This window comes from Mus caroli, unplaced genomic scaffold (assembly GCF_978045245.1).
Source record: "Mus caroli unplaced genomic scaffold, Mus_caroli_1 scaffold_6, whole genome shotgun sequence".
Classification (NCBI taxonomy): domain Eukaryota; kingdom Metazoa; phylum Chordata; class Mammalia; order Rodentia; family Muridae; genus Mus; species Mus caroli.
This window is the reverse complement of record NW_028227261.1, coordinates 60,795,768-60,918,619: the sequence shown is the minus strand read 5'-3', so window position 1 is coordinate 60,918,619 and position 122,852 is coordinate 60,795,768. Positions and strand designations below refer to the sequence as shown.

Genomic DNA, 122,852 nt, shown 5'->3' with positions numbered 1-122,852 from the left:
AAGAGATCCGACTCCCTCTTCTGGAAGTGTCTGAAGGCAGCTACAGTGTACTTACATATAATAAATAAATAAATCTTAAAAAAAAAAGGAATCAAAGCCTTAGTGAAACATGAGATGCAGCGTGGGTGAGTGTTTCAGGACACACCTGATTCATTACAATTTGTTTCTAATTTAACTTTTGTTCACTGTGTATTCAGAATTGTAAATTTGAGGGGAAACCCCCCACATTGAGTTGAAGCCCATGAAAGTTCATGATCTACAGTTTAAGACGATGAGGTCATCAGACAGAAAAGAACCTGACACAATGTACACTTAAAATACTCAGTTATTTGATGAAGCCCAAGTAAGTTCCTATAAACAACAACAACAGCAACAACAAAATCTTGGACTGTGGATATGTTGCCCAGTGGTACAGTGCCTGGCATCCAGTACCACAAAAAAAAAAAAAAAAAAAAAACCAACAACAACAAAAAAAAAAACCAAACAACAACAACAACAACAAAAAAAAACAATCAAGCAAAGACAAAATGAAAATGACCAAAGTCAAATAAAGTCGATTCCTTCCCTCTGGAAGCTGAGAGGCTATTAAATGAGATGCCCTGTTCTGTGTTATTTTCATCACATAAAAGATACAGGAACACTGCTCACTACCCAAAGGATTTATAGGAAATTAGTCTATTTAAAATTGGGTCATGAACACCTGTCCTGCCAGTTTGAACTGTTACATCTATCAGAGTTCTTAACTGGAAGGCACAGAAACTGTAAACTAAAATCAGAAAAATGAATGTATTAAAGTTTATTAAGAAGCTGGGTATGGTGGTCCAAGTTTTTAACTCCAGTATTTAGGAGAGTCAGGAAGATCCATATAACCAGGCTATAACCCAGGGTAGGCAGGGCTACAAAGACAGTCTAAAATTAAAACAAAACCAAAACAAATAACCCCCCCCCCCAAAATGTAATTAGGCAATCTGGCAGAACAGGCTACAAGTTTTTTGACAAAAATATTGCAGCTTGCTGTTGATACACCTTCAGTCTTAAAACCTGAATATAGTTGCTGAGGCTGGCATCCCTGCTTAAATAGACCTCTCTTGTGTGCTCTCATTCAGTTTCTGGGTGTGAGCATAGGGTTAGATTGGAACTAGCAAGCAATGAACTCAGATTCCACTATTACTGACAACTGGAGGAGCCAATGCAGTCACTCTCAGTTTTATGTAGAGGAGATGGCCAGGGTAAGTTAAATCCGTCAAACGTTTAGTTTGAAATAAACAAAAAACTAAATTCGCACCAGGAGTAGTTCCAGTGTGATACTTAACACTCTGAGCTACTCAGTGATTTAAAAGACATAGCGCTTGTTTTAAAACAAATTCTCTTAAGGACACTCAAACCATTTTACATAGTCTTTCTCACAAACTTAGGTTTAAAAAAAGGGGGGGGGGAGACTCTGGTACCAAAGAAAGAGTAAAGACTTCTTTCACGAATGTGTGCAGTGAGTTGGGAAAGGGATAAGAGAAGAGTAAAGGAAGGAGGGAGGGAAGAAACTGTTCTCAAATCTCGCGAGACTCCCCCACCCCACTTTAAGTACCGGGATCTGAGGCGCAGCGCCGGCCAATCACGAGGAGCGTTCTCCGCGCGGTGACCGTTGCTAGGATACGCGGCGTCGCGGGGGTACTCTGAGGCCTGGCTCTTGGGCTGCGCACTGGTGAGCGGTGAAATGCGGGGCTGGCGCTCCCGTTGACTCCTCAGAAAGAAGTTCACGTCGCGGGGACCTAGCGGCGCCCCAGTCGCACCAGGCAAGGTGAGAAATCTCAGCTCCTTTGCCTTTTCCCTGCGTGGGTTAAGGTTCTGTGGCCACTCTTGACTCGCTCCAAACGGAACAAACTCGAATTCGTGGACTCCTGGCTGGTTCTATAACTTGGGGTCGGAGGCTTGGCCTGGGAAGTTCCACACTACGCCTGGACCGAAAGGATGCTCCAACCCGGGGAAGGAGGGGAAGGATACGGACGCCTCAGAAAAGTCTCTGCTCTGAAGGAAGGGGCGGTCAGCCGCCTACAGGAGAAGGACGTAGCTTCTTTCGGTTAATACAAGTCAGAATGGTTGGGTCTGGGAGGATAAGGGTAGTAATAATAAGGAAAACAAAACAACGTGATGTTTTCCATGTAAGAACCGAACTTAACAACAACTACAAAATAAGGACTCCTGGCCACTCTTTTGTTTTAGAGACGAAAAATCACATCCCAAAGGCATTGTGTGCCAAGTTTATGTAGTGGTTACTATCAGAGGTAGACTGTATCCTTAATCCTTGTAGAATCAGAGAATGTGTGAATACTGGCCTCTCTCTGCCATGATAAGAATATGGATCGAAGAACTCCAGAGATAGGGGTGTATTTGTTACGAGAGCCCACCTCCCGTTTCTCTTAACACAAGTGGGACTAACATAAGTTAGTCGTTTTCTCAGCTAACAGGAAAGCTAGAGGATTACTGAGGTTCTTTGTTGTTGTTGTTTTGTTTTGTTTTTTAACGACTTTTGAGTTTTGACTATAGGACTTTTCCTTGCAAAAATACTGTTGCTGTCTCTTTGTTGTTCAAAACCATAGGGATATGGTGCTACTTGGAATAGGAAAATGCTAAGGTTGACTTTTGTTCCCCCTACTTGAAGAGATAATGGTATTCATGTCCAAATGGAAAATTTCAGTCAACAAGTGAACATTCAGAATTGGTGCCTGGTTTGAGTGATAAAACTGTAGACATTTATGAGCACTTACTACAGTTGGAACTAAATGGTGTGTAAAATTGTAGAAGCCGTTGCAAAGCAAAGCCAAGGCGCTGAGCGTTAGGTGTAGAACAGTCCCATGGATGTTTTGTTTGCAGTCATAGTAACTGCTTCCCCCTCCCATCGCATGCATGTACCACCATATCTGATTTATTTTTAAAATTAAAATTGTAAGTCAAGTTAGGCATATATATCTCCCCAAAAAGTTTATCTTTTTTTTAAAAAAGACATTTTTTTTTCTCTTAGTGGTGCTGGAGAATGGTTGGGGTAATACTATTTTCTTTACCACTGAACTACCTTCTGAGCCCAAATATAGCAAATTTTTGTAATTGGGAATGCCTTTGTATTGGAGGATATCAAGAGACACTCACATAGTTTCTGTTTGCCACTGAATCAGATGCTGTAGATTAAAGATACCAGCCAACTCTTGTTCTCAAGGGAAAGGGATACAAAAGCAGATTGTTTCATCTATTGTGAGAGGTACAGGGACAGACATGTGGGCAGGATATATGGTAGCTTATACAGCTGTCCAGTAAGCCCTCAGAATTGATCAGCAGCCAAGAAGAGGTACTTTAGAATAGTCCTGGAAGAATTCTGAGAAAAGCCCATGTGTAAGATGTCTGTTAGGCAAGAAGACTCAAGAGGTTGTTGATATAATAGGCTACCTGAACTGTGAGGCTCTACACTGGATGCCAGCACTGTAAAAATAGAAAGGAAAGTGTGTGCACTAAGTATTTGAAGGAATTAATAATTCTCACAATTGGAAGTGAGAGAGGAAAAATCAAGGACCAAGTTTCTGATGTGTATGAGTAGGAAGGGCAGATTTGGGGGGTATGATAGATTCTCATTAATTATATACATGTTTGTCTCGAAAACGATTAGACTATATCTGAGTAGAGACATTAATTATTTATATATGAAACCCTGATAGTAAGTGTGTCAGAGAGATGAGGAGTTATGAATCTTTAGCTTATTGTCTGCTCAAACCTTGAGTGTGAATGTAATGGTGCAAGCAGAGCTTAGAGAGAAAAAGAAGACAAGACTATGGATGGCATTGTGTATTACCTTTAGAGCATACAAAACAAACTAGTACATCCTGCTCCAGGGTCAGCAGCCAAGAAGAGGATGAAGGAGACTGAAGAGAGAAGTAGAGTAGGCAGGTGCCATGCTGATGATTTCACATAGAGTGCACAACAGTCAAAGATGGAGTTACATCCCTGTAATATCGACAGAGAGCATTAAATGCAATGGTAGAAATCTAGGAGGTAGTGGAAATTAGCTTCTGGGTACAACTTGATTATATAAGGAAGACTTTCTGCACAGGCTAGAGAAGTTTGCAGGACAAATGAGTGTCTGTGGTTAGGAAAGAATTGAACATGACAAGAGATTGAAAAAAGTAAGTTTTAAAGAGAGCTGCAGCAGTGGGGATAGTATCTCAAGGGAGATGTGGAGTATATGACCCACATAGTGGGTCAAAGAGGGCAAATCAGAATAGTTTACTCTTGAATGAGAGAAGGATGACTGCTGATACTAGTAGCAGGATGTTCCAGTTGAGTTTATGTGCTCTAAAGGCGATGGAGTTTATGTCCTCATTTTCTCATTTCTAGGAAATCAGGTTATTTGATGGGAGTGATAGGAACACATGGAGACATGATTAAGAATTGTATACACCAAGAAGAATTAAGAGTGTCTTGCCTTTGCAGAGATGGAATATTAAAGACTGATACTGTAATAAATGTAGCTCATGCTGAAGTATACATGTGTAGTCAGAGGACGAGTTTGTAGTTAAGTTTTCTTCTTCCACCTTTACAAGGGCCCCAGGTATTGAACTCATATTACCAAGCTTGCGTGACATGTTTTTCTACTCAAATGAACCATTTCACTGGCCCCAGTCCCATAGTTCTAAATGAACTATTAAAGTAAAATTTGAGTAAAATTAAAGCTAATTTTGACTTGAAGTAGTATCTGAGTATGTCAGTGTGTAAGAGAAAAAACTCATCTTGAATTGGGTGTTTGAAAGAAGGGTATAATGAACTACAAGTATTTTGGTGTATGAGACCTCAAAGGAAAGTTGAATTATTTTTTTGTCTCCAAACAGTGGGTAAAGTGAACAATGGCCAGTAATCACAAATCTTCAGCCCCTCGCCCTATTTCTCGGGGTGGAATGGGACTAACAGGAAGGCCTCCTTCTGGAATAAGACCCCCGTCTGGCAATGTTCGAGTGGCGACTGCAGTAAGTTGGGAATCTGCAATAACAGAGATTTTACTTTATTGTTCCTTTATTCTTTAAACAATATTATTGCATGAAAAATGTTTTGGAAATATGTAAAAATACAATGTGGAAGAATAAGGCCATTATTAAGGAATTATTCTTAGTGATTATGATATTTTAAAGCTATAAGAATTTACTTCTTGTGCTGGGATCAAACACAGGGACTTGTATATACTAGGTGAGAGTAAAGCTATTATAACTAAAATTGTGCAGTGTATTTAGGAACATAATCTAGTGAGATAAAATAGACAAGAAACAGAATCAAGCATTTGTAAGAATTTTATTATGCATTTCAAATTAGTTAAAAAACACAGAATATTGAGACTGCCCCAAACCTAATGAATTCTTAAAGCAAATTTTTGTTTCTTCTTGTATCATTTATTAGGCTTACAAAGAGTGTAGAAACTTGATATTTTAAACAGTTTATAACTGGTAGAGAAAAATATTCATAATTAATATAAAGTTGATAAGTCTGAGGACTTTCTAATGATAGAAAAACCAAATACTTGAAAATATTTTAGTTTTTATATTTGAATATACAAAACTTGAAGATTCCATAAAAAGGAAAGAAATGATAAACTGCTAACTTTTTGTATGTGTGGTTCATATCTTTTTAAAATTTGAGACAAAAGCTCACAATGCACACCTTTAATCTCAGCACTTGGGAGGCAGAGGCAGGTAGATCTCTGAGTTCCAGTCTAGCCAGGTCTACAGAGCAAGTTCCAGGATAGCCACAGCTACACAGAGCAACTAGGCCTCAAAAAGACACACACACACACACACCTACACAGAGAGAGAGAGAGAGAGAGAGAGAGAGAGAGGGAGAGAGAGAGAGAGAGAGAGAGAGAGAGAGAGAGAGAGAGAGAGAGAGAGAGAGGATCAATTCTAATATACACTGGGCTAGCCTTGAATTCAGAATGTCCTTAGAACCACACACATCAGTATTCAGAATTTTAAGATGAAACAGCAAACTTTACTAATATGTATGAGTTTGTTCTAGATTAAAGTTTAAAACTCATGTTCAAGTAAAATTTTGTGAGTTTTTTTTTTTTTTAATCCTGGGGAAGAATAGAATTATAAATTGTTAGAATGGTAAAAACAAAAAGGAGAAAAGATATAATAGCCAAATATAAATACATGAATGGTATTAGTAAAATTTTTTTGATTGTCACAGAAATTGAGAAAAATATTTTTAAAATGTTAAGATAGTGGTATAAGTCAGTAGGAGAAACACCACATTTGAAAAAGTATGAAGTTTATAAACTGATCTTTCTAAGTTAAATAATAACTTACAAAGATGATTATATTTTCATTATTAAAATATTTAAAGACTTATTTTACATGTTGTTAGAAATGAAATGGAGGGTTAAGATACTCTGGAGGCTGAAGCAGGACAACCATGAATTCAAAGCCAGACTGGGCTACATAGGTTCCAGTCATGCTGGAAGAATAGCAAGAGCCTATCCAGGCCAGGAATGGACAATAGCAATACTGTGTCGAAGAGAAGAGAAGAGAAGAGAAGAGAAGAGAAGAGAAGAGAAGAGAAGAGAAGAGAAGAGAAGAGAAGAGAAGAGAAGGGAGGAGAGGGGAGGACAGGGGAGGAGAGGGGCGGAGAGAGAGGAGGGGGAGGTGGGAGAAGAGAAGAGAAGAGAAGAGAAGAAGAGAGGAGGGGGAGGGAGGGGAGAGGAAAAGAGAAGAGAAGAGAAGAGAAGAGAAGAGAAGAGAAGAGAAGAGAAGAGAAGAAGAGGTGAGGGGGAAGGAGGGGAGAGGAGAAGAGAAGGGAAGGGAGGGGAGGGGAGAGAAGAGGGAAGAGAAGAGAAGAGAAAAATAAAAACCCACCCTTTTCTCTGTTGTATACATCTGGTTTTGAGTAACTAAGAAAGTATGTAGCTCTGGTATTCAAGTTCCAATAATAGACTGATTATAGAAGAAATACAATACTTCGTTCTGTGTTTAAAGAAGAACAGCATCTTTTCCCCTCTAACTTTTATGATTTATGTAGACTTTAAGATAATGGTATCATATTATTATAACCTAAAATGTAAATAATTTTCTAAAGTCTTCATATATATGCTATCTTTTTCTCTTGTTCTAGAAATAATTGATACTTTTGTTGCTTGTTAATGAAATACTTGGAAAAGTAATCTGACAATTTATTGCCCAACTCTTACTTGCCATGTACTTGTGGGATGTCTGAGGTTTTGAAATGAGTGATGTTCATTGTAAAGCAATCAAACAGTGGCTGACTGGGGAGCTTCCTATTCCAGGCATTGCCAGCTGTTTGGTATGTAACTTATCAGCCTTCTCTGTGCATTTACAGATACAAACCACATATGCACACATGGCTTGTGGTCTGATTCAAAATCAGGATAATATTCTATTCATTGTTAGCCTTTTTTGCTCCTTTCAGTAGTATCTTTTGAATGTTCTTCCAAGTGAATACATGTACTTAACTTCATTGAACCTTATTTTCCTCTGTACTGCATCTGTAACTGATAAAGGGCAAAGCTCTCCCAGTTCTGCTTGCTTAAAGCAGCAGAAAGAATTGTTTAGAAACTTTCCAAAGCAAAGGCTCATCTGTCTCTCCTGGAGACCACTGTGGGTAGCCCTGAACTTTTTAATTTGAATTATAATCATTTCTATTTTTTAGCATATTTTCTGGATTCTGTACCAGTACTAGTGTTGGCAACTTATCTAAATAGTATGCAAGTAATTCTCTGAGTCACTTAAGAAGTGGGTAATTTGGTAGTTTTTTTTTTACTCATTTTTTAATTGGATATTTTATTTATTTATATTTCAAATGTTACCCCTTTCCCAGTTTCCCCTCCAGAAATCCCCTAACCCATCCACCCTCCCCCTGCTTCTATGAGGGTGCTCCTCCACCTACCTACCCACTCCTGCAACAAATTAAATGATAAAAATTTAATAATTAAAATTTTGTACCCTATATTTAATCTGCTCTTGTACAGAGAGAAATTTAAAACAAAAAGATAAAAAAGGTAGAAGATACAGAGAGATTTTGGAACAATTTTATAATTTTTATATATTTTATAATTTTGTAATTTCCCATGATTTTCTGTGCTGTAGAGTTGACAAGAAGAGATTATGTCTTTCCTCAGGCTGTGAAATAGTATTTTTTTTCCAAAATGAAAATTTTCTTTTTCCTAATTTTAAAGAAAACATATACTCATTATAATAATGCTTGAAACACTAGATTCTGTAAAGGAGAAAATCAACTATAATATCATTATGTAGAAATAATAATACTTTAATGTTTTTTTTCCATTTATTTATTTATCTGAGTGAAAGTGGAGGCCCATACCATGGTGCCCATGAGGAGGTCAGAAGAAAACCCTAGGGTGTCAGTTCTCTCTAAGTGTGTAGGGCCCAGAAATCAAATATAGATCAAAAGGTATGGCAGTAAGGGCCCTAGCTAACTGGCCCTATGTTAAAAGAAATTTTTTTTAGGTAGCTTTTGCTATGCAGTCTAAGCTGGCCTTGAACATGCAAATTATGTAGAGTTTTCATTTTTATAAAATTTCTCTTTATAATCTTATGCTAATAGGTATATAGTGTTTTTCCTGGTTTAATAAAAGTGTCAATTTCCTTCTCATTTAGATGCCACCAACAACAGCAAGACCAGGTTCTCGTGGTGGTCCCTTAGGGACTGGTGGAGTTTTGTCATCTCAAATCAAAGTTGCTGATCGTCCTGTGACCCAACAAGGTTTGAGTGGAATGAAGACTGGCATGAAAGGTATTTATTTTTGAAGATAAATATATTTTGTTCCAAAACTGTAATAGCACATCCTAATATATGAGAAATGTAGCTTGTAGTTCTTTTTTGTTGTTGTTTTGTTTTGTTTTTTCAAGACAGGGTTTCTCTGTGTAGCCCTGGCAGTCCTAGAACTCACTCTGTAGACCAGGCTGGCCTCGAACTCAGAAATCGGCCTGCCTCTGCCTCCCAAGTGCTGGGATTAAAGGCGTATGCCACTACTACCCAGCATAGTTCTTATTTTTTGACCTTTAAAATTATTAGATAATAGAATGCATGTGAAATACATTGTGAATTAGAAAGCTATGTGTGCTTGTGTGTGTGTGTATATGACACACTTTGATCTTCATTTTTCTGTTCATAGAGTTTTACTACAGCTGGAAGAAATTTGAAGAAGAGTTGATTATTGGAAATTAGATTTTTATACTATATAAGAATATTTTGAAATTCATTTAGTAGCATTCAACTTAGAATCCCACTTACTGAGCCTGTGAAATGGCTCCCGATGCCACCACCAACATGATGGAAGGAGAAACCCAGCTCCCAGAAGCTGTGCGCTGCACTGACCTTCATACATGTGCATGGCATGTACCCATGCACATACAATTTACACACTTTAATGTTTAGGAGATGAGAGCTATTACTGCTTTTCTCCACTATAGTGATTAGAAAGGAAATCAAGACTGACATTATGCTTCTCTCTAAGGCATAATAATTTATTTTTTTATTTATTTTTGAGACTGCCTCAAAAATAGTTAGTGGTCTTCACCCTCTCTATGCAACTGAGGACAATCTTGAACTCCTGTCTAGCTCTCTCAACTGTTGATATTACCGTACTTGGCTCAACTTAGTTTTGCAATTCTTCCTTTCTGGTGTGGTACTGGAGATAGAACCTGGGACCTTGTGCATAGTAGGCAAATGCCCTACAACTAAGTTATATCCCCAAACCTATTACATTGTGCTTATTTCAGGAATTTGATCAGTGTCATATATAAGCCAAATTAAACAATGATTAAAATGTTTAGGTTTTTTCTTGTGACTAATGATTTGTGAGGACTGACGATAATCCTGATGTACAAAGCTAATTTCAAGTGTAATATAAATATACCAACAGTGATATAACTCCATACCACTGATAGGACATTGTACGTTATATCTGCATGGTTTTAAGTAGTGTGAGGTAACATCCATACATTATGTGAAAGCACTGCAGAACTTGATTAGGGACTTGAGCATCCCTGGATTTGTGTCCATTGCAGTCTGCTAACCAATTCCCTTTTTAGACCAAGGAACAACTGTATTTTTATTATTTAATTTTATTATTATTATTATTTGCGTGTGTGTTTGTGTGAGAGTGGGGAGGGGAGACACACATGTATAATAGTACATGTGTGAAAGTCAAATGACAATTTTCTGGAGTTGTGTCTTTTCTCCTGTGTGTTCCCGGAATCATACTCAGGTTGTCAGGCTTGTGTGGCAAGCACTTCTACCCACTGAGCCATCTTGCTAACCTAACCACTTCTTAATCTTTCTTCCTAACCACTGTACCCTAATAGTATGGAATTCCTTTTAGGAGACTTAATATTTTTATAGTACCATATTGCTAACTAAGTAGAAAAACCATTGATTATTTAGAAGCTTTTGCTTAATTATTAATAATGTAAAAATATAGTTAATTATTATGTCTTTGACCTCCACATGTATGCTATGGCACATGTATTCCCCCAATCATACAATCTAATGATAATGAAATAACATTTTTAAAAAGTCCTTTTGTATTGCTCTGTTCTAAGCTTCCATGGGTCTAGTTTCTATTTAGTCAGTCCTGTAGTGACTAGTTTCTTTTTAAAAAGACTGTATTTTTATTTTAAAATGATGTGTATATGTGTACATCTATGTGTGGGTTTGTGCACAGAAGTACAGTGCCATGGAAGCCAGAAGAGGCTCTCAGATTTCCTGGAGTTAGAGTTACTGGCCGTTGTGAGTTGCCCATTGTGGATGCTGGTAATTGAACTTGGGTCCTCTGGAAAAGCAGAGGTGCTCTTAACCACTGAGCCATTTCTCCAGACCAGTGTCTTCTTTTTCTTTTCTTTTTTTTAAATTTAATTTATTTTTATTTTTTTAGTTATTCACTTTATATCCTGCTCACTGCCTCCCTCTTGGTCACCCCCACAAATCCTTCCCTCACTCTCCCCTCCCACTTTCCTCTGAGCAGGGGGGTATCCCTGCATTCTGGCACTTAAGGTCTCTGTGAGTCTAGGTGCATCCTCTCCCACTGAGGCCAGACAAGGCAGCCCAGCTAAAAGGACATATCCCACAGACAGGCAACAGCTTTTGGGATAGCCCTGTTCCAGTTATTTGGGATCCACGTGAAGATTAAGGTGCACATCTACCACATATGTGCGGGAAGTCTAGGTCCAGCCTATGTATGTTTATGGTTGGTGGTTCAGACTCTGAGAACTCCAAGGGTCCAAGTTAGTTGGAGAGTCTTGTTTGTTTACAGCCTTGCTTTTAGTTCCATCTTTGTGGTCTAAGTTCATCCTCCTTTCTGCCATGATTCTAGGACACTAGTTTTCAGTTGTTGTTCATATGATCTATTCTGGCATTCATGATTGAGGTCTGAGAATAGTGGCATGTAATAGTGATTGTGCCCTGGATTTGTTATTTGTTATGCTGGTTATTAATATTCACATCAAAAACATTTTTTTAGGTCCCCAGAGGCAAATTTTAGACAAATCTTACTATCTTGGACTTCTTAGGTATGTAAACTAAGTATTTTTTTAATGCATGACCTTGGAGTTTTAGTTGTGATATACAATAATTATTTACTTTTTTAGTTCTAAGAAAAAGTTTATATTTTAACACAATTTCTAGTTAATAGGCTGCATTGCATGGTAATACAGTTAGATTGAAATTTGTGTGGTACAGGGAGGTGCATGCATGTGTGTATTGTGGTATACATGTCTGGACTGATATTCATACACTTATATGGATGGACGTGGGTGCAGGAGGACAACCTTGAGTGTCACTTTTCAGACACTTTCCACTTTTGTTTTTGAGACAGTAGCTCTTTGCTATCTTTGAGCTGACTAAGGAGGCTAAGTAGGATATTGGCTGTTGAACCTCAGGGATCCTCCTGTTCCTGTTTCCCCAGGGTGGAATTACAAGCGTGGGCCATCAAACCCAGCTGTTTTACATAGATTCTGGCAGTTGAACTCAGGTCCTTGTACTTGCCAGGCAAATATGTTACCAACTAAGCTGTCTAACTAGGCTAAGATGCTACCATAATAAAATATCCAAGACTGGTTAAGCTATAAATTACAAGAATTTATTTCTCATACATTATAGAAGTTGGGAAATCTTACGATTAAAGTAATAGGAGCTTTGGTGTCTGTTCCTTATAGATGGCACATTCTTCTTACCATTGCATCACAAAAAAGAAAAATGAGGCCAGTATAGCTCCTTCCAGTCCTTTTTAAGGCACTAACATCTATGAAATCACCTTCATAGTTTCATAATTAGAAACTGAATTTCAGTTTCTAATAGTTTCATAATTAGAAACTGAAAGGCTCAATTTATTTCGCACATGTGCGTGTGAGAGTGTGTAGAGTGGCTTGAGACTGGGTCTTTCTACATTGCCCTGGCTGCCCTGTAACTCACTGTGTACACCAGGCTGGCCTCGCACTCACAGAGATCTACCTACCTCTGCATAGTAAGTGCTAGGATTTAAGGTTTGTGCAACTATACCTGGCAAAAGTCTTAATTTCTTAATACTGTTAAGTTGAGGATTAAATTTCAATGTGAATTTTAGAGGGAATACAGACATTCAGATCATATCATGTTTATTTTTGTCAGGAAGTAATAATCTTTTATGCTTTTTTAGGGTTATTCTAAGTATATTTATATAATTGAAATATCACTGATTATAGTATTAAGAAAGGAAGGGAGTGTATATTTATAATACCTTAATTATTATAGAAATTTATGTAAGTATGTATTTGGTCATTTGTTACAAACTTTCCCTAATTTTAATTAATTTATAAGCCTTTTGGGGGGTATTTTGAGTCAGGATCTCACTGTATAGTTTTAACTGTCCTGGAACTCATGTATACCAGGCTGTCTCAACTCATAGAGAATCTACCTGCCTTTGCCTCTTGAGCACTGGTATTAAAGGTATGTGCCATCATGTCTGGCTTTAGGCCTTTTAATAAGATGTCTAAATGAAGAATTTTAAAAGAAATATACCATTTTAATTTTATGTGTTTGAATGTTGTACATGCATATATGTAATTATGGCACATGTATACCCTTTGCCTGTGGAACTCAGAAGAGGGCATTGGATCCGCTGGAACTGGAGTTACAGATAGTTAGGAGCTGCCTGCCATGTGGGTGCTGGGAAATGAACCCTGTTCTTCCTAAGCTAACCCCAATCCCTCTATAAAGAAAGTAAATTAGTGATGTATCTCTGTTTTTCTTTGGTTTTTGGTTTTGATTCTGTTTTTTGAGACAGGGTCTCGTTCTGTAACACTAGCTGATTTGTAACTCACTGTGTAGACTAGGCTGTCCTCCAGCTTACATTGACCCTCCTGCCTCTGCTGCCCCTGCATGTTGAGATCAAAAGTGTGTACTACAGTGCCTGGCCTGTTTATCTTTCTTCATGACTGGAGTCTCTAAGACAGTTATTTTTTCTCATTTGTTCAGTAGAATAAAATAAAATAGTTTCCATTCTTGGTCACACAAACTCCTGAAACTATTCTTCGTAAATGAATTTGGTATTGTCATACATTTATGAAAAGTTTATTTGTTAGGAGTTTTTCTGAGTTAGAAGCATTGCTGAATTTCTTCTTCTTTTTTCAATTAGGAGCAAAATAAGTGAACTTACAACTGAAATTAATAAGCTTCAGAAAGAAATAGAAATGTACAACCAAGAAAATTCAGTGTATTTGTCATATGAAAAGAGGTGAGTAATCTTACAGTTAAAACATACAAGATCTTTATTAGGGATGTATACCTCTGAATATCAATTCAGTATTTATTCAGTATTATGCACATAATTTATTGAATATGTGTGCACCATCCATACAGTTCTTACTATTAAACTGTTTTATGTATTTATGAATGCACTTGTTTTTGTTCATAGGGCAGAGACATTAGCTGTTGAAATTAAAGACTTTCAAGGACAACTGGCAGACTACAACATGGTATTGCCTTTTTTTCTCAGAGAATTTCTCTTAATTTTTTATTTTTTACTTGATACTTAAAATTATTTTTTAGGGGACTGGAGAGATGGCTCAATAGTTAAGAGAACTGATTACTCTTCCAGAGGTCCTGAGTTCAAATCCCAGCAACCACATGGTAGCTCACAACCACCTGTAATGGGATCCTCTGTTGTCTTCTGGTGTGTCTGAAGACAGTGACAGTGTACTCACATTTATAAAATAAATCTTAAATTTTTTTAAAAAATACTAAATAATACTTCAGTCTGTTCTTGTGAAAAACTGAAACTGTAAGCATACAGAAATTAAATCACCCATTTGATTTCTCCTTCATTTCTTTCTCCAGAAATAACTTGGCTTAACATATTGATAGGAATTCTTTCAACTTTTTTCCATCTTAAAAATTTTTTAAAAATACATTTATATTGTACTTACTATTTATTTATTTACTTGTCTGTTCTGACCTTCCAGACACATTGATGGAGGTTGAAGGACAACTTGTGTAACTCACTTCTCTTCTATACAGGAATCAAATACAGGTCACCTGCTAGAGTAGGAAGTATCTTTTACCTGCTGAGCCATCTTGTACACCACCCATCCTTATTATATATACTTTTTTTTCCCTATAAATGCTTAAATAGTAATTCTTAAAAGCATTACAATTTATGAATGATTTTATTGCTTTAAAAAACATCTTTCACCTTGCTATGGAGTATTGTCATCATAAAACTTAAATAATTTTTTAGCATACAGATTACCTCCATTTATATGTTTAATTTTGTGCACATTCTGTCAAAATACAGTATTTGTATAAAAATAGTTTCATGAAGGATGTTTCCCACGGTGGAATGGTAATGCTGATAACCACCTATCCTTGGAGTAGCACTACCTCCAAGGAAGTCCCAGAATTTTCTTCTAATTTGTTACAATTATGGTGCCTTGAGTTGATGAAGTGGCTAGCTTTTGATGAGTAGGCAAATTATGATATAACTAGTTGATACTGTTAATACTTTCCAATGAAATGTTGCTAATTAGAGTACATTGCAGTTCTTTTTTTTTTTAATTTTATTTTTTGGTTTTTCGAGACAGGGTTTCTCTGTATAGCCCTGGCTGTCCTGGAACTCACTTTGTAGACCAGGCTGGCCTAAACCACAGAAATCCGCCTGTCTCTGCCTCCCCAGTGCTGGGATTAAAGGTGTGCGCCACCACGCCCGGCACGTTGCAGTTCTTAAATTTGATGAGCACCATAGTCTATAACAAACATTTTGAAACCCAATATTAATTAGGTTTACTTTCTTTATGTTATGTTTTAAAAAATTATTTATTGTTCTCTAGATCTTGTTTTACTTTTAATTATGAGTGTGTGTGTGTGTGTGTGTGTGTGCGCGCGCGCGCCTGCGCACTTGAGTACAAGTGCCCTCAGAGGCCAGGAGAGGGTGAGGGTGTGGAATCCTAGACCTGAAGCTATAGGCTGCCTGATGTGGGTGCAAGGAGTTGAATGCACATCCTCTGTAAGATCAATGCATGCTTTTAACTGCTCTGCCATCTTTTTAGCACCTCATGTTCTATTTTAAATATGAGAAAACCAGAGATTAAGTGTTAGATATTACCCTTCACAATAGTCACAAATAATATAAAATACCTTGGTGTGACTCTAAGGAAGTGAAAGATCTGTATGAAAAGAACTTCAAGTCTCTGAAGAAAGAAATCAAAGAAGATCTCAGAAGATGGAAAGATCTCCCATGCTCATGGATTGGCAGGATCAACATTGTAAAAATGGCTATCTTGCGGAACACACTCTACAGATTCAATGCAATACCCATCAAAATTCCAACTAAATTCTTCAACAAATTAGAATGGGCAATTTGCAAATTCATCTGGAATAACAAGAAACCTAGGATAGCAAAAACTCTTCTCAAGGATAAAAAGAACCTCTGGTGGAATCACCATGCCTGACCTAAAGCTGTACTACAGAGCAATTGTGATAAAAACTGCATGGTACTGGTATAGCGACAGACAGGTAGACCAATGGAACAGAATTGAAGACCCAGAAATGAACCCACACACCTCTATGATCACTTGATCTTTGACAAGGGAGCTAAAACCATCCAGTGGAAAAAAGACAGCACTTTCAACAAATGGTGCTGGCACAACTGGTGGTTATCATGTAGAAGAATGTGAATTGATTCATTCCTATCTCCTTGTACTAAGGTCAAGTCTAAGTGGATCAAGGAACTCCACATTAAACCAGAGACACTGAAACTTATAGAGGAGAAAGTGGGGAAAAGCCTTGAAGATATGGGCACAGGGAAAAATTCCTGAATAGAACAGCAATAGCTTATGCTGTAAGATCGAGAATTGACAAATGGGACCTCATAAAATTGCAAAGCTTCTGTAAGGCAAAAGATACTGTCAATAAGACAAAAAGGCCACCAACAGACTGGGAAGGGATCTTTACCAATCCTAAATCAGGTAGGGGACTAATATCCAATATATATAAAGAACTCAAGAAAGTGGACTCCAGAAAATCAAATAACCCCATTAAAAATGGGGCACAGAGCTAAACAGTGAATTCTCAGCTGAGGAATATCGAATGGCAGAGAAGCACCTGAGAAAAATGCTCAACATCCTTAATTATCAGGGAAATGCAAATCAAAACAACCCCGAGATTCCACCTCACACCAGTCAGAATGGCTAAGATCAAAAATTCAGGTGACAGCCGATGCTGGCGAGGATGTGGAGAAAGAGGAACACTCCTCCATTGTTGGTGGAATTGCAAGCTTGTACAACCACTCTGGAAATCAGTCTGGCCGATCCTGAGAAAATTTGACATAGTTCTACTAGAGGATCCAGCAATACCTCTCCTGGGCATATATCCAGAAGATGTTCCAACAGGTAATAAGGACACACGCTCCACTATGTTCATAGCAGCCTTATTTATAATAGCCAGAAGCTGGAAAGAACCCAGATGTCCTTCAACAGTGGAATGGATACAGAAAATGTGATACATTTATACAATGGAGTACTACTCAGCTATTAAAAACAATGAATTTATGAAATTCCTAGGCAAATGGATGGATCTGGAGGGTATCATCCTGAGTGAGGTAACCCAATCACAAAAGAACTCACATGATATGTACTCACTGATAAGTGGGTATTAGCCCAGAAACCTAGAATACCCAAGATACAATTTGCAAAACACATGAAACTCAAGAAGAATGAAGACCAAAGTGTGGACACTTAGCCCCTTCTTAGAATTGGGAACAAAACACCCATGGAAGGAGTTACAGAGACAAAGTTTGGAGCTGAGACGAAAGGATGGACCATCTAGAGACTGCTGCATCCGGGGATCCATCCCATACTCAGCCATCAAACGCAGACACTATTGCATATGCCAGCAAGATTTTGCTGAAAGGACCCTGATATAGCTGTCTCTTGTGAGACTATGCCAGTGCCTGACAAACACAGAAGTGGATGCTCACAGTCAGCTATTGGATGGATCACAGGGCCCCCAATGGAGGAGCTAGAGAAAGTACCCAAGGAGCTGAAGGTGTCTGCAACCCTATAGGTGGATCAACAATATGAACCAACCAGTACCCCCTGGAGCTCTCTAGCTGCATATGTAGCAGAAGATGGCCTAGTTGGCCATCATTGGGAAGAGAAGCCCCTTGGTTTTGCAAACCTTATATGCCCTAGTACAGGGGAACACCAAGGCTGAGAAGCAGGAGTGAGTGGGTAGGGGAGCAGGGTTGGGGAGAGGATATAGGGGACTTTTGGGATAGCATTTGAAATGTAAATGAAGAAAATACCTAATAAAAAATTGGAAGAAAATGTTAGATATTTTTACTTATGTTGTAATATATTAGATAAATATAAAATGTCAAAGAATAAATTAAAAACTCAAATAACTAAAAATATTAATAACATGTAAAATGTGTTATTTATGGGTTTAATGAGCTAATATTTATTGAATGGAAAGAAGGTAATTAATGATCTGATATATAGCTACCATTTAGGTAGTTTAGATTTTACCATCACTAATTTATATTACAAATTCAAAAAAGTAGTATTACATTTTAAAATATAAAAGTATAGATTAGAATGTTATAAATACAATAGTAAAGCTTCTTAGGTTTTTTTTTTTTTTTTTTTCTTTGCTTTTTCGGGACAGGGTTTCTCTGTGTAGCCCGGGCTGTCCTGGAACTCACTTTGTAGATCAGGCTGGCCTCGAACTCAGAAATCTGCTTGCCTCTGCCTCCGGAGGTCTGGGATTAAAGGCGTGCGCCACCATACCTGGCCATAACTTGAGCTTTTTGTTTTGTTTTGTTTTGTTTTTTCAAGACAGGGTTTCTCTGTGTAGCCCTGGCTATCCTGGAACTCACTCTGTAGACCAGGCTGTCCTCGAATTCAGAAATCCACCTGTCTCTGCCTCCGGAGTGCTGGGATTAAAGGCATGCGCCACCACGCCCGGCTGGCTTCTTAGTTTTTATCATCAGCTACACCAATGTAATTTTTTGACTATTGTGATTAGTTTTTTGACTAGTTTGGCCTTTTATTTAATATAAAACAACCCCCCCCATAAGAAAAAAACCAAAAAGAATCCCATAGTCGAAAACATTCCTCAAAAACAACAAAATTCTGTCACAGTGCTTTAATTCCAGCACTCCAGATGCAGAGGCACTCAGATCTCTGAGTTCCAGACTAGTCTGGTCTTACAAGTTCCAGGACAGTCAGGATTATATAGTTGAGACCTCTCAAAAAACAAAACAAAACAAAACAAAAAAACAGACACACACATAAAATTCTGCCTCTGCTGCTTCCTCAATTTCTTTAAAACATAGACTATAATTTATATGTGATAGAGTATTATGAAAACTGAATTAATACAGATTAAACAGTTCCTGGGTACTGTTTGGGAGAAGATAAAGCTGTGCTGTTATTCACTGATAGCATTCTTTGACTTAAGGGTTAGACTTCATGTATTAATGTACTGTTTATGCTTTGTTTTGTTGGTTTTTGGGTTTTTGTTTTTTGTTTTTGTTTTTTTTTTTGCTTTTTACTTTTTAGGGAAAAAACGTTTTTATATTTTCACTATTATAAATTTGTAAAACAGTTACTATTTTCCAGAAGGGGGAAAAATACAAGTGGCAGATAATTTCCAGAACCACTTTTTTCTGTTTCAGACTTTTCTTTATAAACTTGGTCTTTTCAGAGCAGTCAAAGCTCTTCAGTGTATGTGTATTGTCTTAAAGGGACAGTATTTGATTACTTCTCACTTTTCTAAACAAAACGTTTAGTATGTTTCGTTTTTCGTTGTAACTCACTGTTTTTTTTTTTCTTAGAAAATAAGATATGTGGAAGGAAATGACTAGATAATTATAAGAATAAACATGTATATTAAGACTTACCTAAAACATTAAGACTAACAAATGGCACTTTTTTTAATATATATTTTTTCTTTTAGTTGGTAGATAAACTTAATACCAATACTGAAATGGAAGAAGTAATGAATGATTACAACATGGTAAGAAAATACATAAATATAATCAATAGCTCCATATAAATCATATCCTATAAAATAAAGCACTATTTAGAAGTAGTTTGATAAAACTTTATGGACCTTATAGGCAGTTATGACTCTGATTATAAATATTCACAATTATTATTCAGCACCCTTCATTGTTCTTTTAAGTCTCGTTATACCCCTCCCGGTCCTTATCTCATTCCTCCTCACCCCGTCTCCAAGATGATATCTATCTCCACCCCCAGACTACTAGACCTCCCCACTCTCTGAAGCCTCAAGACTCTTGACAGTTGGGTGTGGGATTGGGTGCGTCTTCTCTCACTGAAGCCAGACCAGGCAGCCTTCTGTATACATGTGGGCCTCATATCAGCTCATCTATGCTGCCTGGTGTTGGCTCAGTGTCTGAGAGTTCTCAGGGGTCCAGGTTAGTTGAGACTGCTGGTCTTCCTAATGGGGTCTCCTTCCTCCTCAGTTTCTCCAGCTTTTCCCTGATTCAATCCCAGGGGTCCATTGGTTGGGTGAAAGTATCTACATCTGACTCTTTCAGCTGCTTGTTTGGCCTCTCAGAGGGCATGCTAGGCTCCTGTCTTTTATAAGCACACCATAGCATCAGTAATAGGGTCAGGCCTTTGAGCCTTCCCTTGAGCTGGATCCCAATTTGGACTTATCACTAAACCTCCTTTCCTTTAGTCTCTTCTCCATTTTTGTACCTGAAGTTCTTTTAGACAGGAACATGGGTCAGAGTTTTTGACTATGGGATGGCAACCCCATTCCTCTACTTGATGCCCTGTCTTTCTACTAGAGTTGGACTCTACAAGTTTCCTCTCCCCGCTGTAGGGCATTTCATCTAAGGTCTCACTTTGAGTCCTGAGAGTCTCTCACCTCCTACCTCTCAGGTTTGCCTGTTTCCATTCTTTCTGCTGGTTGTCAGGGTTTTACTCCCGTTTTTCCCCAACAACCCCAACTCCATGCCTGATCATAGTTTTCTCTTCCCCTCCTCCCCTTCCCCACCCATGTCTCTCCCTCCCTCTGCACCTACCTCCATTGCTTTCTTCTCCCTATCAAGGGGGATTGAGGCATCCTCACTTGGTCCATAAACCTCTGTTTCAACTGATCTTGCACTAAGGAAGTTCCATCTACATTTCTTGACTACATATTAGTTAACAGTATTTTGGTTTTAACCTTTTTAAAAAGATTTTATTTATTTTTATTTATATGAGTACACTGTAGCTGTCTTTAGATACATACCAGAAGAGTGCTTCAGATCCCATTACAGATGGTTGTGAGCCACCATGTGGTTGCTGGGAATTGAGCTCAGGACCTTTAGAAGAGCAGTCAGTGCTCTTAACTACTGAACCATCTCTCCAACCCTGGTTTTAACTTTTTTAAATGTTTCTTTAGGTTTTAATGTTTTAAAATAAAATTAAAACTCAATAGAAATACTATCTTTTAAAGTCTTCTTTAAAGTGCCTGGATGTTTGTCTGTAGGACTGTGCCCTATGCCCTCGGAGGCTAGAAAAGGGGGTCACATTGCCTGAAACTAGAGTAACAGATGGTTGTGAGCTCCTATATAAGTGCTGGAAAACAAATACAAGTCTTCTGGAAGAACAGCTAGTGCTCTTAACTGCTGAGCTATGTTTCCAATCTCTCATAGTTTTTGTAACAAGAAGGAAAAGGAATGGATATGATACTAGATATAGCTAATAATACTGTGTTTGGTAAATGAGAATTTGTGTTCAGTTAATATCTAATGTATTTTCACTTTAAACATTTGAATAAAGTATAGCAAGACCTGCAGCTTCTAATTTACTTATTTTTTGCTAGATTATAATTTATTTACATTATAAAAGGCTTCTATGAGAACAACATTTTTTAAAAAATTATTTTTTTCAAGACAGGATTTTTTTTTTTTTATGTAACCTTGTCTGTCCTGGAAGTTGCTCAGTAGATCAGGCTGGCCTTGAACTCAGAGATCTGTCTGTCTTTGCTTCTTGAGTGCTGAGAAAAATGACATGCCTCATGGAGCATGGTGGCAACACACCTTTAATCCCAGTACTTGGGAGGCAGAGGCAGGCGAATTTTCTGAGTTTGAGGCCAGAGTGAGTTCCAGGACAGCCAGGGTAGAGAAACCCTGTTTCGAAAAACAAACAAACAAACAAAAGACATGCCTCAGAACAGCCTGACTAAAACAAAACAGTAACAACAACATAAAACCCTAAAGCCCCAGAATTTTTAAAAAATGACTTGTAATTTGGGGTTCTAAAATAATTTTATAAATTATTTTTATTTTCATAAACTTAGAAATGAATATTATTTTTAGAAATAACAAAAACTTTGAAAACTATCTGGTCAGTTTTTTGTGGTATATCCAGATTCAGGTCTATGTATATAGAGCCAGCTAGGAGTCATTAGGAAATCATGAAGGATTTAAGGACAAAATTGTGTTGATTCTAGATTTAGCATATAGCTAATCAAGTATGTATGTATGTATTTATTTATTTTATTTACTTATATGAGTACACTGTAGCTATTTTCAGACATACTAGAAAAGGGCGTTGGATCTCATTGCAGATGCTTGTGAGCTACTGTGTGGTTGCTGGGAATTGACCTCAGGATCTCTGGAAGAGCAGGCAGTGCTTTTAACTGCTGAGCCATCTCTTTAGCCCCTAACCAAGTATTTAGTGAACATACAGTATATTATTGAAATGCTGTTTACATAAATTAAGTTTAAATTTAATTATTGGACAGATCACTAAAGAAAAATGAAGTATTTTGGTATGAGCTTATTATGTTAATATAAGGACTAATTTATTTATCTGGTAGTGTTTTTTGTTAGAGGAAAGTTGTATTTTTTTTCTAACTTTTGCATGTGGCATTATTGTAATTATAATAATCTCATTTAAATCATAATCTTTAGAGTAATTGTTACAGAGAGTTTGGTGGTTATCCTTTTTTTTTTAATGAATAATGTCTGTGTTAACTGTTTACACAGCTTAAAGCTCAAAATGATAGAGAAACACAAAGTATGGATGTCATATTTACCGAAAGACAATCGTAAGTACATATGCATAAATGAACTTTGGTATGTGGCTTATCTTGTGAGACATTTATTTCCTTATAAAATTTTAACTTTTTCTCTTATTTTGCTTTTGTTAATTGTTGGATTAAACTTTTATTTATTTTTATTTCATGTGCACTAACATTCTGCCTGCGTATATGTCTTGCAAGGGCATTGGAGCACCTGAAACTGGAGCCACAGAGAGCTGTGAGCTGCCATGTGGGCGCTGAGAACCGAATCTGGGGCCTCTGGAAGAGTATTCAGTGCTTCCAACCATTGAGTCATCTCTCCAGCCCTTAATTGTTGGATTCTTATGAGTCGATATTGTACTCAAACTCAGAAGTTTGTCAGTATCTCTGACTCTGTCTCCCAAGTGCTGGGATTACTGACAAGAACCACAACTGGCATCTTACTGAAACCTTACATTTAAAGTACATATTTGTAATAGAAAATGTATCATCATTTCTTAATTTACCATAACATCTTAATATTAAATTTATCTAAATGTCAAATATATGCTGTCTTATTTACTCCCAAGGAGCTAAATTCTATACAAAGGGAAGGTCTACCCAGTTTATAAGTAAGATTTCTGCTTCTAAAGACTTTTTTTTTTTAATATTTTTTTATTACGTATTTTCCTCAATTACATTTCCAATGCTATCCCAAAAGTCCCCCATACCCTTCCCCACCCACTTCCCTACCCTCCCATTCCCATTTTTTAGCCCTGGCGTTCCCCTGTACTGGGGCATATAAAGTTTGCGTGTCCAATGGGCCTCTCTTTCCAGTGATGGCCGACTAGGCCATCTTTTGATACATATGCAGCTAGAGTCAAGAGCTCCGGGGTACCGGTTAGTTCATAATGTTGTTCCACCTATAGGGTTGCAGATCTCTTTAGCTCCTTGGATACTTTCTCTAGCTCCTCCATTGGGGGCCCTGTGATCCATCCAATAGCTGACTGTTTCTAAAGACTTAAACTCTAAGATGAATTATGTCTTTATATCTAGCACTTAGGATTTTAACCTAGGCTTTTAAGTAGATTGAACTATGATCGTTTAGTTCCACTTTAGTGAAAGAAATTATCAATCAGTAGGCTTTGTACATTGTCATTGATGAGCATTATTTGAGAATTATGAAAAGATCTTCATTATTAGTCTTTTTTTGTAAGAAGGTATCACGTACATTTTTTTGAATATCTTTATTAAAGAGAAATTGGAATGTCAGAGCATTGTATGCTCGTGTATCATGTTCCAAGGTCTGTTGTCACATTTCTAGCTGTGTTCCATCTTCAGCTCTTTCCCTTCTCATGTATACAAAGAAAATCACAGAAAATGTGTTACACTACTTCATAAGTGTTCAGTGTTTTACAGATGCAAGTAAATACACTTAGTTTTTCCACATATACAATGGTAAAATACATATTTTGCTGGTTTTTAATTCCATTCTTTAAACTGTTAAGTTGTTAAAATAATATTTGCAGCTTAGCTATTATAAGAGAATTGGTAAACATTTCACTTTAGATAGACCCTTCCTATGTTAGGGCTATTTTTTCCAGAATATGTCTTTTGGTCTATTAATATGCTGTGAGCTATTAGCTTATTCTTCCAAGAAAGGGTTTGTTTATCAAATAAATTTTAATGTTTCTGTGTGTGTATGGAATACACACACAGTGAAAGAGAGAGAGAGAGAGAGAGAGAGAGAGAGAGAGAGAGAAACAAACGAACCCAGGGACGAGAGAGAGAGAGAGAGAGAGAGAGAGAGAGAGAGAGAGAGAGAGAGAGAGAGAAAAGAGAGAAACAAACGAACCCAGGGACCTGAACATGCTATACAGATGCCCTTCAAAAACTTAGTACTGTACTCTTGAGTTATCAGAGAACACCTGAGCTTAGTAAAATCTATAAGTACTAAAGGAAAAAAAAATCTTTAACTATGTTTAGATTTAGATTCCGTCAGTAATTTGACCAGTTGCCTTTTTCTTCCTCTATAAATGGTTGTCAGTGTCATTATAGAAAAATCAGTGTTCTACAAATCGATTTGGGAAACATTGCTCTGTTTATTGAAACAGAGATAGATGTGTGTGGATTACTTAAATATTCTCAGTTCTAGCTCACAATAATTTTAAAAATAATCTCCCAAAAGAAATAGAGAAATGATTGGGTCTTTTAAAGAAAATTCATAATTGTTATGATGCCCAGTTTAGGAGCCATTGTAATATTAATCATGGCAATTGTATATGGAATTCTTCCTAACAATCACTGTCATATTCAGTAGTGATTAGTAGGGATTATTCCAAATCACTATATTTGCGCTTTAAATTGCTACAATTTTTTTTAAAGATTTATTTATTAGTATATGTTCGCTGTAGCTGTCTTCAAACGCACCAGAAGAGGGTATCAGATCTCATTATGGGTGGTTGTGAGCCACCATGTGGTTGCTGGAATTTGAACTCAGTACCTTTGGAAGAGCAGTCGGTGCTCTTACCCACTGAACCATCTCACCAACCGTGCTACAAATTTTTGAGGAAATTTTGTTTTTAAGTTTAGGCAGCATATTCTTCAATTCTGTGAATTCATTTGTGAACATAAGATCACTTTATATTGTTAAAGCTGCCTGTTCCTCACTTTGATAATATAAGCCTAAAATTTGTATTTCTTTATTGATTATAATTTTAGTATAACTTAAGACATCACAGCATGTGTATTTTTTAATAAGAATCTGCTCATTTTAGTTGGTAAATAATTGTCCTTAGGCCTTGTTTTTAGCAATCTGTAGTTTCCTGAACACTGCTGACACTAGTAAATGCTGGTAGTATACATAAATCATTAAACTTACAGCTAACCAGTGTATGAGTGATTGCATTTAGACTTCCTTGTGAAATATAGTAAAAAGTAATAACTGTGATATTAACATAAGGTACTAATTAATATGAAGGTTTGCTGTTTATAGTTTTGTTTGCCAAATAAAAATCTCTGTCTAAGCTATAAATAGACTGAAAGTATTTTTCAGAATTTCAACACGATAAAATTACTTTTCTTCATGTACCTCATTGATATCTATGTATCTGTCTTCAATAAAGCCATCATCATCTACCACAAATGCATGCAACTGTTCAAATATCACTGTGGTGTCTTCAGAGTTTGTATCTGTTATTTGTGAAAGAGAACTTGGGTTTCTTGTAAGACCATTTTCATAGGTTTCTGCCTCATGCTCTTCCAGGCGATGATGGTTGTAACTCAGCAGAATATTGTACCATACTGGGCACTTGATAGCAATGAAGATGAGTAGTGAAGTTAGCAGTACAGTGGCAACAACACCAACCAGGAAAGCCCAGCTTTTCCCAAGAGGCTCATGCTCTTAAATAGAAGAGAGAAATTTTGTTAAGTTGACAGAAGTCAAGCAGAATTGGAAAGGAACATACTTTATAGTTTTCTGTGAATAAAATTACTAATACACTAAAGACAAGTATGGACAAGGAAAATCATTTACCAAAATGACTACAAGTTGACCAACCCTAACTAAAAAATGCTCCGACATTTGTAACTTAACCTTTTGAGCCCTACCATGACTTCCCAAGTGGAAAACTCATAGAAGGCTTCAGCAGACAGACAGGTCACAGAAAAAAGACAGATTATCTTCAGACTACACACATGTAGTATTTTTGACACATAGATGAATTTTATGTTTAGACTTGGATCTCCTCTCAAATATGCAGTACTCCATATTAAAAGAAAACCAGGTATTGTTACAAGCTCATATAAAGCCATTAACATATGCTTGTGAAGTGTGGTGTCTAGTCTAGTAGATAGTAATTAGTATTGATATCATGCACATGGCATCTAAGTGAGCATGGGTTAGAATTCCAATATTTTATAAATTTTTGTTGAGATGAAGAATTGTTCTTTTACATTCTTCCTAGAAACTCCAACCAGTAAAAGACAAAAAGAACAGTATGTTTAGTACCGATACCTTCAGCAATAGTAATACTCAAAATCAGTACATTACCTGAGGTCCATGTTAAGTTGTGTGAAGAGCTATCAAAAGATGAATTCCTAATGGACTGAAAATCTTCAGTTATAGTGGAAATAAATTTAGAGTGGCATTCAGTTGTGAAGGGTGCTGACTTGATGCTGTAGTGCTTTAGCTCATCTGGGTAGCTACACGTGGTGGTGCTCTCGTTTTCTGGTAAAGGAATAAAGATACATTATGGACGAGAAAAGTAGTTCATAACACAATATTGATTTAGCATTTTTGATAAGTCTGTTTCATTAGATGATAAGAAGGGCTGGAAAGATGGTTCATTAGTTAAAAGCACTTGGTAGTGTTGCAGAGAATCTGCATTGAATTTCCAGCTTCTATGTGGTGGCTCATGATCATCTTTAACTTTAGTTTTGGAAGATCCAGGGCCCTCTTCTGAACTTGCAGGCACCAGGTATACACCTGGTGCATATACATGTAGGCAGAATACTTATAATGCAAAATAAATGAACCAAAGTTTTTTTATTGTAAGATAGTGACTCTATATTTACATGTCTATGTATTAATCCATATTCATGTTATATAGATTAAATGCAGTGTGTATTTTTCATTTGGTTTTTCTGTTGGAAAATTTCTTTTTGGGATAGCATTGGAAATGTAAATGAGGAAAATACCTAATTAAAAAAAAAGATTATTGTTGTAATCTGGTTTTCAAGCAGAGCATGATGTGCAGTTAACAACATAAGTCAACACCTTGGGTTCAGTCTCCAGTGCTAGAATTAGGCATACCTTGTGTATTTTGTGATACAATACCCTAAAGAATATATAGGAAGTTCTTGAACATCCTTTTTTAAGCTAGGACCTTACTGTGTATTCCTAGCTGGTCTGGAACTAACAGAGATCTATCTGCCTCTGTCTCCCAAGTTCTAGAATTAAATGTGTGCCCTATCACACCTAACATATAAAATTAATGTTTTATAACGTCCCCTCTTGTATATATCTTTAAATTGCCACCCCCCCTACAAGGTTGGGTGAGAGCATGTCTATTCTGAAGTTTCTTTCAGCTGTTTTGTTTTGTTTTGTTTTGTTTTTGCAGGGGGGGGCGTGTTGTTTGTTTGGTTTATTTTAACTGTTGTAGAAATGAAGTTCAAGGCCTGCGTCAACTATTGAGCAATGCTTCTAGCCCAGCTGTTTCTTTTTGTCTGTTCTAATCTGACATAAGCCATCAAAGCTCAGTCACATTGTCTTAATGCTTGACTTGAAGTAGGATAGCTTACCTAATGTCACATTAGACATGTTCAGCCAGTTCTGCAACTCAAGTAGACCACAGGTACAGTTCCATGGATTTCCATCCAGAGTTAGTATCTCCAGATGAGGTAGCTGTGGTGCATCGAAGAGGCGTATCAAATTGCCTTGCAGATTCAGAACTTTTAGGTTATTTAGAGGCACAAATGTATCGGGATTCAGTTGTAATATTTTGTTTTGGCAAAGAAATAATTGTTTTAGTTCATTTAAGCCAACAAATGAACCCTGTTGAATTACACTGATTGAATTTCCACAGATATTTAAAATTTCTAGGTTGAGAAGATTCCTGAAACTGCTGTTATATAAGGCAGTGATGTTATTCTCCATCAAGTAGAGCTCAGTGAGTAAAGAGTACATCTGTAGCACCCTGCTATCTGCAGCATTCAGAGTAATTCGGTTATAACTGAGATCAAGAATGGTAACATTGGTACTAATACCCTCTGGAATCAAAGCATAATTCCTTCTGCTGAAATTACATGTGACTTCCTAGAAAAGAAAAGAAAAACAGAAATGATTTAATCAGAATTGATTAAAGTTACATATCCAAGAAGAGATATTGGATCATTCTGGAAAAAGTTGACCTTAAACATAAAAAAGGAAGAGCAAATGTGTTTCTTTATGCAAATAGAATAATGAAGAGTAAGGAAATTCTGATGCAACCACTTAGGGAGATCCAAAGATATCTTCCACCTGTTATATAAGCATTACAGAAAGAGTATTTCAATGTTTCTCTTATAGAAATACAAGGGAAATATAATTCTGTTGACTTACTTAACCTGAAGTATTGGCATATGCTTGTGATCCCAGCACTTGTGAAGTCTTAGGCAGGAGACTAACAAGTACAAGAACAACCTTGGCTGCAAAGTGAGATGCTTTCTCAAAAATACAGACAAAACAGACTGAATCCTTACTTGATGTTTTAGCATACGAGATAAATATATATGGGAGAATTGTTTAAAAGTAAGTATTTTGAAGTTTGTGTAGATACTATTGCATACCTAGGAATAGAATAATTGCTTTTATTTTTGTTTGGGGGGGGCTTCGTTTAAGACAGGGTACTCTATGCAGCCCTTGCTGTCCTGGAACTCACTTCTATAGACTAAGCTGACCTTGAACACAGAGATCTATCTACCTGTCTCTGCTTCCCAAGTACTGGGATTAAAGATGTGTACCATCACCACCCAGCTGCTCTCTACCAAATATGGACCTATCCTGGTTGTGGTGATACACACTTTTAATCCTAGGAAGAGGCAGATGCATTTCTATAAGTTTTAAGGACAGCCTGGTTTACATAGTTGTCTCAAAACAACATCAAATTAAATCATGATTGTTAATGAGCTATAATACAATTCTTGGCTAGCTCTGCTGTTGAAATAATAATGCAGCCACATGATGATAAGCTACATAAGTGAGTTTTTAAGTTTCTTCCATTTTCTGTTTTGTATTGATTGACATGATGGGTTTGTGTTGATGTTTACTTGCAATAGAGTCTCAGTATATTGCAGTAGATGGCCAACTCTTGATCATCCTGCCTCCATCTACTACATGATGGATTACAGGTTTATGTTAGCACAGTTGACTTAGTTGCTTAAAAACTGTTTTATGGTTTATTTTTGGCAGAACTAGGGGTTGAGCTAAGGCAGCATACAAAAGCTCCCCTACTGAGCTCTATGCTAAGCCTGTATTTTATTTATTTACATTATTATTTTATAGATGTAGATTATGTGCTTACCTGTGTGTGGAAGAGGAGAGGAGGAGAGGTCAATGTTAGATGCAATTTAGATTCTCATGTTTGTAGCAAACCATTTCACCTTTCTTACCCCCATCCTATGGTTCGATTTGAACTGATTTGTTTTTTCTTGTGTGTGTATGTGTCCTGATTTTTTTTTTTTTTGGTCTTGAAACTAATCTCTGATTTTAATAGCTAAGAGTTTCCAGAGTTGTACATTATTCAGCTTTTAAATTTTAAAAAAAAACTTTATGTGTATGTGTGAGTCCCTCATGTAAGTATGAGCATCATGTGTCTGCTTGGTGTCTGTGAAGGCCAGAAAGAGCTTCAGTACTCTGCATCTGGGATTACAGGTACTTATGAGCCACAGTGTGATTTCTAGGAAAGGAACCTGAGTTCTCTGCAGGAGCAGAAAGTGCTTTTTTTTTTTTTTTACATAGCATATTTTATTTTCTAACTTTTGTAAAGTATCAAAAACTTTAGCAGAATAACATAGAAACTAAATTGACAACATAGACAACAAATGATAAAGAATATTAAAGCTTTCTGATTAAATACGAACCATTAGTAAAATAGAAATTACAGACCCCAATTCATCATTCTCAAAGTCCAGATATTGCAGTGAACTTCTGTCTAGTTCTTAAAGTCATTTGGATTAAGAGTTGTGAAGATTTATAATGGATTTCATATACTACCAAATATATTTTATGCCCTTAGCATAAAATGTGATATTTTTTAATAAATTTTTTTATTATGTATTTTCCTCAATTACATTTCCAATGCTATCCCAAAAGTCCCCCATTCCCTCCCCCTACCCCCCTACCTACCCATTCCCGCTTTTTGGCCCTGGCATTCCCCTGTACTGGGGCATATAAAGTTTGCGTGTCCAATGGGCCTCTCTTTCCAGTGATGGCCGACTAGGCCATCTTTTGATACATATGCAGCTAGAGTCACAGAAAATGCTCTTAACTGCTGAACCATCTTTTTGGTTCCATTTGGTCAGCTTCTATAAAGAATTCACTTTATAAAACAAAGAATGATTTGTCAAATTGGGCTTTTGCCCAGAGGTTACAGAATTTTAGTATACATAGATTAGTAAATAATTTTATTTTATTTTAAATTGAATTTATTTTTGTACATGTGTATTTGTGTGTGTGTTTGTGTATCCATGTGTCTGTGTGTCCCTGTGTGTTTGTTGTGTGTGCTTTCACGACTCTCCATGCAAATGCATGCCATAGCACATATGGGGGCAGAATACAGTTTTCAGGAGTTCTCACTGTGGTTTAGAGATGGAACTCAGGTTGTTAGGCTCGGTGGCTTGCACCTTTAGCTGCTAAGACATCTTACTGGCTCACAAAATTAATGTTTAATAGTTTGTCAGTTGTGTTTATTTCTCTTTTGTTAGTCTTTTGCTTCTATGTATTTTACTAGATTTCTATACAGTATATTTGAGAACATTTTTATTGTTGGTTGAAACTTACTGTTTCAGAAGCTTGGCTTTTGACAGATGGTAGCAGCACGGAGAAGAGCCAAAACACGAAGCGTGTGCCTTTCATATCGAAGGCCTACGAGAAAAGAGAGTAATCCCATCTCAAAAGATAGTAGCGCTTTAGAGGCTGAGGACATGCATGTATTTTTCTTTTCTTCTTTTTTTTAAATATTTATTTATTTATTATTATATGTAAGTACACTGTAGCTGTCTTCAGACACACCAGAAGAGGGCGTCAGGTCTCATTACGGATGGTTGTGAGCCACCATGTGGTTGGTGGGATTTGAACTCTGGACCTTCGGAAGAGCAGTCGGGTGCTCTTACCCACTGAGCCATTTCACCAACCCCCGTATTTTTCTTTTAAAAGAAAACATGAAACACTCACATTGCTTTTCATTATCCTATTACTAACCTTTACCAACTAAACAGCCCCTGAAGACACTGAGATTCAGGGTTTTTCTCGTGTGTTTTATTAGCTTCAGATGTCATGAAAAAAGAGTTGTATTAAAAATGTTTCAGCATATATGTATATGAAAAATCTCAAAGGAACATATTTATTATGTATGACATATGATTATGTGTATACTTCACTAGGTTGGTGCTTCTTGGTATTTTAAATTTGAGTGTTGTATTAATATTATTGATCAATTTGGAGTGGTGGAAGATAAAAATCACTAGTTTTTTTTTTTCAAGTATTCTCTACCATAATTTCCAGTATATTGACCCATCACTTTCTTACAGATATTTAATGATTTTTTGCCAGATGAATATTGTGGGTTTATAATGTTATTACCACATGTAAATTATTGTTTACTGAACCCTGAAAATAGCATGATTACTTTTTCCATTTTAGGCTATTTTTCTGATAAACTGAGCTTATTTTTCTCATGTGTTTAGTTTTCTGTGTTTTTTTTTTCATGAGTTTATTCCCATGCTTTTCCATAGCAAATTTCTCAGTAATTAGTAGGTGCTTTACTTAAGTATTCCCTCCGTATCAGCTGCATAAAAAGCGTCTGCTGGAGCCGGTTCCTGTGCTTAGTCTAGAGATGTGGACTGAGGAGCCCACGGCTGTTCACTTCTGCCTTTCAGGTATACATTCTCTGTAGTCTTTGTTACACATTCTTGTTTTCTAGAATTCCCAGTCTTATTTTATTGTTTTGGGTTTTTGTTTTGTTTTGTTTTTTTTGGTTTTTTTTTTGTTTTTTTTTTTTTGTTTTTTTTTTGAGAGAAATCTGTATAGCCTGTCTGTCCTAGAACTCACTTTGTAGACCAGGCTGGCCTCGAACTCAGAAATCCGGCTGCCTCTGCCTCCCGAGTTCTGTTCTGTTCTGTTCTGTTCTTTTCTTTTTTCTTTTTTCTTTTTGGTGGGGCATCATAACTTTTAAAAATGACCATGGGAAGGACCTTTGTGTTGTTCTTTTTTTTTTTTTTTTCAGCTTGGATGGTTATTTGTTTTTAAATTTAATTTTATTTGTAATTCATTTTTTAAAATCCATATTCCACCCTCCCACCCTCCAACTGCTCCACATCCCACACCCTCTCCCCACAACACCCTATCTCTACATGGATGCTCTCACTCTCCACTCCATCTGAACTCTTAAACTCCCTAAGGTTTCCAGTCTCTTGAGGGTTAGGTGCATCTTCTCTAAATGAACACAGAGCGGGAAGTCCTCTACTGTATGTGTGTTGGGGGCCTCATATCAGCTGGTGTATGCTGTCTGTTTGGTGGTCCAATGTCTGAAAGATCTTGGGGGTCCAGATTAATTAGAACTGCTCGTCCTCCTATAGGATCGCTCTTCTCCTCATATTCTTTCAGCCTTCTCTAATTCAACATGAGAGATCAGCTGCTTCTGTCCATTGGTTCGGTGCAAATATCTACATCTGACTCTTTCAGTTGCTCGTTGGGTCTTTTGGAGAGCAGCCATGATAGACCCTTTTTTGTGAGATCTCCATAGCCTCAGTAATAGTGTCAGGCCTTGGGACCTCCCTGTGCTGCTGGACCTTCTTTTCCTCAGGCTCCTCTCCATTCCCATCCCTCTAATTCTTTCATACAGAAACTATTATGGGTCAGAGATGTGACTGTAGGATGGCAACCCCATCCCTCACTTGATGTCCTGTCTTCCTGCTGAAGGTGGGCTGTATAAGTTCCCTCTCCCTACTGTTGGGCATTTCATCAAAGGTCCCTCCCTGTGAGTCCTGGAAGTCTCTCACCTCCCAAGTCTCTGGTCTACTCTGCCCACCCCCCACCCCCATCTCCTGAGGTTGCCTGTTTACAGTCTTTCTGCAGGCCCTCAGGGCTTCAGTCCTTTTCCCTCACACAATACCAGATCAGGTTCCCTTCTCCTCCCCACTCTTCCCTCCCACCCCATCCACTTTCCTCTCAGGTCCCTCCCTCCCTCCCTCCCTCCCTCTCCCTCCCTCCCCACTTATGATTGCTTTCTTCTCTCTCCCAAGTGGGAAAGAGCAAGTCTCAAATTCATCTGGAAAGGCAAACAAAACAAAACAAAACAGAATAGAGAAAACAATTTTTAACAATAAGAGAACATTTGGAGGAATCACCATCCCTGGCCTCAAGCTTTACTACAGGGCAATAGTGATAAAAACTGCATGGTATTGATACAGAGACAGAAATGTTGATCAGTGGAGTAGAATTGCAGACCCAGAAATAAAACCACACACTTACCCATACTTGATTTTTGACAAAGGTGCCAAAATATGCAATGGAAAAAAGAAAGCATCTTCAACTAATGGTGCTGGTCTAACTGGCTGTCTGTGTGTAGAAGCATGAAAATAGACCTATATTTGTCACCTTGAACAAAGCTCAAGTCCAAGTGGATCAAGAACCTCAACATAAAACCAGATACACTGAATCTAATAAAAGAGAAAGTGGGAAAGAGCTTTGAACTCATTGGTACAGGGGGAAGTTTCCTAAACAGAACTCCAGTGGCTCATGCTCTATGATAATAATTGATAAACAGGACCTCATGAAATTGGAAAGCTTCTGTAAGGCAAAGGACATAGTCAGTAAGACATATTGGCAACCTACAGATTGGAAAAAAAAAAAACTTCACTAACCCCCCATCCAATAGAGGGCCAATATCCAAAATATATAAATAACTCAAGAAACTAACCACCAAACAAACAAACAAACAAACAACCCAGTCAAAAAATAGGGTATAGAACTAAACCAAGATTTCACAACTGAGGAATCTCGAATGGCTGAGAAACACCTAAAGAAATGTTCAAAGTCCTTAGTGATCAGAGAAATGCAAATCAAAACGACCCTGAGATTCCACCTTATACCAGTCAGAATGGCTTAGATCAAAACCTCAGGTGACAACACATGTTGGAGAGGATGTGGAGAATGCTGGTGGGATTGCAAACTGATACAACCACGCTGGAAATCAATCTGAAGGTTCCTCAGAAAATTGGAAATAGATTTACCTGAAGACCCAGCTATACCACTCTTGGGAATATACCCAAAAGATGGCCCACCATGCCACAGGAGCACGTGTTCTACTATGTTCTTAGCAGCCTTATTTGTGATAGCCAGAAGCTGGAAATAAGCTAGATGACCCACTACAGAAGAATGGATGCAGAAAATGTGGTTCATTTACACAATGAAATACTACTCAGCTATTATTAAGAATGAGGACATCCTAGCAGGGTGTGGTGGTGCACACCTTTAATCCCAGCACGAGGGAGGCAGAGGCAGGTAGATTTCTGAGTTCAAGGCCAGCCTGGTCTACAAAGTGACTTCCAGGACAGCCAGGGCTATACAGAGAAACTGTCTCAAAAAAAAAAAAAAAAAGAGGACATCCTGAGTTTTGCAGGCAAAAGGATGGAACTAGAAAATATGATCCTGAGTGAGGTAACACAGATGTGAAAGGACATGCATGGTATGTACTCACTAATAAGTGGATATTAGCACCCCCCCCCAAAAAAAAAAAAAACCCATACAGAATACACAAGATACAGTCCACACAATTCAAAAGGCTCAACAAGCTGAAGTGCCCAAGTGAGGATGCCTCGGCCCTACTTGGGAGAAGAAAGCAATCGGTCAGGGCAGAGGTCTGGAGGTCTTTTTGCCTCCTCCTCTACTTCTAGAATACCTGATAATAGTAATTAAATAAGTTCCTGTACTAGAAATCAAGTGAATTTTCTGCTTTTTCCATTGTTAACATGGGAAAATTTGCTTTTGCAGTTTACATTTAACTATTAACTTTTAGACTTCTAAATTTTATTTTTATTTCCCAGTCCATTCTCTCTGTTTTTGTGGGCTTATACTCCCTTTTACCTTTAACTTTTATTTTAGTCAGGTTTTAAATAGGAGCCAAAGTTAATAGGTATATTCAGTATGCTGCCCAAAGTAGAAATTGCCTCGTATTGAAAAGTAATAATCTTAGTAGTTATTTTCTATTTAATCATTTTATTCATGTTGATGTTTCATATTCTGTCTCTCTATCTATTTTCTCAGAGTCATCCCAGAAACCTTTTTACATACAAATATGTTTGAACGGATTTAGTTATTATCATCTTTAGGGAGTCTGCTAAAATTTAATCTTTATATCTGAAAGCATTTATTATAAATACTTATTGAAGATTTTTAAAAAGATTATTGAATCCAAGCAAGAAGTAGAAAAACTAAGTAGATTAAGAAGACTCTTTTGACTTACTGAAGTCTGTTTGCTCATAGGTGATAAGAATTTATTATTTTTCAGTGCTGGTCTATTCTTATCCGCTCATTTATTGCTTTCAATTTGTTGATCTGTTTAAGTTAATTTCCCTTCTTTTTGTCATTTCATAATCAAACTTGCTAGAAAAAGCTACTTTGCTTCCTAGATTTTATACAATATGCATTTTATATGATATATATATACACATACACACAAACATATATATATATTTATATATATATTTACTCTTTTAGAGCCATAATGAGATCAAATGACATCTTATTCCACACCATTGGCTAAAAAGGGAGATGCCTAGGTCATTTATCAAAGCTAGCTTACCTGTACTAGGAACAGTTTTATAGCATCTTTGATGGCTTGCACTTCTCAGTGGTATGGTAAACTTAGTCCTGAAGTCCCCAGTGGTACACAGACATGAATGAGGAAGAATAAGTAACAGAAGTGATAGTTTTCAGGCATATGGGCTACAGATGGCTAGAGATAGCAACTAGGGTATAAACAAATGAACTGATTTAAGAAAAGAGATGGGTGGAACAGAAGCAAGTTAGGGCCAGACATGCTTTTATCCCAACACTAGGGAGGCAGAGGCAGGAGGATCTATGTGTTTGAGGCTACCATGATCTCATATGCATTCTAGGTCCTGTCTCAACCCCGCCCTACCCCCGCCCCAGAGATAAGGAATAAAAGTGGAGTTGGGGCAGGGTTGTCAAGGGAGAAGGAGTTAGAGGATCATGTTATGTTTACCACCTAGTTATTGCTTTCTAGGGTGTGTTAAAAGACAGCTATGGAGTTAGAAATTTTTTCTTGATGAAGTTTAGGCTGAAAGGCAGCATATATTCAGGGCTTTACACTTTGTAAAGTGTATCTGCAGCATTACGATGTTTAAAGTTTCCATGCACACTGTCTGCAGGCTTCTTCACGTAATGCTTATAATTTTTGCTAGGGGAGAGATCAATAGAGAGTGAATGGTAACCATTGTGATACTAAATAAATCCCCAGACAGAAACATTTCCTTCAGAAAGTCGATTTTAAACCATTTTTTAAAAACACAGTTAAATGAAAAACCTTTTTAAGGTTTTCTCAATTTGAAAGTTATTTTGAAATGATTTTTTGTGTTTTAAAATGAATTTTAAAAATCAGGAAGAATTAGAGTATCAGATTCTGTTAGCTGGCTTATGGATTTAAGAGCTCTTTACACAGGAAAACCAAATGTATACACAAAGGAATGATGCTGATATGGAAATTGTGATTCTCTTAAATCAATTTTTCAGTACAAGTTTAGGAATTTTGGGTTATTTTTATATGACTTCATATGAGCAATGAGATTAAAAAAAAAAGATTCTGCATTTGTTTTGGTTTTGTTAAATAAAGTCCAGAAGTAATTTTACTGTTCAAAATTTTACATATTTATGCCATAATACAGTGCTTTTGGAGTAAAGTGTTGTTGACAGTTATAATTATTACTCTAACTACTTTATGATTTTTATATTTTAAAACTTAAATAATAACTTATTAGAAATTATATTTGAAAACTAATAATGATGGTAGTAATCACCCAACATCAGTAGTTTCAACTAATCCTTTTGATCTTGTAACTTTTTTTAAGTATAGCATAGAGTTTATTCAGGGCATGGGGAGGGGAGTAAAGAGGGTAGTAGAGGCAGAGAAAGACAGAGAGAAGGAGAGAGTAGAGAAGTAGAGGCCTGCCATGGCCATGAGCACGTGGAGAAAGGAGGAAGGGAAGGAGATGGGGAAGGGGAGAGCAAGAGCAGTAAATTTGTTTTAAGGTTAAAGTTACTTCAGACTTCTCTGATTAACATTTAAAAATTAAAACATTAAAAATTAAAGATGATATTAAAAATTTGATTCACTAGATGATAACTTTTGTATTCCATTATAAGTTGACTTGTAAAGAGCCGTTGCCTGTTGCATAGGTTTATATTATTTCTGCAGTAGACAGTGTGAAAATATGATCATGCCCTCTGCTCTTTAGCACTAATGGCAAGGATTGCTCTACAGATCTGACAGAGTTAGCAACAACTTGGCCTTAAGTATGTAAGCGCTTACCTTTCCTTTCTCCTCTGTGTGTCTGAGAGCAGTGTGTGCGAGGAGTTTACTCTGCTTCTTCTACACCATTAGAAAAGCCTGTGTCAGACGGTCGCATTTCACGGTTCTAACCTTTGTACTCGTAAACAAGTGATTAAAGGCAAGCTGGACTTCCTTAGCAAAAGATTGACTAGAACTTAGTTTCTTAAAGACATCCTTGACTTTTTAAGTATAACAAGTAACATAGGTTACTTAGTTTTTGTGTTTCACTTCAAAATTTTATCAAAATATTAACAATTTTATTTTGTGGCTTAAAGTGTAAAATATTGAGAGTATTTTTGGAAGATGTTACTGTCTAAGTTAGTTAGGTTTCTATCCTTGCACAAACGTCATGACCAAGAAGCAGTTGAGGAGGAAAGGTTATTCAGCTTATACTTCCACATTGCCGTTCATCACCAAGGAAGTCGGGACTGGAACTCAAGCAGGTCAGGAAGCAGGAGCTGATGCAGAGGCCGTGGAGGGATGTTCATTACTGGCTTGCTTCCCCTGGCTTGCTCAGCTTGCTTTCTTATAGAACCTAGGACTACCAGCCCAGGGATGGCACCACCCACAATGGGCTGGACCCTCCCACCCTTGATCACTAATTGAGAAAATGCCTTACAGCTGGATCTCATGGAAGCATTTCCTCAAGGGAGGCTCCTTTCTCCCTTTCTCCTTTTCAAGTTGACACTCAAAACTACCCAGTACAGTTTCTAAAGTAATGTAGGTTAATATTAAAGCTATTTTAGATTCTGCTAGATTCAACTGAAAAATATATCACCAAATTTTATATTCCACTGCCTTTCAACATTGTTGTCTGCTCATTTTTACGATACCTTGCTTTTATTAGTCACTTTACTGCCAAGTTATTACAAGGGCAAAGTGCTCAAGCCATTTAAAGACCTGGCAGCCATTACATACCTTCATACCTTGTGATGCAGTCTTAACCCTCTGGAAGGTAGAATGCAATACAGTACTAGCTCCCACCAATCTACAGTGACTACTGCAAGAAACAAGGGTTTGTCGAGTCATGAAATATAGGTGAGCTCATGAACTCACCTAAATTTTAACACTAGAATGCACATACTAATTATTGATGGTCAGAGGGAAAATATGACTGCCTGTTCAGTGAAGAAGAAAGAAAGAATGAAAGAAAGAAAGAAGAAAAGAAAAAAAAGGAAGAAATTCCTGTGTCTGTAGGAAATGTTCTAGGTTTAGATTCCTTTTGCTAGTTGTAGGATCTGAGTATATAGAAGGTATGGAGTATGTGACCCTAATGGACTTAGCTGTTAACTGATTGAAGACAGTATAAGTTGTTATCTATGAGTAAAAGACAGTAACTAATGATAGATTTTTAATCAGATTTTTGAAAGAATAGTAAAAGATCTTGACCCTATGACCTTTGTACAAAAATTCATGTTAAATCAAACTCATTCTTTCCTTTTTTCCTTTTTTTTTTTTTTTCTTGACAAGCTCACAGTCTGCAGTCCTGGCTAGCCGAGAACCTCCTATATAGATCAGGCTGTTCCGGAACTCATAGAGATCTGCCTGCCTCTGTTGCTCAAGTACTGTGATTAAAGTCATGGGCCACCATACCTGGCAAATAAATTCTCTCAGATTTTTTTTTTAATGATTCCTGGTAGGTCAAACATACTATTAGGCAGGCTTCATTCCCAAGAGAATTGCATAACACAAACTACACTGGACTAAGGGCAGAGGAGATGTTTCAAAAAGCTGGGAGAGGGAGCTATATGATGGTAGAGAAGTCAGATATGTGCAATATAGGGTAGGTGTCAAAATACATTATACGAATTCTTAAAGAGTTAATAAAAAGACCATTTCTTTAAAAGGAAAGTTTTTCCACTGTACTAGTAATTGACTATGTGGAAAATAAAATACTGGGCACACTAGTGGTATTTCGTGTGAATATATTGTGATTACACGATTAGGGTAACCATTGTTGTCATTGCTGTTATTATACAATAGTTATATTTTTTCTGGAAATTAATGTGTTATGGTGCTAAAATATGTTTGTATTTAAAGCAATAGGTAAAAGGAAATATAAGCATATTATTGATCTTAAGGTATAATTTGGTTTTGTTTTTATTAGATCATTATCTTAATCATCATCACCGTGTGTGCACCTGTGTATATAGGTACTCATGTGACATGGTGCATGTGTGCAGTTGGTTCTTTCCAGTATTGATTCCATGGATTGAAAGATAATCAGGGTTGTGCAGCAAGCACTAGACCCACTGAGCCATCTCACCAAACCTAGGCTTTTTCTTTTAAAAAAAATCAAATTGTGTGAGTGTGGGGGTGTGGGGGTGGGGTGTGATTGCTCAGTGGTTAAGAGCAGTGTTCTTGCAGAGGACTAAGATTTGGTTCCCAGCATCCTTATAATCGCTTACCACTCCTGTAACTCCAGTAACAAGGATATGGCACCCACTTTTGACCTCTGCAGGCAATAGGCCCACACATGGAACACATACATATGTGCATGCAAAACACTGATTCACATAAGATAAAATAAATAAGTCCTAAGAATAATTCACATTGTAGAGTAGCTCTCTGTATTGGTTAGTTCCCTCAGAGCTGCCTTGCTTTACATGATTTACACAGTAACTTTCTTTCTTTTCTTTTTTTAAATTTCCTTGCTACTCATTGTAAAAGAAACAGTGATAAACGTGGATATGCAAGCATCTCTATAGTAGGATGCAGCATTTTGGGGGTAGATGTCCAGGAGTGAGTGGTACAGCTAGGTTATCCAATTTGTACAGTAGTGCATTAGCCTATTCCCACAGAATACAAGGGTTCCCCTTTCCTGTATCCGAACCTGCACTTGTCATTTATTTTCTTGATGATTGCCATTCTCAATAGGAACACAGTAACTTTCTATACAGATTTTAACTTGATCAGAGAATGCTATGACTAACAGATGTTTGAAAGTCACTGTTTTAAGACTAAAATTTACTTTTGGCATATATCACCATTAAATGAACCCTCAGATGTACAAGGCCTGAAAGTTTATATATGATAATCTCTCTGTTTTAGTCATACATTTAAATAGATAATAAATAAATTGGATTTGAGGATGGAGATGAGAAGAGTATATTAAGTCTGAGCTGATGTGATCAAGTTTTATATGGTTGATTTTCTTTTTAGTACCTCAGAATAATTTGATTTTATTTTCTCTCTCAGTATACTAACAGGAACTTTGTATGCTTTTTATTTCAGGAAGGAAAAACAAATCAGAAGTGTAGAAGAAGAAGTTGAACAAGAAAAGCAAGCAGCAGATGGCATTATCAAAAATATGTCTCCTGAAAAACAAGTCAAGTACATAGAAATGAAAACCACAAATGAGAAACTGTTGCAGGTGATATTACTCTGGACTGTATGCTAGGCGTGGAGCACAATACTAATCAAAGTACAATTTGAAAAATCAACACCAGGGTCTCTGAGAATGAACCTACTCATCAGAACCTCATTGTAACAAGGGCCTCAGCTAATTCCCACAGTCATTTAAGTGTGGAAGACACTAAGAAAGGATTCATTTTCTTATGCTGCATAGTGTTTTAGCTTTTAAAAGAATACATAATAGTTTGGTTCTCTTATCTTCAGTTTTGCATGTCATAAAGGTATATGAAAACGGCTTGGATATAATTACTTATTTGAGACAGGGTCTCATAATGTAGCCATGGCTTTCTTGAAACTTGTTCTGTAGACAGGACTGGCATGGAATTCACAGAGATCGTCCTGCCTCTGTCTTCCAAATGCATGCACACCTTATCTAAAAACTTAGATTTTTATGAACTTTTAATGGAGATTAAAGGGGCTCACAGACCACAGCTGGATATTAGTTTTGTTTCATTTTCCTCCCAGCTTGATAAGCAACAAGCCATTTAACCTGTTTTGTCCCTGATTTGAATGTTTTCCTAGTCATGTTGCTTAAAGGAACAGTTTAGGTGCCTGATGATAACCCTCCCAGTGTTAAACATCAATGCTTCTTCAAGCCCATATGACCCTAAACTGAAGGATTACCAAAAAAAAAAAAAAAAAAAAAGGATCAATAACTGCCAGTAATGAATATTATTTATTTCTCTGATATTGCTTCATTTAATTTTATTATAACATTTGTTATCTTGAACAAATTTTTTGGATAAATGAATCCTTGAAGAAAGCATATTGTAGAAATGCCAAACTATTATGAAAGTATATAAGGGTTATGAATGATCAATGGTTCTTTCTTTTTTTAAAGATTGATTTATTATATGTAAGTACACTGTAGCTGTCTTCAGACACACCAGGAGAGGATATCAGAGCTCATTAAGGATGGCTGTGAGCCACCATGTGGTTGCTGGGATTTGAACTCAGGACCTTCAAAAGAACAGTTGGTGCTCTTAATCACTGAGCCATCTCTCCAGCCCAGATCAATGGTTCTTTCTCTTTCATCCCTCCTTCATGTCTCTTCCCTGTCCCTTCTCCTTTCTCCCTCTGTGGTCAATTGTCTTTCCCTTCTTCCCTCCTTCCATCCTTGCTCCCTCTATTTTTCTTTCTTCCTTTGTCCCCTCCTATATATATGTCTTGACTCTAAAAGGAGTTAGGCAAAATATGTGAACATGTGGCTAAAGATTATTCGAATTTTAAATCTTTATTTTGAACAATGACATCATTAGTTTGAAAGTCTTTGATAATTACTATGATCAAAATATTTATATAATAATTGTGACAAACATACAAGGTTTGGAAGGTATGTGAGAAGAATTTTAGAACTAATAAAAGAAGCTATTTCGAATAGAATAAAACCTTGGTAAGTTAGGAATTGAATATATTTACAGAATTTATTTTATCATATTTATACATGATATGCTAAAACATGAAGGAAAAAAATATTCTTTTAAATTTTCCTTTTTCCCTTTAGGAATTAGATACACTTCAGCAACAACTAGATTCTCTGAACATGAAAAAGGAGAGCCTAGAAACTGTGAGTATAACGTTGTGGGAGTGTTCTGACACTGAGCTCTGAAGGGTAATTCAGGGGAGCATCAGCCAGAACCATGCACAAAATCTGGGCAATTGGTGTTCTGTTCAGGAAGTTTCCCCCTGTGCTGATGTGTTCAAAGCTCTTTTCTACTCTCTCCTCTATTAGATTCAGTGTATCTGGTTTTATGTGGAGTCTTTGACCCACTTGGACTTGAGCTTTGTACAGGAAATAAGAATGGATCAATTTTCATTCTTCTACATGCTGACCACCACTTGAACCAGCACCATTTGTTGAATATGTTGTCTTTTTTCCACTGCGTGGTTTTGGCTTCTTTGTCAAAGATCAGGAGATCATAGGTGTGTGAGTTTAATTCTGGGTCTTCAATTCTATTCCATTGATCTACCTGTCTGTCTCTGTGCTAATACAGTTTTTAGCACTATTGCTCTGTAATACAGCTTGAGGTCAGGGATGTTGATTCCCCCAGAAGTCCTCTTATTGTTGAGAATAATTTTTGCTATCCCTGGATTTTTGTTATTCCTGATGAATTTGAGAATTGAGTTGTCCTTCTGTTGTATAATTGCTTGGGCTAGAACTTCGAGTTCTATATTGAATAGATAGGGAAAGAGTGGGCAGCCTTTTCTAGTCCTTGATTTTAGTGGGATTGCTTCAAGTTTTTCTCTATATAGTTTGTGAGATGATCATGTAGATTTATTTTTCTTTGAGTTTGCTTATATAGTGGATTATTACATTGATAGACTTCCATATATTGAACCATCCCTGCATCCTTGGGATGAAGCATATTTGATGATGGTGAATGATCATTTTGATGTGTTCTTGAATTCAGTTTGCGAGAATTTTATTGAGTATTTTTGCATTGATATTCATAAAGGAAATTGGTCTGAAATTCTCTTTGTTTGTTTGGTCTTTGTGTGGTTTACATATCAGCCTAACTGTGGCTTCATAGGACGAATTGGGTAGTGTTTCTTCTGTTTCTATTTTGTTGAATAATTTGAAGAGTATTGGTATTAGGTCTTCTTTGAAGGCCTGATAGAATACTACACTAAACCCATCTGGTCCTAGACTCTTTTTTAGTTGGGAGACTTTTAATGGCTGCTTCTATTTCTTTAGGGGTTATGGGACTGTTTAGATGGTTTATATGATCCTGATTTAACTTTGGTACCTGGTATCTGTCTACAAAATTTTCCATTTCATCCAGATTTTCCAGTTTTGTTGAGTACAGAATTTTGTAGTAAGATCTGATGATTTTTTTAAATTTCCTCGGTTTCTGTTGTTATTTCTCCCTTTTCATTTCTGATTTTGTTAATTTAGTACTGTCTCTGTGCTCTCTAGTTGGTTGGCTAAGAGTTTGTTGATTTTCTCAAAGAACCAGCTCCTGGTTTTGTATAGTTCTCTTTGTTTCTAATTGGTTGATTTTAGCCCTGAATTTCATTACTTTCTGCTGTCTACTCCTCTTGGGAATATTTGCTTCTTTTTGTTCTAGAGCTTTAGGTGTGCTGTTAAGCTGGTAGTGTGTGCTCTCTCCAGTTTCTTTATGGAGGCACTCAGAGATATGTGTTTTCCTCTTAGCACTGTTTTCATTGTGTTCCATAAGCTTCGGTATGTTGTGCCCTCATTTTCATTAAATTCTAAAAAAATCTTTAATTTCTTTCCTGACCAAGTTATCATTGAGTAGAGAGTTGTTCAGCTTCCATGAGTATGTGGGCTTTCTGTTGTTTTTGTTGTTATTGAAGACCAGCCTAAGTCCATGGTGATCTGATAGGATGCATGGGATTATTTTAGTCTTCTTGAATCTGTTCAGGCTTGTGTTGTGACCAATTATAGTCAGTTTTGGAGAAGGTCCCATGAGGTGTTGAGAAGAAGGTACATTCTTTTGTTTTGGGGTGAAATGGTCATAAGTTCTGCATTTGGGGCATATTCAGAATTGAGAGTTCATTTTGGTAGATATTTCATTTAATGTATGGAGTGTCCTTTCTCATCTTTTTTGATAACTTTTTGTCGAAAGTTGATTTTATTCGATATTAGAATGACTACTCCATTTTGTTTCTTGGGACCATTTGCTTTGAAGAAAAATTTCCCAGCCTTTTACTGTGAGGTAGTGTCTGTCTTTATCACTGAGATGTGTTTCCTGTATGTAGCAAAATGCTAGGTCCTGTTTTCATATTCAGTCTGTTAGTCTATGTCTTTTTATTGGGAAATTGAGTCTATTGATTTTAATAGATAATAAGAGCCAATGATTGTTGCTTCCTTTTATTTTTGTTGTTAGAGGTTGTACTGGCTGGTTTTGTGTGTCAACTTGACACAGGCTAGAGTTATAACAGAGAAAGGATTCTCCATTGAGGAAATGGCTCCATGAGATCCAGCTGTAAGGCATTTTCTCAATTAGTAATCAAGGGTGGGAGGGCCCAGCTCATTGTGGGTGGTGTCATCCCTAAGCTGGTAGTCTTGGCTTCTATAAGAAAGCAAGCTGAGCAAGCCAGGGGAAGCAAGCCAGTAAGTAACATCACTCCATGACCTCCACATTACCTCCTGCTTCCTGACCTGCTTGATTTCCAGTCCTGACTTCCTTTGGTGATGAACGGCAATGTGGAAGTTTAAGCTGAATAAACCCTTTCCTCCCCAACTTGCTTCTTGCTCATGATATTTTGTGCACGAATAGAAACCCTGACTTTTTGGTTGTGTTTTCCTGTAATTCTTTGTGTTTCCTCTTTAAGGGCTTATACCTGTTTACCCGAGTTCTCCTGTATTTCTTTAAGGTAGTTAGTTATTTATGTCCTTCTTAAAGTCCTCTATCATTATCATGAGGTGTGATTTTAGATCAGAATCTCACTTTTCAGGAGTGTTGGAGTATCCAGGGTTTGGTGTGTGTGTAGAACTGGGTTCTGATGATGCCAAGTAGCATTGGTTTCTGTTGCTCATGTTCTTGTGCTTGCCTCTGGCCATCTGGTTATCTCTAGTGTTATCTGGCTTTGCAGTCTCTGACTGGAGCTTGTCTGTCCTGTGAGCCTGGGTGTGCCAGCACTCCTGGGGGTCAAGCTTTCTCTGGGATTAGGGTGGGGAGGGCTGTAGCACAGGATCAGGTGTAGATGGAACCAGAAGGATCGTGTCCCTCTCTGCTGAGTGAGGTTCCTGCATCCACTGGGCCCTAAGCAGGTTCCACTTGGACCAGGTATTGGGGTGTAATTGGTGGTCTCACCTGTGAGCTTGGGTGTGTCATCATCCCTGGGGGAACAAGCTTTCTCTGGGCGGGATTGGGGTGTGGAGGGCTGAGGCATACGGTCAGCTCCAAGGTGCAGGTGGAAACTGGAAGGTGAGTATCATGTCTATATCTTAACTTCTGTCTCTCCAAGAAGACCAACTAAAATTTTTCTATTTGTTCTTAGGAAATAGCACACTCCCAAGTAAAACAAGAGGCTGTATTGCTGTATGAAAAACTTTATGAGTTAGAGTCCCATCGAGATCAAATGATTGCAGAAGACAAAAGCATGGGATCGCCAATGGAGGAAAGGGAGAGATTGCTTAAGCAGGTATGGAAGAAAGTTCATTATTTGTTTTTGTTTTGTTTTATTTGTTTCATTTGGGTTTTTGAGACAGTGTTCCTCTGTGTGGCCCTGGCTGCCCTGGATTTTGCTCCATAGACCAGGCTAGCTTTGAACTCAGAGATCTTTTTGCCTCTGTGTCCCAAGTGCTAGTATTAATGATAGATGCCACCACTGCCTGGCCATTTATTTGTTTTAAGAGCTATGAATTAAGCAAAAAGTCAATGTGATATTATCCAAAAGCAATAGTTAGCCATACTTCAATATGAAATACAAGCCAAGAAAACATAGAAAAATCTTACTTTCTTAAAACAGCTTGATTTTGGAGTAAATCCTCATTTTGTATTTTTTGGTGTGTATTTATATCATTATTTCATGGATACTTCTTTATTGGTGAGTTAACTAGTTAGATAATCTTACTGAAAATTAGTTCCATTATTTATGTTTATTTCTCCAAAAATATAAGTGTCCTAAGTCTAATAAATTTGGTAGTTAGTATTGGTGCCTTCATGAAGAGAATGGAATTTAAATGTCATATGAAATTATATATGACATAATCACATGCCATGTATTCCATAGCTTTTCCACTACTTCTATGCTGCTTTAATTTAGCTCTAAGTTACAGTGAGCTTGTTTATACTGAGATGTACTAAAGTCCAAGACCCTTGGGAGAACTGTATCTTTGTAAGGACAGAGACCTCTCCTGGAACTCTTTTGAGTTTTTTTAATGTTTGTGGGCATGTGTGCATGTTCATGTGTCTGTGTGTGTGCCTAGTGGGTTTTTGGATCTTTATGGATCAATTAAGAGATTGGTAGAATCATCCTTTTTAGAATGATCTTAAAGTCTAAATATTGGTAGGTAAGGCACTTGCTGCTAAGCCTGGTGGTATGAGATTAATCCTAAGAATCCACAGGGTAGAAGGGAAACTAGTTTCTGAAAGTTGTTCTGACTTCCACACTTGCACTATAGTGAACCCTCCCACATATAGTATATAAATTAAAATGTAATACAACTAAAAAATATTCTAAAACTTCAGCCATTCCTTACAAAGAAAAGATTAGGGGCAGGAAAGGAGAAAATGCTTTAGAGATTGCTAGTTAAATCTGAGTTGAAGCAGGGATTGGTGGCACATACCTGGGGAGCAGAAGAAGCAGGTAGATAATCTCTGTGAGTTTTGAGGACAGCCTGGTCTACATAGTGAGTTCTAGGACAACCAGGGCTAACTATAGAGATCTTATCTTAAAATTTTTAAATTAATTATAACCTAGGATTAATATTGTATGTGTGTGTGTATATATATACATATACATATATATATGTATATATATACACACACACACATGCACATATATATTGTGCATATGTATATTCTATAGGATATGGAATTATACATATTCAAAATACTACATGGCATGGTATAAATGTACCCTAAAAATTATTCATTGTTTTTCTGAAATTTTATTTTATTGGGTCTTCCCAAATCTGGTAGTTGGACCCTTAGATGTCGGGGAGTCTCAGAAATCCAAGATACCTCCTGTTAGTTAACTGACTCATGTTGGAAGATATGTTAGCCTGATAAGAATCCTAGTTAGAGTTTATATTGCTATGATGAAACACCATGACCAAAAGCAACTTAGGAAGGAAAGGCTTATTTCACTTCGATTTCCATATTATAATTCATCATCCAAACCAGCTAGGCCAAGAACAAAACGGCAAGAATCTAAGGACACGGCTGATGCAGAGGCCATGAACAATTCTGCTTACTGCTTACTCTGCTCATGGCATTCTTATGGAACCTAGAACCACCAGCCCAATCCCCAATTTTTTTTAAAAAAAGAAAAAGCCTATACGCTTGTCTATAGCCTGACTTGTTTTTTAGTTACTTATTTGGTCATTTGTTTATTTGTTCATTTGTTTGTTTAGAGATAGAGTGTCTCTGTAGCCCTGGATGTTTTGGAACTCACTGTATAAACCGGGTTGGTTTCACACTCACAGATACACACCTGCCTCTGCCTCCTGAATCCTGGAGTTAAAGGTTTATGTAACAATACCTGGCTTTATAACCTGATTTTGTGGAGGCATTTTCCCAGTTTACATTTCCTCACAAATGACTCTAGTTTGTATGAAGCAGTCATAAAACTGGCCAGGACAGTAGGTAACAATATGTTTGAGGAAGAAGGAAGGAATTTGTGAATAGTTTCTTAGTGAAGTTCTCTTTCAGATAGTCTATTCAGATGAGTTACTCTTTTAAATACTATTTTCTTTCTATGCCTATATAGGTTAAAGAAGATAATCAGGAAATAGCCAGCATGGAGAGACAGTAAGTACCTTTGAACCGGGACATTTTATATTTGTTGTTCTTTCAGATTACATCATAAAGTTAAGATGTAACTTATAAAGTACATGCTTTTATAGACATTTTCAGGCAGCTCACATGTTAATATTTATCGAGCTTTCAGTCTCCAGGTTTTAATTCTTTGTCATTGCCTAATATAATTTCTTTTTAAATACAGCTTTACAAAGAGATGGCTTATATACATTATATATTTAAAGCATACTAATCAAGAGCTTTTCATTAGATTTACAGTTGGACAACCAGTGTCCCAGTTCAGTCACTCTAAATTCCACAGCTTGTAATCATTGTTTTCCTTACCCCTTCCTTCATTCTAAGACTGGAAATCTACTCTGTGTTACCTATTTGCCTAGTCTGGGCATTTCATATGTGGAGTCTGACAGCTTTTGGACTCATGTGGCAACATGCTTTCATTTAACCTAACATTTTCAAGGCTTATCTGTAGTGTAGCATATACATCACTATCTCGTTTATTTTTAGTTCCAATTAATATTCCACAGTATGTTTTTTATTTATTCGTCAATTGATAGGCTTTGCTTGTTTCTTTTTTGTGGCTGTTAGGAATCATATTGACATGAACATCTGTGAACTGGTTTCTGTATGGGCATTTATTTCTACTTCTCCTATGTAAATATTCAGGAATGGAATTGTTGGCTTATGTGGTTACTTTGTATTTTAGATTGTAAATTTGGAGTCCAGTCTAAACCAAATAGCTGCATAATAGACATTGTATTTTCTATACAAATAGACATTTTACATTTCCACCTACAGTGTATGAGAGTCCAGGTTTTTATAATCTTCATCACTTAGCATCATTTGTCTTTTTAAAAAAAACTATTATTATCCATGATTTCATTACAGCAGTGTCAATGGATGTGAAATAGTATTTTTCTTTGGCTTTCACTAGCAATTCCTTGATGGCTTATGGTGTTGAATTTCTTTTTATGTGCTGTTGTTCATGTTCATCTTTGAAGAAATGTTTATTAATATCCTTTGTACATTCTCATGAATTTATTATTGGTGGTATTGAATAAAATGAATTCTTCATATATTCAGAATAGAACTTGCTCACCAGACACAAAATTGCTCACATTGTATGTCTTAGTTAGGGCTTTACTGCTGTGAACAGACACCATGACCAAGGTAAGTCCTATAAAAAAACAACATTTAATTGGGGCTAGCTTACAAGTTCAGAGATTCAGTCCATTATCATCAAGGTGGGAAATGGCAGCATCTAGGCAGGCATGGCGCAGGCAGAGCTAAGGATTCTACGTCTTCATCCAAAGGCTGCTAGTGGAAGACTGACTCTCAGGCAGCTAGGATGAGGATCTTAAGCTCACACCCACAGAGACATACCTATTCCAACCAGGTCACACCTATTCGATCAAGGCCACACCTCCAAATGGTGCCACTCCTTGGTCCAAGAATATACAAATCATCACATTGTATTAGATGTATTTTAACCTTTTAATGATGTTCTGGTAGTAGAAAAAATTTCAATTTGCTGATGCTCATTATGATTTTTTTCCTTGTGTTGCTTCTAAAATTCACTAATATTTTTAACAGGTTAACAGATATAAAAGAAAAAATAAACCAATTTAGTGAAGAAATTAGACAACTTGACATGGATTTAGAGGAGCACCAAGGTAATGTTTGTGGTATATTTTTTGAGTTTTTCAAAATGCAATTAATATACATCTGAACAGATGCATATTAATTGTAATCTTAGTGAGTTTTATTATTTAGATAAATATAATACTCTATGATACTCCCAACTTAACTGAAATATATATATCAAGTATTATAAATAGTGTAAAAATAATTATTTGATTAAAATTTTAAGTAACTTAATGATTGTATAAGATAAATACCTAGTTTTTCAAAGGATTCTTTTTTTTTTTTTTTTTTTCTTTTTGTGGTAGAGGAGATGATAACCAGGTAACAGATACTTCAAGTAGCCCAGAGAGACTTGGTTTCCTGGTTGGGCTCAGTTATGAGGGAGCAAGCACTGTTGTCTATTTTTTTCCCCAGCCTAGGGTCCTAATGGTAGAAATTCTGTGTGTATGGGAGAAGTGTGGGCATCATAATTCCCAGCCAGATTACTCTTGGTATAGGTTCCCTCTTTAAAGAGTTTATAGCTTACCTTCAACTAATAAATTTGTTCATGGACTAACCAGGATCAACTATATATTATCAGTAGTGGAGGAAAATCAGGATAATTTACCAATAAATGATAAGAGACATTCACAGTAGGAAAAATAGTATCCTTAGTCTTTGTTTTTACTTTTATTTATTTATTAAACAAATCTTTAATAAAATTTATTTTTTAGATTTTCTGTACATTGGTGTTTTACATGTCTGTCTGCCTGCCTGTCTGTCTGTCTGTCTATCTATCTATCTATCTATCTATCTATCTATCTATCTATATGTATATCTTTGTGTGAGGGTATTGGATCCCCTGGAACTGGAGTTACAGGCAGTTGTGAGCTGCCATATGGGTGCTGGGAATTGAATACCTGTCCTCTGGAAGAGCAGCCAATGCTCTTAACCACTGAGCCATCTCTCCAGCCCTTTACTTTGATTTTAATGACAGTATTCATGCCTTTTTGTTAATCATATAAATACTATTTGTTTTGTTGATAAATCACTTACCTGGATAGAACACTCTATAAAAAAATCTTTGAATACTAGCTAATCCATTTTATAACCATGAAAGCTCAGGGCAATTAGTAGTTTGCTAAATTCTCCAAGTTAGTAGTAAAAACTAGACTTAAACCAGAGGTTTTCTGATGATAAAGTCTTAGTTCCATTGCCTAAGCATAAGCTTGACTTTCTGATTCAAAGCATTTCATTTGTGAAATTAAAATATGTTCTTAGAAACATATAGTTATATCTACAAGTAGTTACTAATGGCATTAATAAGACTTCTAAAGGCTTAGGTAAGTAAGCCTGACTATGCTTTAGTTTTCTGGTTTGGGAAATGAGCATCATGGTAATGTCTCACTAAAGTTTATGTATTAAGTAGCATTTGTGACAAAGGTAGGCACATAACAGTACTAAGGTCATATTAAATTTAAATTGTATTTTTCATTTGTTTTCGTAATTGAAAAGATTATATATACTTACTGTTTGTAGCATGTTCTGAAGTATGTATATATTTGAATGGCTCAGTCACTTTACATGTTGTTCATTGAGAGCAACTTAAATCTACTCATGATCCTCAAGCATGGGCCACATTGTTGCTGGGCCTGATAGCACACATCTTAAATCCCAGCACTGAAGACAGAAGCAGAATTTGAGACTCCTCCCTGGATTATATAATGAGCTCCAAGACAGCTAGGGATACATAACAGAAACTCTGTAATGAAAGATCTAAGGGGGAAAAGAGTATATTTACACTAATGTTGTACAGTGATCTCATCAATTGATTCTCAGCTTATGGAATTTTGTGTCTTTTGTCTATGTTATTTCCTCCCTGTTACTTTTCATATATGTAGATCTATTTAGAAAAGTCTGATGTTTTTATTTTAGAAACTTTACAGATTGCATCCTAAATAATTTTCTTCCTAAATTGTAATGTATAGTGTTTAGTTCATTCTCCTAAAATGATGCATTTGGGAAGTAAAATTTATTAATTGAACTTATAATCCCTACCTTGGATTTATGCTTTCTAATAAAGTAGTAGATATTTTTTTGTCTACATCTGCATCTTTACCTGGGATGGTTAATTTTATTGTCAACCTGATTTACAAAGCACATAAATTAATAGCATATCTATGAGGTTGTTTTCTATGATGACTGCCTTAGGGGATAAGATCAACTGCAGTGTGGGTAGCAACATTCTATAGAATAGAATAGAATAGAATAGAATAGAATAGAATAGAATGCAGACTGCTTTGGGTTTTGCTTCTGGTTTTTTTTGTTTCAAATATTATTTTTATTAATATAGAATAAGCTAATTCATAATTGGGTAACAGTGCTATTAGGACATATAAGCATATATAAATATATAAACATAGTGTGTGTATATACTCACAGGTAAGTGTATTAGTACATCAGTGATTATTGTTGCCACTTCTCTGCTCTGTGATCATCCTAATTTCTGCGACAACACAGGGGGTTGTGTAGATGGTAACTTGTTAGAAGGTTACTTGTTAGTTCAGGACCTCATTACTTTCTGCCTGAACTATTGCAGTAGCCTCCTAACTGGTTATCCCACCTCCATTCTTGCCCCTTTTAAGTTTTTTTTCAGGTATAATGCTGTAAAAAAAATGATTTGTGTAAAATATGTCTTGGTGTCCTTGTCCTGCTTAAATATGGTTCACCATGATGCACAAAATGACAAATTTTATATGTCATTAGTTCTCTAATGTGACTCTGTCAGCCTCCATTTCATCCCATAGTCATCTCTGGGCTCTGCCTCCCCTTTAAAGCACTTCTTACAGTAAAGCACAGGCTTGCCTAGAACTTATTGTACAGCCCAGGCTGTCTTCAAATTCACAGCAATCCTCATACCTCATCCTCCCAAAGAAGGGATTACAGATAGGAGCCATCTTACCCAGCTCTGCAGTCATTTATTTCTGCTACCTCACTCTTCTCTTTATTACCATTCATTCAACTATTTTATGCTCTAACCTTTTGTTTTTGTTGTCTTCTATTTAACTGAATGCTTGTTGTTCTTCTTGTCTTCTGATTAAATTCTCAGCCTTTAACATTTAACTTGGCATCCTCTTACTCGACATAACTCTGAACTTGCTTCCCTAACTCGCTTCTAGGCTTAGATGAGTAACTGTCCTCCCTGTTACCGGAACAGAGAATGTTCTACAGTTGCCTACTTAATTTGTTTGTCTTCCCTCTTAGACTGTAAGCCCTCAAGGGCAGGGACTACCTCTTAACTGACGTTAGTAATCTAGTTCATCAACACAGTATTTGGGAAGTAAATGTGTTTTAGATACCCTAAACAATCCATAATTCAAGAAAGAAGAAATTGTACAATGAACTAAAGGTGAAAATTGAGATCTAATCTCTTCTTTGGGTCCTCTTATTTTAGGATCTAAGTGTGTACTCTTCAGAAAGCTTGACTGCAAAGATTTTATTACTTTCCGGGGGATCCCTGCCTTGGATTCATGCTTTCTAATAACGTGGTACATATTTTCGACTCGTGATATTTTAAATGAGAACAAGAATTAGATCATGCATATTACATTCTGGCAATGAACTTGTTTGTCTGTGCTTTTTGTTCTGAGATTCTGTGTGATACCTAATGCTAAAGGACTGACTAGGTCATTGTGGAGAGGAAATTTCAGGAGAGCTCAGGATACAGGCGATTGTGTAGGTTATGCTAGCTGCTTTTGCCAAGTTGGCAGTAAGAACTGTGAGCAAAAGCTGAACAAAGAGGTTTGAAAACTTGCCCTGTCTCCAGAATACCATATAAATTTAGGGCTAGGGAAGTGTGACCTTTCTAATATTTTCAAGATTAGAGCAGCTTGAACCACCAAGTAAAAACATCTTTAATTGCTATTTTTTTATTTTTTTTAAGGTTTATTTATTTTATTTATATGAGTACACTGTAGCTGTCTTCAGACACACCAGAAGAGGGCATCAGATGGTTGTGAGCCACCATGTGGTTTCTGGGAATTGAACTTAGGACCTTTGGAAGAGAAGTCGATGCCTTAACCACTGAGCCATCTCTCCAGCCCTACTTTTTTATTTTTAGTCAAGTGCTTGCTGCATAGCCCACACTGCACTCAAAATCAGCCTCATAGTTGTGAACCAAATGATTACTTTTTAAAGTGTTACTTTTTTTGGGGGGGAATTATTTATTTTATGTATATGATTACACTATACCTGTCTTCAGACACACCAGAAGAGGGCGTCGGATCTCATACAGATGGTTGTGAGCCACCATGTGGTTGCTAGGAATTGAACTCGGGACCTCTGGAAGAGCAGTCGGGTGCTCTTAACCACTGAGCCATATCTCCTGCCCTTAAAGGTGTTACTTTTGTATGAACAAAGGAACTGTGGGAAAAGCATTGTTGCCTTGAGTAAGACAACAGTAAGTAAGACTATAATAAAATAGGTAAAATAGGTTATTAATACTGCCTTTTCTCTTAAGGTTTATATTTCATAGTCTTTCTCTCCTCCCCAACTCCTGGTGCTAAGGAGGGAAACCAGAGCCTTGCATAAGAATGCCACATGCTTTGGGGAAAACACTGCTAGGAAATATTTTCATTATAAATTAATACATGATAGTTTATATCTCATGGCTTAGTCCCTCATAGTAACATTTCTTGGTCCATTTAAGTTGAACCAGACCTTTTTTTTTTTTTTTTCTAATCTTTACTCGTTTACATTAAATAAATTCTGCTAATAACAGTGTTACCATATAATGCATGTCCAAACTATTTGTGGAATAGATGCTGAAGACGAGTAACTACCTTTCTGTGTAGAATGACTGGGTCTTTTGAAATCATGTCGTTTTGAGCTTTACTCATTGCTAGCTTAGGCTGAAGCTTCATCAGAACTAAGGAAGTAAAACTATTTCTAATTGTTATAAAAAACAGTGATACAGCCAGGCGTGGTGGTGCATGCCTTTAATCCCAGCACTTGGGAGGCAGAAGCAGGTGGATTTCTGAGTTTGAGGCCAGCCTGGTCTACAAAGTGAGTTCCAGGACAGCCAGGGCTACACAGAGAAACCCTGTCTCAAAAAACCAAAAACAAAACAAAAAAACAAAACAGTGCTACAAGGCCATGCATGATGGCATATTCCTTTGATCTCAGCACTTGGGAAATAGAAGCTAGTGAGTTCAAGTTCAAGGCCAGCCTGGTCTACAGTAATGAGTTTGTGGACAACCAGAGCTACATAGTCTAACCCTACCTCAGAACAAACAAACAAAATAGTGACTTCATAGGTATTCATGTACATTCATGTATTTTATAAAGAATAAATTTATACAGCTTAAGTTTTTAACCAGAATAAGTCTGGTTTTATTACTTATAATAATAAAAGTTATTACTTTTAATTTTGTTAATTTCTCACAAAAATTGAGCCATTTCCTATGGCTGGAAGCAGTATGTAGACATTGTTTATCACCAATGCAAGCTATATAAATGTCCTAGCCTTTGTTAGTTAAAGTAACATACCCACTCTATGACAATTCCAAACTCTTTCGCCTGTGGACAAAGGCCCAAATGTGCAGTTTTACCAATATCCATAAGGTGGGGCTAGCTCTCTGAGAATCTGTTTATTAGGATGGGCTAGGATTGACATGCACAGTTAACAAAGTACAGTACCATACACACACTTTCTCAAGATGAATGTTTGAGCATTACTAACAGTTATGCCTTCATTTGTAGAATCCATTATTATCCCAGATTTGGATTAGACAGCATGATAAATAGTATTTGACTATTAATCTACCATAGACATAAATATCTGATAATGGCAGGATGGTAGATATAATAGATGTGCACATAAAGTCTGTAGGGACTCCAAATCACTGTCCGATCATGAGATAATTACTTTTAATTTATTCTGTAATTTATATGTAGCTTTGAATAATGAAAAATACGTACTTTGCCTGTAGGATATAGTCTTTTTTGTAGCCATGTAAGTCTCTGTAACTTACATAAGATATTTCTTTTTTTTTATTTTTAAAAAGTTATTTATTCACCTTACATCCATATCACTGTCCCCTCCCTGTACCCCTTTCCACAATCCCTGTTCCCATGCCCACTTCTCCCTGAGAGGGTAGAAGCCCCACCTGGGTATCTCCCATCACCCTGGCACATCAAGTCTCTGTGGGGCTGGGCACATTCTCAGGCAGCCCAGCTAGAAGAACTTATTCCACAAACAGGCAACAGTTTTAGGGATAGCCCCTATTCCAGTTGTTCAGAATCTACCTGAAGACCAAGCTGCACATCTGGGTATAGCATATTATGCTCTTTAGTTGGTGGTTCAGTCTCTGAGAGCCCTCAAGAGTCCAGGTTAGTTGACTCTGTTGGTCTTCCTTTCTAATACAGATAATTCATAAGGTTTGCTTTAGGAGTCTTGGTAGTGGTATATAGTTAAAATTAAAAATTAAGGCAGAATATTTTTGTCCTGCAACTAAACAGGTCTTGACTTAAGTCCACACAGTGCTACTTTAACTGTTGTTGGACACGTTCTTTAGTTGCACCCAACCCAACCTCATTTTCAGTTTTCCCATTAATTTATTCATTTTACACCTTGATCACTGTGTATGTGTGTGTGTGTATGTGTGTGCGCGCGCGTGTGTGTGTGTGTGTGTGTGTGTGTGTGTGTGTGTGTGAGAGAGAGAGAGAGAGAGAGAGATGCATTTGTGAATGCAGATGTGTACATGCTATGGGGTGTGTATATGGAAGTATGGGAGCAGAGAACAAATCACAGGAGTTGGTTTTCTTCTATCGTGAGTTTTAGGGATTTAACTCAGGCTTGCAGGACAAATGCTTTTACAAAACCATAGAGCCATCCGCTAGCCCACTTTCCTCACCTTAAAAGGGAAGTAAGAGTTGTTCATGGCAGTATATGTATATAATGTCAGCACTCAGAAGACTGAGGCAGAAAGATTGTGAATTCTGGACCAGCCGTGGAACTGCCAAGGGAGATGGATATATAACAAAAAATGCTCCAACATATAACAAGGATACATACTCCACTGTGTTTATAGCAGCCTTATTTATAATAGCCAGAAGCTGGAAAGAACCCAGATGCTCTTCAACAGAGGAATGGATATAGAAAATGTAGTACATTTACACAATGGAATACTACTCAGCTATTAAAAACAATGAATTCATGAAATTCTTAGGCAAATGGATGGAAATAGAAAATATCATTCTGAGTAAGGTAACCCAGTCACAAAAAAACACACATGATATGCACTCACTGAGAAGTGGATATTAGCCCCAAAGCTCGGAATACCCAAGATACAGTTCATAGAAAGCATTTTCCTATAAGTGTTTGTTGAAATGGCACTTTGAATTCCTAGCCTATGGATTCTCAGTGTATATATCCAAGGAATAGCAGCTCATTGTTTAATGTGGATATTGACCTAACAAGATTGTTTTTCAAAAACTTAGAGTTGTGATATCTTAACACACCTGAAAGTAGCTAGAAATGCAGATTCTGAGGTACTACCTGAGACTTCAGTTTGAAACTGTGAGAATAGTGCTCAGTGTTTTGTGTATTAGCCAAAAGTCATACTAATATTTGATAACCACTGCTTTGGAAAATAATTGAGGGCCTTATGATGTATTTGGTACATGGCACGCACCACTAAGATGGAATCTAAAAGAAACACTCTGTTCAAACGAACTTCTGCACGGTTGCTTTGTTTTCCTACAGGTAGAGAGGCCTTGGAGCAATGATTTAATTCTTACCAATTTAGAGATTGTAGTATTTGAAGCTTGAATTACCAAGCTCATTCTGGCCTGGCACTATTGACTGTTGACTATATCTAAAACTATCCAAAAAGCTTTCGGGTGTGTCTGTGAGGGTTAAGTTGAGGTGGGAAGACCCACACTAACTAAGAATAGGGCCATTCTATAGGGCGGGGTCTTACAGTAAATATAAAGGAGGAAAAAAAAAAGCCACACACCAGCATTCATCTTTGCTTGTAAGCTGCAGACCAGTTGTTAGGACTTCCTTTCAGAATGGACTGTACCCTCCTTGATGCCTTCAAGCAGTATGTAGAAATTGTATCTCACTACTGAGATATAAATATTCTATCTCTATGGCAGCACTGAGATAAGTAATTAGTATATGCACAGTACCTCCTGCCTTAGTCACTCAGAGGCTTCTCACTCTATATTTTAAAGTACACCTTGTAAGTACTTATAAGTACTGTTGTTTCCCTGCTGAAAAGAGACATATGTCTACTATAATTCAACTATTTTGCTAGTTGGATGAAGCCGAAAGTGAAAAGTTAGTTTGTCATTAATTTTTATGTACTCATCTTAACATAGCAATTTAAAAGTATTTGAAATAGGAATTTATTGCTTACTGCTACATTGCCATGAGAGAAGTAAGTAGGGGGGGGGGGAGGGACAAAATTCAAAATAGGGAATTTAGCAAGCTATCCACACTAACTGAAATTGAAATAGAAATTGCCTTGGCTCTCTATGTTGCAGTAAATCTCCTCCCAAATATGCCCTGGCAATGAAAACATAACACAATTAATATGAATACATGCTGTGCACCTAGATTAGGCAGATCTACCGCTACACTACCATCTTCCACATCTATGAGCTCCACAGAATTAGAGTCTCCTGCCAAAAGTGGCATTCTTTCCTTGCTAGGAGACCATGCTAGTTATTTTTTAGTCAATTTGACACAAACTAGAGTCATCTGAGAAGAAAAAGGGAGGCACGGGCAGACAGATTTCTGAGTTCAAGGTCTACAAAGTGAGTTCCAGGACAGCCAGGGCTATACAGAGAAACCCTGTCTCAGGGAAAAAAAATTGCAATACCAATAAATGATAAGGTGTCTATTTCCTTTAAATCCATCCCTGTCAAACCATTCAAAATATCATCATGTAAAGTCGAAAAGATATGTATTGTTTCCCATCTTTAAGTATCAAAAGGTTTTTATGTCAATAAACTACCTGGTCCGGATCCCTTTGTACCTTCATCTCCATGATTCTTTATGCATAGGAAGGGGCTGGGTGTAGAAAGACCGGCGTGGTCGTCTGTGTCCCTAGTTTGGGTTGCAGCTGGCAGCACATGCTTGTGTGCTGATTTCAGGCAATCCGCAGCATAAACAAGCAGTCAGGAGAACCAGTCTGGCTGTCCTAGACATGAGGGTGAGGGAGGCAAGGTGGGGGGGGGGGGCGAAGGATATGGAGAAGCAAACACAGAAAAGCTCTCTCAGCCAGAGATGCCCCTATTAGTTCACTGTGTCTGCCCAAAAACTGCCTCGCAGGCAGTTGTGTTCCCTACAGTTCCAGGCTGAGGTGCTGCCCTTGGCTGTAGCTCTCTGGGAGTTGGGGGGAGTGAGCCTCTCTGTTGTTCTCCATAGACCACTCAGACTCAGTCAGTTTCCAATCCACACTGCCCAAGTCCTATTCAGGGATTGGGGGCAGTGAACTTTTATCTCAGGTTAGTTGAGTTCAAATCAATATGTTGGGCGCCATTTTGTTGCAGTAAATCTCCAACAAAATATGCCCCAGCAATGAAAACACGACACAATTAATATGAATACATGCTGTGCGCCTAGATTAGGCAGACCTACTGCTACACTACCATCTTCCCCATCTATGAGACCCCTTAGAACTTGGGGTTTCTCTAGGCCACATGCTTCTGCTCTGCTTTTCCTCCTCTTCCTCCTCCTCCTCCTCCTTCTTTTCTCTCTCTCTCTCTCTCTTCCTTCTTTTCTTTCTTTCCGATTCACCTTACCTCCCTCTGCTCTTTTATTTTACAAATTAAGGTGTGAAGCAGGTTTACAAGAAATCACCTGAGTGCTGACTCATTCCTTGTTCACAACCCCTCACCTGAGAACAGAATTGACATCAAATATAATTATCCCCAGGGCTATCGACAACACTCTAAATGAATGAAAATGTTAGAGGGGGGTCTAAAATAATAGTTTAGTATGAATTAATGTGGTGTCACCCCAAAGTCAGCTAAAACAATAGTTTGTATTAACAAAAAAACAAAAAACAACAACAAATGGTTATGGACTGTGTGTGTGTGTTTGTGTATACATACACACAAGTGTGCAAAGTGTCAAGGAGTCTAGAAGAGATTGTTGGAACTTAGGAGTTAGGTAGTTCTAAGTTAGGTAGTACTCTGATATTGAGTACTAGGAATTTTGATCTTTCTTTAGAGCAACGTCATAACCAGCTCCCCTTAGCCATCTCTCCAGCTCTAGAAACTAATTTTCTATTGAGAAATCCCAACATACACCAGTTCACGAATGCTCTGACTTGTCTCCGTTTCAAGAATGATCAGGAATTTGTTTTGAAGTTTGGGAATCTTTGAGGTATGCAGGAGCTCTGTTCCATATAATCATACTGGCCAGGTGTGTAACTCAAGATGCTGGCCAGATATGCTTTCCCAAGAAGGGAATCTAAATCCGAATCTAATAAGTAGTTGGATGAAAGAATTTGAAAATTGGGCAACAATTAAATTAAGTGTTCTTAAGTTACAGGACTAAATGAGATTGTCATCGGTATAGTACAGTTTTAGAAGTCAGTTAAGGACTAGAGAGTAGACTCAGGGGATAAAGATACGTGCCCACATGCCTGGCAACCTAAGTTTGAGCCTCGTAAACCACATGGTAGACAGAGAGAGTTAGTTCTCATAAGTAGTGTTTTTTACCTTCACATGAATGTTGTGGCATGCTTGAATGCACACACATACACACATGCACACATGAACAAAATAATACATGTAAAAAATGAATTGAAAGGATCTCACCTATGCAGTGCAGAAGCAATACATGAAAATATGTCAAAAAGGGTTTATCAACAGTGGCAGGTATTGCAGGGTGAGAGAACTGAAACTGCCCTTGGGTTGGATAATGAATGGTCACCAAATCTCCTTGGGAATAGTCTTATTGGAGTAGAAGAGAAAGCCTCCCTGAAGTATCTGGAGCAGGAAAAGGAAAAGATGAGCTATGAACAGAATGCATGTGTAGGAGATTCTCCTTCGTTTAGAGAAAGAAAGATAAGTTAGTGGTAAGTTGTTAAGTAGCCTAGAATGCAGACCTTCCCTGTAATCCCTTAATGCCTTAACTAGTCTCAAGAGTGGCCAGCTCAAGGAGCTAGGACTTTTTTAGTAAGCTAGGCCTCAGGAGGTTCAGGGGTTCCTCAGTTTGCTGCTGCTATTTGGATATTTACCACCACGTGATCTGAATATTTGAGGTCATATGTCTACATATGATCTAACTGTTCCTAAGTGAGAAATACACTTGTAAGATGAGTAGAAATAATCAGTATTATACATGATACATATGCACAAGCACAAGTCAGTATTCCCATGCTTCCCTTCCCTGCTCTTTAAGGACTCGACTACTGTTTGCCCACGTTTATTAATGGTTTAATCAGATCTGTGAAACGTTCTCTACCATATAGGAAAATACAGAACACAGATTATTGGAGTTCTGGTATCTGGACTGCTGTTCTTCTCCCATTCCACTCCTATTAACTATTGTTCTTAAATGTCCTTTTTAATGCCAGATTTTAACTAGGAATTCCCTAGCCTTTATTCTTTCCATCTTTTTCCATGCTTAGTCTTTCTAGGAAGTGAGTGACTGATTGATTGGCCTGAAGAAACTGGGTTGAAGCAAGCTCATATATTTATGCTTTCTTTACTTGATACCCTAGATACATGGAGTTGCAGCATCTTACATTGAGAATGTCTCTGTACTTCCGTAGCCCAGTGTTTGCTATGGTGAAACCCCATTATCAAAGTGATCACGGTGATCACAGTCCACCATAACTAATGGCTCCTTTGTGGGGCCACTGGGACAGATGTCCTTTCTAGCTTTGGATTTTTGTCTGTTTAGACATGACTTTCATATTCACTAAACTCAGTATGTTCAACATTTCTGTATGCAATGTCTTTATCACCATGTCCTCCTTTGCAGCTAATGCAGCTATCTCTTCAAGTTGCCTAAGAACCTTGAGACTTATCCTCAGTTTCAGTTTTTCTTTTATCACAATCCATTCACTCTGGTTCGTGATACCTGAGATAAAAATTTACTAACTTCCATCCTAATTACTGGAAAATGTTTTGACATTTTTTTTCATATATAAGTAACTCCTATTGATTCTTTATAATGTAGCATGAATATTAGGGAAATTTTTTCTACATTACTTGAGTTAGCTTAGTTGTACACTTCTATAATATCCTTTTCATATGAATTTAATATGTAACATATTATATTTCTAGATTCTAAGCTTTGTGAGGTAAGAAATGCTGCTGTTGTGCTTGCTGCAAGTTATTCAAAGATGGGGTAGACTTGCCTGGGGAATTCTCTTTCCTATCACGGGTAGTGTTCATGTATAGGCTGAATAGCTTCAGATTTGGAGTGGAAAGCCTGTAGGTTTGTTCCAGTCAGGAGAATGTTTCTCCTATGTGTTTTAACCACAAATAGTGGTTTAAAAGAGTTTTAAAGTAAAGCCAAGTAAATTTCTCCATATTAAAATTCTATTAGACACTATCAAATATTCAGTGACTTAATGGCATAAAGAGAACCCCCAAAATACTTCTACATTAGAATATTATGATTATAATTTTAAAAATTAATGTTTTGCATTTCTTATAGGTGAAATGAATCAAAAATACAAGGAGCTTAAAAAAAGGGAGGAAAATATGGACGGTAAGTGATGATCTTATAACGTAAATATTAGATTGCTATTCATTTGTACAAGGCACTGAAGATGGTTGCCACATTGAACCACTTTGAAAAAATACTATTTTAAAATTTTGATTCTGAGTGAATGTGTTCTGTAACCTGAAAATCTTCTTTCTTTTTTCATGTTTGAAATGTTATCAAATCATTATCTATTATAGTGTCATATAACATACAAATTATATTGCTATACATAAATGATTTTTTTAAAGTAGAAAATATATGTTACACTATTGAGCTACCAAAAAAGAATTGGTAGAAAAATTATAATGGAAATACATTAGAGAATGCATGTAATGTTGATGCTATTCTCTTAACTAATGGTAAAATTTTAACTACTTATCTTTAATTTTGGAAGTTCTATTGGAATAATTAAAGAGTGCAAATAAGAACAAAAGTGTATATGAGTTATAGATCATACAAATGGGTAATTTCTTACAATAGGTGTTTACCATCTAAAGAAATGATAAAATTTATTTTGTAATTAAGCCATTATTTGATTAATTTAATAAAAGGCATTTTTAGATGAGATAGGTATTTAGTAATACTAATTTCAGAAATAAAAACAGTGGCCAACTATAAGTATTAATAATTATAGCTGTGTCAAGAAGGTACTTTTTCTGATCTTTATGGGATCAGTTATTTCGTTTGAGCCTATATAACTCGTTTACTTATATCAGAGTCATAAAAGACTTTTAAGTATTTGAAAGTAGAGTAGGTTAATAGCTTAAATTTTATATTTACTTAAATTTCTCAAAAATAGTCTGAAGTTTATTTAGCACCAAGTCTATCAACAGTAGTCTGTCTTACCATGTTTCCAATCGGCAGCTTTTATAGAGACTTTTGAGGAAACGAAGAATCAGGAACTAGAGCGGAAGGCACAGATAGAAGCCAGCATCATCACACTGTTAGAGCATTGCAGTCGGGTAAGTGCTCTGTGCCATCTCAGTATTCTGATTTTCAGAATAGCAGTATGGAAAGTGGAAGTCTCACTGTAATATTTGCCCACTTAAACTGTGTCCTTTAAATTCCCTTCTTGTTTCTTCAAGCTATTAGTGTGTTTATCTCTGTAGGAAAATTTTAGTTAAATAGACTAATGTGGGAAAGGGTGGGATGTACATGATCAGTGTAAAGCAGTACATGAAGCTGTGATTAGAATAAAATGTAAGGTTTCCTTCCATTGATAATGTATCTGAATTTACTAATACAGTTCTAAAACCTAGACATTAGTTTAGAAGCTGTTAATGTTTTATACTGTAATCTATATAGTAAATGTTTTTTGTAGATATACCTAATGAATATTTTAAGTTTTTAGAAAGTGTTTATGAGTATCTACTATGTATTATGCTAAGAAGGAAAATAGATGCCGCCTTTCAGTATTTTTAGTGTTTTAAGTCTGCATAGTTCTCAAATTATGTAGCTAATTTGTCTACAGTTTAATAAAGCAAGTGAAAACATGACTGAATCCTGCATTCTATAAAAAATCAAAATTGAATAACTATTCAAAGTATCACCTCCTTTGTGTTTTATGGTAGTTTTATAGGAAACCTAAATCTTGTGTTTATTTCTCTGTACACACAGAATATAAATCGTATGAAACAGATATCCTCCATCACCAACCAAGAGCTAAAGATGATGCAGGATGACCTCAGCTTTAAGTCAACTGAGATGCAGAAGTCACAGACAACAGCTAGGAATTTGACTTCAGGTGAGAATAGTGGCCAAGAGTTTATATTCTGTTTTGTTTCTTTTTTTTTTTTCTTTTTTTAATAACAAATTGGAACTTCAAAAACTCATCTTCATTCTTTTTTGAGTTCTTTTGAAAGTCTCATAAGGAAGGATCTAATTGATGGGTGCCTGTTACCCCCATCATTGGCAATTTGAGAGTTCCATATGACATCACCCAGGAGCTTACTAGTATGACATTGGCATATCCTCATTCATTTAACCGTACTAATTGAATACAGACCATTCCTAGCTTATGAAGGTTTCACATACCATTTTGTATATGCATGTGTAGTGCTAGCAAGCTGCTCTACTACCAGTCTACATTCCCAGGCCATGGCCTGTAAGTTTTCTAGCTTTACAGTGGCACAAAGTGGCATGCAGAACTTGGAATTCAGTTTCGGATTTTGAAGTCTGGTCTTTTTACAAGGTAAAGACATGTAGTGTGATGTTCTCACAGTGCTTGGTAGTAGCCACAGCCATAGCTTCTAGGAGGCAATGTGATTATGAGGTTAAGCAGTCATCTCTTACAGTGAGGCTTAACGGAAGACAGTTCAGAGACTGACTAGAGTTTGGTCAGGGAGAGATGTTCTCAGTATTCAAAGTTTTTCTTTGAAAACAAAGTCAGATCTGTTTCCTCAAGGAACTTTCATCCTCGTAAAAGGATTGTAAGGCAGTGAAGAAACGATTTTATAGACATGAGTGTGGAAATTAATCGTGGTCACATAACAGGTCAGTCATTAATAATTAGAAGAGCACCTGAGAGCCAGTGATGTTGAAATAGTTTTAGCCGTGCTCACGAGCACAGACTGACCAAGGAAAATGGCATGCAACTAAGCATACATGCTTAATTGTAATTATTTTGATGTCATACTTTAAAAACTGAATGGCAGATGAATTTTAATTTTATTAAGTAATGTAACCCAGAAATTGATATGCTAATCTGTATTCTATAAAAGAAAAAATTTTTTTAATTAGGTATTTTCCTCATTTACATTTCCAATGCTATCCAAAAAGTCCCCAATACACTCCCCCACCCACTCCCCTACCCACCCACTCCCACTTTTTGGCCCTGGCGTTCTCCTGTACTGGGGCATGTAAAGTTTGCGTGTCCAATGGGCCTCTCTTTCCAGTGATGGCCGACTAGGCCATCTTTTGATACATATGCAGCTAGAGTCAAAAGCTCTGGAGTACTGGTTAGTTCATAATGTTGTTCCACCTATAGGGTTGCAGTTCCCTTTAGCTCCTTGGGTACTTTCTCTAGCTTCTCCATTGGGGGCCCTGTGATCCATCCAATAGCTGACTGTGAGCATCCACTTCTGTGTTTGCTAGGCCCCTCTATAAAAGAAATTTTAGTTGTATATTAAACCTATATCAAGTGATCAAAAGATGTACATGTCAAATGACATAGGTTAAGATTAGATCAAAAGTTTAAAAATTGATATGGAATCTTGGGTCTCTGTACTGATTCTGAGTGGTTTTTATGGTGTAGAGTGACTGAGTTTGCTTTTTTTGTCTACTTGGATTTACTTGGCAGGTCGTGAGTTTAGAGAAAAGGAACTTAATGTTTGCTAACTTAAAATACTTTAGGATTCACGCTGGGGAGATGGCTAAGTCAGTAAAGTGCTTGCAAGCATAAGGGACTTTGGATCCCTTCCGCCCACACTGAAGCTGGGCATGGTGACATGCTTGTAATCCCAGTCCTAAGGTGGTAGAGGCATACAAACATGCAGTTAAAGACAAGCCGTTCTGCCTTGCCAACTCCAGCTTCAGTGATAAACCCTGTTTCAAAAAAAAAAAAAAAAAAAAAACATGGCAAGTGGCTGAAAAAGATGAACAAACACACTTTTTTTTATTAACTCCCTTGCCCTCTGACCCACTTTGTTGGTACTCTTCCTCACCCCAGATACCCCTTCTCTCATGACACATGCATTCCATTTTTCTCTCTTTCCTGTCTGCCTCCCTCACCTCCTGCCCCTCATTGTTCCCTTTACCCTTTTAGGACCTATATGTACACATAGATGTAAGCTTAGCTTTCATCAGAGCAAATATGGTATTTGTCTCTCTGAATCTGGCTTATTTTGTGAAACCTAATGATCTCTGGTAGCATGCATATTCCTGCAGATGTAGGGTCTCATTCTTGATGGCTGATTAAAAGTCCATTGTGAAAATGCATCACATTTTCTTTTTTCTCCATCTGTTGATGGGCATCAGGCTGGTTCTGTTTCTTAGTTGTTGTACTTGGTACAGCAGTAAATACAGATGTGCAGTACCTCAGTGGATGTTGACTCAGTCTTTCAGGTATAATGCTAAGTCTTTTGAGAATCCTCCGCATGGATGTTTGTACTGAATTCAGCAGTTTACATTCCCTCCAGCCGTGCTTGCTCTTTATTTTCTTGATGATCTATCATAATCAGGTTAAGATGTTTAGGCTGGAATTACATGGGTTATGCAGCAGAGCTCTGCAATGTTATCACTGAACAGCTCCTTGTTCCCTCTGTTCTAACTCATGGCTATCACAATTCTACTTCTGCTTCTTGAATTTGCCTCTTAAGAAAGCCACATAGAAATGTGGTCATAATGTTGGACTGGCTTATTTTGCCTATCACAGTAGCTATTTTATCCACTCATCAATACTTAGATTGCATCTCTGTTAATGATGTACATAATTCTATAAAAACCATTAGTCTGCAAATATCTTCAAATTGCTAATTTTAGGTTCTTGTGCTAGTTTGAACATTTAAAAACCTTTCCTCTTCTCTGTAGACTAAGAAATTACATTAATTCATCTATATAGTCACTTATCTAAGGTCGATGTTAATTCAACAAGCTTTTTCCTCCTTTAAGTTATCTTGGTGCAACAGCCATTGAAAAACATTTTTAAAGGCAAATATAAATACCAGGAAACAAAGTCAGTGATTAGGACTCTGTGTTTCTTACATACCTTTATGCTTTGTGTTTATATTTCCTTTTAAAAACTCGTCACTGTGCTTGCTGCACTTGTGGATTTGCAAAAGAATGAGAACTGACTTTCGTAGAGGTGAAAAATACAGTCTGTCACTAAAGTAAAGTTTTTCTTTTTCTGGAAATGTTATTAAGATTTGAATTCTGCCTTTATAGTTTATTTCATCTATGGGTTCTTTTGTTTATTTAAGACTATAGTTTGTTTTTTTTATTCCTCCTTGTCTTTATATCATTGCCCACAGTTAACAACATTTCTTTTCTCTGAAAATCACCAGAGGTTTATGATAATCTTGTTGACTGTCCTGAGTATGTATGTTACAGTACCCGTCTGTGAACTGCTCCCTTTCCGTCTTTGAGATCATTATTGGAACCCACCTGACTTTTCCACTGTTTCTTAATCGAGCACTCTTACTCTTCGGGGCAACATTACTTCTTAGAGAAAAGGTGAAAGAAGTTACACCGAGTGAGTGAGATGATTGTGATGAGGAAAAAGAAGCAATGCCACAAGGGTTCCTCCGGATCCGTCATAGAAACACGTTGAGAAGCACTGCACTGCAGGGTAGAGGCAAGGAATGATGCTAGCAGTAGTTTTTATTTATATTTTTAGAAAGGAAACTCTGGGGAGTAAACAAATGTGCTGATGGCAGAATGTTTCAGAAACATTTCCCCAGGTCAAAGTGGCTCCTCCTGAGATTGAGCTGCCCTGCACACACTGCTTAGTAAACTTCGAGACTTCATAGCATATCAGAAGGAACTGGACTGCTTCCTCTTCCTGTCTCTTCCCTTGGGAAGCTTTCAGCTTTTCATAAGGACCTGATGGGGAAGGGAGATAAACCTTACTCTATACCAACCAAGCATTTGCTCCTTTTTTCTGGAAAAAAAATCAGTTTGTATAATTCTTAAATGTATTTTCTGAGTACACATCCAAATTACATTTGAAGTTAAATTTGTGTAACTGCTTGCTTCAGTGAGTTAAGCATGTTTCCTATCTATATTATTGAAGTGCTATAATAGACCTTGGTAACATGCTTAGTACTTTATTCTCATAACTGTTTGTAACCTTCATGAAGACAGGCATCCAAATGGAGCATTTTATGGTTTTGGATTTCTGAGATCGTCTTACTATATTTGCCATCTGGCCTTGAACTCAGAGCCCTCCTGCTCCAGCCTCTGGATGTCAGGATAATAAGCATGTACCTAGCTTGAAATCGACACTATGATAACATTTAAATCTTGTTGCACATATATTGATATATACTTGTACATATGTATTTCAATATGCTTAAGTTTAAAATTCTGAAAGGGGTAAATGAAACATTTAAGGAATGCTAGCTTAATTATATCAACTTTAAAGTATTTGGTTGTATGGCAACCCCTTTTAAAAATCATTTTTGTATGTTTGTATGTATGTTTACATGGGCATGGGTGCACATGTGTGCATATGGAGGCCCAAAGCTGATGTATCTTCCTCAGTCCCTTTCTACTTTAATGAGACAGGGTTGGTCAGTAACCCTGAATATGGACCATCTAGGTAGCCAGTTTATTCTGGGATTCTCTGTCTGCCTCCTCCATGCTTGGATTATGGTAGACTGCCAAGCTTACCCAACATTTTTGTGGATTCAGAAGATCCAAATTCTTATGCTGTAAGCACTTTATCTATTGAGCCATCTAACTTACAACGCCCCTTTAAAACCAGTGACTTTTTAAAAGCACTGTTTTCCTTACTCATACTCATATTCATTTAAAATGAATACTAAGTGGAATAAATATTTAGTTATGGAATTTCTGGGGGTTTTTTGTCTTTGTTCTCTCTCTCTCTCTCTCTCTCTCTCTCTCTCTCTCTCTCTCTCTCTCTCTTTCTTTCTTTTTCTTTCAAGACAGGGTTTCTCTGTGTAGCTCTAGATATCCTGGAACTCACTCTGTAAACCAGGCTGACCTTGAACTCAGAAATCCGCCTGCCTCTGCTTCCCAAGTGCTGGATTAAAGGTATGTGCCACCACTGCCCAACATGAATTTCTGTTCTTGTCTGCAAAGTTACACATTGTTTTCTTTGGAGCACTGACCTTCTCAGTTGTTCAATTATATTGTAAGAGGTCAATATTTTTCTGGGTGTTTAGTACTATGTCCTATACTTCTTCCTAACCCTTCATTCTCTCCCTCTCCATCACTCCTAATCATGCAATTTAAAATGTTTGGCATTCAAAGTGCTAATATGCTGTCTAGTGTGCACCCTAAGACAAGATGTTTATTATGTACCTTAAGAAGAAAATGCACATTAAATATGCTCCATTCACAAATAAAGTGTAGTGCTATTCACTGTGTATTAGTTATTAACAGTCATAAATATATACTAAGTAGGATGTCCTTAAGAAGAAATATATGCAATAAATTGTATATTGGTCAAGTAACTAAAATGTTGTGACCAGAAGCTCTAAAAACCTAAAACTAGTTATATGAAAGTATAGAATTTTAATTGTTGCCTTAAATTCTTGTGCTTCAGACAGTCAGCGTCTGCAGCTGGATCTACAGAAAATGGAACTTCTGGAAAGTAAGATGACAGAAGAGCAACAGTCTCTGAAAAACAAAATTAAGCAAATGACTGCTGACCTGGAGACATACAGTGACCTGGCAGCTTTAAAATCATCAGCTGAAGAAAAGAAGAAGGTAAATGTTTAACAAAACCTCTAAAAATTATCACCCAAATGTTTCCTTCCTTCCTTCCTTCCTTCCTTCCTTCCTTCCTTCCTTCCTTCCTTCCTTCCTTCCTTCCTTCCTTCCTTCCTTTCTTCCCTTCCCTTCCCTCCCCTTTTCTCCCCTCCCCTCCCCTTCCCTTCCCTTCCTCCCTTCCTCCCTCCTCCTTCTTATTCTTCTTTTTTAAGACAGGCACTCAAGTAGTTCACTTCAAACCTGCTCTGAAGTTTGGGTGCCCTTGCACATCTGGTCTTTCGGCCTCATCTCTGAATCCTGGAATTATAGGGTTATGCAGTTACAATGCATGGTTTACTTGGAGACAAACTAGAGCCTCATATGCTAGATAAGCCCCCTCCCTACCAAGCAAGCTGCAGCCCCCAGTTGCTTTTCCTTGATTAACCTTGATTCATATGTACTTTATTTTTATTTTTTTTTTAATTTTTAATATTTTTATTACATATTTTCCTCAATTACATTTCCAATGCTATCCCAAAAGTCCCCAATAGCGCCCCCCACTTCCCTACCCACCCATTCCCATTCTTTTGGCCCTGGCATTCCCCTATATTGGGGCATATAAAGTTTGCAAGTCCAATGGGCCTCTCTTTCCATTGATGGCCGACTAGGCCATCGTTCGATACATATGCAGCTAGAGACAAGAGCTCCGGGGTTCTGGTTAGTACATCATGTTGTTCCAACAATAGGGTTGCAGATCCCTTTAGCTCCTTGGGTACTTTCTCTAGCTTCTCCATTGGGAGCCCTGTGATACATCCAATAGCTGACTGTGAACATCCACTCCTGTGTTTGCTAGGCCCCGGCATCGTCTCACAAGAGACAGCTATATTTAGGTCCTTTCAGCAAAATCTTGCTAGTATATGCAATGGTGTCAGCGTTTAGAAGCTGATTATGGGATGGATCCCTGGATACGGCAGTCTCTAAATGGTCCATCCTTTCATCACAGCTACGAACTTTGTCTCTGTGACTCCTTCCCTGGATGTTTTGTTCCCAATTCTAAGAAGGGGCACAGTGTCCACACTTTGGTCTTCATTCTTCTTGAGTTTCCTGCGTTTAGCAAATCATATGTACTTTATATGACTTACTACTTTTAGTGTATTGTTTGACATACAAGCTAAAAAGAAGTAATGAAATTTGTTATATGTATAGTTGGAATTTAAAGAGACTTAGAGGTTTTAAGAGAAGGCAAAAATTTAAAGGCAAAGTATAAGTTGCTCCCTGATACAGAGCATTGTGACTGTGACCTTTGCCAAGTCCTGATATGGGTGATAGGTCTTCTCTGCAGACTCATTAGTGTCTCTCCATTCTATTTTGAAATGTAATGCTAAACTTTTGGGAGTCAGTACAGACATGGAAGTATTTATTGCATTATTAGTATAGTTAGTTTTATACAGCTTATTATTCAAAAGATAGTTCTGTAAATAAGTCTTAAAGTGATTAAAGTCTGGTAGAACTTTACAAAACAAAACTATTAAAATTTCTAAGCCAAATGTGGTTTTTATGTTGACTTTCTAGACATTTGTTATAGCTTCTGTTTGGCTCTATCTAGAAATTGCATCAAGAAAGAACAGTATTGTCAACTCACAGAAATGCCTTTAAGAAAATAATGGAGAAGCTGACCTCAGATTATGAGACCCTTAAAACGCAACTCCAAGACAATGAGACACATGCTCAGGTAAGAGCACTCAGAGCTGACTTGGAAACACACTCTGTGCTTTATGTTGTCTGTCTTGTTCTCAGTCTGTGGTTCTTACTTCAAACAGCTTTCTTCTTGATCTTGTTTCATTTTGCTTTCAGACCTGCCTTGTGAGCCTTCCTACTTTTTGGGCTTTGAAACAGTGAGATTCTGTAGTTTAGTATGAATTAATTTCTGTCTTATTCCTTTAGTAGACCTATATGAACGGCCAGTTTTATAGGATGTACTCTCCTGGCATGGCTATTATGTTACCCTAGGTGATTGCTTTAAAATTGACTAAAAGTAAACAGAAACTTCTAAATTCTGTTGAAACCCTACAGAAACTACAAATAACATAAACTTCAATGACAGACAGAATTCTTGTCATTTTGAAATGACTAACACACATATGTACATGGCACACACATACACTCTTTCATGTGCACACACATACATGCCCTGGGTGTTTAGCTTGGGACTTCCTGTTGCAGTTTCCCGTTTATTTTTGCTCTTCAGTTCTTCATACCTGTCCATGGGGCTTTCTCACACCCTTCTTTCCCCTCCCCACTGAAGCTCTTCTTTCCACCAATCACTGTCCCACTTCGATATAAGTTTAAGATTGCTTGCATGAGAGCATTATTTAATGAAGCATGGGCAATTTGATATTTTTTTGAAAATAATTTTTTCCATACAGTGTACTTTGATCATAGTTTCTGCTCCCTCATCTCCTCCAGATTCTCCCCACTTCCCCATCCACCCAGCTCCACATCTTTCTCAAACAGGCAAGTAAGTCAAACAAACCAAAATAAAATAAACAGGAAGAAACCATAGAAAAAGCCTAAGAACTCTGTTTTTTTTTTTTTTACTTATTAACAATTTTTATTTTATAACAGTATTTATTAAAACAGTATTTATTTTATAACAGTATTTATTAAACAGTAATTTATTATTACATCCAACAGTACATGTTCTGGATTTAGTACCAAAAAATCTAAATGGAATAAGGTACATGTGATGTTTGCTATTGATCACCTTTGATACCTCTGAGTATGTCTACCTGGATATTTTCAGAGAAGGTTAAATAAAGAAGGAAGACCCAACCTCAAAGCAGGTAGCACCTTCCAATGGGTAGCTCAGATATAACAAGTTCTAGGAGGACGCAGTGAGCTCCTGCCTGCCTGCCTTTGCTTCCCCTTCTGAGCTGGGCTGTTTATATCATTGGTTGCTGCTTTTGCCATCTTTCAGTGATAACAGCTTCAGCTTCCTTCTAGCCTGCACTCAATACCCACGGCTCCCCAGGCATCACCCTGTCTTGCAATACCAGATTGGTACTGCCTAGATAGAAACATCCAGCTTCATGATTGAGGAGCTTCTAGTATTTCTAATATGCATGCAAGTGTTATTGTTGAACTGGCAATTTGTAAGCCAATCTTTGTTTTTTGTTTTTTGTTTTTGTTTTTTATTACATATTTTCCTCAATTACATTTCCAATGGTATCCCAAAAGTCCCCCATACCCTCCCCTCCAAGAACTCTTATGCATGTAAAAAACACACACATACACACAAAATTGGAAAACAATATATAAGCAAAAGACCAATATTATAAAAAAAATGCTCAAACCAAGCATTATGACATAAAAACTCTCCAAAATTTTTGAGTTTGTTGGGTCTTGACCATCTACTTTGGGCCTGATGTTAAGTGTGGTTTGTATACCCAGTGAGACTCCATTGGAAAAAACTAGTTTTTCCTTTGTAAGCTGTTGACACTTGGAAATAGCTTCTGAGTTAGGAATAGGGGCTCATGTCTATGTTTCCTATCCATACTGAGACCCCATCTGACGGACCTGTGTAGGCCCTGTGTGTGTTGCCAGTGTCTGTGAGTCCATATACCTCAGTCCTCTTATGTCCGGAAGGTACTGTTGTTATTGCCTTGCTATCTTCCATCCCCACTGGCTCTTAAAATCTTTTTGGCCCCTCTTTCTCACAGGCATGGACAACTTATCAATGGTTCCACCACTGAGAAAATGACAGTCCTTTCTGCAGTAGTCACTAAGTGTGTCCATATTCCCTAGTTAAGGGTGGAGCCTGGTGAACCCATGTGGATGGGACCAGTCTTGTGCATATAGCTGTAGTGAGCCAATGAGTCAATTGTGTCGTTTTCAGCACTCCTCCGTGACCTCTGCATGTCCATTCTTTCCATTCCTTCCACAACCTGCCCTGAGCCTTGAGGATATGGTTTGAGGCTTATGACATAGATGTACTGTCAGGACTGAGCATGCTCCTGTCACTTGTTCTCCTCATTTTGTCCATTTGTATGTCTTTGCACTTGCTGCATCTCCAGGTCAAAAAAGAAGCTTTTCTGATGAAGGCTAAGAACAACACTAATCTCAGAGTACAACTGGCATTGTCTGTCTATCTATCTATCTGTCTGTCTGTCTGTCTGTCTGTCTGTCTGTCTGTCTATCTATCTATCTATCTATCTATGCTTAGTGTGTGTGTGTGTGTGTGTTACACTGTGCATTGGAGATCACATATTTTTTTAAAAGATTTATATGTATATGAGTACACTGTAGCTGTCTTCAGATGCACCAGAAGAGGGCATCAGATCCCATTACAGATGGTTGTGAGCCACCATGTGGTTGCTGGGAATTGAACTGAGGACCTCTGGAAGAGTAGCCAGTGCTCTTGACCACCAGCCCCCAGAAGATCATATATATATAATATACTACTGTGTGATAAAGTAGACTTTGCAGAACCAATCTCTAATTGGACATTTAGGTAATTTCTAATCTTAAACTGTTCTGATAACACTATGAAGAGCAGTTCTGTTCTTGAAGCTCTTGATTCATATCTCTGTAGGCACTTAACTATAGTAACTTTTTCCTATCACCATCCTCTGGTACATATCTGAACAGCGTTTAAGGTCTTGTAGGTTATGGGCTCCTGGAGGGTGCACTGTCCATCCAATTTACTTTGTCTCTAGCACCATGGAACTAGTTTGTATATGGTAGGTATATAGTAAATATTTTCTAATTACCAATTGAAACATACATGCTATATTCAAACTGAGTAGTTAAAGTCAGGCAAGGGTTGGTTGTGGTCTTATCTAATCACCTGCCACTTAAAATTCTGAATTATGAAATTCCTCAATTTACATAGCAGTATGATCAAGGTATAACAGCCAAAATCAGGTCATGTTATTTCCTATTCCCAGAAATGAACGTTTCTAACACATTGGTAAATATTGGCATATATAGGCTGTTCATCTATTCATCACCTCATATTTTCACAAAATAAAATAATTCTGTTAAAAACAGTCATTAAAACATTTTCTTTCATCTTTTAAAATGTTTCAGATATCACACTGTATGGATGCACTATTTAAAAAAATAGTTTAGGGGGCTGGTGAGATGGCTCAGTGGGTAAGAGCACTGACTGCTCTTCTGAAGGCCCTAAATTCAAATCCCAGCAACCACATGGTGGCTCACAACCACCTGTAATGAGATCTGACGCCCCGTTCTGGTGCATCTGAAGACAGCTACAATGTCCTTATGTATAATAATAAATAAATCTTTTTTAAAAATAGTTTATATTTCTACTGAAAAAAATAGTCTCAGGAGTTTGCAATAACTAGCAATCACTAATTTATGTATCCCATTTACCTGTCAGTTTGTCTGTACTTCACAATATAAAAACCTAAAAATGAGTGGGGATGAGTGCTAGAGAAAAGTGTAAGAGTTTGTGACTATATTACACTGTATGAAGCGGGTCAGAGGGAAAAAGACAGGTTGCTTGTTTTAAACTGTTGACTTTCTTCTTCCACTATATAGATGATGTAAGGCACCATACGGGACACCTTTGTTTAGTTGTTTTCTTTCTAAATCATAACATAAACCACAATTTTAAATATATCTTTATATTTTTGTATTTTGCCAATCTTGGCTACCTAATCAAATTCTTATCTTTAAATCTTTTTTTTTTTTAACTTTTTTTTTTTTTGATTTTTATTACATATTTTCCTCACTTACATTTCCAATGCTATCCCAAAAGTCCCCCATAGCGCCCCCCACTTCCCTACCCACCCATTCCCATTCTTTTGGCCCTGGCATTCCCCTATATTGGGGCATATAAAGTTTGCAAGTCCAATGGGCCTCTCTTTCCATTGATGGCCGACTAGGCCATCTTTCGATACATATGCAGCTAGAGACAAGAGCTCCGGGGTTCTGGTTAGTACATCATGTTGTTCCAACAATAGGGTTGCAGATCCCTTTAGCTCCTTGGGTACTTTCTCTAGCTTCTCCATTGGGAGCCCTGTGATACATCCAATAGCTGACTGTGAACATCCACTCCTGTGTTTGCTAGGCCCCGGCATCGTCTCACAAGAGACAGCTATATTTGGGTCCTTTCAGCAAAATCTTGCTAGTGTATGCAATGGTGTCCGCGTTTAGAAGCTGATTATGGGATGGATCCCTGGATACGGCAGTCTCTAAATGGTCCATCCTTTCATCACAGCTACGAACTTTGTCTCTGTAACTCCTTCCCTGGGTGTTTTGTTCCCAATTCTAAGAAGGTGCACAGTGTCCACACTTTGGTCTTCATTCTTCTTGAGTTTCATGCGTTTATCAAATTGTATCTTATATCTTGGGTATCCTAAGTTTTGGGCTAATATCCACTTATCAGTGAATACATATTGTGTGAGTTCTTTTGTGATTGTGTTATTTCACTCAAGATGATGCCCTCCAGGTCCATCCATTTGGCTAGGAATTTCATAAATTCATTCTTTTTAATAGCTGAGTAGTACTCCATTGTGTAAATGTACCATAATTTCTGTATCCATTCCTCTGTTGAGGGACATCTGGGTTCTTTCCAGCTTCTGGCTATTATAAATAGGGCTGCTATGAACATAGTGGAGCATGTGTCCTTTTTACCGGTTGGGACATCTTCTGGATATATGCCCAGGAGAGGTATTGCTGGATCCTCCGGTAGTACTATGTCCAATTTTCTGAGGAACCGCCAGACTGATTTCCAGAGTGGTTGTACAAGCTTGCAATCCCACCAACAATGGAGGAGTGTTCCTCTTTCTCCACATCCTCGCCAGCATCTGTTGTCACCTGAATTTTTGATCTTAGCCATTCTGACTGGTGTGAGGTGGAATCTCAGGGTTGTTTTGATTTGCATTTCCCTGATGATTAAGGATGTTGAACATTTTTTCAGGTGTTTCTCTGCCATTCGGTATTCCTCAGGTGAGAATTCTTTGTTCAGTTCTGAGCCCCATTTTCTAATGGGGTTATTTGACTTTCTGGAGTCCACCTTCTTGAGTTCTTTATATATATTGGATATTAGTCCCTTATCTGATTTAGGATAGGTGAAGATCCTTTCCCAATCTGTTGGTGGTTTTTTTGTCTTATTGATGGTGTCTTTAGCCTTGCAGAAGCTTTGTAGTTTCATGAGATCCCACTTGTCAATTCTCGATCTTACAGCACAAGCCATTACTGTTCTATTCATGAATTTTTCTCCTGTGCCCATATCTTCAAGGCTTTTCCCCACTTTCTCCTCTATAAGTTTCAGTGTCTCTGGTTTTATGTGAAGTTCCTTGATCCACTTAGACTTGACCTTAGTACAAGGAGATAGGAATGGATGGATTCGCATTCTTCTACATGTTAACAACCAGTTGTGCCAGCACCATTTGTTGAAAATGCTGTCTTTCTTCCACTGGATGTTTTTAGCTCCCTTGTCGAAGATCAAGTGACCATAGGTGTGTGGATTCATTTCTGGGTCTTCAATTCTATTCCATTGGTCTATTTGTCTGTCACTATACCAGTACCATGCAGTTTTTATCACAATTGCTCTGTAGTAGAGCTTTAGGTCCGGCATGGTGATTCCACCAGAGGTTCTTTTATCCTTGAGAAGAGTTTTTGCTATCCTAGGTTTTTTGTTATTCCAGATGAATTTGCAGATTGCACTTTCTAATTCGTTGAAGAATTGATTTGGAATTTTGATGGGGATTGCATTGAATCTGTAGATTGCTTTTGGCAAGATAGCCATTTTTACAATGTTGATCCTGCCAATCCATGAGCATGGGAGATCTTTCCATCTTCTGAGATCTTCTATAATTTCTTTCTTCAGAGACTTGAAGTTTTTATTATACAGATCTTTCACTTCCTTAGTTAGAGTCACGCCAAGATATTTTATATTATTTGTGACTATTGAGAAGGGTGTTGTTTCCCTAATTTCTTTCTCAGCCTGTTTATTCTTTGTGTAGAGAAAGGCCATTGATTTGTTTGAGTTAATTTTATATCCAGCTACTTCACCGAAGCTGTTTATCAGGCTTAGGAGTTCTCTGGTGGAATTTTTAGGGTCACTTATATATACTATCATATCATCTGCAAAAAAGTGATATTTTGACTTCATCTTTTCCAATTTGTATCCCTTTGATCTCCTTTTGTTGTCGAATTGCTCTGGCTAGGACTTCAAGTACAATGTTGAATAGGTATGGAGAAAGTGGACAGCCTTGTCTAGTCCCTGATTTTAGAGGGATTGCTTCAAGCTTCTGACCATTTACTTTGATGTTGGCTACTGGTTTGCTGTAGATTGCTTTTATCATGTTTAGGTATGGGCCTTGAATTCCTGATCTTTCCAAGACTTTTATCATGAATGGGTGTTGGATCTTGTCCAATGCTTTTTCCGCATCTAACGAGATGACCATGTGGGTTTTGTCTTTGAGTTTGTTTATATACTGGATTACGTTGATGGATTTCTGTATATTGAACCATCCCTGCATCCCTGGGATGAAACCTACTTGGTCAGGATGGATGATTGTTTTGATGTGTTCTTGGATTCGGTTAGCAAGAACTTTATTGAGGATTTTTGCATCAATATTCATAAGGGATATTGGTCTGAAGTTTTCTATCTTTGTTGGGTCTTTTTGTGGTTTAGGTATCAGAGTAATTGTGGCTTCATAGAATGAGTTGGGTAGAGTACCTTCTGTTTCTATTTTGTGGAATAGTTTGTGAAGAACTGGGATTAGATCTTCTTTGAAGGTCTGATAGAACTCTGCACTAAACCCATCTGGTCCTGGGCTTTTTTTAGTTGGGAGACTATTAATGACTGCTTCTATTTCTTTGGGGGATATAGGGCTGTTTAGATCATTAACCTGATCTTGATTCAACTTTGGTACCTGGTATCTATCTAGGTACTTCTCCATTTCATCCAGGTTCTCCAGTTTTGTTGAGTATAGCCTTTGGTAGAAGGATCTGATGGTGTTTTTAATGTCTTCAGGATCTGTTGTTATGTCTCCTTTTTCATTTCTGATTTTGTTAATTAGGATGCTTTCCCTGTGCCCTCTAGTGAGTCTGGCTAAGGGTTTATCTATCTTGTTGATTTTCTCAAAGAACCAGCTCCTTGATTGGTTGATTCTTTGAATAGTTTTTCTTGTTTCCACTTGGTTGATTTCACCCCTGAGTTTGATTATTTCCTGCCGTCTACTCCTCTTGGGTGAATTTGCTTCCTTTTGTTCTAGTGCTTTTAGGTGTGTTGTCAAGCTGCTAATGTGTGCTCTCTCTAGTTTCCTTTTGGAGGCACTCAGAGCTATGAGTTTTCCTCTTAGAAATGCTTTCATTGCGTCCCATAAGTTTGGGTATGTTGTGGCTTCATTTTCATTGAACTCTAAAAAGTCCTTAATTTCTTTCTTTATTCCTTCCTTGACCAAGGTATCATTGAGAAGAGTGTTGTTCAGTTTCCATGTGAAGGTTGGCTTTCTATTATTTATTTTGTTATTGAAGATCAGCCTTAGTCCATGGTGATCTGATAGGATGCATGGGACAATTTCAATATTTTTGTATCTGTTGAGGCCTGCTTTGTGACCAATTATGTGGTCAATTTTGGAGAAGGTACCATGAGGTGCTGAGAAGAAGGTATATCCTTTTGTTTTAGGATAGAATGTTCTGTAGATATCTGCCAGATCCATTTGATTCATAATTTCTCTTAGTTTCTCTGTGTCCCTGTTTAGTTTCTGTTTCCATGATCTGTCCATTGGTGAAAGTGGTGTGTTGAAGTCTCCCACTATTATTGTATGAGGTGCAATGTGTGCTTTGAGATTTACTAAAGTTTCTTTAATGAATGTGGCTGCCTTTGTATTTGGAGCATAGATATTCAGGATTGATAGTTCCTCTTGGAGGATTTTACCTTTGATGAGTATGAAGTGTCCCTCCCTGTCTTTTTTAATGACTTTGGGTTGGAAGTCAATCTTATCAGATATTAGAATGGCTACTCCAGCTTGTTTCTTCATGCCATTTGCTTGGAAAATTGTTTTCCAGCCTTTCATTCTGAGGTAGTGTCTATCCTTTTCTCTGAGATGAGTTTCCTGTAAGCAGCAAAATGTTGGGTCTTGTTTGTGTAGCCAGTTTGTTAGTCTATGTCTTTTTATCGGGGAGTTGAGTCCATTGATATTAAGAGATATTAAGGAAAAGTAATTGTTGTTTCCTGTTATTTTTGTTGTTAAAGTTGGCATTCTGTTCTTGTGGCTGTCTTCTTTTAGGTTTGTTGAGGGATTACCTTCTTGTTGTTTCTAGGGCGTGGTTCCTGTCCTTGTATTGGTTTTTTTCTGTTATTATCCTTTGAAGGGCTGGATTCGTGGAGAGATAATGTGTGAATTTGGTTTTGTCGTGGAATACTTTGGTTTCTCCATCTATGTTAATTGAGAGTTTGGCTGGGTATAGTAGCCTGGGCTGGAATTTGTGTTCTTTTAGTGTCTGTATAACATCCGTCCAGGATCTTCTGGCTTTCATAGTCTCTGGTGAAAAATCTGGTGTAATTCTGATAGGCTTGCCTTTATATGTTACTTGGCCTTTTTCTCTTACTGCTTTTAGTATTCTATCTTTATTTAGAGCATTTGTTGTTCTGATTATTATGTGTCGGGAGGTATTTCTTTTCTGGTCCAGTCTATTTGGAGTTCTGTAGGCTTCTTGTATGTTCATGGGCATCTCTTTCTTTAGATTTGGGAACTTTTCTTCTATAATTTTGTTGAAGATGTTTGCTGGTCCTTTGAGTTGAAAATCTTCATTCTCATCCACTCCTATTATCCGTAGGTTTGGTCTTCTCATTGTGTCCTGTATTTCTTGGATGTTTTGAGTTAGGATCTTTTTGCATTTTCCATTTTCCTTGATTGTTGTGCCGATGTTCTCTATGGAATCTTCTGCACCTGAGATTCTCTCTTCCATCTCTTGTATTCTGTTGCTGATGCTCGTATCTATGGTTCCAGATTTCTTTCCTAGGGTTTCTATCTCCAGTGTTGCCTCATTTTGGGTTTTCTTTATTGTGTCTACTTCCCTTTTTAGGTCTAGTATGGTTTTGTTCATTTCCATCATCTGTTTGGATGTGTTTTCCTGTTTTTCTGTAAGGACTTCTACCTGTTTGATTATGTTATCCTGTTTTTCTTTAAGGATTTGTAACTCTTTAGCAGTGTTCTCCTGCAATTCTTCAAGGGATTTTTGTGCTTCCTCTTTAGTGTCTTCTGCCTGTTTAGCATTGTTCTCCTGTATTTCTTTAAGTGTGTTATTAAAGTCCTTCTTGAAGTCCTCTACCATCATCAGGAGATATGCTTTTAGATCCGTGTCTAGCTTTTCCGGTGTGTTGGGGTGCCCTGGACTGGGCGAAGTGGGGGTGCTGGGTTCTGATGATGGTGAGTGGTCTTGGTTTCTGTTAGTAAGATTATTACGTTTACCTTTCGCCATCTGGTAATCTCTGGGGTTAGTTGTTATCGTTGTCACTGTTTAAAGATTGAAGCAGAAGCTGTGTTCCACTCACCAGCAGTCTCAAAATCCTGCGGCGGGGGTCGTGGGTAGCTGACGGTACCCCGGTGCTGGTCCAGCCGGAAGAGGCCTGTGGCCCTACTCAGGCCGGTTTCTGCTTCCCTAACTAATGCAGTCTCAGGTCCCGCGCGCAATTGGATTGGAGCAGAAGCTGTGCTCCACTCACCAGAAGTCTTAAGATCCTGTGGCGGGTGTTGTGGGTAGCTGGCGAGTGTCAGCCGACCCTGCGCCCCAGCTGCTCCGGTGCTTTTCTGACCGGAAGAGGTTTGTCTTGTCTTTAAATCTTAATGACTTTCTTTAAAAGTGTTTTTATATCTATAAATAAATAATTTCATGTGATATTATTTGAATAAGCTGTAGAGAGAAAAGATTATCAAATTTGGCATTTACCTTATGGGTGTCAAGGCAAGTCAGTAATGAGGACATACAATGTAAGAGGAATTTGACATGAGGTTATTCTTGTATCATTTGTATGGCACTTAAGAGGTTCGTTGCCAGATGAGAACAAAAACGGAAACATGTCTGGTACTTGACTTTGCAAAAGGTTATTAAAGATTTATTGCCAAAATGTGCTGACTGCTTCCTTGGGGCCATCCTAACTTCCAGGTCTTATTTGCAACAGATCTGATTTCATAAGGACTCAAGGACCATATATTTTCCACAGTTAACTATGATTCCATTCTGATATCCACATTTATCTCTCTGGAGGAAACAATAGTAGATATGTGTGCCCTGAGAATACTGTTCATGAGAATAAGAAGAGACACTTTTTCTTGCTTCTTCAATGACCACATTCTTTTAAATGCTCATTACTTGGAAATAGCCAGGGAGAACATTATTTTAATGTTTCATTTTTAAGATAGTCCTTTGTTTAGGAAGAACTATGTGAATCTTAAAAAGCTAGAGTTACAAGGTTAATTAAATCAGAAAAACAGTTTAATTCTATAACAGTGAAACTGTCTTCTGAGGAAGCAACCGTCAATATAATATCCACATTAGTTTCCTGTTGATGCAGAAATTATTGTAACAATGCCAGCTTTTTACAGACGCTCTTACAATCTTCACACTGCAGCTCTGCTCTTAGCGCAGCCTGGGAAACAAGACAGGAAACTTAGCACTAGAAATAAGGAAGCTTTCCCTATATGTCTGAACCTTTGGCAGTGTTAGAATATATATTACCTTGTAGCATTCGAGTTCCAGAATTCAGGGAGAGATTCCCATCACTTCCTATTTTTATTTTTGAAGTTACTTTAGGAAAAGTCATAAATTGTCTGTTCATTGGCATATATTTTTACTATTTTGAAATTAAAATAAGTGTAGTAAAACCTTTTAAATGTATATGCTGTTGAATGATTTAACCTAAGTTTCTTCTCTAGTGACCCTCACTTTATTTAGAATGCAAGCAATTGTTAAGATTTAAAATTGGGTGTTTTTTCATACACTCTCTAAAGGGGTATGCAATGATTCTGAATATGAGAGTCAGTGAACATTCACCTTTTGTGTTTCTAGCTTACAAATCTGGAGAGGAAGTGGCAGCACCTGGAGCAAAATAATTTCGTAATGAAAGAGTGTATCCTTTAAACTGACGTGGCTCGGCCTTCCCAAATGCTTAATGTGTACAGAACTCTGAGTTCATTATATGGGGGTCACAAAGATTAGCACCAGTTTCTGTTCTGTAACGGTGTTTACTCAGACTATTAGAAAACTGATTTTGAGAATTACCCAATATGGAGTATAAAGTCACCATATAGCATAGTGCTTAAGGGCATACATTATAGAGTTGGATGATCAAATTTTGAATGGTGATTCTGTCACTGGTAAGCTACAGTTCTTAGAAAGTTCTTTTGATCTGTTTAAGCCTTAATTTTATAATGTTTAGAATAGTTTGTATTCATAGAATTTCTGAAAAAGTTTAGATATAGGTCTTAGTTGTTTACAATGCTACAACTTGACTGTCTGTAGAGCAAAGGGTGCTAACCAGTCAGGGTCATAAGAAATTTGACCTCTGAGTTCAATTATGTTACACATGATTCAACTGGATCTTATTCCTACCAAGTGAGGGCCTGCATTGTAGAGTTACAACATCTGTCTTTGTTTCCTGCCTGTTCCCTCTGTCCTCAGAGCAAGATGGTTATCACAGCTGTCTTTTAGGGTGTTGCTGAACTTTATCTCAGAGGCAGGACACACCTCAGCTTACTTCTAGATAGGATGCCATAGAAGCTCTATCCAAGTGTTAGAACAACTCAGCTTACAAAAGGCTGACTGGTTATTCACTGGATGTTTAAAAGTCCAGCATTCTAGCTTTGTGCAACATAAATTACATGATTCTGAACTAGTGAAGTCTTGAGACTTGCCTGAAATTCCTTGTGACTGTATGGAGACTAGAGGTTTTCTGAATGTTAGTTGCTCTGAGATTAGAATTAGATGGAGCAACCTGATATTAAAAAATCAGGAGGTGGAGGAGAGCGGGAGGCTGTGATCAGGCTGTAAAGTGAATGAATAAATAATGAGGAAAAAAAATCAAAAGTGATTTTTTTAAACAAGTTTTACTTGGCCTTTTTGTGTCGATGTATGCTTTTCTAAAATAAGGTTAAATGTAAAATTTATTCTAGTACTTTTTCTGTACTGTCTGCATTCACTGTGACAAATACCCAAGTCTGCTTCAGTTCCTTTGAGTCACAGACTGCTGTTTTTACTGACATTGTTCCTCCTTAACTCTTGTAATTAGTCATAGCAACCAAGAGTCAAGAGAGTGATTACCAGCCGGTGATTAAAAATGTGATGAAGCAGATTGCAGAGTATAATAAAACCATCATGGATGCTCTACATAATGCCAGCAGAAGCTGAAGCTGAGCCGACTGAGTCTGCAAGCATCCTCAAGGATGCTAAAAGTGAATTAGCTTCCCCTTGAAGAGTTAGAGCCCAGCTTCTTGAATGCCCTGGCTTTGTGATCTCCCTGAAGGAGAGATAGCTTGTATAGTTGAATAAGTCAATAAAATGTTTGCATATAAATAACTCCGTTTCCTGTGTTGTTTGTGTTTATAGTAAGCACAGCTGTCTATTCTCTTATTCTCTTACAGATGACCCAGGTTCAGTTTACCAGTATCCATGGTGGCTGACAACATTTGTAACCTCAGTTCCAGGGGATTTGGCACCCTCTCTGCACTCTCTGTGGACACCAGGCATACATGCAAGGAAAACAGTCATATACATAAGAATAAATAAATTGATTAAAAATAAAAATTACTAATGTGTATCACCCAGCAAAAAGAAAACTTGCTAACACTCTTGAGAGCAGGAGCTGACCCCACCCTCCTCCCTCCCCGATGGATTAGCATTCCTCTGCTAATTGCCCCTTGAAAACCTTTTTACCTTTATCTTTACCTAAAATTCTAATGAAAAACTGCACATAAACGATTAAGATATTAACTGCTAGAGTTGGCCACCTGGTTAACAGAGTGCTCAGTAGCATTAGGAACAGTTACAGGATTTTGCCTGGTTCTGAGAACTGGCTTTCTGACACCTGTGTTTCTTGGGCTGTCTTCATGAGCACTGGAGTTGGAATTGTGCCACCTATACCCTATCAGAGTCTATTTGGAATAATAGTATATGATATTGTTTGGGATCAGGAAAGGAGTGTCTTGAATGAGTCTCGGAGACAACACTGATTGAAATTTAATTCACACCATCCAAGGCAGGCTGCATGTAGAATTCCTAGAAAGAGCTTTGGTAGAAGAGAGCAGAGAGGAGACATTCTAAAGAGATACTTAGCCAGGGTAGGATTTGGAGAAGGACTGTGAGTGGGGATGGCAGGGAGGGCCCAGTGAGCAGGATGTAAAGTGAATTCTTATCTCCCTGTACAAAGCTCAAGTCCAAATGGATCAAGGACCTCCACATAAAACCAGATACACAGAATCTAATAGAAGAGAAAGTGGGGAAGAAAGAGCCTTGAACACATGGGCACAGGGGAAATTTTCCTGAACAGAACAGCAATGGCTTATGACCTAAGATCAAAAATCGACAAATAAATGGGGGCTGGCAAGATGACTCAGAAGGTAAGAGCACTGACTGCTTTTTGGAAGGTCATGAATTCAAATCCCAGCAACCACATGGTGGCTCACCACCACCCGTAATGAGATCTGATGCTCTCTTCTGGTATGTCTGAAGTCAGCTACAGTGTACATATATATAATAATAAATAATTCTTGGGGGCAGAGGGAGCAGAATTGACTGGAACAAACTGGGTTGACCAGAGCGAGCAGAGGTCCTAAAAATTCAATTCCCAGAAACCACATGAAGGCTCACAACCATCTGTACAGCTACAGTGTACTCACATACCTTAAATAACTAAATAGACAAATGGGACCTCATAAAATTGAAAAGCTTCTGTAAGGCAAAGGACACTGTCAATAGGACAAAACAGCAACCTACAGTTTGGGAAAAGATCTTTACCAATCCTACATCTAGTAAAGGGCCAATGTCCAAAATATACAGAGAACTTAAGAATTAGACTCCAGAGAACCAAATAACCCTACTAAAAATGGAGCTCTGGGGTGTCTGGTTGGTTGATAGTGTTGCAAACCCCTTCAAACTCCTTCAGTCCTTTCTAACTCCTCCATTGGGGACCCCATGCTCAGTCCAATGGTTGGCTGTGAGCATCTGCCTCTGTATTTGTCTGGCTCTGACAGAGCCTCTCAGGAGACAGCTATATCAGGCTCCTGTCAGTAAGTACTTTTTGGCATCCACAATAGTGTCTGGGTTTGGTGACTGCATATGGGATGGCTCCCTCCCCAGTGGGGCAGTCTCTGGATGGCCTTTCCTTCAGTCTCTGCTCCACACTTTGTCTCCATATTTTCTCCCTTGAGTATTTTGTTCTCCCTTCTAAGAAAGACCGAAGCATCCACACTTTGAACTTCCTTCTTCTTCTTTTTTTTTTTTTTAAGATTTATTTATTTATTATATGTAAGTACACTGTAGCTGTCTTCAGACACTCCAGAAGAGGGAGTCAGATCTCATTACGGATGGTTGTGAACCACCATGTGGTTGCTGGGATTTGAACTCTGGACCTTTGGAAGAGCGGTCGGGTGCTCTTACTCACTGAGCCATCTCACCAGCCCCGAACTTCCTTCTTCTTGAGCTTCATGTGGTCTGTGAACTGTATCTTGGGCCAGAGACTAAACCACCAACCAAAGAGTACAAATGGAAGGACCACATACATAGCAGAGGATGGCCTTGTCGGGCATTAATGGGAGGAGAGTCTCTTGATCTTGTGATGCCCCAGTGTAGGGGAATGCCAGAGCAGAGGAGGTGGGAGTGTGTGAGTGGGGGGGGGGAGCCCCCTCCGGGAGGTAGGAGGAGGATGTAAGATGGGGGTTCTCTTAGAGGAAACCAAGAAGGGGGACAACATTTGAAATGTAAATATACAAAATCACCAATACAAAGTTTTAAAAAAATAGTACCTCCCTTTGCCAGTCAAACTATTGAAACAAAGGACTCCAAAGGATTAAAAAAATCTCATTTTGGAGGAGGAGATAGGCAGGAACCTGGTACTTACCAGAGGAGAAACCTGTCTCCCACATTTTAAAATGCTTGACAACAGCCCACCTGGAAGAACACAGCCAGTCAATGATGGGTCAGTGATGTGGGAGATCAGTTCTCAAGCAGAATTAATTGATTACCCATACCTCATGACCTCTATTTAAGTCTAAACTTCATGCAAATACCCCAAAATGGCTTTGAGGGTTTCAGGACCCATTTTTTTGCTCCTCTTTCCAGCTTGGACACATTGAATAGTTCTCTTTTTTCTACTTTTCACTATTAGTTGTCCCATTTTTATTAGTATTATACTAATTATATACTAATATAATATTAGTAACATTAATTATACACAGTTGGTTTCATGAAGACACTTGTGTACATGTGCATAATGTATTTGAGTCACACTCACCCCTCCCCAGCTTCGCTTGTCTCCTGCTCAGCCCATTTCTCTTCCCAACTTCCCTGGCCTTGACTTTATGGTTCTCCTACTGTAGCCTCCCAAGTAGCCACACTGGTGACACACACATGTATTTTGGTGTTTTCAAAGTTGTATGTAGTGTTCATGTAGTACTTAGAAATGCAATTAAAATTGAAGTCTATGTAACTATTGCTATGGAGGGTTTGTTTTGAAGCTTTGTTTGTTTGTTTGTTTTTGTTTTTCGAGACAGGGTTGCTCTGCCTCCCAAGTGCTGGGATTAAAGGCACACGTCATCACTGCCCAGCTTCTTGCTATGGTTTAAATGTGGTGTGAATGTTACCCAAGGTTTCCGGTATGGAAACTTAGCCTCTGCTATGAGGAATTTATAGAAGTGAAAACTTGATCCAGCTATGATACCTAGAGTAGGGTGCTCTGGGAAATTACTAGATTATTAGGAATAGACAGTTATTAGGGTGGAGCCCCTTTGCTTCACTCATAGCAACTTTTAAAGAAGAGAGTCATCAAGTACTCCCTGTGTCTTGCCACGTGGAACTCTGCCATCGAGGCTTCCCAGATAAGCTCCCTAAACCTTGCTCATCCAGAACCATGAGCTCAAATAAGCTTTTGTTTCTAATGTATCTTGTCTCAGGTAGGTCGTCACATCAACGGAAGCTGATTTGGGTTAGTAAAAACCAGTTCTGTGTTATCTATAACAACCATTAAAGATTGGCAGGTAGTGTGTGTGTGTGTGTCTGTGTGTACTCACATACTCATTATAACAATAGTGAGTTTGACAGGAAAAACTTCTTGGAAAAAAAAGCAAGAATTCCAGCTTTCATCCTAACTTATTCATATATTATATTTGGGGAAACATAATTGAGCAGTTTTTCTTTAAAACTAAAACATTTTATCTGAGGGAAATTCTCACTAATGTTTCTTCCTTCCTCTCAAAGCCTTTCAACAAATCCAACAAGAGTCTTCTTTTTGCTGGGCCAGAACTGGAGGTTATATCTGTATGACCCAGCTCTTCCTCATGGAGTGCCATCACTCTGACTTCTATTCCTGTTAAAAATAACATCTTGAAATTCATGTGGAAAGAAGCAGCAGACTGAACAAACACACTGAGCACTTTTACTAATGAAGATCAACATGGGAACCATAACTAGTCTGTTCTGGTCTTATCCTCTATCAATAAACAAACACAGGTTCTTCGGGGCTATGAAACAGTTTTGCAGTACGCCTAGCCTGGCTTGGCACTCAACATTTCCCCTCCATCAACCTCCAGTTCCCAGGACTATAGATGAGCACTATCGTGCCCAGGTCTAAACAGAGTAGAGTTGGTACTCTACAAGTGTGGAGCTCCATATACTAGCAGGGGAGGTAATCAGCGCATGATTAGTGACGCTCACACTTGAGAGAAGCCAGTTAGTACTAAGTGCACAGGTAGTGTGGCCACCTGCTAGTCTCTCCAGAATGCCTCCTTTGGCTTCCTGAATCTGGCACAAACAGCTGTGAGAATGCACTACCACCTCCTCTCCTTTTCTTCTTTTTTTGGGGATAAGGTCTTCCTCTGATATCCATCCTGGCATCAAACTTGCAATATTCCTGCCTCTGCTCCCCAAGTGCTGAGCACAATTAAGACTGTAGCATAGGCCATCAAACCTGACATGCTATGCATTTTTGAACAAATCAAACAGATGTCATTACTATGAGTAGACAAATTGATCAATTAATGTACAGTGTTTTCATATCCCAAGTCACATGAACTTTTAATTTTAAATACAGTCCTTGGAAACTTTATTATAGATTCATACTATACAACAGAATTTTAACACTACTAATTTTATAAAACTTTAGATGGTGCTTTGGTGCCTCAGTTTCTTCCCTTCTAATGAACAGTTGTTTTGCAAAACCTTACTAACCCATATAAAAATAACCAACTTGGGAACAAACACTGTTCTGCATAGTATTAATTTTCTGAGTTGGAATCCTGGATTCTGCACAGTACAAGAAGAGAGTAGATGCATGCTAGTTGACCTCTGATCCTCACACATGGCTCTCCCACACATACACATACATATAGACACAAGATAAAGGAATATAAGATGAAAAAAATTTCAAAGATAGATTCAAACATACCAGAAAGGGATTCATAAAAGAAAGGGCTAAGGTTTTAAACTAAGTTTATTAACTTTTTTTTTCTTTTAGGTATTTACTTCATTTACATTTCCAATGCTATCCCCAAAGTCCCCCATACCCTCCCCTCCATACTTCCCTACCCACCCACTCCCACTTCTTGGCCCTGGCATTCCCCTGTACTGAGGCATATAAAGTTTGCAAGACCAAGGGGCCTCTCTTTCCAATGATGGCCAACTAGGCCATCTTCTGATACATATGTAGCTAGAGACACAAGCTCCAGGGGGGTACTGGTTAGTTCATAATGTTGTTCCACTTATAGGGTTGCAGACCCCTTTAGCTCCTTGGGTACTTTCTCTAGCTCCTCCATTGGGGGCCCTGTGATCCATCCAATAGCTGACTGTGAGCCTCCACTTCTGTGTTTGCTAGACCCCGGCATAGCCTCACAAGAGACAGCTATATCAGGGTCCTTTCAGCAAAATCTTGCTAGTGTATGCAATAGTGTCAGTGTTTGGAGGCTGATTATGGGATGGATCCCCGGGTATGGCAGTCTCTAGATGGTCCATCCTTTTGTTTCAGCTCCAAACTTTGTCTCTGTTAACTCCTTCCATGGGTGTTTTGTTCCCAATTCTAAGAAGGGCAAAGTGTCCACACTTGGTCTTTGTTCTTCTTGAGTTTCATGCATTTAGCAAATTGTATCTTGTATCTTGGGTATTCTAAGTTTCTGGGCTAATATCCACTTATCAGTGAGTACATATCATGTGAGTTCTTTTGTTATTGGGTTACCTCACTCAGGATGATGCCCTCCAGGTCCATCCATTTGCCTAGGAATTTCATAAATTCATTCTTTTTAATAGCTGAGTAGTACTCCATTGTGTAAATGTACCACATTTTCTGTATCCATTCCTCTGTTGAGGGGCATCTGTCTGGGCTGTTTCCAGCTTCAGGCTATTATAAATAAGGCTGCTATGAACATAGTGGAGCAGTTGGAACATCTTCTGGATATATGCCCAGGAGAGGTATTACGGGATCTTCCGGTAGTACTATGTCCAATTTTCTGAGGAACCGCCAGACTGATTTCCAGAGTGGTTATACAAGCTTGCAATCCCACCAACAATGGAGGAGTGTTCCTCTTTCTCCACATCCTCGCCAGCATCTTCTGTCACCTGAATTTGTTTATTAACTTTTTTAATTAAAAAAATCTTACAATGTGTCTTAGTTACTTTTATAATAACTGTGATAAAGACCATGACCAAGAGCAACTTGAGAAAGGGTTTATTTCATAGTACAGCTGGTATTCTCTCTTTCAGGAAAATTGAAACTGGAACCTAGAGGCAGAACCTGAGGCAGGGATCATGGAGGAACACTGCCTACTGGATTGTTCTCCAGGGCTTTCTCAGCTTGGTTTCTTATGTCATCTAGGATCACTACACCCAGTGAGCTGGACCCCCTCAAATCAATATTAATCAAGAAAATGCACTTCAGACTTGCCTAAAGGCAAATCTTACAAAGGTTTTTTTTCTCAGTTGAGATTCTCTCTTCCCAAATGGCTCTATCTTAAGTTGACAAAAAACTAGCCAGCAAAATTGATTCCTTGTCAACATGACACTCATTAACATTCAACTATAACCTTTCCTTTCTCATAATAACATCACCAATGTAAAACATACCAACCTTAAAAACTCCCAGTCTTTCAAAATGCAAAAAATTTAAAAGTTCAGGTTTTTTTTTAAATATCCAAATCTCTTAAAAGCCCAACATCTCTCTAAAATCTCTCTAAAATATTCAGTCTGTAAAATCAAAGTTAAAATACTGTGGATTGCTGTAAAATAGAAATTACTGTATTAATCTAAGAAGGAAGAACCACAACACAGTAACAAAGCAAAAACCAAACTCCAGCAGTGTAGAACTCAGTGTCAGACTTCTGGGATCCAACCACCAGTGGAGTCTTTAAAGGAGTCTCAAACTTTCTTCTGAAACTTCATGAGCCAACTCTTCATTGTCTGCACTGCTCTCAGCATTCTCTTTCAAACTCCCACAGAACAGGCCATTGAACTCTGAGCATTCAGTGGCTTTTCCAGTTAAAAGTTCAAATGCCACCACACTAAAAACATGGTCAGGTCTGCAACAGCAACACTCCATTCCTGGTACCAGTTCTCTCTTAGTTATTATGCTGTTACCATGAAGCAACTTGGGGAGAAAAGGAATATTCTTGCAGCATGTTGTCCATCTTCCAGGGAAATTAGGGCACAGATCTAGAGGCAGAAACTGAAGCAGAGGTCATGGAAAAGTGCTACTTACTAGCTTGCTCATTGTGGCTTATTGAGTTTGCTTTCTTATACCATCCAAGACCTCTTAGGGAGTGGCACAACGCTAGTGAATTGAGTCCATTCAAATCAATTATTAATCAAGAAAGTGCACTCAAGACTTGCCTACAAGCAAATCTTATGGTAGCATGTTGTCAATTGAGACCCTTTCCAAATGATTGTAGCTTGTGTTAAGTTGATAGAAACAAACAAACAAACAAAAAACAAAAACTAGCCATCACAAAACCTCCCAACCAAAAAAAGCCCAGGGCCAGATGATTTAGTGCACAATTCTACCGGACCTTCAAAGAAGATCTGATACCAATTTTCCTCAAACTATTCCATAAAATAGAAAGAGAAGGAACACTACCTAACTCATTCTATGAGGCCACAATTACTCTGATACCTAAACCACACAAGGACCCAACCCAAAAAAAGAACTTCAGACCAATCTCGCTCATGAATATCGATGCAAAAATACTCAATAAAATTCTTGCAAACTGAATCCAAGAACATATCAAAACCATTATTCACCATGATCAAGTAGGCGTCATCCCAGGGATGCAAGGTTGGTTTAATATACGAAAATCCATTCACATAATCCACTATATAAACAAACTTAAAGAAAAAAATCACATGACCATCTCCCTAGATGCAGAAAAAGCATTTGACAAAAATACAACACCCCTCATGTTAAAAGTATTGGAGAGATCAAGAATTCAAGGCCCATAACTAAACATAATAAAAGCAATTTACTGCAAACCAATAGCCAATATCAAATTAAATGGAGACATACTTGAAGCAATCCTACTGAAATCAGGGACAAGACAAGGATGCCCACTCTCCACATATCTATTAAATATAGTACTCAAAGTGCTAGCTAGAACAAAAGTCAACAAAAAGAGATCAAGGGGATACAACTTGGCAAAGAAGGAATAAAGGTATCACTATTTGCAGATGATATGATAGTGTAAATAAGCAAGCCCAAAAATTCTACCAGAGAACTTCTCCAGCTGATAAACAACTTCAGCAACATGGCCAGATATAAAATTAACCCAAATAAATCAGTAGCCTTCCTTTATACAAATGATGAACAGGCTGAGCAAGAAATTAGTGAAAGACCTGTATGACAATAACTTCAAGTCTCTCAAGAAAGAAATTGAAGATTTCAAAAAATGGAGAGATCTCCCATGCTCATGTATTGACAGAATTAACATAGTAAAAATGGCCACCCTACCAAAGGCAATCTATAGATTCAATGCAATCCCTATCAAAATCCAAACACAATTCTTCAAAGACATGGAAAGAGTAATTCTCAAATTCATCTGGAAAGGCAAAAACCCAGAATAGCGAAAACAATTCTTAATAATAAAAACAACAGCTGGGGGAATCACCATCCCTGACCTCAAGCTTTACTACAGAGCAATAGTGATTAAAAAAAAAAAAAAAAAAAAACCTGCATGGTATTGGTACAGAGATAGACACGTTGATCAATGGACTAGAATTGAAGACCCAGAAATAAAACCACACACTTACAGACACTTGATCTTTGACAAAGAAGCCAAAAAATATACAACGGTGGTTTAAGTGGCTGTCTGTATGTAGAAAAGTGAAAATAGACTCATACTTGTCACCTTGCACGAAGCTCAAGTCCAAGTAGATTAAGCACCTCAACATAAAACCAGATACACTAAATCTAATAGAAGAGTAAGTGAGAAAGAACCTTGAATTCATTGGCACAGGGGGAAATATCCTAAACAGAACTCCAATGGCTCATGCTCTAAGATCAAGAATTGATAAATGGGACCTCATGAAACTGGAAAACTTATGGAAGGGAAAGGACATAGTCAATAACACATATTGGCAACCTACAGATTGGGAAGAAAATCTTCACTAACCCCACATCCGATAGAGGGATAATATCTAAAATATATAAAGAACTCAAGAAGTTCTTTATATAAACAAAAAACAAACAAACAACCCAATTTTAAAAAAAATGGGGTATAGAACTAAACTGAGATTTCACAACTAAGGAATCTTGAATGACTGAGAAACACCTAAAGAAATGTTCAAATTTTTTAGTGATCAGAGAAATGCAAATCAAAACGACCCTGAGACTCCACCTTACATCAATCAGAATGGCTAAGATCAAACCACAGGTGACAGAACATGCTGGAGAGGATGTGGAGAAAAAGGAACACTACTCCATTGCTGGTGGGATTGCAAACTGGTACAACCATTCTGGAAATCAATCTGGAGGTTCCTTAGAAAATTGGAAATAGATCTACCTGAAGACCCTGCTATACCATTCTTGGAAATATACCCAAAAGATGGCCCACCATGCCACAGGGGCACATGTTCCACTATGTTCATAGTGGCCTTATTTGTGATAGCCAGAAGCTGGAAACAAGCTAGATGTCCCATGACAGAAGAATGGATACAGAAAATGTGGTTCATTTATACAATGGAATACTACTCAGCTATTAAGAACGAGGACATCCTAAGTTTTGCAGGCAAATGGATGGAACAGAAAATATGATCCTGAGTGAGGTAACTCAGATGCAAAGGGATATGCATGGTATGTACTCACTAATAAGTAGATGTTAGCAAAAAAAAAAAAAAAAGTACAGAGTACCCAAGATACAGTCCACAGAACACAGAACTCAAAAAGGCCAACAAGTTGAAGTGCCCAAGTGAGGACACCACAGTCCCTCTTGGGAGGGAGAAGAAAGCAATCACAAGTGGGGAGGGAGGGAGGGAGGGAGGGAGGGAGGGACATATGGGGAAGGAGTGGAGGGAAGGGGGAAACTGATCTGGTGAGAGAAAAGGACTGAAGCCCTGAGGGCCAGGAGAAAGAATGGAAACAGGCAACCTCAGGTGATAGGAGTTTGAGGGACCCTCCAGAATGCACCAGAGACCTGGGAGATGAGAGACTCTCAGGACTCAAAATGAGGGACCTTAGATGAAATGCCCGACATTAGGAAGAGGGAACTTATAGAGCCCACCTCCAGCAGGAAGACAGGACATTAAGTGAGGGATGGGGTTGCCATCCCACAGTCACATCTCTGACCCATAATTGTTCCTGTCTGAAAGAATTACAGGGATGGAAATGGAGAAAAGCCCAAGGAAAAGAAGGTCCAGTGACAGGTCCAAAGTGGGATCCAGCTCAAGGGATCCCAAGGCCTGACACTATTACTGAGGCTGTGGAGCACTCACAAAAAGGGACCTAGCATGACCGCACTCCAGAAGACCCAACAAGCAGCTGAGTCAGATGCAGATATTTTCACCCAACCAATGGACAGAAGCAGCTGACCCCTGTTGTTGAATTAGGGAAGGCTGAAAGAAGCTGAGGAGAAGGGTGGTCCTATAGGAGGACCAGCAGTCTCAATCTGGATCCCTGAGATCTCTCAAACAATGGACCATCAAACAGACAGCATACACCAGCTGATATGAGGCCCCCAACACACATACAGTAGAGGACTGCTGAGTCTGTGTTCATTCAGAGATAATGCACCTAACCCTCAAAAGACTGGAGGCCCCAGGGTGTTTAGAGGTCAGGCGGGGTGGGGGGTTGGGACATCCACGTGGAGACAGGGGGGTGGAGAGGAGGTATAGAATAAGGAACAGTTGCAGGGTAGACTGGGGGGGGGGGAGAAGTGGGGGAATAAAATATGGAGTGTAAAAAAATTAATTAATTAAAAAAAACAACAACAACAAAAACTAGCCATCACAATATAACAGCATGATTATGCCAGGGAAGAAAGACAATAAGTTAAGACTATTTGACAGAGGTGAAGAAGCTATTACTAATTTAAAATTAGAAGCAACAGCTGAGCTAAGCAATCCTACTGAAATACCTCATTTTCTGTTATCGCATTCAGCAGATAACCTCACTGTATTAGAGGAAGTCCAGCGTGACATGACATGAAGGTGAAAATACTTGATACTAGCCACATACTTAATCTAAATCTTTGACAAAGGAAAATATAATTCATTTAAAAATACTCTATCAAGCCGGGTGTGGTGGCGCATGCCTTTAATCCCACCACTCGGGAGGCAGAGGCAGGTGGATTTCTGAGTTCGAGGCCAGCCTGGTCTACAGAGTGAGTTCCAGGTCAGCCGGGGCTACACAGAGAAACCCTGTCTCTAAAAACCAAAAAAACAAAACAAAACAAAACAAAAACTCTATCAATCTTTAGTTGTTTTCTTGTTGTTGTTGTTTTGTTTTGTTTTTTTTTTGGCTGTTGTTGTTGTTGTTGTTAAATGCAACCTTCCTTTGGTTTACTAGAGGTGGATAAACTACCATCCGCATTTCCATTCACCCCTTCATCATCCTTACTTCTTACTCTCCACCAAAAACAAACCTTGTGTCTCAGGGTTAAGGGAAATGGTTAAGGAAAGGAAAAAGAAAATTACTTTTCTAGCTTCTCCAGTTTCTCATGTAGCCCACAAGGAAAACCGAGCATCCCTTGGGAGGAAATAACAAAAATACCAACAGAAGATGGATGGCTAAAGCCTGTGTCCCTGGAGCGCACTGGAGCCACTGCCTTTATGGTGTCATATAGGCTTCTGCCCTCCACTCATTTTGACGATCAGAAAGCCAAACAGTGGTCCCTCCTGAGGCCCTTTACCCATGAAGCCATTCATCTGACTTTTCTCTAAAGTGCATGTAGGCTGTTCTCACAATTCTGCCTTCCCTTGGTAGTTGGATTACAGGTGACGAGCACCACACAAGGCTGCTGCTTAGCGCCTTAAGACTGGTACCAGGGAGTAACAAGAACTTTATACCCATTTCTATTAAACTCAAATGACTATTTTATTTCCCCAACAAATGCAGCTCAAATACAAAATGTAAGGTGGACCAATCCATGTGTCATTAGGGAAGAATCATTTTTCACATGTCCTTTCACATGCTTGCTTTAGCAGAACATCTTTTCTCCTGTCTGCTTCAGCACAGAGTTCCTTTACTATTTTGCCTTAGTCTTTTACCTGTGTCTGCTTCAGCTAAACATTCCTTCACATATTTGCCTCAGCAAAACACAATCCAACCTACTTTCCAAAAACCCTTAAGTTCTACTTCAGAGGAATGTTCTCCTTGCTCCACATCCTCCCCAGCATGTGCTATCACTTGAGTTTTTGATCTTAGCCATTCTGACTGGTATAAGATGAAATCTCAGAGTTGTTTTGATCTGCATTTCTCTGGTTACAAAGATCATAATGGAAAAGGTATTGCCCGCGCTTTTGTTCCCCCTGGTAAGAACATGCTCAGGGCAACCGGAATCTTCTGCGGCACAAGCTTTATTGCTTACCCCTTCAGGAGCCAGTGGAGAAGAGAGCCAGAGAGAGAGAGAGAGAGAGAGAGAGAGAGAGAGAGAGAGAGAGAGAGAGAGAGAGAGAGAGAGAGAGAGAGAGATAGAATGGCGGAAACCCGTCCCTCAGTGCCATCAGCGCCATCTTGTAATGGCGAATGTGAGGGCGGCTCCTTACAAAAAGGGAGACATAACAATAGACACAGGAAATTCAAAGACTCATTAGGTCTTACTTCAAAAGCCTATACTTCACAAAATTGGAAGATCTTAATGAAATGGAAAAATTTCTAGACAGATACCACTTTCCAAAGTTAAATCAAGATCAGGTAAACAAACTATTTAACAGCCTTATAATTCCTAAAGAAATAGAAGCAGTCATTAAAAGTTTCCCAACCAAAAAAATAAAAGCCCAGGGCCAAATGGTTTTAGAGCAGAATTCTACCAGACCATCAAAGAAGAGCTAATAACGATATTCTTCAAACTATTTCACAAAATATCAACAGAAGGAATGCAAAACTCATTCTATGCAGCCACAGTCACTCTGATACGTAAACCACACAAAGACTCAACAAAGAGAACTTCAGGCTGACTTTTCTCTCTTTCTCTCTCTCTCTCTCTCTCTCTCTCTCTCTCTCTCTCTCTCTCTCTCTCTCTCTCTCTCTCTCTCTCTCTCTCTCTTTGATACAGGGTTTCTCTGTAGCCCTGGCTGTCCTGGAACTCACTTTGTAGACCAGGCTGATCTCGAACTCAAAAATCCACCTACCTCTGCCTCCCAAGTGCTAGGATTAAAGGCATGCGCCACCACACCTGGCGACTGATTTCTCTTATGAACATTGAGACAAAAATACTCAATAAAATACTCTCAAGTGGAATCTAGAAACACATCAAGGACATCATCCATCATGATCAAGTAAAATTCATCTCAGGGATTCAGGCATGGTTCAATATACAAAGATCCATCAACTTAATCCACCATATAAACAAACTGATAGAAAAAAGTCATATGATCATTTCATTAGCTGTTGAAAAGGCCTATTTTCCTTTAAGACAAGGTCCTACTAAGTAGCCCAGGTTGGCCTGGAATTCACTGTGTAATCTAGCCTGCCTTTAACTCATTTCAGGGTTCTTGCAATCCTAGACTTCCAAGTGCTCTGACAGATGCCAGAGATGCCTGGCTCTTGTCTTTTTTTTTTTTTTTTTTTTTTTTTTTTTTTTTTTGGTAGCCAGTGAATTACATAGTGAGATTAATCATTTAAGCTTACCAGCCATCTCCCAGTGTCTATAACATTCCTTCTATAACAGGGACTAGAGAGGAAGCTGTTAATTGGTAAAGTACACAAACGTGGGGACCTGAGTTTGATCCCTAGGACCCGAATAAAAAGTCACTGAAGTACACCTATGTCCTAGCTCTGGAGAGGCAAAGGCAAGAGAATCCCTGAGCCAGCCAGAACTTCCTAATGGCAGAGCTCCAGTCCCAATAAGAGGCCTTGTCTCTCAATAGGTAAACGACTCACCAGGAACACCTGAGGTTGATATCATATCTGGCCTTCACAGGTTCACACATGCCCATGTACCCACTCATACACTTATACCCACATATACAAAACATATATATATATATGACAGTTTGTATAATTGCCATTCACTCCACTGGGAAAATAGGAGACATAACTGTTTCACAGAGTAGCAACTGATGCTTTGAAATGTTTTTAGTTGAATGTGTTTTCATACGTACATATATCACAGCTCATGCAGTGTATATATTCAGAGGCTGAGCCATCTGGTCTTCTATGAACAAATGCTTCCCTAATGACTTTACACAGCAGTACCATAAACCAGCAGAAAAATAACCTGAGTAAAAGAACTAAACTGCACAGTGCAAACCTCCTAAGAGGCACGCTTACAGAGCAGAAGAATCAGGAAATTCATCTTCAAAATGCTTTAACTCATTCTATCTAAATATTTCAACAAGTGGCTAACAGGAAATTACTGATGAAATAAATCCAGGGAGTTTTATCCTAAATTTGAGACCTTAACATGTTTAATCCTTAAATTCTCTCTAGACTAGGAATATTTAAGTGTTTAATGGCCATATGTGGATGCTACATAGTGGAAGGCTGGCCTTGGAATTTAATTTTTCATTCGGATAGCAAGAGGATGCACCGCTAGAGGAAGCTGCATGGCAGTTGTGTTTAGTAGAGGAAGTCTGTCCTATAAGGAGGAAAACACTTTTCCTATGTGAGATTACAATCTAAAGAGGACTTTTTTGTGTTTCCTTTTATTAATCTCCATATATAGACATATTTTATTGAGGAGCAACATTAATAGGTCCAAGAATAACACATACCTAAGAAATATTTTATATGATTCTAAATGAGACCTATAAATGCTTGTGACAAATACTATGTAAATTTAGTACTTAAAAGTATAATAGGACTTATGATTGTGTTTACATTTAACAACTCCAATATTTACAAACACAATCTCCTTGTATTATACTCATATTTCATGGAATGTCATTATCAAATTTGTCTTTACTTATCTGTGTAATCAGTAAACTTTCTCAACATATACTTATTTCATGGCATATATTTGTTGAACAAATCAGTGGGTTTCTCTAAGACATCTTCAGACAGGAATATTATAGGCTTTCTTTACATCACCCTTCTGCTTGTCCACTTCCTTTTCCCAAGGATTTCCCCTTCTACCTTTATGATATGTGTAAATGAAACATATTTATGTAAATATAAACATAAATTCCACATATGAGAGAAATCGTGCCCTTTTTTTTTTTTGTCTTCCAGAATTTGGCTCCTCTCACTCAATACGATAGGTTTCATTCATTTTTGTATAAATTTTCATGCCAATGAATAAAATTCTATTGTGTATGTATGTCACAGTTTCATCTGTTGACAGCTAGGCAGATTCCTGAAACGTGCAATTACAAATAGCAATGGTATTTTGCTCTCTATCATTATTTATTTAACAGTTCTTGACATGAGAAAGACTGTAGCACGTCCTTTTGCAGAACATGAGATGAGCGGGCACACACAAGTTAGAGTTTGCTCCCCAGAAGCTATGTGTGAGCTCCCTGCCCGCTTCTCAGCCAAGTTCTGGCTCTCCAGGTCTTCCTCTGAACCTCCCAGATCTCTGGCACTAATCCCAGGAGAGGAAGGAGTGGGGATGAGGTTAAGTGGATTGAAACAATAGAGAGGGGAAGAAGACAGAGTAGGCAGGGTACCTCGTGACCTTAAAATAATGAGCCGGCTTTTCCTGTGTGTCTGTTCAAGTGTCTTTAAAGACAATTCCAAAAAGGAGGCTTTAAAAATGTTGACAGAAAGACGACATTCTTGGCTCTGGCTAAGCGCCCGCCTTACCAGGTAGGCTACTTTGAAGTACCACACACATTTGGATGTAACTTCCATGAAGACTTCAGTATACTTGGGAGTTGAAGCCTAGAGATAAGGCTCACTCTTCACTTAAAAACCAGAGCTTTCATTTTAACTCTCTAAAGCAGTTGATAAGGAAAAATAACAAGAGAGAATAAGGTACTCTAGGCTCAGAGTAACTTCAGGGTATTTCTAGGTTAAGACAGAATTTTCCAATTTTAATTTGTGGTGCAGCTCCACTTTATTTTTACGGTGAGGCAATGGGGTGGAGAACTCAGCAAGGAATACTCGTTAACAAGCTGTGGGCAATACTGCCAAAGCTGTCCACACGCTAGCTCCAAAGGCAGCAGATGTGTTACCTTTTTAAACTGAGATTGTTCAAACTTAATTTAAAATCTTGAGATGGCCAGATTGTTTTCTGTTATCCAGATCGATTGAACGAGTCACAGATGTCCCTTTAAGATAGAGGCAAGAAACTCAGAGTTCTGAGAGCAGAGGCTGAGGATTGCTAGTCACATGATTTAGGAGAAGAATGGCTGAGCTCTGCCTTCCAAAGCTCAGGAAACAAAGAAGCAATCCCCAAACATACATTCCATGCTCTAAAGATTACGCCGGTTGATATTGATGCCATTGTCAATTAAAAACATAGCAGAAACCTAACGAGCATCCCTCAGCATTAGAGGGCCTCTTTAACAGAAGGGCTCATGAGGTTTTCTTACGTTTGGAAGGATTGTTAAGTTGTTCTAAGAAAATGTTTTCAAGGGGTGTTTGATAGAACTATTCAGGAAGGTTCATAGAAGCTACAGTTTTCGCCAAATGAAGAACTGTTAGGAAACCCCTACTCCAAGCAAGAAGCTAGTCTAGTGCCAGCAGTGGGGCTGGCGTGAAATAAAACTCCGAGACATATGAGCGGCTAGGAAACTTAGCTCCAAAACATCCACTTAGTAATCCATTTCCATTATGACCCTCTAGATGCAACACACTGCTGTTTTGAATGGTCTTTTAATGGACCTCTTCCTACCTACCATTGTTTAAGAGCACTTACAGTAATGCTTTTACGTGTCCTGGAAAACATTCAAAGTTCAGTAAACACAAAGAATGTTACAACAAACAACAATATGCTCATTAGCCAGGGTTAGCAAGTTGTGGCTATTTTGTCTTGGCAGATATAAATGGCCATGTAAATATGATGACAGCAAGGCACACTGGTACGTACTTGTAACCTACCATTTGGAAGGCAAGGACAGGAGGACCACAAGTTCAAGGCTAGTCTGGGTTAGTCTGGGAGTTTGGTTTTTGATGTTGCTTTTAAAAAAAAAAAACTTTAAATTTATTTACAATCCAGCTGTTGCCCCCTCCCGTTCCTCCTCCCACAATTCCTTACCCCATTCTCCCTCTTTCCTGTACTCTAGAGGATGCTCCCCAACCACCAGGCCTCCCCCCTCCCTGGGGCCTCATGTCTCTCCAGTACTTGGAACATCTGCTCCCACTGAGGCCAGACCAGGCAGACCTCTACTATATATGTGTCCTCTGCTATATATGTGTTGGGGGACCTCGGACAAGCTCGGGTATGGTGCCTGGTTCGTGACTCAGTCTCTGGGAGATCCCAGGGGTATGGGTGAGTTGAGACAGCTGGTCTTCCTATGGGGTCACCCTCCTCATCTGCTTCTTCAATCCTTCCCCTAATTCAACCACAGGGGTTCCTGACTTCAGTTCAATGATTGGGTGTAAGTATCTGCATCTGTCTCAGTCAGCTGCTTGTTGGACGTCTTGCAGGACACTCATGCTAGGTTCCTGTCTGTAAGCACAACATAGTAGTAGTGTCAGTAGTATCAGTAGTAGTGTCAGGTGGATTTGGTGACTCCCCATGAAGTGGATCCCCAGTTGGTCTGGTCACTGGACCGCCTTCTCCTCAGTCTTGTTTCCATCTTTGTCCCTGCAGTTCTTTTAGATAAGAACACTTCTGGGTCAGAAATTCTGATTTTGGGTTGGTAACAGCATCACTCCTCTTAAGGCCCTGTCTTCTACTGAAGGTAGACCCTTCATGTTACCTCTCCCCCTTGTTGGGCACGTCATCTAAGGTCACTCCCATTGAGTCCTGAGAGTAACCTCCCAGGAGACTGTTTTTTTAAAAAAAGAGAGAGAAAAAAAGCAGATATTACAAATCAGGTATGTTTCTCTCCCCAGTTTCAAAGTCAGCAATTAGTAATTTCCTTAAATTTGTTGTTTGTTTTTCAAGATTTTTTTGCAATCATATATATGCATATTGACAAAATATAGAATTGTTTTATATCTTTTTTTTTTTTTACTCCCACTGGATACTACTTCATTGAATGTTAGTTTGTTGTTTTGTGAGTTTGAACTGCTCTGTTGTATTTCGTGATAAATGACCTCAGGTGACTTCTTTAAACTGTCCTATTAAGTGGCATTTAAGTTGCTTCAGTGCTCCCAGCACTGCCTTGCCCTGGTGCCTTCCATGTCCTTATACACACGTTTTATAAAGTAGCTGTGGACTGCTGAGCTCACAGGGAATGCAGGCTTTCCATCTGGTCTCCCTCAATAGGCTGTGCTGAACTTCCCATTTTCAAACTTTAATGTTTAAAGCAACATTGTTTTAACCTGGTTTTGGATGACTGTTGAGCACCCAGCACTGTTTCATGTCAGGACTGGACATTCTTTTCCTTCTGGAATTATCTGTTCCTCTATGTGTTGTCAACTTTTTACCACTTTTTTTTTTTTTTAATTTCAGAGGTTTTCTTATCACAGTTTTAAAAATAATTTATTTGTATCTCTATGCATTGGTGTTTTGCCTCCATGTATGTCTGTGTGAGGTTGTCAGAAGCCCTGGAACTGAAGTTAGACACAGGTGTGAGCTGCCATGTGGTGCTGGGAATTGAACCCGAGTCCTCTGGAATAGCAGCCAGTGCTCTGCCATCTTTCCAGCCTTTTTTTCTTTTTAATCACAGTTATACATTTTGATCCTATATGTTATTTGTTGTAAACATCTTTTCTCCGTCCATTTCGTTATCTTTCAATAAGGTAGTATTTGCCATCCATTTTTGATGAAAAGGGTTTTTTTGTATTTATTGAATTAAAAATTTTTATTTTTTGGCAGTATTCTTTCCCATTTCCCTAACTTCTCATAGGTCCTCACAAATTCCCCATGAAATCAGCTTCATGTTCTTAAGGGGTATCTTAAGAACACAAACTAGGGACTGGGAAAATGGCTGATGGATAAAAGCCCTTGCCTGAGGACATGAGTTAGGATCCCCATGTGAAAACCAGATGCAGTATTCCAAATATCTGTGAACCCAGCATTCAACTGCAGCTGAAGAGGAGTGGAGACAGGAGAATTAACCTAAAGCACATAGGCCAGAAAGTCTGGAGTATTCAGGGGACCAGAAGCAATAAGAGAGACCTTGCCTCATGAAGGTGAAACAAGAACCAAAAGTTGTCTTCTTACTATACATGCTCAATGTTGTACCTGCACACCTGCATTCACACATGTCACATAGAAAACATACACACAGATGTACACACTTACAGACACACACACACACATATACACACATATATACACACATGCACACACATATACACATACATACACATCACACATATATATACATACACCACACACACACATGCATACACCCATATTACGTACACACACATCCACACACATCCACACATACATACATATCATACACACCACATATACACACCACACACATGCATACACATCACATACACAACACACACACATACAACACACACATACATATATCATACCCACTAACAATAATTTAAATTTGAAATTTAAATTTTATTTATGTGCATGTGTGTCTCTGTGTGGGAAAATGCATACATGCTTGCCAAGTGACCTCAGAGGCCGGAAGAGGACATCAGATCCCCTGGAACTGGAGTTACAGGCAGTCATGAGCCACCTGCTGTGGGTACTGAGACCTGAACTTGAATCCTCTAGAAGAGCAACAAGCATTTTAACCACTGAGCCTTCTCTCCAGCCTCCTAGACTTAAATTTTGATTGACATTTAGGTTAGTGTCAGTATAGTAAGCAATACGTTTCTGTGTGGGAACAAATTTCCCCTAATGGTTGATTTCCTGCTGTTTTGGGTATGGTGCAGGTTATCCAGTTGGGGTTGCAGAGGTGAAGGCTATTATTGTGCTAGTCTCCAGCCTCAATTCCATCACTATTTCTGACCAATTATTATATAGTTGGGCAAGTTTCAAGTATTATTGCCTAAGCCTTTTATTTAACAACATCTTGTTAACTTCCATTCCCATGTCAATGCATGGGAACAACTCAGTATGTTTACATCTACTTTCCCCTAGAGTCATGACATTTTAAGTAGGTGTATTTTTCTACATACTTATGTATAAATAAAAGCCTTTAAAACTTATAAATTCAAAGTAGTCAATATTTTCTCCATGAAATTACCTAGGAGAAATAACCTATTCTTTGGGTGAAACTCAAATTTATCTTTTTCTTTTTTTGACCCTGCCCTGAATTTATCTTTTTAATAGTCACACAGTGTTCTAGGATTGGATAGAGAATCATCTGGCCATTGCTTCCCTGAGTTATTAGGCAGGCATCATTTTGACTTCATTGCAGCACTCTAGTTGAAGCTATCATATACACCCTCGAATGTCCTTATCTACTGATGCATTTAGTTCTCTGGGAGAGGTTCCTGTGAGTGGATTGCCAGCTAGGAGTTCATTTGCATTTTTAAATTTTAATAGCTAATTTTAACAGCAAGATAGATCCTTAGCAGCAAGAAATACAGAGAATCCAGCTTTTGTAGAGGATGTCAACTCACACACAACAGTCACATGGTAATAGTGACAATAAGCGGTGGTAAGGAAGTTTCAAACAAAGAAGCATTCCATTGAAAGGCATCCTCTTTTTTAATTGCTGTAACTAGGAAGTGAAGTTAGACAGGGGGATGGGGCCGGGGCAGGGGACTTGAGGAAGAAAGATTACAGAAATAGAAAAGTTCCCAAGTTCACTTTCATCTAGAGCTGACTTTCCCTCTATGAGAATGTTGTCCCATAACAGGATGTCGGAGCGTTTTGGTAAGACGCAGTCACTAGCCATTGCACACTTTTCCTTTCAAATTCCCTGGCTTCTTTTAGCTGGGCGTTTTGTCTTGTGCGGCACACCAGCACATTCCAAAGCATCTTCAGCCTTTTGGCAGTGGTGAGCCAAGGAGGGCCACGCTCTAAGGATGAAGGTTCAGATATTGCTGACTAGACCTTTGGTATGCTTTAGGTATGCCTGGATGCACCAGAGTTAACTGCCCTTTTTAAACATTTACAGTGCATCTTTGTAAGAGGCAAGCTAAAATATGATTTGTGGGGCATAGTGGAACAGGCCTGGGGACGCTGAGACTTGAAAACACAAGTTCAAGGCTAGCTTAATTTACATAGAATTTCAGACATTTTGTCTCGAAAAATAAGACAAGATAAAAAAAGTTATAAAATGCCATAGATTGGGATAAATTTTAAAAGCCTTCTAAAATATAATTATCAGACAAGTTGTGTCAAAAGGAACAACACTAACAAAGGCTAATTGCTATTTTAAAACATTTCCATTAGTAATTTGTATTAGGAAATATTAGCTTTCTGCAAAGTAATAATATATAATAAAGATTAACATAATCTGCATGTTCTTTTTTAAAATAGACAGCCTACTATGAGGGTGGGGCTGAAAGCCAGCCTGGCTTCCTCCGTAAGACTATGTCTTTTAAAAAGTGATTGTTTAAAATTGGCTAACAGGAAGTTGTTTAAAATTCTACAAACAAAACTATCAGACTCTTCTTCATTTCACTAGAAGAGCAGCCAGATTAATTAGTGGCCAGTAAACTAATTTTAAAATACAATAAGGATAAAATTCTGAAACAAAGTACATATAAACTTATAAATAACAAGAATAATTTAAGCTATTCTACCAATATGAATATGAAAATATGCCTTTAGCATAAATTTCTCCGTGTGTAATTAGGTTAATGTCTCAGTACTTGGGGAAACTGAGGAAGTGAGAAGGTTACTTTTATTTTCTTTTGTATCATAATTACTGTCCTGAATGAGGGCATCTTTGAACACATTTATTTATACATGTTTTTCAGAGAGTTTTGGCAGTTTTTGAAATGATTAAACAGACTCTGTTTTGTTAATTATTTTATAAGCATGAATGCAATTTAAGTGGATAGAATGTTCATAAGAAGGTAAAGAAACCCTTTCTTAAATCCAGTGAAAAAGAAAATGTTCGTTTTCCTTAGCACTAAGTTGGCTCTTGTCATCAGTTCTCAGTTTGTTCACACCCTGGGCCTGGTCTTTCTCAGGCTCCCATTGCACTGAAGAGAAGAGAAGACAGCAGGCACCAGCATCCTATACACCATGGAACTAAGAAGTGCCTATCCTATCTCTTATCTCAACTCTAAATCTTCAAAGAGAGTAATGGCTAGAATAATTTAAACTCTCAAGCAAGGAAACACACAGAGGATTCCTGGCTGACACAGAGGCAATCGACAACATTGCCCTGTGACTGGAAGAAGAAAGAAATCATTAGAATTGCAACTAATAAACTATACATGTAAATGGTTCACAAGAGCTGTCCAAGTTCCAAGTAGGTTCTCTATTATTTGGAAAGTTTTTCTGGGAGGGTGACTGGAAAACCCAAAGATTCCTTACCAGAGACACAAATTCAACATGAACCAAGCCTGCTCCTCTTCATCTGACTCTTGTTCTGGCAAAGCAGAGCCCGAGAGCTGTGTGCTTCTTATACTTTGTACTTATAGAGAAATCAAAACAGAGGACCTATTAAAGTTTCTCTTTAATAAAAAATATGTAATAAATTTCTACAGAGGAGCTCATCGTTTGTGAACAAGTCAATCATGTAGTAGATAGACTACAGAGCCCAGAACTCTTCGATGTCTTTTACACCCCAATTCTGCCACATGCTATGTAATAGCTGAGAAACGTTAATGGTCTTCTTGTTCTTACAATGATGTTTCCATTTTTGTTATCATGTTGAAGAACGTTAAATATTTACATGTTGAAAGTCATAAAATTAATAGGCATAGATTGTAGAGCTTATGAAAATTGAAAAGGGGAGAGACAGAGAAGAATGGGATAGAAGGAAGGGGGAAGGGAGGGAAGGAAAGAGGGAAGAATGCAGGGAGGGAAGGGATAGAGAAGACAATAAAAAGATAGATAGAAAGTAGGTATAGTGGCTCTCATCTGTGATCCCAGGAAGGACTGCCGTGAGTACAAGGCTAGTCCAAGCCACACAGTGCCATATAGCCTGGGTTATAGAGTGAGACTTTATTTTAAACACACACACACACACACAGAGAGAGAGAGAGAGAGAGAGAGAGAGAGAGAGAGAGAGAGAGAGAGAGAGAGAGAGAGAGAGAGAACAGGCAGGAAGTCTGGGAAAATATTTTAAATTTCTTTCTGCTTTCTGCCCAATATTTACATCTGCCTTGCCTGCTACAGTATCCTCAACTCTTGTTGCCTTCATCCATTTGTCCTGTGTTGAGTCCACACTTAAAGCCCACAACATCTCTCCAGCATCACTGGTGGGACAGTGAGCAGTTCCTGAACTTTCTGTAAGTAGTATTCAACCCATGGTGTGTTCCCTTAGATGCTCTTAAGAAACCCTTGGAGAATTTGCAGTGCTTAAATCATTCACTCTCTTACTTGTTTTCAATAAGAACTCATTGAAGATAAACCACTTTCTGTGATCTTGGGTGTTATTTATGGAATGTTTCTTGGTAGAACAGGAATGGAACTTGCTATCTTTTGTGGTTGTGGAAGATTAAGATAACACAGCAGTGCCTGCCCTAGATTCTGAGAGAAATGTCTGCTTACTCTGGTATAAACAGGTTTCTGGAAACTACAGGGTGAATGGAATGCTTTTAGGATAACCCTGAAAACCTAGGGTAATTCTATCATGAAGGTTTCTTTGTGCCAATAAATGTCTTATATAACCGTCAGCTTTGAGTATTCATATCTAGGAAATATGAACACTTTCTGCTTATTGACATTAAGAGGTTTTCATGGTCAGATGTTTGAATTGCTACCATTTAAGATCATAAGAGATTCCTCCATTTCTCCCCACCCCAGTGAGGATTTTTCAGACATTTATATCATGGCTAGGTTCTTTGCTATATTTTGGTTCCACCCTTTAGCTCCAGGCATTAATTTCTAAGATTTTGCATGCTGTAAGACTTTTACTATTTGAAAAGTTCTTTGGGTTGACTATGTGTAAAGCTATTTTTCTATGATTATAGTGCCAGATAGAATTTCATTGTTGCATTACAAATCTACCGTGTTCTGTTTAGTACTTATTCCTCAAGCCGTGGCAACCACTGCTCTTTTCTCTATCATTATAATAGTTTTCACGTCACTGTAGTTTTTCTTTCCCAGAATGCTGTATAACTGGAATCACCTGGCTACTTGTTTCATATGGTCATATGTTTTTAAGAGTCACCTACATCTCTGCCCAGCTTGATACCTCATCCTTTGTATCACTGGCTAGTATTTTATTGGATGGATGTCTTTGAACGCTTTTCTTATTTGTTTGCTGTTGCTGTGATAGACACCATGACCAAAAACAACCTAGGGAAGGAAAGGGTTTGTTTTAGTTTACAGGGTCAGAGTCTATCACAGAGGAAGAACAGGGAAGGAGCTCAAGGCAGGTGCTTGAAACAGAAACAAGAGTGGCATAGGTATCAGGGGAACAGCGAACAGCACATTCACTGACTAGGTCACACACAACTAAGGCTGCGGCAGAGCAAGGACTTCCTGTTGCTGAAGAAGGTTTTGGTGCAAGAGGCACATATTGTGGCTCTTCTCTCGCTCGTGGTGGCTCTTTCCTCTCGGGATCACTGATGTTTTAAGTGAATGTAGCTGTTGGTGTTTACATCTTTTATATTCATGGGTCACTGAAATTGGTTCTTTTGAGCTCTGTGCAACTGATGGCCATTAACTTCATTTAAAATGCTTTAACAAAACAGTAATATTCATTTCTTTCTTTCTTCTTTCTCTCTTTCTTTTTCCCTTTCCTTTTTTTTTTTTTCCATAACTCAAGCAGTGTGTTAAACACTGTGCCTGCACTATCTCATTTGGTGTTTTAACAGGCTCACAAGACAAGTACTATCAGAATAACATTACACAAGGAGGCTGAGCCTCTAGTATCTTGTGGAATATGATAGGGAAGGGTGGGAATGGGCACATATGTCTAGTTTTTCTCACTCCAGGCCTTTCTTTCTTACTAGAGTTCTATACTGTGCTTCCTGGGAGCCTATGGTTTTGTTCAGTTTGTAGACTGGCCAGTTTGGCTAACGCTGCCAGGGCCATATGCTTACAGATTGTTTATGGGTTTGTCAGCAACATTTCAAATTAAACACATATAAAACACAATACATTTTCCCTACATGTGAATTCTCTGGGTTGCTTTTGTTTTTCTTGTTTTGCTGAGGTAGTCTCACTGTGGAGCCCAGGCTGCTTTGGAACTCTGATCCTTCTGCCTGAGCCTCTGAACGCTGAGGTTACAAGTGTGCAGCACGTCTGTCCTTTGAGGCAGGTTAACAGTTACACAATCATTAGTAACAAGCAGTTAGAATGCAGATCATAGTTGGCAACTCAAATCGGACTTGACAGCAGAAAATGGCAGTACAGGGTCCATGTTCCTACTTAGGTATTTTGCAAAATATAGGAGGAGGAAAATTCCCTTTAAGAAAAGTCAGTTTCTGATTTGGTTGTCTTTGTTAGATTCCCCACTTCAACTGTCCCTTTATCTCAGCATTCAAGGGGAGGAGCTGATGGCTATCTTGGGAACAGCATGTGCTTGAGGAGACTGCACACAGCCTAAGTATTCCAGATTCAGAATTTTTTTCTCCTTCCCCACATTTTGTCCCTTTCTCTGAAGTGATAAACAGAGAGAGCTGTTAAGACAAAGAGAGAAGTTGCCATAACGCCAGGAGGGCAGGATGTCTTGTGGGAAATTAGCCTGGATGTGCCAGGAAAAGAGAGGAGGCTATTGTACCTACAGTGCAGAGGGTAAAGGGCGGTGGCCCCAGATAAAACCAGGGAGCTTGGCAGGATGCGCTCTATAGAGTGCAGTAGTCCAGGCCAACAGTTCACAACAGAACTGGTGAGTCATGAAAGGTAGGAGACTTCCCTGTGGTCTGACAGTGTCTCCTTCTAGTCTCCCTGTGAAATCAAAGGGAGGGTCTTTGATTTGGGCAGGGTCTCTAGAAGTTTGGGGTGGTACTTAGTCCTCAGAGGCATGCTGTTTAGCTATTCTTACGGTGACAAGCCTATATTTCTAAGTAGCTTGGTGGTGATATCTCCAGTATCATGTGTGGACACATACATATGGATATTATAAATCCTATCATTATCATGAATGTCTACTGCCCACTTAGGCCAGAAGAAGGTGTCAGTCCTCTGAGGCCAAAGGTATGGATGGTTGTGAGCCACCATGTGGGTACTAGAGATGGCACCCAGGCCATTTGCAAAAATAAGGGCTTAAACCACTGAGCTGTCTTTCCATCCCCAGTTCTCTACAGCATTAATGCTGCCATAGAGTCTTAGTTAGTGTCCTTAAGTGTCACATGTCAACATTCATCGACTGAGTTTTCTTGGCTTCAAGTTTTAAAAATTTAGCATGCCCTTATTCCCAAAGTGATCTAAAGATGAAAATCTGGTCACAACACTTCCTGACTCAAAACCTTTCATTTTTGGTTCTTAAAAACTTTGATAGGGATCTAAGTGGATCATGGTTTTGTGTTTGTTGTTAGCCAGTTTTGCTGTTTCTTGTTTTGTTGTTCTTTTTTAAATGAAAATTGTCTCTGGCCAGATCTTTTCCACTGTATTTCATCCTCTGTCAAGCACCCACACCCACCCTTATTTGATTTATTATTTTATACTTTGGTATTTTAACTTATGTTATTGGTTCACTAGTCAGAAACACTAGCCTGTCCGTTCTCTGCTACTATGGTTCTTCTGGTAAGCAAAACTCTTAGTCTCAGGCTGCAGATTCTTTCTGTGTACCTCTGTGGTGGTCTGAATGAAGCGAAAACAATGGAGAATATAAGAAGTTTGCTGTGTTAAACACCAATAGCAAAAACTAGCCCCAAGTAAGGAACACGGAAGACAACAATATTTAGCAGGGATAAATGGATCATCTTAACAAGATAGGGAATAAATGCAAATTCCTAAATTTGAATAAACTTACATAACGACTTACAAAACACATGAGAAATTGTTATAACTAAAGAGATAACAGTAGTATGTAGTTAATTTTCTGCTCTTAGAAATTGGAAACAAAAAATCATGGAGGTGAGGTCAATATGGTCTAGAGGACCACTAGTGAAGCAGCCAAGCCAAATGAAAGAATCCAGAGCATTCCAGGGACAATGGAGTTGGAGCATAGACCAAGAGGGATCATATTCTGGGACATAAAACAAACCTTAACAAATTTAAAATAGCTAAAGCATTCAATCCATTTTCTGTAATCATACCAGCACTGAACTAGAAATAATTTGCCCAAATTTGTTTGAAAAATCCCTAGCATTTTGGAAACTAAATTTCTAAATTCATGAGATAAAGGGGAATTTTGAATTATGCAAAATACAATTCAACATTTCAAAATCTGTGGGTGGAGCAAAGGTAATTCTCCCTTTATCTATTAATAATTTTTAAAATTAAAATAGAATTACATCATTTCCCCTTCTCTCATATATATATATATATATATATATATATATATAATACATACACACATATATATGTACATACATATGTATATATACAAACACACACATATATATATACACACATATATATGTACATATATATGTATATATACAAACACACACATATATATATACATATATGTGTGTGTCACACACACACAAAACCATCTCAGTCTGTATAATGTTACTTGTAAGTATATGATTTAAGGACTGATGGCTTGATATTGGATAACTAACTGGGAGGCTTTTCGTGGGGAAAGACTATTTTTCTCACTCTCTGAATCTCTTAGTTGCCGGTAGTTCTTTGTCTATAGGTAAGGACCCATGAGATTCCCTTCCATGTTCAGATGGAATTGCCGTCATCCTTGTTCAGGTCTTGTTTAGGCTGTGATGTTGACACATAGCACTATGTGATTATGCTAAAGAAATGCTGACAATTACTATCATGTTTCTCTAAAAAAACAGATGAAGTTCAAAACAAACATAAAGATGTGAGGAAACACAAACAACTAAAACAATGCTGAGCAAGTAACAAATACTGGCAAAGATGTGGAGGAAAAGAAACTCTTAAGATACTGTTGGTGGGAAGGCAGCTTAGTAGACCCACTGGGGAAGCTAATACAGAGAAGCCTCAAAAAGCACAACTAGAACTATCATGTGATCCAGATAGCTCATCTTGTGTATATAGTTTCCTTTCTATCATTGAGATAAAACACCATGACCCCAAACAACTTGGGGAGGAAAAGGTTTGTTTCATATTATAGTTTGTAGTCCATCACCTAGGGAAGTCAGAGCAGGAACTCAAGGCAGGAACTTGGAGGCAGGAACTGATGCATAAACCATGGAGAAATGCTGCTTACTGACTTGCTCCTGATGGCTTGCTCAGCCTGCTTATATAAGTCAGGGTTGCCTGACCATAGGTAGCACCACCCACAATAGACTGGGCCCTTCCACAGGAATTACTGTCAAGAAAATGCCCACATAGGCTTGCCCACAGGCCAATCTGCTAGGAGCATCTTCTCAGTTAATGGTTTCTCTTCCCAAATGACTCTAGCCTGTCAAAACTAGCCAGCATAATACCTAAGTAAATGAAGTCAGCATAAAAAAGAGATTTCTTCTTGAGTTTCATTTGGTTTGTGAGTTGTATCTTTGGTATTCCAAGCTTCTGGGCTAATATCCACTTATCAGTGAGAGTAGACCATGTGTGTTCTTTTGTGATTGGGTTACCTCACTCAGGATGATATTTTCTAGTTCCATCCACTTGCCTAAGAATTTCATGAAGTCATTATATTTAATAGCTGAGTGGTATTCCATTGTGTAAATGTACCACATTTTCTGTATCCATTCCTCTATTGAGGGACATCTGGGTTCTTTCCAGCTTCTGGTTATTATAAATAAGGCTGCTATGAACATAGTGGAGCATGTGTCCTTATTACATGTGGAGCATCTTATGGGTATATACCCAGGAGAGGTATAGCTGGGTCCTCAGGTAGTACGATGTCCAATTTTCTGAGAAACTGCCAAACTGAAGACCAAAGTCTGGATACTTCAGTCCTTCTTAGAAGGGGGAACAAAATACTAATGGGAGGAGATACAGAGACAATGTGTGGAGCAGAGACTGAAGGAAAGACCATCCACAGACTGCCCCACCTGGGGAGCCATCCCATATACAGTCACCAAACCCAGACACTATTGTGGATGCCAACAGGTGCTTGCTGACAGGAGCTTGATATAGTTATCTCCTGAGAGGCTCTGCCAGTGCCTGACAAATACAGAGGTAGATGCTCTCAACCAACCATTGGACTGAACACATGGTCCCCAATGGAGGAGCTAGAGAAAGAACTGAAGGAGCTGAAGGGGTTTGCAGCCCCATACGATAAACAACAATATAAACTAACGAGTACCCCCAGAGCTCCCTGGGACTAAACCACCAACCAAAGAGTACACATGGAGGGTGCATATGCAGCAGAGGATGGCCTTGTTGGACATCAATGGGAGGAGAGGCCCTTGGTCCTGAGAAGGCTTGATGCCCTAGTATAGAGGAATGCCAGGACAGGGAAGTGGGAGTGGTTGGGTTGGTGGGGGGGTATGGGATAGTGGGTTTTTGGAGGGGAAACCAGGAAAGGGGATAACATTTGAAATGTAAGTAAAGAAAATATCTAATAAAAAAAAAAGAGATTTCTTAATACTCATGTTTACTGCAGCAGCATTCACAATTACTAAGATTATTAAATCATCCTAGTTGTCCATCAACATATGAGTAGAAGAAGAATTTGTAAAACACACACACACACACACACACACACACACACAGACATCCCACATGATGGAGTAGTCACCCAGTGTGATGGTTTGTATATCCTTGGACCAGGGAGTGGCACCATCTGACGGTGTGGCCTTGTTGGAATAAGTGTGGCCTGGTTGGAATGGGTGTGTCACTATGGGTGTGGGTATAAGACCCTACCCTAGTTGCCTGGAAGTCAGTCTTCCACTAGCAGCCTTTGGATGAAGACATAGACCTCTTAGCTCCTCCTGTGCCATGCCTGCCTGGATACTACCATGCTCCCACCTTGATGATAATGGACTGAACCTCTGAACCTGTAAGCCAGCCCCAATTAAATGTTGCTTTTTATAAGACTTGCCTTGGTCATGGTGTCTGTTCACAGCAGTAAAACCCTAACTAAGACAGAAATTGGTACTGGGAGTGGGGTATTGCTGTGATAGGCCTGACCATGCTTTTATTTGAAAGAATGTGGATTTTGGGACTTTGGATTTGGAAAGCAGTGGAATGCTTTAAATGGGGCTTAATGGGTCATCCTAGTAGGAATATGGAAGACTTTGTTGCTGGGAGTGATTTGAACTATGTTGACCTGGCCCAAGAGATTTCAAAGGAGAAGAATTTCAGAATGTGGCATAAAGACTGGTTTTGTGGTATTTTAGTGAAGAATGTGGCTACTTTTTGCCCTTGTCTGAAAAGTTTGCCTGAGGCTAAGGTGAAGAGACTTGGATTAATTGCATTGACAAAAGAAGTTTCAAAAAAGCCCAGCAGAGACTTTGTTCTCTGGTTAAGTCTTATGAAGAGAATTTTGAACAAGTATAGCAAGCTTAGAAAGGAAAAATATAAAATATATGATTTGAGTATTAAAGGGGTACCAGAAAGTGAAATGGAGCAAAATCTTGTGTTCTAGGAGATAAAAGATTAAGGGAGTGGTACCTTGGGGCAAGATCCTACCCTGCTAAATTTAGAACCAGTCATGGTGGTAGACACCTTTAATCCCATGAGACAGGCATGCTGATCTGGAATTCAAGGTCAATCTACAGAGCAAGAACAAGGATAGCTAAGTTTAGGCAGTGAAGGATTTAGAAAACATAAAGCTAGTGATAATGTAATATAGTACAAGGGGATTATGTTCTAGTTCCTGTAAGCAGCAGACCTCAGCAGCTTCAGCCATGTGGCTCTGGTTCTAGAGTTAAGAATGGAAGGAACTACTGGGAAAATTGATGCTGGTTAGCTGGAGCTAAGGAATTAGCAGTGATTAAGAAGATACCAGCATCACTGAGGTGAAATCTTCTGGAAATTGTTTTCTGGGAGCACAAAGAAGCTGTGTTCCAGAGATACCCAAGGTTGTACCTCATGCTTCGGCTGGACTTGGTAATGTGTAAGAGTCACTCAGGTGGTACTGTTTGTGAAGGAATGAAGGGATCATGGAGAGAAGCTGAGGCTTAGCACTGTGAGAGGCCAGGGAAGGCCATTGGAGAAGGTGAAGCCTCAGCTGTAGTTGATGGCCCAGGACTGAAGGGGTCATGCAAAGGATTTGAGGCTTGGCATCCTGAAGAGAGCCTATGAGAGGCTATTGGTGAAGCCTAGTTGGAGTGGAACACCCCAGTGTATTAGAGATGTCAGTACCATGGGATGATCACCAAGAACAGTAGCCGTAGTGGAGTGGATCAACCTGAGCATAGACTGCTACAGAGGACAGAGATGGAGAAGTGATGCCAGCCCTTAGGAGGAATCCAAAAGATCAAGTGGAATCCCAGAGACTGAAAGAAGAAGCTGTAACATTGAAATTTTCTTGGAGACTCAAAGATGATAAAGATGCCAGAGCCATGGGATACATGCTGAGGAAAGCTGCTAACAGGGAGTGGAACCAGCCCAGGAGAAAGCAGTTTGTTGCAGTCAACAAAGATGAAAAAGGAATGGAGATCTGAAGACCACTTTGACATCAGCCATGGAGATGCAGTTTGGAGTTTGCCCAGCTGGTTTCCTGCCTTGCTTTGGGGATTACAGTTAATTAAGTTGAATGAATCTCAGAAGAGTCCTTGTACTTTGGACTTTTAACATTGTTGCGACTGCTTTAGACTATGAGGACTTTGAAAGTTGGACTACATGCATTTTGCATTATGCTATGTTTAAGTATGGCCCCATAGACTCATGTTTTTGAACAAGTCTATGGGGACCAGGGAGTGGAATGTGATGGTTTGTATATCCTTGGACCAGGGAGTGGCACCATCTGACGGTGTGGCCTTGTTGGAATAGGTGTGGCCTAGTTGGAATGGGTGTGTCACTATGGGTGTAGGTATAAGACCCTACCCTAGTTGCCTGGAAGTCAGTCTTCCACTAGCAGCCTTTGGATGAAGACATAGACCTCTTAGCTCCTCCTGTGCCATGCCTGCCTGGATACTACCATGCTCCCACCTTGATGATAATGGACTGAACCTCTGAACCTGTAAGCCAGCCCCAATTAAATGTTGCTTTTTATAAGACTTGCCTTGGTCATGGTATCTGTTCACAGCAGTAAAACCCTAACTAAGACACCCAGAAATAATAAAATCTTTCCATTCGCAGCAAAATGAATGGGGTTAATAATGACGATGACCATCATGTTAAGTGAAATAAGCCAATCATAGACAAATGTTGAAAAAATTTCTAAATTCTGTGATCCAACAATTTTAGCATTATTACTCAGCCACTTAACGTAGTTATCATGGTCAATTAAAGTGTATGTGCTTCTTACTATCGGTTTCAAAAGCAGTGACTTTACTATATATAAATTGTATCTGAATAAAAATGACTAAGAAATAATCAGTGTTTATATATTTACCTAGTTGTCTTTCATTGGGTTATGATTTTGTAAGTCTTCATATCAAATAGTTGAGCTTAGGGCTGGAGCTAGATAGAGCTCAGCAGCAAAGCTCCAGGCCCTGAATTTGATTTCAGCAGTGTGGGTTGGGGGAGGGTGGTCTATTTTTCCACTCTGGATCTAGATTTGGCTGTGAAGTTCAGTAAGAGAAGAAAGTTTCAGAAGCATCGAGATATCGATGTCTAGCTTATGCTTCAAGAAAGCTTTCCTATTTCCATTTATTCTTGGATTTCTGATCCTGCCACAATAAAAGGAGCTGACTTGCTAGAGGTTGAGAGACTTGTGGCTCCATTCATCTTGATGTTCATGTCTGAAGTTGGGTAATATGAACAACTGGCATTTTACTGTGGACACGGGAGTCCAGTTGAAATTAGAATGATTTGGGAGAAACTGGAGTTGTTCACAACAGAAAAAGGAGGAAGAAGAGGCAACAATGTTTGCAGTGGCAGGGAATATATCCCAGGGGTAGAACTCTTACTTTGTTCATAGTGATCCCAGTAATGAGATCTATAAATTAGGATATATGCTCAAAAGATGCACATGTCAACTTGCTACAATGTGGATGAACTATGGAGATGTAGTTCAGTATTTGTTATATTTTCAGTTATTACTTCAGGAATGTCTCATGGATAAAGGAACCTCTGATTTCCATTTTCAAAGATGAGTAGAAGCAGACCATTTTTTAAATTTATATTTATTTTAAAGCTTTATATTTTTAAAGAAAATACCGGGACTTGCTACACCCCCAATTTGAGTATTTTCATTACTTTTTTTTTCTTCTTATGCTAAAGATCCATCTCCCCAGTTACAGCACGTATTAGATAAGCACTCTACCACTAAACTACATCCTCTACTTTGAACTTTGTTTTTTCTTTTTCTTTGTTTCTTCCTTTTCCCCTTCCTTTCTTCCCTTTTCTCCCTCACCCCAATGTCTATCTACCTCTCTCCCCTTCCCTCTTTTCCTTCCTTCCTTCCTTCCTTCCTTCCTTCCTTCCTTCCTTCCTTCCTTCCTTCCTTCCTTCCTTCCTTCCTCCCTCCCTCCCTCCTTCCCTCCCTCCCTCCCTCCCTCCCTCCCTTTCCTTCTCTTTCTTTCTTTTTCATTACTTGGAGTTGAACCAAAGGTCACTAAGAACAAAGTAGGAGTTCTACCCCTGAGATATATTTCCTGTCACTGCCACTGCAAACATTGTTGCCTCCTTCTTCTCTCTCTCCTCCTCCTCCCCTTCCAAAGATTTTATTTTCAAAGAGGATCTCCCTAATCTCCCAAGGCTGGAATGAGCTCACTGGGCAGTCCAGGCAGGCCTTGAAGTTGTGATGCTCCTGCCTCAGTCTTCAGAGTAGCTGGGATCACAGACCTACTCCACCAAGCCTGGCTAGTTTTTGAAGTTTTCTGTCTCTTAACGGTTGAAGGTCATTCTGGTACCTCTTTGCTTAAACAACACAGGTTCACCAGAAAGAAAGCACTAAGCTTCTGCCTTAAGGAACATAATTGTATCTGAGAAGTTGCCACCTGTTCCTAGCAAACATCAGGAGGACAAAAAAATGGTATGTGAACTGGTGATTTATGGCCTGAAGGGTACCAAAGCATAGAACTACAGAACCGCTCTCTGCCTGTACCACCCTCTGGCATTTAATCACACAATGCTTGGTTTTGTTCTTCAACTTTTCCTGTTATGATGCAGTCCCCAGCTTGTGTAATTATGAGCTTCAAAAGCAAAGAACGCATCATGTATTTTTGTGTCTCTTCTTCCAAGGACTTAGTGTAGCACTTACTGGTTAAATGCTTAAGACAAAGAAAGGGATTAATGAAGAAGAAGGAGAAAGAAAAAGAAGGGAAAGTGTCCACAATTACTGACAGGGTTTCAGTAAAGCAGTCTAGAGGGTCAGGTATTTTCCATAGCCATGCCCCAGAGTGGGTGTTGCCACTTTAGCTGCCTTGGTCTGGCTGAAGGCCAGGACTTGGTTGTTGATGGCCCTTCCTTTGCTGCTAGTCACTGTTAAGTACTGCAGATTTACAGAAAGCTTCATGGAGGTCTGTAAGAAGCCAGAGGTGATAACACCAAGATTTAGAGCCACTGACCAACAGAATGCAGAATGTCCAGGTTGTAGATCCTGATCTGACTACTCAAGACCAGTTGTAGGCAAGGTTCATTTGGATTCACTCTATTTGCCAGCAGATGTTTTAAATCCACTATATATATATATATATATATATATATATATATATATATATATATATATATTTCCATTACTTTAGGACAGTGATTCTCAGCCTTCCTAATGCTGCAGCCCTTTAATAGAGTTCCTCATATTGTGATTGTGAAAATTATTTTGTTGCTACTTCATGACTAATTTTGCTACTGTGAAAGGGTCATTTGACCCCAGGCTGTTGAGACCCACATGTTGGGAACCACTACTTCAGAAGGTATTGGGGTTGGAGAAGAACATGAAAAATAGAGTAACAGTGGTCAGTTTTGGTTCATTATATCACAGAAACATTCACTTTAAGGTTTCAGCATGTTTGTTGTGTATACGTGATTGTGTAAAGATTTCACCAGGTCTTTCTTCAATCACCATACCTAACATCTTCACCACTCCGTATCCATCAGCTTCACCTTGTACTCTAGTATTTGGGCATTCATCCTGTACCAGGATAGGCATCCATTCTTTTGCAACTCACATTGTTTCCTAGTTTTAATTATTACCAACAATGCTTCTAGACCATGAATTTTGGATTTTGACTTTTGCTTGGTAAGCATCATAAAACAATCCAGTGGTGGTGGTGGTGGTGCTGCTGCTGCTGGTGGTGGTAAAGCAGGAAGCCATAAAGTGCCTTTATTCATTCTGTATTTGATACAAATTGTTATTTCTTCCCATTTAAAAGATATGGCATCTGAAGTTTAGAGGTCTGAATTCAAACCTCCACATCACCAGATAGTATATTACAGACTCAACAAATAATACAAGGCTTTGCCTGACTTCAAAGCCCTGTTCTTGACGTAAGCACATGAGTAACAATGGTAGCACCTTAGTTTTTATCAGTTCACTAAATATTTATATAAGACCTACTATGAAGGGAGATAGAAGGGTACTAGGTGGGGTCATGGGAATAGGAAAACGGTGGGAGAGAGAAGGAGAATTAACAAAAGCTAATTATGTTTGAAAATGCCACAATGAAACCTAATTTACAAAAGGACCACTATATGACCTTCACGGTGTGTGCTAAGTCTTGGAGACTTAGTGGTGAAGAAGTCCGGTGTGTTTCCAATCTCATGGAGGATGTAATCAGTTAGAAAGCACAGGAGGACATAAAAAGATAGGCAAAAATGCATGATTAGTACCATGTAAGATATGAAGAGGAACACAGGAAACTAGTGGGGAGACCTAATTTAGTTTGAGTGGTCTTCAAAGACCCTTTAGAAGCTGAGAACTAAAGACAGCAAGCAAGGTAAGGGCAGCATCTCCACCTTTCCAGTGGAATGAGCAGCTTAGGGTACAGCTGATTCCCACGTCGTCAACAAGGCTCTTCAGAGACTAGAGATGCACTAATGATAACCATGCCCAGCTTTTAAGGAAGGTTTCTGAGCATGTCCAAGCACCCTACACTATGCATTGGAAAACAGCGTGTCCAGAGATGGAAGTGACAGTCAGTAAGCCAACCCTTTTCAAAACTTCCAAAGCTATTGCTCGTCAATATGGGCCCCGAGTGTGTTGGGAAGCTCTCATTATTGTTCTTTGATTGGTTCTCTACATTGCGAGATCCAAGGAGCAGATATCTCAAGTAGAGGATCTTGGAATGTCTACCCATGATTAACTTCAATTTATACCTGTAAGTTATGCCACATCCGAAACACGCTGGTGTCCCAGAGAAAATTTGCTCAGGCTTTTGACCAGCTGCTAACGAAACTCAGGAGCATTTAGAAAAAAACGGAGTCACCCACCATTCTGGATAATAATGGAGAGAAACAAATGGGATTATTCTTACAGAGTATGAAAGCTACATAATTTTCCTGGATAATGGAGAATTAATTAAACATCAGCATCTTGCCTGGACTGCAGAGGGAAGACAGAGGTGAAGCCAATCTTTCCGGGAAATGGAGGAGGAAAGAATTTGACTAATATTTGGGGGTTAACAATACTTAGGCTGAGGCAGAAAGATCAAAAATCCCAGGCCAGCTTAGTTTGTGTAACAAGACCTTTGCTCAAACAAAGATTTACAAAACAAACAAACAAACAAATATAAAAAAGAAGAAAATAACTGCCAGAGGAGACTGTGAGCAATGAAGACTTGATGAGTGACCATCTAGCACAGTGGACGCTTATGTCTGAGAAGGTAAGGGCTTGGCAATTGTTTCCCAGGCTTTCCATTCCTGGTTCATATGGCTTGAGGCCAGTGGACTTCACAATGTCTCAGCTTCCAGGGCTTTATACAGAGCATATTAGCCACATGTGGTAGCTTGCGCCTGTAATGCTGGCACTTGAGAGACCAACACAGGAGGATTGCCACAAGTCTCCATCCAGCCTAGGTACTATGTCACTCTGTCTCACCCCTGACCCAGTCCCACCCGACATCAAACAGGCTACAGGCTATCACTGTGACACTGGTACTGAGTCAGAATCACCCAGATTAAAGATTCTGGGAGATCAGTCTGGGGATGCGGGAAGTGAGACCATTTATTTAATAATTCTTATACTCATGAGATGATGGATCCAGATGAGAAATTGTAAAAATTTTAGGCTTTATAATTGAAGAAATAGGTGGTTTCTTCAAGTTCCATCTCCCCACTGTTGGTCATTTCA

The 122,852-nt window shown here is 38.3% G+C and overlaps 2 protein-coding genes across 4 annotated transcripts; one reads left to right on the top strand and one right to left on the bottom strand.

Annotated features, from left to right (window-relative positions):
• Positions 1-1,631: 1,631 nt before the first annotated feature.
• On the top strand, positions 1,632-85,040 carry Ift74 (intraflagellar transport 74). Of its 3 annotated transcripts, none has more exons than XM_085839185.1 (20): positions 1,632-1,795; positions 4,869-5,003; positions 8,661-8,796; positions 11,525-11,573; positions 13,676-13,774; positions 13,955-14,015; positions 19,495-19,554; positions 22,547-22,608; positions 41,124-41,262; positions 42,808-42,870; positions 46,272-46,415; positions 48,708-48,748; positions 50,348-50,427; positions 63,066-63,119; positions 63,981-64,078; positions 64,734-64,860; positions 70,342-70,505; positions 72,094-72,219; positions 83,538-83,598; positions 84,757-85,040. In XM_085839185.1, the coding sequence occupies exons 2-20, from the start codon at positions 4,884-4,886 to the stop codon at positions 84,873-84,875; spliced, it is 1,803 nt and encodes a 600-aa protein (XP_085695311.1). In that variant the 5' UTR covers positions 1,632-1,795; positions 4,869-4,883; the 3' UTR covers positions 84,876-85,040. The 3 variants fall into 3 exon arrangements, with proteins under 3 accessions (XP_085695311.1, XP_085695312.1, XP_085695313.1); XM_085839186.1 differs by lacking the exon at positions 1,632-1,795 and adding an exon at positions 7,138-7,326; XM_085839187.1 differs by lacking the exons at positions 1,632-1,795; positions 4,869-5,003; positions 11,525-11,573 and having other exon boundaries at positions 8,663-8,796.
• Positions 23,512-38,002, bottom strand: Lrrc19 (leucine rich repeat containing 19). The gene is made up of 5 exons (XM_021159282.3): positions 37,869-38,002; positions 31,100-31,183; positions 27,862-28,375; positions 26,612-26,788; positions 23,512-25,962 (listed from the first exon to the last, which is right to left on the bottom strand). Exons 2-5 carry the CDS (start codon positions 31,172-31,174, stop codon positions 25,634-25,636), a joined length of 1,095 nt encoding a protein of 364 aa, XP_021014941.1. The 5' UTR covers positions 31,175-31,183; positions 37,869-38,002; the 3' UTR covers positions 23,512-25,633.
• Positions 85,041-122,852: the final 37,812 nt, after the last annotated feature.

What these genes read in the sequence shown, in the direction of transcription:
- Ift74 (XM_085839185.1), top strand. Translation starts at nt 4,884, where the DNA reads ATGGCCAGTAATCACAAATCTTCAGCCCCTCGCCCTATTTCTCGGGGT. An exon ending in ATGTTCGAGTGGCGACTGCA is followed by an intron (nt 5,004 to 8,660) that starts GTAAGTTGGGAA and finishes CTTCTCATTTAG; the next exon opens with ATGCCACCAACAACAGCAAG. An exon ending in AAGGGAGGAAAATATGGACG is followed by an intron (nt 63,120 to 63,980) that starts GTAAGTGATGAT and finishes TCCAATCGGCAG; the next exon opens with CTTTTATAGAGACTTTTGAG.
- Lrrc19 (XM_021159282.3), bottom strand. Translation starts at nt 31,174, where the DNA reads ATGAAAGGCACACGCTTCGTGTTTTGGCTCTTCTCCGTGCTGCTACCA. An exon ending in AAAGCCAAGCTTCTGAAACA is followed by an intron (nt 28,376 to 31,099) that starts GTAAGTTTCAAC and finishes TTTCTTTTCTAG; the next exon opens with GAAGTCACATGTAATTTCAG. An exon ending in CATGTCTAATGTGACATTAG is followed by an intron (nt 26,789 to 27,861) that starts GTAAGCTATCCT and finishes TTCCTTTACCAG; the next exon opens with AAAACGAGAGCACCACCACG.